A 101817-nucleotide genomic window follows, 5' to 3' on the forward strand; every position below is an offset into this window, starting at 1 on the left:
ACAAACTATAATTGGTAATGGTAACCCAACTGTAACAGGGCTATGTGCGAATATGACCACCTATACCACCAACCTTCACCACTTGTTAGAGTTGACAACTCTTAATATAATTTATTAACTTGACATAACATAATAACAAAATCATATTTAAATTGAGTTTTTTATATGAAATTTAAATCAAATCAATCTAAAATAACTTGAAACTAAATTTTATTGCATTTGGATTAATATAAAACCAATCCAAAGTAACTCGAATGTTTAATGAAATATTACTATAGTAGTATTTGTTCGAAATGGATTGATAAAGTGTTAAAAGAATAATATCAACAACAAAAATTTAAATCCTTATATATTGCATATAGATATATCTCTATATAATTACAATCACTTTAATTATTCTTGATTTTTATTTTTAAAAAAAAAAACTTATATTATTTCTAGGGTAGTGAAAATGACTTTTGTTATTAAAATTATTAATGTGTTTTTAAAGAATATTATTATATAATTTTTTAAGTAATTTATAAATAAGACAAAATATTATATTGTGTGTTTTGTTAATATTAAATTGAAGTAATTCTATGAAGAAATTAAACGTTAAAAATATTGAAAATAATTGACGATTTTAAGTCACTTCGAATTGTTTCAAGTCAACTCAAACAAAGTTTATATTAAGTTAGAGTTGAACAATTTTGACATTATACTAAATTAGATTAGAGTTGAGGGTTTTCAACTCAAAACTCTAACTAATACGATACAAATATGATATAATAATATAAATTATAAAACCTATTATTTATTAATTTCATTCTTTTTAGTTAGCGAGTCTCATCATTATGTGATTGAAATGTAAAGACGATGGATTAATATTGGATGATTTGAAAGATCAAAATGTGATTGATATTGACCATACAATCAAGATTGGCCTTATGGTCAAGATGTAATCAAGATTACCCTAAAAAAAGTTTTGTTGTGTGATTGAAATGCAAGCAAGCCCAAACCATCATGACGAGACTCTTTGATTCAACATCCAATTTTTTTTTTAAATTTACTATAGTTTTTCTATTATGGTTGTGAATTGACATTTGTTCAAGTTAAATTTAATTTAATTCAATTAAAATTTATATATGTATTTATTGTTATATATATAAATAAATAAATAAAAAATGCCATTTTGAGAGAGAGGAGATAGAGAACTAGTTATTATACAAAAAATTGCTGAAATTTAAAATAAAAATAATTCCAATTTCAGGTCCAACTTGTTTGATAATTTGACTCATTTCTCTTCTAAAAATAAGGTCCAACTTGTTCATATCAACTTAACCAAACTTGAATTTGAGGTTAATAATACTATAAATGCAAACTAAGTAGGAATTATTTGAGTGCAATTAGGATGTATGCATGGATTGAGCGGACAACTGATGTCGGAGACACAGTATCTCATGTTACTCAACAAAAACCACACGTGTCAGCAGATCAAGTCGAAAGATAGATGAAAACCTCTGTCGGCCCTAGTGTGACTCGCACTTTCCTTTAGCGCCAACTCGGGGCAGTGACTGGCTCAGACTCAGTGACCCCGATTCTCATCCCTTTCTTCTCCGACTCCTCCCTGGGCCCAGAAAATCACTGTAAGATCGTCTGAAATTTACCTCTCAATTTCAAAATTTAACTCCAATTCTCAGATATAATCTCACTTAGGGTTTCCATTTCGATCCTTCACAAAAAGCTTCTTGTCTTTTAATATGCGTGGAAGACAGTTACCTTCAATTTGTTTACTTGTTTTGGCTGTGAATTGTATGAGCAGACTGATGAATGTGCTTTGCTGAACTGTGTTGTTGTGTTTGGACACGGGTTGGAGATAACTTTTTATTGGATTAGAGGCATGTTTTAAGCTTGTTCAAGTGCTCAAAATTTGCCGAGTTTTTAACTTGCCAATCATTTCTCAAAGAGACCAACAGGGTGAATTCTTCAGCATGATCAACTGTGATAGAGTTTGGAGTTAAGGTATTATTGCCACTTTGTATTGTACTTCTACTATTATAATTATTATTATTATCAAAAGTTGAATTATAATTTTGAGCCAGTGAAATGCTGAAATAATTGGAGTCCATCTTGCTTTTGTATTTGAGTTTTTGAGGGAATATTTGTTTACACCAAAACATATTATAATGTTTTAGTTGCATGTGAGGCCAAATGTGATTGCAAATAAGCCTATAGAAGATGCTAAGGACAATTTAGGGGCGGTTGATAATTGATGCTACGTGCACTTATAATAAGTACTAATTTGGATACTGATAATAATGCGTTATCATATGTTTAATGTTATTTTATCTTTAATTCAAAATCATCCAATCACATAATGACACATTATTATTGGTACCTAAAATGATATTCTTTATAAGTCCATATAGTTTTATTCATTCTTGAGTGCCATGTTTCAGCAGTTTATGATATACACACATTGTCTTTGCTGTATTTTACCTTAGAAGTATTATTGAGCTGGACTTCCTTTGGCGGTTTGTTATGTTTGTTCATTGTTCATGGTGTAAGGAGTTTTTCTGTGTCTTGTCAACCTTGTCCTTAGTTTAGTGGTAATGTTTAGTGCTTAATACAGAAACTGAATGTGTCGAAAAGTTTGCTCCCTTTTAATTTTGTATCCAGATGGAAGAAGTTTGTCTCAACAGTGAGCCAGTCTTTGATGAGGGTGATGACTATGATGCTAATGGAGACTTTGGAGTGGGACATGATGATGAAGTTGGTGAAACTCATGCAAAAAAGGAACCTCCCCAACCTACTGTAGGTTTGGAATTTGATGCTTTTGAAGAAGCTTACAATTTTTATAATCTCTATGCAAAGGAGCAGGGTTTTGGCATCAGAGTCAGCAATTCATGGTTTAGGTCAAAGAGAAAAGAGCGGTATAGAGCAAAACTTAGCTGCAGCAGTGCAGGCTTCAAGAAAAAGAGCGAGGCCAATAATCCACGACCGGAGACAAGAACTGGTTGTCCTGCAATGATTATCATTAGACTCATGGACTCTAAGAGGTGGAGAATTGTTGAAGTTGAGCTTCAACACAACCATCCTGTGAGTCCACAAATAAAACGGTTTTACAAGTCCCACAAAAGAATGATTCTTGCAGCAAGAAGGGCTCAGCCACCACCAGAGCCTGTTACTGAAGTACATACTATTAAGTTGTATCAAACAGCCATTGTGGATGCTGAGTATAATGGGTCTGTAAGAATTGATGAAAGAGAGGGCTTGAAACCCATTGATCACTCTAAACACTTGGAACTTAAAGAAGGAGATGCTCTTGCAGTTTATAATTACTTCTGTCGAATGAAGTTAACAAATCCAAACTTCTTTTATTTGATGGACCTTGATGATGATGGCTGCTTGAGGAATGTGTTCTGGGCTGATGCCAGGTCCAGGGTCTCAAGTGTCCTTTTCTGTGACACGGTTGCAATTGACACAACATGCATCACTAACAAATTCGAGATCCCTTTGATTTCATTTGTTGGTGTGAATCACCATGGACAACATGTATTGTTGGGATGTGGCTTCCTCGGGCATGAGTCGGTAGAATATTTTGTTTGGATCTTCAGGGCTTGGCTTAACTGCATGCAAGATCGGACTCCACAAGTTATTATTACTGACCAAAGTAAACCCCTGAAAAGCGCTGTCTCTGAGGTTTTCCCAAAAGCTTGTCATTGTTATTGTATGTCGTATATCATGCAGAGAGTTCCAGAGAAGTTGGGAGGATTGAAGGGTTATGAAGCAATTAAAAGTCAACTGAGTAAAGCTGTCTATAATTCTTTGAAGATAGCTGAGTTTGAAACTGCCTGGGCTGATCTGATCAAGCACTATGCGCTTGGGGATAATAAATGGCTCCAAACACTTTATGAAGATCGCCAAAGGTGGGTTCCAGTTTACTTGAAAGACATTTTTTTTGCAGGAATGATCCCTGTCAAAGAGAACGAGAGCTTGAATGCATTTTTTGATGGTTATGTACATAAACATACATCTTTTAAGGAATTCGTTGACAAGTATGATCTGGCTCTGCACAGGAAGCACATGAGAGAAGCCATGGCAGATCTGGAGTCAAGAATTACACATTTTGATTTGAAAACGAAATGTAATTTTGAGTTGCAGCTCTCTAAAGTGTATACAAAAGAAATTTTCAACAGGTTTCAGTCTGAAGTCGAAGGAATGTACTCTTGCTTTAACACAAGACAAGTCAATGCTAATGGACCAATAACAACCTACATTGTAAAAGAAAGAGTCGAAAAAGAGGGAAATGAGAAGGAGGTTCGGAATTACGAGGTTTTGTACGAGACAAGTCAGATTGATATCCGATGTATATGCAGTTTGTTCAACTACAAAGGGTATCTGTGTAGGCATGCCTTGAGTGTTCTAAACTACAATGGTGTCGAAGAAATTCCATCTCGCTATATTCTGTCACGGTGGAGCAAGGATTTCAAACGTGGGTGGTGTGTTCTCAAGGATGGCCTCGGTAATGTTGTTGATGTGTGCAAGTATAACCCAGTTTACTGGTACAATCATCTGTATAAATGTGCCATTCCTGTTGTGGAAGCAGGGGCACAATCTCGAGAACATTATAAGGTAGCCTTACGAGAATTGGAGGAGTTGTTAAATAGATTTAATATTGTAGAGGACAATGTGGTGTAAGAGGATTGAAATATATCAAATCCAATGTTTAACAAGAAACAAAATATAAAAGGTCTATGATAATTTTACACCTCTCTTCTCTATATTCTTTATATTGCTCGGTCAAGTGGGGTTCGGTTGTGTTAGATTCAAGCTCCCTCAATTGCATTAAAGCAAAACTCAAGTTTGAGCCTAGGGTCATGAAATTGGGAAACTCTTTGCTTGAGTTCAAACTAGGAGCAATTGACTTAAATTTGATTCAAATAATTATCTTCAATCCTATAATTTTTAAAAATTACATTAAATTTTATATTTTGCATATATTTATCAAATATTTTCTTATATTCAAAATCAAAGAATAAGATTAAAATTTTTAAAAATTTATTGATATCATATTTGAACTAAGTTCTAAACTTACTGTGTTGACTAATAACAAACTTGAGTTTAATTTGATAGTCAAGTTTGGATTCAACTTAACAATAATTAAGTTGAGTTACAAGTAGCTCACAAGCGATTTAATTAATTTACACCCCTGTAATTTTCTCTCTCATAAAGACATTAAGTATAAAAGAAAATAAAAAAATAATACTTTAGATATAAAATAATGAATACAAATATTAATATAATTGTTGATATGTATAATATAACTAGATGTTAATTTATATTTAATTTAAAATTATTTAATTATATAATGAAGCATTCATGTTTATTATATTTGTATCCATCGTTAATAAATAAGATATTATTGCATGAGAGAATTGGATACAAATCATATTTCCGAGTTTTTCATTATTCTGGAAAAATGCATATGTTGTTTACCGAATAATTGGAAGTCATGATTTCAAATTAAATTATGGACAGGTTGCGATGAAAATAAATAATTAAAATTCACAGTAGTAGAAACAAAAGATTAACACCAAAAAAATGAGTGTTTCAATGATTTAACCTTTTACCAAACCATAAAAATATAAACTAAATTAAATTTTTACTCAACAATCACACGAGACGGGTGCACATTGGAGAAGTTGATCAAAATTTTGATATCATGAAAGAAAACCAAAACCATATACAAGTTGTAGCGGAGAAAGCGGGAATAAAAAAGGAATATTAATATTATTCCGTTCGTTGAAACAAAACTCATTGGTAGGGTAGCTAGCTGCAGGAGAACTAAAGAAATATTTACAAATCCTCATTATTATATTTATTTATACACAGGAAGGAAGAGCAGGCCCATGACAAACGAAAGCCAGAACAACATAAATAATCACCAGGATAAGCAGAATAAGTGCAACCCTGCAAGAGAAGAGCCAAAGCAATTTAGTGGGCAAAACTGTTTTTTCTTCTAATTAGGTAAATAGAAAATGTATCTATTGAGGAAAACACTTATTATGCACAACAGTTGTAGATATAATGAACTACTGGTTTAGAGACATACGTGAGCTTAGCATTTCTCCACCATACAGTGCTTCTGTAACGACGAGTTTGCTTTCTGAAGCGGAATGTATTTCCTTGCATATTAGCAGTTTTATCCACCAATAATTCCAAACGATCACCTCTCTCTAATACTTTGTCAATATTCTCTATCATAACATTTCGTACCTATACCATACCACAATATAATACGTTACAAAAAATTTCAAATTAAATTAAGGGTGTCAGCCAAGTTCAGATCATCGCATCCAACCACAGCATAGCCGGTTAGCAGCACCACTGCAGGAAACTAATAAGATAGAAGCTATGGAACCTACCTGACTCATTTCACCTTTTATTCGATTTATCCTATCTGCATTTGGGTCGTTAGAGTAGTACTCCATTTGCTGGCTTAATACCCTTGAAAATTCATCATTCATGGCATAAGCTTGTGCTGAATGAACAGCACGGCCATAACTTCTTACAAATCTCTGATGAATGTCTTCAAGAAATGCAAAAGGGATTCTTCCTGGACAAAACATTACACTCATTACATAATAAACCGCATGAATGCTGTAAATAAGAAGCTTTTAGAGTGATTTCTTCTCAAGCAAGAACTAGAAATATAACACTTATGTGCACAGCTTGATCTTAATGCCTGCCGACCAAATAGAACAAATAATCTCCCAATCTCTTTTATCAATGTGTTGGCCGGCCTCCTATTAAAGAATCTACACATTACAAGTCATATTCTATAAGTGTATCCTTATCGAATAAGAAGTTAGGAAATTTGATAAGGAGTTACCGGAGAAAGTAGAAGAAATTGATTAGGCTTTGAGTTGTGTAGAAATTTTCCAAATATTTGCTCCCTATTTATAGTTTTTGAATAATACAAATTCACCTTCAACATAATGCAACATAACTCTAGAAATCTAATGAAAATTAAAAAAAAAAATTATATAAAAAAGAAATATATCAAGTAGAAGTCATGTCAAGTGCACCAAAAATGTTTAATTTTTCATTTAATCATAATTTATATAGAAAATGAAAAGACATAAAAGAACAATTGTATTGATTAAAATAAGTATTTAAACAGTAATTAATGACAATCTTTGCATGTATTATATATAAAGGTTATGTTAACCTTTTGCTTAGAATGGGCATAACATTTTGCTTGTAAATTGGATACAAATCATGATTAAATGAAAAAATTAGAGAGATAGTTGTTTAATAATTGATTCTGATAGAATATCGTTCAATGTTTTGCTCAAACAAATTAGATATGAAAAGCTCTCCATATGATTGAAGTCGAAAACAAACCTGTTCCAAAAGATCTTAAACCATTCTTTTTAAAGGAATTTTAGAACCTCCGTTATGCATGGAATATCCCTTCCTAGTCCAATTATTAACTGACAATCCTCAATGATTCTTATTTATTTTAATGTCATTTACTTATATCCACTTGTATTAGCATTACACACTACCAACAAATCCAACGTACATGATACCCAGCTCTACAAAATATGTCTTATCTTATCAATGTCAAACAAATATGAAAACTGCAGAATATATGAAAATTCGAAACAATGAAACCTAGCCATTGATACTTAACAAAAATGCAGAATTTAGGAGCAAACAATCTCGAAATTCAATAAAACAAGAAAAATAGGCTTACTTACTTTCGGCGGTATCATCAGCCATACAAAGAACAGTCAGACCGTCGGTGCGTTTGACGTGAAATATGTACCGATCTTGAGAATAGGACACGTGGCTGTCACTGTCTCCAGGAATCTTGTCGAGTATCTGTCTGGAGATGGTGGTGGCGTTGGTGGCGGTGGCGCTGTTCTCCGCCAGCACCACCGATCCATGAGCCACTAAAGCGTAAAGTATGGCCATCTCTCTGACTCTCAGTGGCTACAATGGCGGATGAATCAATTAGAGGTCGGTTGAAATAGACCTGCCGCTAATTCTCTCCGACGAAAATTGGATAAAACTGTAATTTCAATGGGCTTTTTTTGGCGGAAAAGTAAGTTGAAACAGGCTGGAACTGAAAGGAGGAGGCCACGTCTGATTCTTCTAGTATTTTATTATTTGAATATTAACAAACAAACAAACATATGCATATCCATCTGGATTTTTATAATTTATTTTATTAACTTAGACCCTTTTATAAAGCAACTAATCACTTGTGTGGAGAGTATTAAACTATTATTAATCTCATCCACTAATTATGATTAACCTTAAATCACGCCGACTCCACTGCGCATACCATTCTTCTGAGGTCACTTTTGTCCATTTGAATAAGTGCTGGGGTGCATTCGAACGGCAACCAGTCCAAACAAGGGCCAGACTCAGATTATTGTGAGATAATCTTTATATATATATGTAGTGTTTACAATTAACTAGAACTGGAATTAGAGTGGAGTCGTCAAACTAAGCTAGTCATTATATATTGTGGCTCACCTGGATTGTCACTTGTATAAGGCTAAGTGTAGTGTACATAACTTGCCTCCTCAAGCCGCTATTGAATTGGCTTAGATTCATGAGCTCATTCAGCAGGAAATTGGAATGGTTTGGGGGCTGTTGATCAGTCTTAATTTTGAAGTGAATAGAAAGAGTGTTATGACAGATGCACCTGTATACTCAATTATTGGATTGGTAAACATGTTGCATCATTGACCTTTTCTGTAGGAATGGCGGTTTCTGTGATGGTCAGTATTAAATAATTTAATGATATGTACATGATAAATCTGCAAGTCATGAAAAAACAAGCGAGCAAAAATCCATCTAAGTTGCTTTCTCTTCCACCTCAGAATTCCTTGATGCACCAAATCCACACCCAGCTCATAAACCATGGATTCAAAATCATCACCATTTTTGTGGTATCGTCTTTGCCTTTTGCCTTGACATTAGCAAGTGCCTCTGACTCAATATGCTTTCCTCCCCTGCCAATATCGCCGCCTCCAGCCAAGAATGGAACTTGCAATGTAATGAATATGTGTGTGTGTGTGGACCTTCTCGGAATGGGTGGAAACTCTCCTTCTGGTAGCAAATGCTGTGCTTTGATTCAAGGTATGGTGGATATGGAAGCTGCTATGTGTATATGCATGGCCATCAAAGCCAATGTGCTTGGAATGAACGTGGTCATGCCTGTTACACTAGAGTTACTTATGAGTGCATGTCAAAAGACAATTCCTCCCGAATTCCAGTGTCCCAGATAGGAAGTTGTTTATGAAAATCTCTTCTCCATTATGTCCTATGTTTCTAGTTGTTTTGCTTATGATTTTCTTGTGCATAATTTATTTTGCTCTTGTAGGTGTTTTCTGTCAAATAAAATAGGCAACCCATTTTGCCTATGCTTGTTTGCAATTAATGTGTTATGAATGTGAGTCATTAATTAGATATTTATTCTCTAAATTGAAATTATCTGGATTTGTTTTTACTTCTGAATCTTTCTTCTATACATCGATTAGTTGGCAATTAAGTATTGAAAAATGTGGTAAAGCTTATCAATCGAACACTGAAATTTAGATGGCTACACGACAATCTCTATCATATTCTTATTCTTAAACCATTTAGGAAACAATGGCCTTGCATTGCTCAGTCATGATCGACTAGGTTTACCAATATCTCTTTCACATCTTAAGCTTTCAAATAAAATTTCAACACATAACTATCACTAAATTAAAAACAACTTATTAAAGCGTAGAAATCATAAACATAAAGTTAGAGGATCAAGTTTCACTCACACTCTTACAAATAAATTTGAAGGCACATATCCAAAGTTTATTAGATATCATAAAACACAAATAAGATGTTGGATATATATAAATTTATACACTGTCAAGATATAAAAACATATTTTAGATGATAAAATTCACAAGTTAACCGGAAAACACCATTCAAAACATAAAGAACTATTAAATCAAAATATTTTAATTGGTATCGCGCATTCATAAAATATGGGAAACATTTCTCGGGATGATAAAAGAAGATTGATGTTGGTGGTGGGGCTCCACCCAAAAAAGCTGGCTGAGTTCGCCAAGAGGAGTTTCTTGTAAAAAATCTAAACGGACTCTCGAAAATTCACATCCAAATTTCAATGATCGGAAAACATAAATAATTCAACAGAGAATCTGTCATGATATCCTGGACAAGCACAGGCACTATTTGTCACATAGTTGCCACTTGCCACACAAAAAGTCACATGCACGGTCCTGTTAATAGTCATACATAATATTTTTGTATCATAATATGTATGTAATTTTTCAAGCAAAGAATGGTCCACCCTTTCTCTTTTTTGGTGTAATGTTCTCCTAGCTAAGCCCAACTACTCAACCATAGAGAAACACCTTCCAGGTGATTACATTTGGATATATAGACTGGCTTGCAGGATATTGGCTTTGAACTTGGAGTTACTTTACCACACAATGGGTGGGTGATCATAATTGATCAACACATACCCCTTTTGGGTGGAGCTTGATCACAAATCTGTAAACTTTGGAGAGACTAGTTCAAAAACCCACTGTCAGGATTTCCCACTTCAATAAAATCATGTCAAAAGATGCTAGTGTATACACTCAAGTTCATTTAAGAAAGTATGGAGTCAAACTTGGGATCTATAACTCCATATTTAAGATTCCAAATCTTAACTAGATGTTCTTTATGTATTGAGTCGATATAACTTCATCCAATGAAATGGCACACTGTAAGAGTGGTTATTTGATCATTGTTGAAAAGGATAATAACGCCACACATACCCACAAAAAAAAATTGGTCATGGGTTCAAAGTGGCTGAGTATATCGATACAAATCTTGCTGTCACCTTCTTTTTGCACACTGATGACCTAAGGAAGCTGATTAGATACGAAAAGAATTACTAATAAAAGTAGATCAGATCCACTTAGTGCAGTGAATTCATCAGTTTCTTAGCTTTTCAATTCAAACACTCAATCTGCAACCACAGTTTTTTTAATTTACCAAAAAATTCTTTACAGTTTTTCCGCAGGCTTTAGGCTAAAATCATCAAATGACGATGTTGCTGAAGCACTGGCAAAATTGTGGAGCCAGTGGTGGGAGCCAATTGTCTGGGTAATGTTGTGGTTAGGTAGCATTGGTTGATTGGCCATCAATTCACTGGCCAGTCAGAATCTGAACCAATCTCATTTATATACATATACATACATGCCCGTCTCTCTTACATTTTTATCTCTCATAATCAGAAGTTTACAAAAGATTCAGAAGTTGGCATATATATGCTGCAAATTAGGGTTGAGATAATGATGAGTTCCCTAAGGTGATGATCCTTTTTGTGATCTTCCACAGCTTTCTTGAACTGTAGAAATAGAAATTGAGCTGAAACAATTCAAGAAAGCTGTGTAAAATTACCGAGAGGATTTGATGATGACAAAAACATATGTCTCCAGCGGCAGTAAGAGGCTTTTCATATTGTAATTCTCGTTACAGATTTGATTTTATTATATCCTTTTGCATGCTACTGATTTTTAATTTACGCTTAATTTGTTGTTTCTTTTCTTTTTTCTTTGGGTGCTTCAAGATTTTTGTTGTGGATTCCTTTCAATGAGAAGAAGAGTGTTGGTGGTCAGATCAATAACAAAGGCTATAATGATTGAACTTGTATGAAGTCATGGCATAAATAAGCTACAGGTTGAAACATTTCTGCAGAGATCCGTTTCATGTCAGATCTTCCATAATTTAGGTTTCTTTGCAGCATCTCAGAAGATCGGTATGATTCTGATTCATCTGGGCTGGAACAGCAGCATCTTTTGTTTTATCTTACAGAAAAGTGCAAGAGAAACATTCTCATGATGGAATATTGATTAATTTCAAAAGCAAAGTGATTAACATGCATGCGATTCATGGCTGATCGAGCACTGAAATATCCACATGGACACGATGTATTGCAGAAACTAGGTTGAATTAATTGCAGCTGATGGGGCAATGTAAGTGTTTTCACTTTGCATTAACATGTACTATTAGTGGGATTGTCCACAAAGTGCCCGTGCTAGCTGAAAGGTACCAAAGTGGAGATGCTTGCCCTGGCACTTATATATACATAGTCGAACGAAAGTCTCTCAATCGGGTTTTCGGATGGGCAAATTTAGAGAACTACATAGACCGAAAACCTTCTCAAAGTGCTGCAAAAGCTAGCTTAACATCGTCCTTACTATTATCAAATCATAAGAGGAGAGGGCAGTTGATCTTTATAAAATGAAAATAATAAGAATATTGATGCATTTGAATGACAGTATGTATCCTATGATGGATGGTGAAAGTCCTTTTGGCTCAAGTTGGGGAGACATTGTTTTGTCTCGTTTTGTTCAGACTGGGAGATCGATTCTTTCTCCTGCTCTTTGCTCCATAATCCTGCTATCTTATGAACCTATGACTACATCAATATGCAAAAACAATTTAAATAATAAAAAAAATCCTGCAAGGATCGATAAAGGAAGCATATGATGTGGAATCCAACAGGACTAAATTGGAACTGTGGAATCTGACTCTGCCAAATTGATTCTGTAATTCCATTATGGAATGGTACAGTTCATATGGAGCAAGTGTTTGAAGGAACATTTTGTTTTAACTTTACCATATCACACTTTAAGATAGGAATAATTCTGGAAATGAATTATTATGAATTGATAATCTAATTATAAGTAATATGCTGCTATGTTTTTGTAATTCCATAAGTTGATAACCTTTTCTTACACGCGCTTTTACAATGAATTTGAGTTAAATTAAACTAAATTAAATCAAAACAAAGATCAATTCAAGTTCAACTTAAATCTATAATAGTTAGATTAAGTTCAGTTTACTCAAGATAGTGATAACGTTGAAGTGATAACGTTGAAGAAAGAGAAGAGTTTCTAAAGAAGAAATTATTATAGAATAAAAAAAATTATAAAAAAGAAAAAAAATCCTTAATATCCAATTTAAGTTTTAGCTTGTTTAAATTGATATATAATATTGTTGACAAACTGACCAATATTGTTGAAGGATAAACAATGTTGATAAAGAGACAAATAAACTAAAATCAAATTGAGTCATTGAAATAGAACTTCAACATAAATTTAATTTCTTTGAACCAAATATAGATTTAAATATGAATTGGTTTGCCTAGGATCCACCCCTTACAGTGACATCGGTAAGGCCTTGAGCTCGAACTAAGTTTAAGCTTGATATACTTATTCTTTTTCAGCCCAAGGGTTTAATTTAGTCTAAATAAATATCAAATTGAGTACTCACCTCTCGGAGAGTTGATGACAAGTGACACTTGTGCCATAAATAAGTAATTCTCTAAGCCCATGAACACAAGGCCAGGCCCATTAAATATTGAAAAAGTTGGGGCGTTCATAGACAAAACAACAAACCTGTCTACATTGTTCTTTTCTCTCTCATCCTTGCCGTGAAGCTCAATGCAATTGTAGAAGAAGACTGTTAGGTAGGCTTTTTCTTTTTTAATTTTTAATTACATAAGAATAAAAATAAGGGAAAAAAAAAGGGTTGAAATTGATTTTAAGACACTCTCTCTTTGTCTGCAGCGAGAGACTAAAGTCACTAAACCAAAGGGACAAAACTGAAGCAGTTGGTGATGACACGTCTCGCACGTGCTGGTTCCATCTCAACACGTTTCTTCTGAATTCCTTTGTTAAATTTCGCCGTCGTTTACCACTGATTCGGCTTCAATTCTACAGTTTCATGATCTGCTGTCCGATCCGATCACACAAACCCTAATTAAATGCTCGATTTTCATTAACAAGAATAAAATTGGAAGGTTAAAGTGACAGTGACGGTGACGTTGACGATGCAGAGACGGAGTCCACCGAAGCACAGACACGATGGGACTTCGCCGCTGCCTTTGGGGATGGATTGGAGCCCTCCGCCTCGAAAATGGGTGCGTTTTTACCCGATTCTTATTTTTCTTTGACTTTTGACCTTGCTTCCTGTAAATTTACAATGTAAAGTTCGATCTAAATTCTGTTTCAGTATAAATAAATATAATTGATTCAATAATTTAATGCTTTCCAGCGATTCTTTATAATTGTTCAACGACTTGTTGGCTAGTGTTTGATTGGGCAAGACGTGTCTAGCGTTGTATTGACAAAAATTTGTTGTATAAAATTGAGTATTGTTCGATCGAGCAAGGATGTTTGATTAGGAGAGACCTGATTAGCATTATAGTAGCAAGTTGCTTTTTGCAAATTCAAATATATATAAGTTCAGTTTTCACATCCATGTACTGCCTTAATTTTTTTTTTTTCTTATGAAGCTTCTGCTGGATTTGATAGTTTTTATGATTATGCACCTTTTATTTTCCTCTGCTGAATGGTGGGGAAGTGTACAAAATATTAGACATAGAATTTGAAAATGTGGACGATAGAAATGCAACTTAATGTAATTGGAAAGAACTATATATAGCACGTTTTTGCATGAATTTTTATTTATGGGCATTTGGCCAATGTCATTTTGCTTATATATGGTGTTTGGTTTTTCCCTCTTTAGAGATTGTTTGCTGACTAAATGCTTTTTATTTTTTAAAATTTTAATCCCAAATTCTAATTTTTATTTTTACAGCATGGGCGAGACACTGTTTGGCCACATGATCCTCGGACAGGATGGAGTTACTGTGTCACAATACCTTCATGGGTTGTCTTACCAAAATCAAGAGATTCGGATCCTGTAGTGGTATTCAAATTGAATGACCCTCCAGTTTTTTTCTATACTGAGGGTTAGATGTTGTATTTATTCCATCTTCTGGGGTTTAACAGTCTACTAATTTATTTTCAAATGGTTGAATTTTTGCATTTCCTATTGGATATATTTTCTAGTTGAGAAGAACAGAAATTTTCTTTAGGAATAGGCAATCCCTTTTGGTTTTGTTGAAAATTTTCTAACCTTTTTAAAACATATGGTCTATAGTTCAATTATTTGGATGCTCACCATTCTTTTACTACTCTAATTTGGCTTTACATATTTTTTATGTTAACATTCTTAAACGGCAGTTTTACAGGGTTCAGGTTGGTTTACAATCTCCAGAAGGGATTACGACCACACGAGGAGTCTTAAGAAGATTTAATCATTTTCTGAAATTGTTTAATGATGTAAGTGTGTGTGTGTGTGTGTGTGTTGTTGCACATCTGAACTTCTGTCTAAAGAAGTTTCCATGCACTTATGTAACTTCTCTTATCTAGCATCTTTATGGAAACAAAGTCCTCACAGTTCTTATGTTTCTGAACATTTAATGTGCTTCTTTTAATGTTTTATTTTTTATTTTTTTGTTATTTGTTTCCTGGCAGCTTAGAAAAGCATTTCCCAAGAAAAATCTTCCCCCCGCTCCACCTAAGGGACTGCTGCGTATGAAAAGCAGGACACTTTTGGAAGAGGTAGCCAGTGTGTTTTAGTTTCACTTGTCATTTGCATTAGTTATATTGCTATGATTCATGGGAAACTGGTGGAAAAAATAGCTGTATCATTTGTGTCTAACACTCCAATGTACAGTTAGGAAAACTTCCAGTTAATCTGTAAAAAAACACAGAATTATGAGTGTACTCTGATTCATCTGGGAAGTAAATTATCGAAGCTATTTCTTTCTTCTTTTATAATGTGACTAATGTTCTTAAAAGGCTTTGTTTTGTTGCAGAGAAGGTGCTCTCTGGAGGAGTGGGTGACAAAGCTGTTGTCAGACATTGATATCTCACGAAGTGTTTCAGTGGCATCCTTTCTTGAACTAGAAGCTGCTGCGAGGTCTTGTATGTGCCATTTTACTTCATAAGTTTAATTTGAAGCATTTATCTTGTATTTTCTATTTCTCTCTCTCTTTTGGAAGTAAAATATATAACTGATTCACTTTAATGTTTTTTAATATAGCATATTCTTCTTTATCCAAATAATGCAAATTGTTGTTATAATTATCTTGGAATTTCACTCTTTGCATTATTTTTTCAGCATTTCTAGAAGTAAACCACAACTCATTAGAAGCAAATTCTTCTGGTAGTAGCACTGTTCCTTCGTTTCAAATGCCTACCCATTCAAGCTCAGCTCTTACTGCTAGTTCATCAGTCACTTCGGATTATGGTAGTGATACTGCTTATGAGACATCTGAGGTTGGCACTCCAAGGCTAGGAAGGGATGATGGCTCAGAAAATGGTATAGAGGATCTAGCATTGGATGAAGATGTAACGAATCCTATAGAAAAGCTTGTGAAGTATGGTATGTCCAACATTGATGAGGGATTGTTCATGGGACAGACTATTCTAGAGCAGCTTGAAGGTTTTCCTCGGCATAAAACACATGCCCGACAACATTTCAATAATGTTATAGGGAAGGATACATATAATGGGCATGCTTCAAAAGCCTCATTTCTTGCTGGTGATGGAATGGACCTTTTCTCTGAACCAGAGCCTGCTAAGGTAATTGATCACACACGGAAGCTATCATCTGAAAGTGTTAGAAGTGACACAAGTTCTTTAAGAGGTAGTGAAATGTCAAACTCTGGTGTTCTAAATTCATCTGTTGATGGCTCTCTTGACTTTTATGGATGCACTGAGATTTCAAGTACCATGGAACTTGGCAACACAAATCTGCAGTTTTCAGGTGATGGACAAGTAGTTATTCCAATGGATCAGCGCCATAAATTGAATAGGGCTCTTTTGACAATGGAGCGGAGACTAGTAACTGCTAAAACAGACATGGAGGATCTTATTGTCAGATTAAATCAAGAAATAGCTGTAAAAGAATACCTTATGACAAAGGTATTAAAGCTAAATTCCTTTCCAGATCTTAACTATGGTTGTGCTGATTGACCATGATCTGCAAGTAGATGTACACGATATCTGGTTTCTGGCTGGGTAATATACAACTCAAATCACAATGTAGCTAAGCAAATGTGTCAAGATGTTCATATTTCTGTATCTTCTTTTTTGGGCTTTCAAATGTTGAAGTCAATGTTCTCAGCAAAGATAAGAGTTCTCCAATACACAAGCTTTACCACTCAAAGACTTACATAATTGCTGTCATTTTGAGCTATGCGGTTGCACAACTACGTTAATGTCTTAGTTGTATTGACTCTTTTTTATCTCCATTTAGAGAGATGTTAAATGTGAGACCTCATAAATGAATCTTGGAACGATAATTTGTCTGCAATTTTGTTATTTGTTTGTTCATTCTATTATAAAGGTCAAAATGTTGATTTATTTGTAAATAGATTATTTGGCTTAGATGAAGCATTTTAAGTGGTAACTTCATTTTCTTTTATGAGTGTGAAAAGTTACTTCTGTACTAGCATAAGTCCAAAATTTGAGAAACTTTGAGTTTTACAACACCTTACCAACTGGCCAGACTATTTATTTTTTACAATATATAATGGTATCATTATAACCTTTTGCATCTATGCAGGTTAAGGATTTGGAGGTGGAACTTGAAACTTCTAAACAGAAAAGTAAAGAAAATCTGCAGCAAGCTATTTTAAGTGAGAGGGAAAGGTTCACACAAATGCAATGGGACATGGAGGAGCTGAGGCGGAAAGCTTTGGAAATGGAGTGGAAGTTGAAGTCGAGACAGGTTAAGTATTCACCAATTATTTGCATTTCTGCAGAGAATAAAAAAATGCCATTTGCAATTTCTTGTGGAAAATTTAGGTAGACAAGATGTTTAGTAGTGATGCACGAGGAAGAGGAAAGAGGGACATGAGAAAGACAGCCTGAGAATCTGTCTTATACCTCTTAATTCCCATTCAATTCCAGGAAAAAAAAAAGTGATTTATAATACATTGTTTTGTGCTTTCATTTACGGAGAGAGCTCATATGCATTAATGTTTGAAATGTCTTTCTATGGCTGAAAAGGAATGCATAATGATAAAGCATTCTATTGTGGTCATTAAATTGAAAGAAATTAGTCTTTTTCTCAATTAGTAATTAGGATTCCAGAATGATGTGGGAAACCATTACAGGATGCACAATCAGATACAGTGACAACAAAAGAATCCGCTAGCCAGGAGAAAGAAGCAGTGTTGCAGGAGTTGGATGCTACTAAACAGCAACTTGAGGTTTTGTCAAAGCAATATGAAGAGCTGGATGCAAAGTCGAAGGCAGATATTAAAGTTCTTGTTAAAGAGGTTAAATCTCTCAGAAGTTCACATAAAGGACTGAAGCAAGAGCTTAGTCAAGTGCTGAATGAAAAATCTGAGACTGAGGTATTTGTTACTCTTCTAAATCTTTTGTTATAATTCTTACAATTTGGACCTATATCCCTTTAAGATTCTTGATATGTTAAATTAGTCAAAGCCAAAGGCTGTTTATCTAGTATGTTACTGCTTCAATTATAATTGTGGAGATTACAGATTTATTATTTTAGATTGATTCTTGTTTTAGTCCAATTATATGAACCTGCTTGCACTAAACTATATAGGTATTTATTTGATTGAATGCAGGCAGAGAATGAAAATTAAACTCTTTAATTGTGTTTCATAACTATCAAATTTCTATAACATTTTAGTAGTCCTTTAAGTCTGTTTCATGACTTCACTTCTACTTTGAATTGAAATGGTAGAACAAGCCCCTGAAACATTGAAAATTTCTGTAGGAACTCCTTCAACAAGAAAGAGAGACAAGTGACAGAGTGAAAACTGCTAGAAAAAAGCTGCTACATAAATGCGGGATTCTTCATAGCCAGTTTCAGGAATGCAATACTAATCTACTTGCTGAAAATACATACAATTCTATCTTAGAATCTTCTTCTCTGGCAGACGCATTAGAGTTGTTGAATACATCTGATCACCAAATTGCCCTCCTACATGCAGAGGTAACTTTTCTATATTGTACAAACAATTTCTTGCTTATACTTATTCTATGATTATCTGGGTTTATTTCATATATTTATATGTGTGTGTGTGTGTGTGTATGAAGAGGTGGAAATGGCAAATATTAATTTCTAGTTGCTAGGCTCAGGAATTTTATGAATCATAGATTTTATTTCGCCAGATTTTGGTTTGAGATAACTGTCAGAGAGCCAAGTTGCAGTGGGTGAGTTGGGTTGTAGATTTAGAGTTTTGAAGAATTTGTTATCGATATTATACGAAAGGGAAGAATATATTTTTATTAACTGGTTTTGTTTTTCTTCATGACTAAGAACAATTTTCTATTAACTGGTTTTTTTCTTCTTCTTCTTCATGACTAAAAACAGTTTTCTTCAAAAATTGGTCAGGCAGAACGATTAGCAGAGGATGATGAAGCCACTGCACATGACGCCAATGATGACACAGTTGCAGATGTCGAGTTGAGGAAAATGATTACAGATATCTTCATTGAGAATAGTAAGCTGAGAAAACAGGTGAACCGTGTTATTCGTAGTTTCCTCTTGTCAAGAAACAAGGATGAGGATGAGGATGAGGCTGCCTCAGAAAATGTTTCCATGAACAAATCACCAGAAAGATAAGAGGTTGGACATTATTTTATTTTCTTTTCATAGAGTAAAATGAAATCATGATGGGAGACAATCATTTGGTGTTTGAAATGGTTGATGAAGTCATGAAAAGCAGTAGGTTCTGTCCTGGAATTTTGTGATAGAAATATTTGCTCTTGGTGTAATGTTGTGGTGAGAATTGAATAGTTATTATAAAGGTGAAAGGAAAATTATGAATCAAAGTAGTAGAACACACATTAGCTTCAGATTTGCTGTGTTTGAGGTAAAGTTATGATGAAATGATGACTTGATTCAGTTATAAAATGATAGTATAATAAATTAGTATTGTGTGAATGTAGATAGACCTTTAACCTTACACAATTATGCTAAATAAGTGAAATATGGGTTTGTTATTGTTAAAAGTAAAGAGAAGTTTGCTGTGTTATTACTAAAAGTCAGCCCAATCACATTGACTTGGCAAAACCCCAAATCAGGTAATCATTTTTGGTAGTGCATGAGAATTATTGAACATGAAATACGCAGATCATCAGACCTATGCATGCATTCCTTTAATTACTCGACAATTTACAAGAAAATAGAAGAATATGAATCTCATGTTTGCAAAGATATCCAAACAACAAATGAATGCATACATATGAGGCCAAAACCATTATACCTTTAAATCCAAAGAGGAGTTCCATTTACTGTACATAATGCATATCTTATGTTATTATCAACTCTACAAAACACATATACTTATTTAACATGACCATAATAAATTGGCACCAATAGCTAGAGCCTAGAGCAATTGATGGAGATATAATACAAAAGAACACAAGAGCAACCTCGTAGTCTTGGGTCTCCTTTGAGTCCATTCTCAGCTGCAATCATGTTGTTTCTGTCTAGACTGTGTCTGGATATTATTATAATAATATAAACAATACAATACAAATGTTTTAGCTGTTTATGCTGCGAGTGCCAGAAACAGATTTTGACATGCTATGAATTTCAACAAAGTCCTGTCTTGAGCGAGCGAGCGAGAGAGGTGGTCTGGTGGGTGTGTTTAATATCAATATTTTGTCCATTTCTGTTGGCTTCCTCTTGCTATACTTTTCTTCAGACTGATTGTGCAATCGGAGCAAGTGGTGCGGGATGTTTGAATCTCGGTCCCACAAAATGTAGAGTGGACGTATGTGATCACTTTTCATGGACATGCGTGCATTAAGACTTGTTAAGGGGGCGGCCTATTAATGACTTATGGAAGCACAATTCAGAGGAACGTCTTCCCATGCCGAATTAGCATGGCCTATGCCTATGGAAGTGTTTAATTGGATATGAGCAGTTGAATTTCGAATTCAAGTTTAAATCAAATAAACTGGGGTTCATAGTAGTACTAAAACTATGGCCTATGGGGATTAGGAGATTTCTAATTTCCAATCCATTGTAAATCATCCATTTATACTTTATTATTGTGGTAGGATCTTTTTGAGCAGTCAGATGTAACTCAACGCCCCACCTTGTGATCTTGTGGATATGCAATTCTTGAGAAACCAACAGTTATCATGGATGGTTAATGAATAAAGTATTATTGTTTTATTTTTTTTCATCCACCAGAGAAATTGTATATGAATATAATATCTGCAGTTGTCTCAATTAAATTATGCATAAAAAAAAAAAAAAACAACCTATTTTTAAGTGTTGTGATTAAGGTTGGATGCCATTAGAGTCATCCTAGTGTTTGACTCAAATTAGGGTAATCTTAAATCAAGATCAAGGTAAATCCATTTTTTCTAACAATTTTTTTTTTTATCTCCCTCACTCACTTTTCATCTTTTTCCATCTCTTCATCCTCTCCAATACTTGTTCTATATACTCGTTGTCTTGAGTTAGTCTAATTCAATTTTGAATTAACCATTTTAAATTTAAATCCAACTAAAACTAATTTTTGTTTAACACCAGCTCGAAATCTTCTGGACACTGCAACTAATGACGATATTTCTAAATCATATATTTCTCAAGCCAATGAACAGAAGCCCAAGTCTCATTTAATTTGTTCATGGTGGACGGCGTTCCACGTGTCACAAAAGTGCTTCCAGTCACATTCATTTGCTCATACATACTCGCAGACGAAGCAATCTAAATATTCGCCTGCTATTCAGCTGTTCATCCACCCAGTCTTTCCCAAACTCAAACCCAGATGGCGCAACCTAATTGGTTACTGGTTCTATTACAATGATCTTCAATCTTCCAGATTTTATTTTGGACTCCACGTCAGCTATATCCCCAATTACAAAAAAATGGAATCGCCGAGATAATAGAAATACGCGGCTCGCTGGCTCGCATATAGCTTCCCTCCATTCTCAGTTTTCTTGCCGTTTCGGAAGAACCTGTCGTCGCCTAATTGCCGAATCCACGAGTTTTCAAAGGTGATTATTAAGGGAGTTAATCAGGGCTTAATGATTAATGATTAATCTACGCTGCTGGAATGAGATCAAGAAGTGAAGCATGCCGTTTTCAGCCGTTCTTTCTCCCAATCTTCAAGCTACAAGTCTTAATCTTTACTCCTCCAGGGTACGTAATTGCTATTACTTCTCTTTAAATTTCAGATTTTTTAGGGTTTCGGCTTAAAAAATGAATGAATTTGAGATAGGGATGAGGATAAGTCAACAATTTATTGAAATTAAATGTCAATGTCTTAGGTTTTGCAATGAGTAGGGAGAAATTTTACTTAACAGTTGAGATTTGAGAAGATGCATACGAAAGAAAAAGGAAAGAATCTTGACCATATTATGTTCAAGAAAGGTTTGATAATGTTTGGTTTCTTGGTGCAGCTTTGCTTGGTGACAGGGTTTAGGAAACAGAAAATACCTGGATTTTTTGTGACAATTAGGAAAAGAAGAGGGCAATCTCTAGGGATTGTGACTTCTCCGAATTGTGGGCATTCAAGTGTATACGATGATGGAGCAACTGAACCTGCGAGGATTCTTCTTGAAAGATTGTTTGAGCAGACTCAGAAGTTGGAAGAACAGATGAGCAGAGATTCTTGTTTACGTCAGGATGTTTGTCTGGGGTTTAACCTTGATGTTTTGGAATCTGATCTTCGGGCAGCATTGGCTGCTTTGAAAAAGAAGGAAGAAGATCTAGAAGACGCAGAAAGAAGGGTTTTCTTGGAGCACGTTGAATTAAACCGTGCAAAGGAGGAGTTGCAGCTGCGGGAGCGAGAAATCTCTGTTGCTTGCTCTAGGCATGAAGAAATAGAAGAGGAGCTAAGGCAGTCAAATCTCAAGTTGATTTCTCAAGCCCGGAATATAGAAGACTTAAAACTGCGGCTTAAGGAAAGAGATCAAGAGATTGCTTCTGTCCGGTCTGCACTCTGTTTGAAGGAAGATGAACTAGAAAAAATGCAAAATGAATTGGTGAGGAAGAGTGAGGCAGTTTCCACGATAGATTCTGAACTTAAATGTAGGTCTCGGTTGGTGGATGAAGCCAATGAAGTTGTTAAGAAACAAGAAATCGAGATTCAAAATCTCCATAAAGCCATTCAAGATAAAGAAGAAGAGCTAGAAGTTTCTCTGACCAGTAAGGAATTCAAAAAGGAGAAGCTTAAAGCTGCAGAGGTCAACTTGGAAAAGCGGACCAGAGAATGGTTATTGGCTCAAGAAGAACTGAAGAAGCTGGCAGAAGAGGCATCTAGACACATGAAAGAAACTAATGAAACCATGGAAGACTTTGTGAGAGTGAAGAAGCTTCTTACTGATGTGAGGTCTGAGCTGGTCTCTTCTCAGAAGTCTTTGGTATCATCTAGACAGCTAATGGCAGAACAAGAGCAACTGTTAAATAAACAACTAGCCGAACTTGAAGAACAGAAAAAAAGTGTGACTTCTTACATAACTAGCCTGAAGGATGCCCAAATAGAAGTTGAGAGTGACAGAGTGAAGCTTAGAGTTGCAGATGCTCAAAACAAGAAGCTTGAACAGGATTTATCTGCAAAGCAAGAACGGCTAAAAGAGTTACAGGATGAGTTAAAGAAAGAAAAATATTCTTTGCAACAAGCACTCCAGGAGTCGTCCTCACTTCAAGAGGAGCTAAAGCAGAAGAATTTTGAATTTGAAGAAACACAGGAACTTCTTAACGTTAAAGAGTCAGATTTTGTGGAGGCTAAGCTTGAAATCCAACATTTAAAATCCAAGCAGGCTTCACTTCAGCTTATCTTGGAGGAGAAAGATTTGGAGCTTTTGAAATCTAGGCAAAAGCTGGAGGAAGTGAATGCAGAGGTTGCAGAGCTTAAGAAGATCATGAGCAGTAGAGAAGAACAGCTTATTCAAGCAACCACTATGCTTAAGGAAAAAGAGGAACATGTTAAGATATTACAAGACAAGTTGGATGATACAGAGCTGAAAGTCTCTGAAGCCGAAACCGTGATTGAAAGAATTGTTGGTCTCTCAAACGAATTGGTTATCTCCATCAAGGATGAAGAATATAATACTTCAGCTGGACCAACTGACTACATAGAATTCGCGTCAATGCAGCAAGTCTTGGAAAAACCAAATGATAATTACAGGTTGCAGAATAAACAACTACAAAATGAGCTGGAGTTAGCTAGAGAAACCTTAAGAACGAAAGAGATGGAGATTCTAGCTGCAAAGAGAGCCCTGACAATCAAAAACCAAGAGCTCAACAGTGTTCTTGATAGATTAGATGATCGGGAGAAAGAACTAAAGAGGTTGAAGGAAGAAATGTTTGAAGATGCTAGCGATTTGAAGAAACTTTATGCTTTAGCACAGGAGAGAATTGGGGAGAAAAGTATAGGAGACTTGGCCATTGAAAAACTTCAACTGGAGGCAGCTCAACTGGAAGTTGAAGCTGCAACAAGTGCCCTGCAAAAACTTGCTGAAATGAGTCGAGAACTATTGAATAAAACAAGCTTAAGTATTGAAACTGATAGTAACATTGTCTTGCCAGAAAGCGGCATTTACCCTGGGATTGAAAAAAAGGAATGCATCACAGAATTTCAAGCAGAAGTTGCCCGGCTTTCAGCTTTGACTGATCAGCTAGTGAAAGATGCTGGCATTGCAGTCAATCAAACAAGAAGTTGATTTTGTGATATAGCTTACCTGGTACTGACTGATTTGTTTACTATATCTGCCGAATGCTTATGGAGGTATTTTGGACCATTGTTGTGGCACCAACCATATTGTTGTCAAATGTCAAGATGTCCTTTGTTGTATGACTGAGTGATTCAAGAGTGTGTTTTTTGTGAGTGATGGTATCAAGCGATTGTTCTCATTTACACGAAACTGGATGAAGCTTGAAACCACCAAATTATCTTCCCCAGCATTCCTAATCCTTGAACTGTCTTTTCTTTTTTTGGGCTTACACCTGAAGTTAAGATTGACACAATTAGGGGAGACGCAATCTGAGCCCAGTTCAGATAGCTGTTCAGTATGAACAAGCCAGCATCGCTGCACTGAAGCTTGTATGACCTGCAATTCTTCTTCTTTGCCATCACTAAATGACCAATTCAAATGAGTCAAGCTCGATCTCGAGTTGGCTGATCTAAAACCTCGAAATAGCCCTTATTCAAGCTTGTTCAGTTCAAATCCACCCCTAAATGCAATAAGGTCATTTCAGAGTTTATCTAGAGTAATTGAACATGTAGAAATTCTAAGGAATGATTCTATACTTGTGGAGATTCCAGCTCCTCAGCTGTACCCAAAAACAGAGTTTCTACTCTGAATTTTCTTAATTTTTACGGATTGTGAACTGAAAACCGAGATTAGAGATTAAAAAATCATGACAAAGTAATGAAATTTGAGTGAGCAAATATATCCCTTCCATAAAATAATCCTGAACACCCATCCATCTTTTTGCTCCATATAAAAGTAATCATTTTGCTGAAAGTATCAGTTCCTACTGCAACATTTATAGACATAAATAGTAACAAGCCCTATGCTAAGTATTAGTTACCTGAAAGTCTTTCAAGCAACATAAACAAGCTTTTTGGGCAGATAAACTATCCTGAAAATCTCTATCAAGCAGTACTAACCTTTGAAAAGGATATTTGCGAGAGATGGAGGAAGCCATCCAGGGTTTCCAGTTGTCTGGCCATCTATATGTTGGATGTTCATCACATTGTTTGGTTGCTTCTTCACCTTTGATCCTCTCCTCACTTTCCTTCCAATAAAAATTCCCATTTTCATGGCAGTAAAGAGACCTAACACAATGAGAAGTGGTCTTACGACCCAGTGATGATCCTCAAGATGTTGATATTTTTTCACCATCCCTGGACAAGTACTGAAAGTTACCACTTCTACTTCAGCTGGGTCAGCCAAAAAGCTGCTGCTGCAATCCTCTCCAAAAGTCAATCTTCCTGGAAACTTGACAACAAGGCATCCATTTGGCAGGACCCAGAAAATCCTCCCGGTAGCCCATCCCCCTCCTGTTTTGCGAGGCCACTGAAATCGAGGGCTAAGAAGATTACCTTTCAGCCTCACAAACTGACCAATACTGTAAGATTCCGCCATCTGCAGCTCTGAATATTTTCCCTTCCAAATAGTCTCCGACCCTATAAATCCAACAGCCACATTTCCATCACGGTGGACAGAATGAAGAACTCCCACTGGTGAGTGCCTCTTATCTTCCTCCTTCATTCGAACCCAATCTCCAGCTGCCAAGCCATATGTGACCCGCTCCAGAGATGAAATATGAACCCTCAAAGGGTCATGGATCCCATGGATCCTCACCAAAACAAAACAATCCCTTTCTGTGCTGCGTTCTAGACCCACCACAGTTCCTTCAGGAACATCCATGTTTTCAGGTTTGCAGGAGTTAGCTGGCTTTCTCGATCGCACCATATCACCAACTTGCAAATCATTCTTTGAAAGAAAGCAGTCTGTATAACCGCTAATTGTTTTTTCTGCGGGTATTACACTTGCAAGACCTGTCCACCCTCCACTATTAACCGCATTCTGCAAGCTGCAAAATCAAGAAACTGATTACAGAAACATACAAGCAATGAATGACATAAACTTTATATTGCTAAATAATATAATCAGAGAGAAAAAAAAACAGCTATAAGAGCAAAATACTAGGAAACAAAGCATAAAGTGCAAGTATCAAACCCACAAAAAGAAAGAAATCATCAATTCAAACCAACTTTTTAAGATGTACTTCCCTCATAATATACAAATGAATGTCAATTACAGCATCCTGGTCACGAGATTTTGAGTCACTTTTCCTTTTATTCACAATAGCCAATGGCAAGAGTTCTATTAGTGCAACATAAAAATTTTGAGTGAAGAATGCAAAGCAAGGATGGTGAAGGCCACTAATATAAGCAAGGAAAGCAAAAAGGATTAATATGCTATAATAGGAAAATGCTATAAAGATTAGTATGACATAGTAGGAAACTAACATTGTCTACACTAACACATAATATATGGTCATGCTATGTTAAGTTGTCAGCACTTATTTTACCTAATCAAATATTTCCTACTTTCTTAGAATATTTTACAATGAATGGGAAGTATTCCAACCAATTTAAAGAGCAATTCAGATCTGCTTTATGTGTACACCTACATACTCTAGCTATTTTATTAATAATTAGTACCATACTTAGTGCAGTAGTTCAGTATGAACATTCTTGAACAATTAAAATAATCATTCCCTAGGTATCATCTTTGCATTATGATTCAACTATGTCATAGCACTAAAAGCATAAGCTGTCTCCTATTTAATTGAATTCAAATATACAAACTCATAGTATAGTGCCCACCGACCACAATGAATGCAACAGAACCTACCTTTTAAACACCCTTAATATGTCTGTCATTAGGGGGCGACTCCTGAAGTCATACTCAAAGCAACCAAGAAGAACATTCTCAATAGGAGGAGGAAGCCCAATAGGAATACAAGGTTTTTCTTGCTTTTCAACAACTGCATCATAAATTTCATCGACTGACTTTCCACACCAAGGCTGAACACCAGTCAACATCTCCACAATGCTGCAGGCAAACCCCCATGAATCAGTCTCAAAGGATATTGGACCTCTGACTTCTGGTTGCCACTGTTCTGGAGCCATGTAGTTTGGTGTTCCAATCCTGCGAGCCAGATCAGAGCTTGGCAATGGAATTCCAAGCAATATATATGGAATTCCTAAATCTCCTACAACTGCTTCGTTAGATTCATTGAGAAGAAAGTTGAAAGGTTTAAGGTTAAGAATAAGGATCTCTTTTGAGTGCAGTTCCAAAATTCCCTGTGCCAAACTGATTATGTACCTGTATAAATTAGCACACACTGAGAATTGCTGGTTGTCCACAGCTTTATGTATCAAAAATGGGAAAAAAAAACCTTTGTTAAAAAGGATTTCCTGTTTACCTGAAAGCATTAGACAGTGAGAGCTTCCCTCCTTTAAGAAGAGCCATCTTATCACCAACTGATCCTTCATAAAATTTCATAACTAAACATATCTGCAATATATAGCAAAAATTTATCAGCAAACTAAAAGTCAAATTTGCAAAAAAATACCCAGAAATAATAGTACTTCACCCACTTTTCCATTCATAACTGAAATTCCCTGCAGGCAACAAACACCTTCTACCCCTTGACACTTAGAGAATAAATCATCCAATTTACCCAACATAACTCTCATGTGATCCTCTTTAATTGGATGCAACACCTTGACAGCCACTTCGTGATATTCATCATAATCCTCTGTTGATCGATGAAGGGTAGCCAACCATGTTTCACCAAAGGGTCCTCTCCCAATTCTATGTCTAAGTTTCAATGTTGTGGGGTCAATCCACATAGTTGTCTCCTTTGATGCGGCAACCACAGTTCCAAGGTAATCATGACCCTCAAAAAGCTCATACTCAAAAGCAGAAAGTGGAGCGGCAGCAACTTTTCCAGCCATCCCTTTTTCAGAATCAGAATATAGAAACAAGATTAGATTATTAATCCCAAACAAATTCAGACAATTCTCTTTCAATTTCAAAACTTTTAGATATGCCAAAAATTTATATATTCCCGATCAAGATCATGACTTAAGAAGGATAAACACTTACTGGCCATAGAAAAACTTAGTTTACTCTAAGGCCAATTCATTAGTATATATATACAACCGTTAGAACCATTATCATGTTTACGTTGACCTCAAATATATGCCCTCCAAAAACATGGAAAACGTTCAGAATAACTAGGATTCAAAAGAAAAAGGAATTGTTCCACTAATAATAACAACAAAAAAAATTGTAAAAAAAAAAACTTTCATAACATACTGCAAAAATCTACGTTCATATGATTAAAGGCGTTTCTACTCCTAGAATTCCTTAACTCTATTATGTGACAACCACCGTTGCACAAGTATATCTAAAACTCGTGTTTTCGCGTATTCATTTACAGTATGAACACAATTACAAGGCGAAATCATGAAGCTGCAGCAACGCAGATAAACGGAATTAAAAATATAAATTACAGCAACCAAAAAGCATGTAATTAAAATGAAGAAAAAAATTACTGAAAGTGAGAGTAATCGAGCGTAATCGGAGGAGAAAATAAGCAGGGACGGACAGTGAAGGTGAGGAGAATCTGTCAAAGAAGAGGTATAGATGCGATCAGATACGGTTACTTGTACAAAGTACACGAAGAGAAAATGAGAATAAGAAGCGGTGGGTTGGGTTACATGGAGAGATTTTCGTATACTTGTATTGTAGAGAACGTTACAGACACAGCAGTGTTTGTCGTGGTGGTAACTGTGAAATTATCCCTCCCGTTTCGTTCAAGTTGAGGGTTTTATGAAATACACGAAATTACAAGTTGCCACCACAGATTTGAGAAACTTTCTTTTCACCTATTGAATTTTTGAATTATAAACCTTTACATAAAATTCAATTTCGTTAGAATATAATTTCCGAGCTTAGGATTGGTTTGATCTTAGCTTGAACCCATGTTGTCCAGTTTGGGCTAGTTTATAATATTGTCAGAAAATTGTTAACAAAAATAAATAATATTTTTGATAAAGTGAATAATGTCATAAAAAAGATAAATAATATTATCATAAAAATAATGAATTAAACTCAAACCAAGTTATTGAATTAAAACTCAATTTATTTGAGTTAATTAATAGATTCGAGGGTTTTACCAAACCTGGGGAAATAAATAATTTACTCCATGATAATAATCTCTTCTTAATTTAGAAAAAGGTAGAGAGATATAGTACTACTAATACATTATATAACATTTTAACACGATTGAAATAACGTTGTAGTTGGTAATATCATGATAAGGAAAAAAGAAGAGTTTGAAAGATAATGTAACGCATATTTACTAATTATCAACAATATAAAAGTAGTATTTGATGGAATGATTATCAATAATAAATAAAAGTTTTTATATGCTTTGAATTAACATGGTAGAAATTAGAGGTTTAATTTTTTCTGCGTTCGTTTAAGAAATTAACTAAATTTATTAACAGAAGATGAGAAAGTATGGTTTCTAAAGTTTTAGGGTGGAAAAGGTAATTAAGGTAAAAAGCAGGTGGGACCTAAAAACATACATTAATATGGTTTGAGTTAACAATGTAGAAAAAAAAAAAATACACCGTTACAAGCAGCATAACACTGGGCGGTTTCAATACCATTATTAAAGTCCAAGTAGAGGGTGGATTCAAGGTTTGAATTTAGAAAGTTGAAGTAGAGCTAAAACTTGCTAAAGATTTCTTAGTGATTCACCTCTTAGATGTTTTGGATTTAAACCAATCTTTGCTTTGCTTTGCTTTGTTTGGACTCAACTTACTTAGCCAAGAACCACATAAAGACCTGTTTTAGCGCAATGCATAAGAAGGAAATACCAAAGTCTTTTGAGGTCTGAAATTTCTTTAACTTATCTTAGAAGAACATTTTTACTAAGAAAGAAATGGTTGGTCATCAGATCAGAGCAATACCAGCCACTAGAGGGTGATTTCATCTGTTGTGTTGTGCTATGTAGTATTATACTCAACTGTTAATAATTATCATGGTTATAGAGTTTTCTATAATTCCCGTACACATATTTGCTGTTTCTACTTCTATTACACATAACACATGCAATGCAAATTCATTTCAGCTGCATGCCATGGATCCAACATTGCACCCGATCTTCTCTTAACAAACACCAACCAACATTTTAATCTGTCACACAGCTTCTTCTAATTTCTGCCTATGAGCAGCCATTATAAGACCTTGTAAAACATTTTCCAATTTATGTTTGACACACTAGTTATCAGTTGAAAATTTCAGACAAAATTCCCACCACATGAATATAACTAAACAACAACCAACTCTTGTAGGTTCTAATCTTCCAATTCCTCCCAACCAAGTATAATATTGAAAGCACAAATTTTATTTTTGTTAATTTCATGAAAAGAAACCATCAATTAACAACAGCAGCAAACCCACCACATAAATAAGAGTAACAGGTAGGGGTGTCGTGAGGGTTTAAACTGGGCCAAGTTTGAACTCAATTTTCAGTTCAAACCCTGTTCACTCAAGACAAACAACAATCCAAACTCGAGCAGCTTGGATGTTCAAGTATCAGATTTTCATGAAAAGAACCATCAATTAACAACAACAAACCCACAGCACAAATAGAATAGTAGGGATGTATTTATTCAAGCGGAGTTGAAATGGAACAAAAGTTAGTTCAAACACAACTCAAATCTAAAATGGTTAATTTAAAATCGAACTCAGTTTCAGTAGCTATAGAATAAGAAGAATACAAAATATATGAAGAATCGTGGAAGAAGAATTGTTTGAATCCAAAAGAGGATGAGGTGAACACGGCTGCTACACTAGCGTAACAAGAGGACTCAAACCGAGCCGAACAACAATTTGAACTTGAGCAGTTTGATCAAATCCACCCCTAGTAGGCTCTATATACCGCTAGAAACTATATGAAGCATATAATCAGGAAGAATAGCACCCTAAAAATAGATAACTCAGTAACAACAGAAGGAACATTAAGAGTTATAAAGGGAGTATATTATAACACTTGAATATTGTTTAATTACAGAAATCAATCAACATAGCTCAAAAGCATATATGGAAGTAATACAAATTATTTAACAGGAAGGACCTTGTTGACAATTTCTTGACTGAGTGCAGCAATTTGAGAATCAAGAGACTTTATAGTTTCTTCCTTTTGCCTCTCCAAATTAGCCAAAGCCTCCTGCAGCTCAGCCTCTACTTTCTTTCTTCCTTCAGCCAGTTTCTGTTCAACTTCCAGTTGTGTCTCCTTCTTCATCTTACTCAAAGCCGCAGATATTTCAGCTCTCGCAGCTCTCATAATGGCAGCAGCTTGTTCCTCCAACTGCTTCACCTCCTCAGAGACATCCTTGACGCTGTTAAGCTTCTCTTTAATGGCGGCGTCTCTCTCGTCCATGAAGTTTCCCAGAGGAGTGAAGTAAATTTTGTCAAGAGCGAACATGAGGAGCAAGAATTCAACCATGATGATTGGTAGAGTTAAGTTGAAATCAAAAAGAGCAGCCTTTTCCATTTCGGCGGCCAAAGAGGGAGGCGTAAAAGTTAAGGAAGAGATAGCCAGGAGAGAGAGGGGTTTGAGAGTCGAGGAAGAGAGGGAGAGGAGTTTTTTAGGGATTTGTTGAAAGAAAAGTTTGGTGAGAGAGAGTTGGGGTTGTGGGATTTGGATGAATTTGGGTCTGGAGGAAGCTGGTGAAATGAGGGGCTTGACATTGGAGGATGCCATGATCATGTTAGCCATGGCTGAATGAGTCTGGCTTTCTGTGTTTGCCTGTGATTTTTGAATGGAAGGAAGGATATGGGGAGGGATCCTTTGGGTGAATGAAGGGGTCGGGTTGGTTAGCTTATTACTTACCACAGAAAATGATGAGGTGGTTTGTGATGGGCACAGGAACAAGCAGTTGGAAACGCACGCGCGCTTCTTGTGTGTTTCTGATTCCTTTTATTTATTGGGCCAGGCTCAGTTGACAGGCCCAAAAACCTTCACCTCACGCCGGCCCTGCGCAGCAACTCCACATTAATAAACAGATAATAGGAATGAATAATAGCATTCTCTCCTCACACAATATTTTCATTAATCAATTCATGCATAAATCTGTACATACATACAAGAAGTTCTAGGATCCAAGTGGGAAATATAAGACTTGAATCTCTTGTCAAAAAGTATAAATTTCTAATGTAGGTTTATATTTTTTTACTTTTGAGCTCTCAAATTTTAACAATTAGAGTCACTATTTTGTTAGTTTTTGGTGTGTGAAAAAGTTAAGGATTTGGACATTGCAATGGTATGGGTGCAAGGTAAGGGACTTGGATCTCCTACAGATTCATATGGGTTTTTGGTGTGATAAATAAAGTATGAGATTTTAATCTTATATAGACCCACATGAGCTTATCGTGTGATAGTCCTCTGAATACCATTTGAGTTGAAGGCAATAATACCACTTAAATAATTCCATTTGAGCTGGACACGGATAATTTTTCATCTTACCAGGGAAAAAAGTTAAAATTCCCAGGTAGCTGAAGGCAATGAACATGAATCCTAAACTCACATTCAAAAAAAAGTTAACAGAATGAAACTTTTAACTGTTGTACTCGTTACAGGGATGAAGTATTGAATAATTCATCACCATGTAGCCCACTAAAACCCATGATATTAACTATTTCTGATCTGTGATCGATATTTTTTTCAAGAATACATTCTTGTGTAGCATGCAGTATGTATTTTGAGGAAGAATGCTGCTCAGGTGGAATTCTAAAGTTCACACCAAAAAAATACCAACATAGCCAAACAGTACCAATGATGCGTCTAGCCAATCACTAATGCTCTCTACTTTTGACTCTTGGGTAATTGTGGTTACCGCCGTCATGAAGTTGTATAATTTTTCTGAAACTGCAATAAGCATATCTTGACGCAAAACACTTGCCTTTCTGTCCTCCCATGCTCACCAATCTGGAGTATGAGAACCATCCCCTCACAAAATTTGCCAGTCTCGATTCATTCTGCCCAGTAAAAGTCTCATCCTTGTTGTCAAAGTGCTGGTACCTTCCGTTCTCTGTATCATCCCAATCATAGTCAACCTCGTCTTTCGATTCTTGTTCAATCGCTTTATAGCTACTTGATTGTGATGTTAATCTATCATATCCAAAAACAATGACAGATTTATGAATGAATTAGCAAGTTCAGTTACAATTTACAGATCATGGCATATATCCAATTGTTTATGATACCAACTAATTAAGAAATACGGTCTCTCAGATGTTTATCTACATTAATGAGAAAACAGGTAATGCAGTCATGATTGTGCATTACAAATTTGCTTTATCAGTGTGGTAAGATGCAGTAACTTTGCGGATTAAAATGATATTTGTTTATAATATGGAGCTGATGAAAGAGTAAAGGGTCAAGGAGAACCTTACATATTGCGTTGTTTTGATGTAGATGCCTGTTTCTTAGATTTTAGCTTTACCATATTACAGATGGCTGAGAGATGGCGGATAAAGTGAAGCTGCAGATTCCAAAACACAAACAATTAACACGGTGGGAGTTGATGCACAATAACCAAGGGATTGTAATGAGCCCATCAGCTCCATTACAAACATAGTTATCTGCACTGGTTTTCAAAATCTTAGTGGAGTTCAAATGCCATTGTTTCTTTGAAAGGTGGTTCATACACAACAAATTCATTCCAGAAAATGTGAAGATTATTCAACAATTGTTCCTTTTACTTCCCATCAATGTTTCAGGTCTTGTCAGCAGTAGATTAAGGGGAACTTTAGAAATTTTGAAGAGCCACCCAACAACTTTTAGATCAACATAAAGGCAAATAACAAGCTCTGAGACAACTATCTTGGAACAAAAACTCAAAGGAAGCCGGTGACACACCTGATCACCATCTTTAATGCCGTAATATCTTATATAGTCAGTGTCTGTTACTAACTTCTGACCTTCAAAGCATAAGCAGAAATGTCCCCAAACATGCGGCCTACATGATGTTAAACCATTAAAACGTCATAAAAAAAAAACCTCAAAATAAGGAACAATATATCAGAATTTCAATTTGTGTGAATTAATAAACATATATACCATGAAATCTTGACTGGTCCCTTTTTCGGCATGTGACTAAATACAGCCTCCACCGCCTCCTTGAGTTCTGCAATTGTAGCCGTCTTAATAACTTCAATGTCTGTCAAATTCATCATTATAACATCTCAATCAATTAACAAAAGTCGGTTTTACTTGCGGAATCCAAATAGATAATAATAAATAAATAAATAAGCAATACCGAAGCAAGAGCCGTCCAATTTGCGAACAGAAAGCTTGAGAGGCTGGTCAGGAAGTTGAGTGTAAGAAAAACTTTTCCGAGAAATTCCATGGATAAGGAAAGAGGTAATGGACAATGAAGCAGATTTACGCGGCGAGTCAACAGAGAACCTCGGAGAAAGCTCATCCATTGCAATCCTCAACATGTTGCAATCTAAGTCATGAACGTTCCTGATGCTGGCTACAAAGAAATAAGAGAGAAAATTATTCTTAGTACAAAGGAACACGCATCATCTTGAAGAAAGCAAGAATGAAGCTTCTGCCGGTGGAGATTCGGTGAATAAAGGGAGATTTGAATTTTCTGGCTAGAATGCTTTGTTTGTTCTGTGAGGAGGACAACAGACGACGGTTAAGAGCTACAGATATTTCACGCGCTTCCAACTGTATCGCCCGTAATTAAACTACTTGACAGTCTAATATACAAGGGATGATTACTATTTTAAACGTCCCTAAAATTCTGTTAAGTTTTCATATTCATTGTTATAGCATCATTTCTTTTAAAAAAATGCCTGCGTATCGATCGATACATATTGAATCATATATACCTTCTACGCTTCTACTATACCACGCTTCTACTGCACCGTATCAATTCTAATACAACCTAAAATGCATACTATTTTTCACTCATACCATTAATATTTCCCCATTGATTTTGAATAATACATTCTTGTAGAATGAATCTCAAAAACTATATTTAGATCATCATACAAAAACTGTTTGCGCTTTGATTGTACTCTTCAACATTCTTACTTCATCAAAGCCATGAATCGATGACATAAAAGATAAAGGCCTGCTCGTCCCAAACAAACTTACCTGAATCCAAGTTTTGGCAATAAATAATTTCGCATGTCTGACAAAAGCCCTCTGGAATTTGAAACTAATGCAAAAGTTTTAACACTAACAAAAAAATCACTGTAATCAAACAACAAAACCGGGCCAAACAACTGAAATATTTGAGGATTTGTACAATAACCCTTTTCAAGATTATGTGCATTTCCCTTGTTAATCTTTAAGTAGGCAAAAGAAAAACTGGGAAAATAGAGCATCATCGTTTACAATGGCATTGACTTCAAAAACATATCACCAAGGGCTACCAGAGTTTATTTCCCTCAAAAAATTTGTAATGCACTTCTCATCAGGAAAGAATCTCCTATACAGAAATTGCATTTCTTCTAGCAACCACAAATCTGCCAATCACATTTGGTGGCGAGGCTACTATACGCAGTTAATGTTGATTGTCAATATGGTTATTTTTTTTCACATGACATGGACAATTACTTACTTCCCTACAAGTTTATAGTAGGCATACAAACCAGAGCCAAGAAAACCAAGAAATTGCCCAATAACGTTCAACTGCAGCAAAACAAACCATGCTTATCAGGAACTCAGGCATTTTGAAGGATGCGGCCAGAAATGATTAGCAAATGATTAAGCCACTTACAATATCAAATGGGAGCCCACCAAAAAGTATCCAGCCGAGTCCAACTGTAAAAAGGTCCTGCAATTCATTAGGGGTTTATAAGTTGTAAAATAAATCGTGACAAACAAACAGTAAACAAGCAAGTATTTGGCATAAACCAGATGTTGTGAACCAAGCAATTAAGGAAAAGATTTTAAATTTTTACCAGCCGGGGAATGGTTTATTTAAGAGGCCATGTTGTATCCTTATTCAAGGTTTAGCTCTAAGAAACGGCCAAATATTCATCTCTGTTTCAAGGCAATTCAAAAATTTGAGTAAATTGGACCCAACAAGTCCAAATGCTCCAACACAACACTGCCCACTCCCTTTTACTCAATCATTTATGTTAAGAGACCAATAATATGACCCCTTTTATCATTGCCATTAGGTCCTTCCTTACCTTATATCACATGCGTAATCCACAGCACAAAATGACCACCTTTACTCAGTCATTCATGTTAAGAGACCAATAATATGAGCCCTCTTATCATTTCCATTTGATCCTTCCTTACCTTATGTCACATGCGTAATCCACAGCACAAAATGTTTCTAAAACCTAATAATTTAAGTTGAGCACTCAAACTTATAGAGTCAGGACAAAATAGAAAAAAATGTTAACATCAGATTAGTTCTCATCTTTTAAACATTCCAGGCTTTATTGTTAGTCTGCCATATTCTAGATTCATTCAGGAAGTTTCCAAGTTTCAAAGATTTCAAGATTAATCTATGTGCCAACTAAAAGCAGACACTGAGGAGCATCCTCATGCTTTGACTGTCATAATGCACAGGCTACATTTGCAAAAAGTGGTCAACAAACCTTCAGATTACCACAAATTGTCTGTGTGAGTGCTGAATTTAGAGTTGTGTTCAGGAATATACTGTAATTCAGGAAGAAGGCCAGTGTACAGGAGAGAAGTAGCACAATCTGCCCAGAGAGGATAAAACAAAGCATTCTTATCAGTAATATCTCCATGTGAACCTGAGTTATGGCATTATTGAGCAGAAGCAACCTGGCTTATAAAACATAGTTTTATAAGCATGAAGTTAATTTCCATATAGAAGAAACTAATTTCTATGGACAAGCAGACAGTACCAAGAAACCAGGTGAAAACAGATAAGGAAAATGTATTGTCATCTTCAAGTCACCACGAATAAGTGTCCAAAAAAACAAAAATGGTCCGCATATGACTCCTAACATGGAAAAACAATTTGATTTCGTATCAGAACTGGAACTCAGCCTACATAATTAAGAGAGAATTAAAAATTGGAAGGCATGCAAGTTATGATCCAAAAGATTACCATTGCACCACATAAGACCAAAGCTATTAAGGCCACTGGACTTCCCTGAGAAAAAAAAAATGAGAACTTTAGAAAATTATTTCCAAAAAAAGTCAGGCTAGTGAAGAGGAAATGAAAAAGAAAAATACAAAATAACAAATAAGTGTAAGTACTACCAATACGGGCTATGGTGGCAAGATATATTGCTGTGGCAATGTTTGCTAAGAAAACAACTGCATAGCCATAGAAGTCAAATGACAAATCCCGAGCTCCAGCGATGAATGCACCAAGAACTATCAACCCAACACTGATAACATCCTTAAATTTTTTTAGTTGAGTGAGGGAACTAGAAACAATGATTTCAAACTTTTTTTTTCCTTAAAAACAAATATCTCATAACTTTTTTCCTGCAAATTAAATTGCATACTGAACATGTTCTTAATAACCAGTAGTCAAACTCCCCGATTGATATACTTACATAACGACAATAATAAAATAAGACTATTAATACTAGAAAATTCTTCTATTTTCCTCCAACTACTTAACAAGAAAATATCCATCAAAGCATCTTATTATCTTATGTATGAGACAATATTACATGCTCGGTAAACCACTTAACTATCCAAAATCGTACAAGCATTTCATATGATTTTAAAGAAAATCTACATATAGTTTACACTAATACATTATGCAGTAAGTTATTCCAAGAGAACAAATCAAGGGAGTTTATTAAGTTCAATGTTTCATAAATATCCATAACTTTTATTAGAGAAATGAACTCAAAAGCAATGCACATTCTTCACTACCAGTAACCACATACTAAAAAAAGAAATGTGTAAAAAGGGCTATTTACCTCCCAACAATAGGAGGTGTGTATCTCTGCCGAGCCAGAATATATTCCACAATCATAGTAAATGCCACTGTAGTACGGCGAAGAGTGGTGTACATCGGAACATTTACCCCACGAACAGACTCAACAGTAACTACCTTCCAAGAGAAATAGGAGAATGGGCACACATCAGTTACAATGAAAAGTTTGATGTATATAAGTAACAACTAAAACTGTTCAATTTATATAACAAATATCATAAAACACATACCATGTAAAACAAATAGGTTGCTGCTAGAGGAAGGGTGCGCATCAACGTCTTAAAGGCTATAAAGTTTGAGTTACTATCAGAAGTTGGCAAAGATTCACCCATATAGAAACTAATAATCTTCCAGCGTTTCAACAGATAGAGAAACAAACAAGAACACACCATCTGCAGGAAATATATTATTTTAGTATTATACAAATTGGAAATGATCATTAATGCATATCGATACACTTCTCCCACAAATGTTTTAAGTGGGCATTAAACATGAATGTGCCATACAGTAAAGAGTGTGGCTAACTAGTGCACGCAGTATCAGTGAAAAAGCATATAATATTAATTAGTCCATGACTCTAAACCATACAACATAAATGATCTTTTGCCCAATGTGAGGTAGAGATAAAGGGGAAGGATTCAAAAATCAGACATCAGGAAAACATTAGGGGACATTCTGAAAATTTTTAAATTGTGAGCTAGGGATACTTTCAGTTTTCTAAACTCAAGATTTGCTCTGCTATAGGCTGTTCAACTCAGACATCATTGGCAAAACAATACATGTGAAACTTACCACTTCTGCAACATATCAATGATGGAGAAAACTACCGAAACTGAGCAGTTGAAAAACAATGACAAGAAGAACATAAGAACACTGCAGATGGGATCTACCTGAAGAAGGGTTATGACATTTGCAGATGGGAATCTATAAGAAGAAAGAGCTGCCTTGTTGAATAATATCAGGAGCACTGCAGGAAAATAAAAAAAGAAAAACAGAAGGCATGTAGTGTGAGAAACATAGGAACACCTAAGAAAAGGAAATGGCGTGCAAATATAACACTTGCACATATCTTCCAAACGCTTAATCTGACAAAACCTCTCCTTTACTTTCCAGGAAAAGTAATTTGCATTATATTAGCACACCAACCTTCATGAAGAATGCCACAACTTGTGAGGACCACTTGTGGAAGGGCATGATGAATGCCATGTGGACCAATTGCGTGTGAAGAGGGGTAAAGTTTGTTATGAAAAGGACATTTTAAACAATTGAGAGGGGGGGGGGGGGGGGGGGGGGGGGGGGGGTGGGAGGAATGGGGAAAGGATATTGCTTTTAGCTTTTTGGCAGCCTCTGGCTGAAAGGGAGGTCTTTGGCTCCTCAAGTTGTTGGAATTAAGCATTGTTACTTTCATTTGCTATTGTTCATAACTCTGAGTGAAAGAGTGTAATTACCAGTTCAATCTGTGAATATAAGCCAGTGGTTTTCTCTTTCTATTTCTGGAGTGTTGTTCTGTTGGGTTGTGTGTTGGATATTTGTGTGTGCTGCTGTTAGATCAATTGGGCAGAACCAGATCACTATCACATTATCAGAATTTATAAAGCAACAATACTTGCACATTGCATTTCAAACATGGAAAGAAAACAGGCCAAACACTGCAAGGTTAAGACTCAATAATCCGTATAGGCAATTCTAGCGCCAAATATATTCATAGAAAAAGATAGCAAAATTTTTATTTCATTGCCATCTCTTCAAAATGGCAGTTTCGCAACTTTGTGAGACAGATCTTATAACTTCTAAAACTAAAATTTATTATCAAAGCTCACAAGACAAACATCTAAAACATATTGCAACATGTGGTCACATAAGATAAGTATATTGCATGAAAAATAAACAGTACATCTACTTTCTCACAGAATTAAGCTTAGAAATATGAAAATTCCGGATAACTTTGTTACATATCTGAGTTGAAGTCAAAATTTAAAGGATTCTGGTCAAACTATACAGGGTCTAATTATGGTAACTTGTAGAAATGAAACAGTACAGTTTATCAATTCAGTTAAAATTTAAAAATTTCAATCTAATTTCATGCAAATTATAGAATACGCTTAATTACGAAACCTAAACAGAAGCAATAATAATAATAATTGAAAAGAATGAGGAGAATCGGTCATAAAGAAAGAACCTGCACAAGACATGTAAGATAGCGCAGCATTGGCGCCTCTTTTGGTCATGGCAGATCCATGAAAGAGTTTTTCATCGGCTTTAAGAAGTCTCTCTTTCTCTTCGTCCCTCGGAAGATCCGATACTGGCAGTACCGGATTTTTTGACGAGTTAAAGGCCATCAGAGACTCTATTTGTCTCTGGCTGAAGAATTTTAGCGTTTGTGAAATATGAATTACCAAGTCTGGTTTGGATTTTTTATTCGCATCGTCTCATCTGGGATATGAACTTCACAGGCTGTTGGCTGAGTTGCTGAGTAAGTCAACCGTCTAGCGTTTTACGCCAAAAACAAGAGGAGTTAGCGCGCCCTCAAAATGAACTCGAGGAAGGTAAACGACGTCGTTTGAAAGTTCAGTAACTTAAAAGTTGGCGTGTCAGAGCTCCTGTGCACAATACATAGTTATTCCATTTTCCTTTACTTGGAGTTGGTATTTTAGGACAGGGAATAAGACTATGTCCCACCCAACTTTTAGGTCATTTTCAAATCTATACCCATCAGGAATGAAAAATTCTTATTCTCACCTATGACCAAACTACTGTCCAAATTTTTAGTTAGGAATAGGGGTAAAATCGTCATTTTAACTATAAACTTTAAAACTTTAAAATTTCATCATTTCCCCCCTCCAAGTTTTAAAAACTAACACCTTAACCTATCCTCAAAATTTGAAAAGTTTAGATTTCACCCCTAAGGTTTGCTTCCTTCTCTGGCCACCACCGACGGTCGACGCATTCTACCGATCTCTCATCTCCGACTATAAAAGATAACAAAGGACAATCATTCGTCGTCAAGATCTGGACAATAAAGTGTCGTCCAGATCTAGAAAAACAAACGAAAGATGACGCTTCGTCGTCGCGTCTAGATGACCCGACGAGAGATGAAGCGTCATCCTTCATCATCTGGGTGGAGCGACGAAGAGAGGCCTCTTCGTCGCACGGTGGTGCAATGAAAAGATTTTTGTCTCTTCATCACATCATGCGACGAAGAGATAAAGATTTCTTCATTACACCACCATAGTCGCTCCAGGAGAAGGAGGAGGTCAGAGACGACGTCGCAAGATGAAGTTAAAGAATGTGGGTGAAACTGCTATTTTTGAAAGATATAAGGGGCAGTTGAGTTTTAAAAAATGTGAAAACCCTAGGTTTGGGGGTGAAAATATTACTTTTCAAAGTTTAAAAACTTTAAGTAAAGATAAAATGTTAGTTTCTAAAACTTGGGGGGTGGGGAGTAATAAACTTTACAACTTTTTAATATAAACAATAAAATAACTATTTTACCCCTCCCTTTAACAAAAAAAAATTAATAGAAGTTTGTCTATGAATGCAAATAAGAGTTTTTCATTTTCCGTAAGTGTAAGTTTGAGAATGATCTAAAAGTTAGGTGAAAAATAATCTTTTTCCTTTTAGGATATGATCCACGTCATAACACGTAAAAAAAAAAAATTGGAGTTGAGTTTTTTTTTTTTTACACAGATTAGTATTTGAGTCAACTCAAGGTAATATACGGATTGGGATCGTTTATTCTATAATGAATTAGTATTAGTATGTCATATCTTTAGTGTGCACAAGTCAATACATTTACTTTTAATGTGGAAAACAAATTAGAACAGTTATTCCGCCCCACTTTAATTAGAGTATTTTTAGAGTTATACTATTAAAAAAAGACAAAATATCGTGAATTAACTTTATAATTTTTTGTTAAATTTGTTAAAACTAGTTTAAAAATGTCAATGAGTCAAATTTTGAAATAGGTCTTATTCAAATCTGATCTAAATTAAATCAATCCGGTTAAGTTTATTAATGTTATTTGGCAAATAAGTTACTGATAGAAAGGAAATGATGAGTAAATATGAAATGAATTGTATGTAGAATAATTATGTGACAACAAAGGATTAGACAAGTCGGTCCCATATGACATGTGATGATGTTGTTAACTTAATAATATGCCAAAAACGTTTTACACACATAATTAACCATCTTGGCAAAAACATCTCACACGCACAAATAAAATGATTTTGCTTGTGCTTGTGCTTGTGCTTGCGCTTGTGCCTGTGCTTGCGCTTGTGCCTGTGCTTGGCAACCTCAACCTCAATGAAGGCACGCTTTTGCGGCTTGTTGCAAAAGATTAAACAAACTTATGGTAAAAGACGAAAGTAATTTGTAAATTAGATTGATCTTGAACACACAATGTCAACTTTTGAATAAAAAAAAAAAAAACAAACCTGACCCACTATTGATCCATGAAATTGAATGGTGGGTTGGGAATATTTTGCATGTGAATTACATTTTCCCACCCAAAGATAGGCGTATCATTTATACTTTTTCACCAATTGAAAATTGAAAATGAATGTATAATTTATACTTTTGTTAAGGAAAAACTTCTAACATATTCTTAGAAAGTTTAATTAAAATTGGTTAAACTTGGTTAACCAATTTTCAATTGGTTAAGTTCCAACCCTAGTTAGGCCAAACCTTAAGCGGAGGAAAAAATGTAATTCACTCTTATTTTGCAACTGGATTCCAAAGAAGCAAGCAAGCAAGCAGGCCATGAAAGAGGAGTAAAGGTGACAGCAAAGCGTGGTTTCTTCCTGATATATATGCCCAGCCCACGTGTGGGTTGTATTTGAACCCAGTAAGCAATTTCGCCGACATTTACCATCAATGTCGCAAACAATAAGATCAGATTTTGCTTTCGAAAGTGAGTGTTGAGGGAAATGGCTACTTTGAATATTTAAGTATGGGTCTCTGTCTTTCTTTCAAGAGTTTGCTTATCCTGAAAGCCAAGTAAAAGCACTTCTTTATTGCTTTGGATGCTTTCTTCTATCCCTTTCCATACGCCAGAGATAACAACACCAATGAATGCTATAGCTTCTTGATTATGCTCCGTTTAAGCTTGTTTAAACTAATGTACAATATCACTGAAAGATTGTTATATACGGCTGAACAGATTCATTAGAAAGACATCTACAAGCCGAACTTGGTAGCCTCCCACTTGCCTTGAAAACGTGTGGGACATAATCTGTTTCCATTTCTTCATCAGAATGGTTAATCATTATTACTTGTTTGCCCAAATTACGTCAAGTCTATTCTAACACGTTAAAACTTTTTTTGTTTTCAACAAAGAAAAGATAGTGGAGATTATTAAGTTGGCTTCTCTCAGCAGGTTTCATTGACTGCTTTTTTCTTGTTGAAGTTTGGTAATTACTACAACTTAATTCAATCTACCTAAGATCATTAAGTGCAATGACTATCTGTCCTGATATTCATATGGCTGACCAAGACAATAAAGCCTTCGCCATAATTCCCCTACATCCACTTGTTGAAACTTTTCACTGGCTCAAACATTGGGGTGGATTTGCTCCAAACTCATTTGAATTAGTACATAATAACATTATCACTGATGAAACAAATAATATTATCAAATAAATAAATAAATCAATCTCAAATCAAATTATCAAATTAATACTTTAATTTGCAATACACTCGTTGAAATTGCGTGGTGGATTTAATCTGAAACATTAATTCTGAAAATCCCCTTCAGATTATCAAGTCATACAACTTGTACCGAAAAAAGTCTGAGTCGAATTGATGAGTGTCAGCCAGCTAAAGGGGCAGTAAATTATGGGTGTGGTGGTATTTGTTGGGTTCCACCACACAATGGCACGAGATCTGAGGGCAGATTGATTGGACTCATCAAAGACAGTTCCGATAACTGGTTTGAAATTGTGTTCAAATCACGCCATAGCCGTGCGGGTTATGGTCTCTGTGTGCCCACATTGCCCATCACGTGGACTTCACAACACTAACTCTTCCATGTTCCAAACATGTAATGTAATGTACCAAGCAAGCCTTCCATGGAAAGGAATATAGAAAGTAGAAACCCTACTTGCATGCATTCATCTTCATTATTCTCCCTCTCTCTCTCCTATAATTGCCTTGCCCTTCAATCTCGAATCAAGCTCCGACCAAAAGAATCTGTTATATTTTAATCTTCAAGATTATTAAGACGAGTCTTTTAGTATGAGCATCATTAGAACCAAGAAGATCATATCAGGAGAATGTTTGAGTACCAACTGTTATGGAGATCACTGGAGAGTTTGCTCATTGCTTGCTTCAGTTCATGTATCATGATGTGTTTTGATGGGAGTCTGCCGACACATATTTGTTTACAAATAATAATCTGATCATGTGGCCAACACTGCATATGTATAAATAAATAATACTTACACGATGCCATACATAGTGATATGAAAAACTGGATTACAGATAATGTAAATGTTTCAACGGGGGACGATTAAAAGTACGCGTTTTGATCATCAGTGATGATGCTTTGTTTTGAGTTGTCTTACAAGAAACTATATTATGGAAAGATGCTTTGATCAAGACAGTTTAGGGTTTAAGAGAAATATGGAATGAAAGGAATCAAGCCAAAAGAAGTCGGAAATCAAAATCAATTTTACGTGATTTACTAATAATGTCTACATTTATTAACCTATTAGGTTTTCTTTACAAACAAACGCTTATTAAATTTAGGTATGGTAGCTTTGTGATGACTATGGACAATGGTGTGAAAGATATCTATTAAACATAATCAGACTTTATCTTTTAACAAAAGAGTGAGTGTTAGGGATGAAATTTATTCAAATTAGTTTAAATTAAATCTATAATTTGATTTGAATAAGTTGATTTTGAGTTACATATTTTGTTTAGTAGTTTAACTCAAAATCAACTCATTTATTCATCTATTGATGCTATTTATTTGATTGACATAATTGTTTATATTGTCAAAGACCCTTTTATGATACTATATGTGTACTAACTTAATAAAACTCAAACTTGAGTTGGGTATTATTATTATTATCCCTTTGATCCAAACTTAAGTCAACCCTACGCATATCGAATCTATAACTTGCTTTGAACAATTTGATTTTGAATTAAAACTTCAACTTGATAGTTTGACTTGAAATTAATTTATTTATCTATTTAATAATATTATTTATCTCATTAATAATATTGTTTATACTTTCAATAATCCTTTTACAATACCCTACGTACACTATCTTCAATTAACTCGATTTGAGATTAGTATTAGACTTTATTCCCAAATATCAGTTTAACTTTGTCTCAGATCGAATTCACAAACTCAGATCAAATCTACCAATAGAGAGTGGGAGTGTGAGAGGTAGATTAATGTAGGTGAGAGTGGGGACAGAGAGGGTTAAGAGTTTGGAGGTAGAGCGGGCTAAGCGGTCCTAACACGTTGGTGGTGCACCCTTTTCTCACATGTCTCTGTCACTGCTACCCTTTTTCCCGACGGACTCGACCCCAACTTCCATGCTGTCTCTAACTTCTTCTCTTGTGTCAGACAATCTTCATTTTTCTCTCTTTCTGACTTCTCATATATATACTTTACGACTCCTACCAACAACTTCATCCACTTTACGCCAATTCACTTCGTAGCTAATAACATTATTTTGATCCTTCTTTGATATGCCAATGGAACTTCAACTAGGACTTGCCCTCCCAACCTACAATCCAACCAAATCCAAGGACATCGACCACAACAAATTGGACTTCCACCAGCCTAAACATGTTGGCAAAAGCAATAAACGTAGCTTTGAAGAGGCCTTTGGTGATATCAGAGATGGTGATCTGCAGTCAGGAATGATGTCTTTACTTGTATGGAGTGGTCAGCCTAACGAGGAAGATGATCAGAAGGGACAGAAGAACATAACTTCTTCTCCCATCAACCAGTGAGTTTGAAATTTGAATCCATCAATTAATATATGTATAGTAAAGTTTGTAAAGATTTTGAATCCATGCAAATCCCACTGCTGTGAGCTCCTAATTAAGCTGTTACAATTTAACTTCATGCAAGCAGGAATGAACAAATGGAAAAAGTGGTTGTTGGGTGGCCACCCATCCAGTCGTGGAGGAGGAAATTGCTTCACCGGCAGCAGCAACAGGCCCGTCAAGTTATTAGAGTCATGAATCACAATCGGATGGCTGATATTAATAATGAGAAAGAAAATGGTGCATCATCAAATTCAATGTTTGTGAAGGTAGAGATGGAAGGTGCAGCGATAGCAAGGAAAATTGATCTTAAACGTTATCACTCTTTTTATACTCTGAAACACTCCTTGATTGCCATGTTTTCTAAATGTAAGTTCTTGCTGCAACATAAATTAATTTACTAATGATCTTTCGATTTCCAACTAATTGTGTAAATCTATACAGACGAAAAATGTAACAAACCTGGTGTAAGATATAGACTGACCTACCAAGACAAAGAAGGAGATTGGCTGCTTGCAGGAGGTGTTCCCTGGCAGTAAGAGTGTATACATATATATATATTCATTCACAATCTTGTATTCATATATGCCCTGGAATATATAAGTGAACTTCAGGAGTATAATTTGCAGGACCTTCATTAAGTCAGTACAGCGGCTGAAGATAGTAAAGAGAGGAGATTGAAAGCAGTCGAAGTGTGGAGTAGAGCATAGCCATAGCCTAGAGCTACACAGAACACTACTGGAGCATATAGATTGTCGAGTCAAAATCATCGTTTGTTTGTATTGAATTTCAGTGATTATGTCTAGTTATTTTGTAAGTTAATCTTCCTCATTAAGTGCCAGTTTTTATGTAATGTAAGAAATAAGACTGTTGAAATGAGCTATAAGTTTCGCAAACATCTCTGTTAATAATATCTTTATAGTTAAGAAGAGTGATACTTAATGTTATAATAATGGGGGATTAATTTAATAATACTAACGGTTCAGATCTGATGCCGGGGTGAATTTTATTTTATATCCATGTGATGAAAGTGGAACCAATTTAGGCCATTTTTCATCTTTTCCCGGCGACTTTTCATTAACAATGACAATTCATTCACTTTTTGCAATAATTATTTTTATTTATTTTTTATACCAGGCGATTGTTTTTATATTTTTTCTTAAAAGACTTGTTTGGTAACTCATCAAACAAACAAGTTTAAGTTGAATAATTTGGATTCGAATAAGTCTTTGTTAGGACGTAACTCAATTTGATGATAAACGTGTGTGACTCGATTGCTTTGTACGTATAGTCTTATTCATTAACTAATTGGAGCTCTTTAGAGCAAGCAGTCCGGTCAGCTGGAAAATTGAGCAGGTCTGATGTTTACCCATTCTTTACTTAAATCACAAACAAAATGTAATTACATTGTTGGATGATTTCGTTCGAGGGTAACTATCAGGATTGTTTTTTCTAATAATTACAAATCTATCATATGCCTGATAATATGTAATTTTATAATAAAAATGACGAAATGGACGGCTAATTATTCAGTTGTATATATGATCCTTTTGTAATCATCCTATTAGCTTTTACCGCTTTGGTCAACTGAGATGCCATGCGCAGATCAACCTCCTTCAGTACAAGATGAAAGAGCCCGCACAAAAGGTCCTTGTTATTACAAACGTCATGGATACTGAAAAACAGTTACTTTACCTTGGAATGGCTTTTCGCGCCCAGAGAAATAAAACTAATGGTTAAAGGCATAAAATCTTAGAGTTAACGAATTCAGGTTCATATTCTCGCAAGTAACGTTCTCGTATTGAAGTGAAAGACCTTGACAATGGGTGATTGACAACGGATGACTGGGCTAGTCTCCCAGGTTAACTACCTTGATACTGTTGACTCCTTATCAAACAGAAGATATACTTCACACTCCACATTCCAAACAGATCAGACTGACTCACCTTATTTCCTATAAAGTCAAGAAAACACTCCTTGGATAATCTTATTTTACAAATAAAGTTTTATCTTTTCGCTTTGTTTTGTTGCTGCTCTTACATAAGCAGCGAATCTACATAAACTGACAACCTCAAAAACTCTTTTCGTTTTTTTGTTTTTGGGTTCGTTTTAATTTGACCTGCATATATTTCTACCCGGCCAAGCTCGACCCTCACTCTCTGTGTCTGTGTTTTTGTTTTGCTGCATGTGCAAAATGGGATTCTTGAGCTTTTCTTTGCTTGTTGTATGGATGTTTCAGCTTGTTTCTGCACAAACAATCACTGATCCTGCTGAAGGTCTTTGCCTCTCTAATTCTTTTGTAGAGTTGTTAAATTTCAATGGTAGTGTAGAATTCTACCAGTCTTTGTTTCTCATTAACTTTTGTTCTCCAGTGGCTGCCCTCAACAGGATGATAGATTACTGGAACTTAAGAACCAAACTGAATCTGACAGTTGACCCATGTACAGAAAATGCTCCATGGGCATCAGAGGATGCTAATCCACGTGTTAGATGTGACTGCACAGCCAATCCCTGTCATGTCACCCACCTGTTAGTTCAATTTATCATCTTCATTACCAAATTTTAGCACTGGTATGACAGTCTAAGCTTAATTTATGTATTCCATGTTTCAGAAAGATTTATGCTTTGGACATTTTTGGAGAGATACCAAGTGACCTGTTCCTACTAAGGAAGTTAATGGACCTGTAAGATTCTGAATTCTTCAAACAGAAATTGAATTTAAGTCCAGTTTTGAGGATGACGATTTTGTGATGCAGGAATCTTGGTCAAAATGTGTTGAATGGACCCATCCCTGCTGAAATTGGAGAGTTATCAGAAATGCAGTACCTGTAACTCTCAGCGAGTTTTCTAATATCCCATAATTCAACAGCTTTTGAAAACATTTCAATTTTTTTTTTATCTTTATTAAGATCTGTTAACAATTGTTTTCTTTATCTTTGAATAACTCAACAGTAGCTTGGGCATAAACAACCTCACAGGTCAAGTGCCCCCAGAAATTGGCAATCTCACCAAACTGATTAGCCTGTTAAGTTCTTATCTTCAAGATTTTGAATATTCTGCTTTTTCATTTGTAAATTTAACATAATCATCTAATACTAGTCATTTCTCTGGTTTCTCTATATTGCAGAAGTTTTAGTTCAAATAATTTCTTTGGTCCATTGCCCAAGGAGCTCGGAAATTTGACGTCCTTACAGCAATTGTAAGTTAATCTAAAATTCATAATTTTTTGGTTGATATTAGAATTTTAAACCAGCATGTCTCCGGTTTAAAAATTCCTGATTGCTAGGGGGTTTTGTTGGACTACTACTTCGTATATAAGGTTTTATATTGATCTCTATGGGATCCTACTGCCTGGTCAGTGGGCAAAGACCAGATGAGCGGGCGAGGGTGCAATAGGCAGCACCCAAAGCGTAGGAGCGGTTTGAGTTCTTAGAGATCATAATTATAATATGTTAACGTATTATTCTCTTGTAGGATTGGTATAACTATTCATCAATAATAATATTAACTTCATCAGATATAACCTATTTTTGGGTGAATTAGGATAATCCCCTATGTTCTTTTTAAGTTTCAAGTCTCTGGCTTGCTCGCTTTAATTTTCCATTTGGAGAAATAAATAAATAAAACTAATTTTTTTTCCTAATTTGATTATCTTTCAGGTACATTGACAGCAGTGGAGTGAGTGGACCAATCCCAGAAGAATTTGCTAATTTGAAGTCCCTACAAATCCTGTACAAAACTGAACAATCTTTTTGAAACCGTTTGGTTATTGAAGTCAGTTGCCTTATTTTTGGATTCTATTTTTCCTTTTTTCAGATGGGCATCAGATAATCTGTTCACTGGAAAGCTTCCAGAATTTTTTGGGACTTTTACAGAACTCATAGACCTGTAAGCACGATTTTGCTGAATTAAAATCCTATGCTTCAAAGTTCGCAGGTATTTGATTGATGCTCTTGGCAATTCACAGGCGACTTCTAGGAACATTACTTGAAGGTCCAATTCCAAGCAGCTTTTCTGCTCTCACAAAACTGACTGACCTGTAAGGTCCTTAATTTTTAGAGGACATATTCAAATGAATTATCTGTGTCATTTGAGGCACCCTTTTTTCCCAGGAGAATTGGTGATCTCAATGGTGAAGATTCTACTCTTGACTTTCTAGAAAATCAAAACAGTTTGTCTATCCTGTAAGATTTTTCTTGGTTTCATAATTTCATTTCAGACTTTTCAGTTTCTATTTGGTTATGAATCCTCAAGTCAGTCTCATAGATTTTTCTGCACAGCTCTTTGAGAAATTGTCGAGTTTCAGGTCAAATTCCTGAACGACTTGCCAAATTTGCTAACTTGATGCTACTGTAAGTCATCTTGACGACAAAGTCAGCAGACACATTCATAATTTTGTTAACTTTTTTCTTTGGGATATATGACTATGGCAGGGACCTGAGCTTCAATAAGTTACAGGGTCAAATACCCAACTCATTTCAAGATTTTGCTTCTTTAGAGTACATGTAAGCACTTCTGTTTTAGTAGTCATTTGCATTTCCATTTTGCCTTAATTGAAACAAATTGTTGGTTATGATGTATCAGGTATCTTGGAAACAACTACTTGAGTGGAGAGCTACCGGAGAAAATCATAAGTTCAAAGCTCATTGCATTGTAAGTGCTACCTAACTCGGATTCAGTCCCTTTTGCTCCTTATAGTTCATGTTTTATTAGGTTTATCTTTGTCTCTGGGACTTCAAATCCAAAAAATTCTTTAATATTTCTTTTTCAGAGATGTCTCATACAATCCCCTTTCCGGAAATTTGCAACGTTATTCTGGCAAAGTAGGATTATCAGTGTAAGTTATACTTACATTGATTGCTACTAACTTTCCTAGCTAGATATGACATCTCTGTTTCTTTTTCAGGAATGTTGTGGGAACTTCTGTCAATGCAAAAAGTTTGCAAGATGGGTAAGGTTCTACTTGACTCAGCTTCAGTCCTTTTTGTAGCTTTTCAGTTGTATATGTCAATGAAATCAAGAAAAAAAAGGTTTTTTAACTAAAGCACTAGTCTCTCTTCTATGATTCTTGAGTGTTGGACATACTTTAATTTTCTGCAACCACTTCACATTGAGGATTACAGGAAAGCTTTTCGGTTGTTGCAGTGCCTCAATGGCGATACCAAGTGCAGCAACAAAGTTTCTTCATGTAAGTACAGCCGTCTAACCTTTTCTGCATTAAAAAGTTCTTTGAATTTCCTTTCATTCTTATATTGAACTGAAAACAAAGTAGTTTATCAAACACCCTAGCAAATTTTACATCAACAAAATACAGGAGAAATGTTAAGTATATTTGCTTAGGAATGATATGGGAATACTGGATAAATAGCTTGTGAGCCATCATATTGGACCAAGATATTACAATTAAGTCATAGTTTGATGGACTTCCACATGGGTCACTTGAGATTGTTTACTTTTAATGATATCTTTTATGACTGAACTAGATAGCATCTAAACTATGACTCCACAACATATTTGGTGTCTTGGGTTATTTTATGACTCCACGACATTTGTATATTCATTTCAGCTTCATTTTCAGTCAAGTCTGGAGGCAGAGAACTAACATCAACATCTGGCATTGAATTTGATAATGATTCTGAGAAGCTGGAAGCTGCATCATTTTACACAAGCTCTGATTACAACTGGGCAGTAAGCAACACTGGGAACTTCATCTCAAACCCAAATGGACCCCAATATATAGCAACAACAGAGTCTCAAATCACAGCAACTTTAGATTCTGAGCTGTATAAGACAGCAAGGATATCGCCAAGCTCACTGAGATACTATGGCCTTGGTTTGAAGAATGGGAAATACAGTGTTGACCTTCATTTTGCAGAAATAGTGATGGAAGATTTGAAGTCTTGGAAAGGTCTAGGACGACGCTTATTTGATGTTTACATTCAGGTATGCTAGAAAAATCCTGCTGGAAAATTCAGAACTCTGCGAATTTTAATGTTGAGTAGTGTCTACTTACTAATTCACATGAAATGATTAATCCAGGGAGAGAGAGTTCTCCAAGACTTCAACATTCAAAAGGAAGCAGGGGGATCCAAGAGAGCCTTGATAAAAACATTCGAGACAAATGTGACTAACACAATCATGGAAATCCATTTCTTCTGGGCAGGGAAAGGGACTTGTTGCATTCCATTTCAAGGCACATATGGACCTTTGGTATCAGGAATCCATGTTTCACAAGGTTGATAAAAAATTTTCTCCAATTTTTTTTGCCTGTCAACTTTAACTGTATCTGATCATTGTTAATTCCACCATCACACTTTTCTTTTAGTCTCTACTGGTGTTGGAGATTCGGAAAGTGGCAAACAACAGACAGGAAGACTAGCTGGAATAGTAGTCGGATGCGTAGGCGGGGTCATGATAATCTCTTCCATTTTCTACCTGTGGTGGACAAAGGAGTCTTCAGGACACAAGAAAGTTTTCAGAGACTCACCAAAGCATAATTTGGTGAGTTGAAGAAGCCAAAATTTGATGCTGTAACAAATAATCCCATTCACCCAATAATATGAAATGCTTGGAATCCCTCATCCTTGATCCATGTAAGTTGTATAATAATCTATCAAGTTGGACAGTGGTCCTGGTGAGATTGTTGTCTGTTTTCTTGTATTTTCTATTGTGTGTTGTGCCAGTAAACATGGAATCATCTATGCTTTTTTTTTTTACCATATTGAATCATGAACAAAGTTTTTTTAGTGAAAAGCTCACAAAAGTCGGTTTAAAAGTTATCAATGAACAGAGAGAGAGTCGTTAATTCTAAGTATGAGCAGAATATTCAAGTATGAACAGAATACTAATTTGAATATTAGTTTTAGGGAATTGACAATATAAAAAATAGATATATCTTCCTATGTTATTTTTTCTTAGACACTGAATTTAATGTTGTATTGTGTTGTGGGATAATTTAGAACATATAAATTGAAACAAAGAATAATTAAGCAAGAATGTCTTTGTAACTTCTCTTTTACACCTTGCATGCTTTGTGTTTGCTAGTTCCATAGCATAGGCAAAGAATAGATTCATAAACATAAACCTTAGAGTAGAGAATTCATAATAAATAGTTAAAGAGATAATATCAATACCCTTTTAAGGCTCAGTTAGAGCATTCCGATCACGGTGCGACTCGAACCTACAATCTCCCGCCTTATCCATTGGGCCACGCCATCCTAGCAACTTAGCGGGCTATATGATACCCTATCACAAGTATTTATTCAATTAAAAATAAAAAATTATGATGTTACCGACAAAATTTTAAAAAGAGTTATCAAATAAATAAACATATCAAACTTTAAATTAAAGTCCCTGAATTAAAACTTTACCTTATTTGAATCAAACATTAATCCTTCATGATAATCTCACATCAATTTCGCTGAGAATGATGAATTGACAATAATAAACCCAAAAAACTAATCCATTCCCAGTGAAAAGTAAATAAATGGTAAGTGTAAATGTACGTATAATAATCAAGTATGATTACTAAATCGACAAGTCTTACATGTAATTCTACATCTACTTCTACGCAAGTCTATCTACAAAATTAACTCACACACTTGACTTTTTCAATCTCACTCACTTTACCGTACAATCCATTTAAGTATGGGACCCATCCCTCAAACTACTGGATCAATCTCCACGTGTCAACTCATTTCATCCAATCTCGCAGTAACTCCTTCCTTCAGAAAGTCTCTATCACCCTAAACCGTACGCGTGGTAGTACTGAAAAGTATACAACCCAATATCCACGCGCACCGTATTAAAACTCGCTTCTCTCTTGCCTTTTGCATTGGTTGATAGATATTTCATGTACACAAATAACATACAATATACAGCGCCCGACACTTCCGGTAAAATAGCTGCCCCTGCCCCTGCCCCTGCCCCTCACTAAATCATCACTAGATCAGATCGACGGTCCACGTCGGCGGACCTAACTCACTATTCAAATTCACTTTTATTTTTTAATCTCGTTTACCTTCTCTCCACTCTTGCCTAATTCAGCGCCCAACTCCGCTATAGAGAGAGTCTGACGCAGCCAAACGACGCCGGTTTGTCGTCTCTCCGCTACTCCTTCAAGGTTCTTCAAAATCTGTGCCGTTTTCGTTTTGTCCGAGAGAAGTTGACGGATCCGACGACCTTTTTTAGCTCACTGCAGCATCTTCTCCCAGATCTGACGGTAAATTCAAATTCCTACTATTTATAGATATCAGCTAGTAATGTTGATTAATTAATTAATTGTAACCGTTAAAACGAATTCAGTTGTCTTGATAACTAGATCATTTTCTATCGATTTCAAGCAACTCAGTGAAAAAGAAAAAGGTGTGAGACTTCAATCAACGGTAGAGATGGCGCCGAGCACGATTCGGAAAGCGATCGGGGCCGTTAAAGATCAAACTAGCATTGGAATAGCTAAGGTAGCGAGCAACATGGCTCCAGACCTCGAAGTTGCTATAGTGAAAGCCACGAGCCACGACGACGATCCGGCCGACGAGAAATACATTCGCGAGATCCTCAACTTAACCTCATACTCGCGTGGCTATGTTCACGCTTGTGTATCGGCCGTCTCAAAGCGTCTGGGCAAGACACGTGACTGGATTGTGGCACTAAAGGCTCTCACGCTTGTACACCGGCTATTAAACGACGGGGATCCGATATTTCAAGAGGAAATCTTGTACGCAACTAGAAGAGGAGCAAGGCTCTTGAACATGTCGGATTTTAGAGATGAAGCTCATTCGAGCTCGTGGGACCACTCAGCTTTTGTCAGAACTTATGCCATGTATTTGGATCAAAGACTTGAACTTGTTCTGTTTGATAGAAAGGGCGGTTCCAATTCTGTTTCGGGTTCAGGTAGTCATCATTATGGATTTGGATCTAGATATGGGGATGATTTTCGGTCTCCCCCTCCGAGACCTAACGAGTATGATTATGGAGACTTTAGAGGTGATAGTGGTTATGGCAATTATGGAATGACGAGGAGATCAAGATCATATGGAGATATGAGTGAGGCCACTGGACGGGAAGAGAAATCAGCAGTGGTGACTCCATTGAGAGAAATGAAGCCAGAGAGGATATTTGGAAAAATGGGGCATTTGCAGAGACTGTTGGATCGGTTCCTGTCATGCAGGCCCACAGGTCTAGCTAAGAATAATAGGATGGTTTTGATTGCTTTGTATCCGATGGTGAAAGAGAGTTTTCAGATTTATGCAGACATATGTGAAGTTTTGGCTGTGTTGCTTGATAAGTTTTTTGATATGGAGTATACAGACTGTGTTAAGGCCTTTGATGCATATGCACGTGCAGCAAAGCAGATTGATGAGCTGGTTGCTTTTTATAATTGGTGCAAGGATACTGGTGTGGCGAGATCCTCTGAGTATCCTGATGTTCAGAGGATTACCAGCAAGTTATTAGAGACTTTGGAAGAGTTTGTGAGGGATAGAGCCAAGAGGCCCAAGAGTCCAGAGAGGAAAGAATTGGAGGCTCCTCCACAGGAGGAACCAGTACCAGACATGAATGAGATAAAGGCATTGCCTCCTCCAGAGAATTACACTCCTCCACCACCACCTGAACCCGAGCCTAAACCTGAACCTGAACCTCAGAAACCACAAGTGACGGAAGATTTGGTGAATTTGAGGGATGATACAGTTACAGCAGATGATCAGGGGAATAAGTTGGCCTTGGCTTTTTTTAATGGGCCTGCGGCTAATGGTAATGGATCATGGGAAGCATTTCCATCAAATGGGGAGCAGGTTACCTCAGCTTGGCAAACCCCAGCCGCTGAACCTGGTAAGGCAGATTGGGAATTGGCATTGGTTGAGTCTGCCAGCAATTTGTCAAGACAGAAAGCAGCATTGGGTGGTGGGTTTGACCCATTGTTGTTGAATGGCATGTATGATCAGGGAATGGTGAGGCAACACGTGAGCACAACTCAATTGAGTGGTGGAAGTGCAAGTAGTGTTGCATTGCCAGGGCCAGGGAAAACTGCAACACCAGTATTGGCTCTCCCGGCTCCTGATGGAACAGTTCAGACAGTTAATGAGGACCCATTTGCCGCATCATTGAGCATTCCACCTCCTTCTTATGTGCAAATGTCTGATATGGAGAAGAAACAGCAGTTGGTAGTTCAAGAGCAGTTGGTATGGCAGCAGTATGCAAGGGATGGAATGCGAGGTGAAGCTAGTTTAGCCAAGCTCACTGGTACTGGATCCTACAATGCAGGTCCTATGCCTGTGATCCCTTATGGAATGCCACCAGTAAACGGGATGGGACCACCAGCAGGGTATTACTATACTCCTTACTGATTTTTACCACATATATTAGAGACTATATTCCCCTTGTCTGTCATTATGTTTTTACTTCTGTGATTTCTTTTCTTATGTGATATGATATGACTCTTTCATTTTGTGCACAAAACTGGGGTAAGGGGGAGAGATGGGATCAGTTTGTAATCCATTGTGATATCTTTCTGTGCTTTTGTAATATTAGAATTTGTTGGCAACTTGTTAATTATCTTGTGTTGGGAGGAAACTAATTCATTCATAGCATAAAATTAGGTCCACTGTGGAAGGTTATGCCTTCTGAAAAATTAGGTCCTGAGTAGCTGTTAGATGGTGTAATTCATGCCCCTTTGCTGGCCCCTCCATTATTCAGTGAGGAGGTGGTTTTTTTTTTTTTTTCAAATTGGTTTTTATTAAAATATTATGCATCTCAATAATCTACTCATGTTAGTGATGGGCATGACCGGGCACATCGATTTTAAAATTTAAAGGAATTTTTTGTTTGATTTGGTGTCTTTGTCCATTTTAGTCTAAATTGGACTGATATTAGCGAGACTGTCTTCATTTCAATTGAATAATTTGTTCTTCTAGACAGAAATATATCCAGGTCAATTCAGAATTTAGAAAATATTAGGAGGGGAAAAGACTAGAGGCTAACAACAAAGGAGAATTGGGACTGCTCGAGCTGGTGAGATTGATGGGCTGATGATAAATATAATATAAACTAAAGCTGAACGGCGAAAACAATGAAGCATATTCCAATTTCTACATGACTCCAAAGCAGTTGAATCCATTTGAGTGGTTTTTTTCTTATTTCAGTAATGATTATCACTGTCAATCTATTCCAAAGTATAGTTGTGGATCCCAGTTGAATATATTGTGGTAAGATTCCCCACTCAGGAGCCGTAGGAATAAGCTTGAAGTGACCACATATTGTTTTTGTGAAGTAGCCACCAGGTTCATATTCTGGCCAAATGACTATTTTTCCCCCAAGTTTTAATATAAAGATAAATACATATTTGTGAGATTTCAAAATTTCAAACACCATCCATGATCTAATTATCATTAAATTTTTTTGTTAAAGATAAGGGTAAAAGATTAATACATATTCATGAGATTTTGATGTAAAGATAAATACATATTTATAAGGTTTTAATATAAAAGTAAATATAAATTCCTGAGCTAAAAGACTATTCTTCCTCCACCGTTGACAATAGATGATAGTGCCGCATCTCCTTTCACAAGGAAGGCTTTGTTTGGAGGACAAATTGTTTGATTTGTCTTAATGATGATAAAAATAAGGTCTTTGTCATAGTTTAGATCTAGACGACAACAAAGATGAGGCCTTTATCATCTCGACTGGCTTTGTCGCCAGTGGAGGTAGAGTGTTGAATAGTCATCGATAATAGTCATCGATCAAAAAGGAAAAGAAAAAAAAAACCTTATGTTTTGGGAGAGAAGAGGGGGAGAAATGTTATTTTTGAAAGTTAGAAAATTTTAGTTAAGGTTAAAATTGTTAGTTTTTAAAACTTGGGATTGAAAAAAGTTTTTTTAATATTTTGATAAAATGACGATGTTATTCTTGTTTCTGATAGAAAATTTTAATGGTAGTTAGTTTATGAGTGAGTGTTTGAGTTTTTCAAACCTTGTAAATATGTATTTGTATTCGTATTAAAACTTAAATGAGAAATAGTCATTTGGCCTTCCTACTCGATATAATTTGTTGCCTTGAAAATGGCCCAATTTGGTCCACCTATGGGTGGAATTGAGTTGAGGTGGCATGAGTTCGATTGTAAGTTTAGTGCAAATGAGTTTGAAGATTTTTAGCTTGTCAAATTCACGAATTTAAAAAAGTTTAATTGAAATTATTTAAAATAATATCATTTTAATTAATACATATCAAAATAATATTAATTAAAATTTAGTTATCAAATTTTAATTTGATAATGTATTTAAACTCAAACTCAATTGAGTTTATGTGAGTTTGATTAGGTTGAATTCCACCCTTGACCAAAAATTAAAGAAAAATGAAAAGATAAGGAAACAGTGGAATTAACGTATAATAACTATTGAGGAGGAGACCATCCATCGGATTAGAGGAGGCTCTGGTGGGAGTTGGTGGTGTCTCTAGATCAAGGAGGGTGGCATAAAAAGGAGGGAGGAAGGCATTTGTTGTCTTGATTCGGTTCGGGGAGAGTTGAAAGAAAATAACCGTCCGTCCATGCAACTCAAGCCACATACATAATCATAATTCCAGAAAAATGACCCACCACCACATTTTATTTTATTTTATTTTATCTTTCCTACCTTTATTAGCTCAGGTACCTACAGGTAGCCATCTTCTCTTCCCCATTATTTTATTTTATTTTATTTTATTTTATTCAGTGGGTCCCTCAGCAATATTTCAGCTTAGCTTTTCAATTTCAATGGTAGATGTTTAATTTTTGGGCGAGCCCAACCAACAAAAAGACATTATTATTATTATTATTATTATTATTTCTTATTAATAAAATAAAATGCACGTTGACGTTGGCTCTTAATTTCATCATCATCATCATCATCATCATCATCATCATCCTGCTTGACTTTAATTTGTTTGTTTATTTATTTATTCTGTCTGTAAAATTGGTTTGGATTAAAAGTATAGTATGAGATGAGAGAGTGTATAAATTTGTTGAAGAAAACAGATGCCTGTCTGTCTGTCAAAATGATTTAAAAGTCAACTTTAGCTCTGCCGTGGGAATCAGAGTAGAGTAGTTCATGCGTCCCACCACCTTTAGCTCACAACTCATTTTCAATCACCTTTCTTTCAACTATTATTTACTCCAAAACCAAACTCAATTTTTATTTCTGGGTATTAAAATAAAATCGAGTAACTGAACTAACCTTCAACTCAAACTAAATAATGAATTTGATTCAATCCATCCAGATAAGATCCAACCCTACCTACCCACCCTAACAAGAGGATAGGTTTATTTAGCAGCTTGTTGGCTGTTGCCAATGCCAATGCCATCCCTTCTTCAAGTACTGGAGTGGAATGGAAGCCATTGATCCAATTTACTGGGCTCATTTTAGCAGGCCTAGCCATACTATCGGACCCAACCAATACTCATGCATTCCAATATACTTGAGCCCATTCCTGGGGCCTATTTCTGGATCCAATGGAATGGATATGGATATGGATGGCCGAATATCAATCATGTCATTCAAGTAGGCTTTTTTCCCAGCTCTTTCGTTAAGTTTAGTTTTACGGTTCCATCATTCATCCTACACTACACCAACTCCTTCAAAATCCACATCATTTGCTATACCCACACCACACTCAACAACCCACCCTTCACCTTTAATCATCACATCACACACAATTCTCACCCCTTCTTTCCCTCATCACCCTACCTCCCTATGTCATTTCTCAACTTCAATATCAGCTCCGCTCCCACTTCTGACTCCTGCTACTCCCGCCGCTGACCGCCACAACTGACACTCCAGTCCACCTGGATCCAGCATAACTAAAAGGGTGGAAAAGGTATTCTCCTTGGGATAACAGGTGAAATTAAACGAGTGAATGGGTATATGTATACAAGACGGAGACAACATGGCAAACATGTAATTTCCGGAATCATGCAGCAGCGCCGGAGCAATTAAACGACGTGCGGCAGAAGCGAGAGTGGGAGTAAAGTGGAGACACGGTATAACTCAGCGGGTAAATATTGTATAGATTCTTGTTTGTGTTGCTCAAGTAAAGTTCCCAAAGTGGGGCTAAGTGCAGAGGTGTAGTGGTGAGGAACATAAAAGCGAGCTTTCTAATGGAAGAAGTCTTTCTTTTTCGGCTGACATGCACAGCGACTCGGAAGAGTGAGTGATCATCTTTTGGTGTAGAGGGCGGCAGCTGTGCCTGTGGCTGTAGTAGAAGAGTTCGATGGGTGTGGTTAGAAGAGTTAACAGTGAAGACAATGGCTAAGGGTACGCAGAAAAGAAGAGCACATAACAGAGACGGTGGAGATGGAGACAGGATGTCTGTGATTTTGAAGAGGAACTGGTTAATTAAGGATTTAGAGAGAGAAAGTAGGATTTGGTGGGGTAAGATGCAGATGCTTTCAGGTTTGTCTTGTGTTAAAGGTAACAAACAAGATTTGACAGCTTAATCAATACAAATTAATTAGTAAAGTAAAAATTATACTAGGCAGTAATCTTCTGAATTTGTAAATCACAGCCGTTGAACTGAATAATCATAGACAAGAAACTATGTTGACTGATGAATTTCCCAGGAAAATAAGATATGTTTTGAATCATGAACAAGTTACAAGTGGAGTGCATGCAAGCAAGACAGCAAGAGCCAAGCTGTGAGCCTTGTGTTATAGCGTTTATTATGTGAAGCATCTCACATCAATAATATACCTTAAGGTTGAATATTAATAGACATGGTTAGGCTTGGCCGGACCTTGTCCAGCCGTATTCTATGCAGCTTGTTTCACCAACATGCTGTATCGTGTCAAAACCTGTCAAAAGGTGGACTTTGTGGGCTGTGCCAACCTGCAGCATGGTAAGACTCAGATGCATGGCTTGAATCTAAGCTCACCGGATCCCAAACAGAATCCGCCCTTAGCATCATTTTTACAACTTATAAAAAATAATATGAGCTGTAAGAATTGAAGTTGAAGCACAAGGATAATGCTTCCCTTTTGGAAACAAAACTGAGAGATGATTAAGACTGAACTCAACTGGGCTTGCCTAAAAACTTGCAAGCCCAGACAAATGTTCTCCTACACTAGTAATTAATTCAACATTCAACTGAACCCAACTACCACAACGCACAAAGAAATCATCAACTTACTTGTACATGATGTGATACTGCACGCACTATTATCACCAGTCACATGAAGCCAACTTTTGTACATCACACAATTTCAAGCTGAAAGTGATGTAATGTTGAAGCAAAGAAAATGAGAATTAAAGATGGTCTTTTGCTTTGAAGGTTGAAATTATCAACTTCTGTGACTGTCTGTGGTTGAGTGAATGAATTGAGTGGGGGTTGAGGCTGGAGAAAGAAAGAGAGAAGAGAGCAAGAAAAAGCCAAAAACAATGTAGAAAGGGGAGAGAGAGACTCTTAAGGCTAGGGGAAGAGGGCATGTGGATGAGTGGGGGACACACCAAAGTCATCAATTAAGCCCTTTGAAATTATTGAGCTTGTGACAGGAGAGGAAGAAAAAGAAAGCCAAACAAAGTAATTCTCTCTCTTACTTCACTGCTTATACTTTGGACCTTATGTCCTTAGCTATTACTATGCCCCTCTGCTCAACAGTGTAGTATAAGTCACAAGGAAAAAGGAAAACCAAAAGAAGAAGTCATTTACTTCTCATACTGCTTCTGTATTGGGCTTCTTTTTCAAGAAACACACTTCTCTGCTTTCTCTCTTCTCTCTCAATCCAATTTTTTTTTTTTGAAGATGCCAAGACCAGGTCCAAGACCTTATGAATGTGTTAGAAAAGCATGGCATAGTGAAAGACACCAACCCATGAGAGGTTCTCTCATCCAAGAAATTTTCAGGTCTGAGTTTTTTTTATTTTTCTCTTTATAAAAATGTTTGTATGTATGTTTATGTGTACTTACAAATTTTTGGCTTCTATTTTGTTTAGAGTTGTAAATGAGATTCATAGCTCAGCAACTAAGAAGAACAAGGAATGGCAAGAAAAGCTCCCTCTTGTTGTCTTGAAATCAGAAGAAATTATGTACTCCAAAGCCAATTCTGAGGTTGGTTCATTTTTCTCTTCAGCTACTCTGAATCTCAGTTGGGTTTGCTCATCCTGTTTTTAACTGCTGAGATTCTGATGGATGATACAAGAAAGGAATTTTTTTGACGCATTTTAGGTTCCAAATTTTGAAAAAAATTTCCCTTTCTTATTTTCTCTGTAAACAACCTAAAAGTCCGATATGTTCTTGGATTTAGTATTGTTGATTTTCAAGCTTAAATTTTGGAACAACACAATCAAATATTTCATTTTGAATGTGTGGTAGGCTGAATATGTGGACCTTAAAACACTCTGGGACAGAACTAATGATGCCATTAACACGATTATTCGACGTGATGAGAATTCTGAAACTGGAGAGCTACTTCCTCCTTGTATTGAAGGTATACTATTTTTCCATTTTCCCCCCCTTACCTTCTAATTTCAAAGTTGTTTTCTTTTTTAATTTTACCGTACATGTATCCCATTTCTGTTGATTTTTTTTAGTCACTGGTGTATTTTTTCCCTGCTTAATATCAGTTAGAGAGACTACTACCTTGACTTGTAGATCTTATCTGTGTTATTTTGAGCTTTGTTACTTGTGTGTGATTGTTCCTGTTTTTTATGATATTGTTGTGTGTTAGCTGCTCTCAATTTGGGCTGCATGCCAAGGAGAACATCGAGGAGCCAACGGAATAGTCACCCGAGGTGCTACCTCAATTCTGGCACACAAGAGCACACCAGTTTAGAGAACATGACTCAAGGAAATCAGAAAGTTAATCAACTCTACATCCCACATTATTCTACTTGGATGAAACCCACAAGCACAAATTCAGCTCAAAATTTTGCTGTACGAAGCGATGTCATCTCCAGTAAAAAACTTGCCATTGCATCTAATAATGTTCCTCCATCAATCAATAAGCAAAATTTTCCCGGTTTGAATTCGCATGCAGTTTACCCCTTGATAAACATTGAAGAACTACCACATGGTTTTCAAAGTTTTCATAACTCAACTTCTAACAGTATGGAACCTGCCAAGGCCATTTGCGTTCAGAACTCTTCAGTTAAGAGTGCTCAACCATGTATTAATATCAGCGATGCTCCTGAAAACCCACATGACATTGGGTGTGATCTATCGCTTAGGTTGGGACCACTGTCTGTTCCTTCGCCTACTGTTGAGAAATTTCAGCTACAACAGGTTAAAGATGTTGTTTCTGGTTCTATAGAGGGAAAAGAAATTAGTGATTGGACACCACTTCTGTGTAAACAGTTAATTTTCTGTTCTAAAGGTAATGTTGATGGCCCATTAGACATGTGCTCAAGTCAGTGGAGTGATGAGGGTAATGTTGATACAAGAGTAAGAAAGCGAAAGGCAGTTTCTATTCACCCATTAGAGGATCAACATTTTTGGCATTCAAAGCTTCCATATAACCAGATAACTGGAGGAATGAAAGGTGCAGGTTTGTAGATTGACTCTACTTACTTCAGGATCTTGATTCAAGTTCTTGAAATGGTTTGGTGAATGCGCATTACTGAAGCTTTTTGTAGTCTTGCTGTACTCGATAGTTTATGTACAATTAGTTGCTTGTTTCCGTTTGCACGAAACAAGATGTATATATTAACTAAGTTTCAACTAGATGAAATCATGGTAATAGGACTGGAGAAACCTTTTATCTGAATGGATAGAAATGTGTCGTTTCTTGTATATTGCTGTTAGTAAAACTTTCCAGGTTCGTAGTTCAACATACGGATATTCCTAGTGGCTGACTTTAATATCTTGAATCATGGTAATTTACAATTATCCTGTTTCTTCGTCTACTTGATCTTTCCTTTTTGGTGCCAAGTTGAAAATTTGATTCAGGTACAATGTAGTACAGGGAAAAGCAAACATAAGGTTTAGTGATACATGCAAAAGAGTTGCTAGGTTGTCCCTTCCCTAAAAGCATGTCTATAAGGTGAAAAGAAATAATTAGGAATCATTAAACTCAGGGTCCGCGGATCGTGGTCTTGTTTCATTAACAAGTGGAGGAAAATGATCTATCAAAACTGGATAAAGGGATTCTTTGTGCAAGTGGGGGACAGGTATTTGTATGCTAAACCAAATCTTACTGTTATTTCTGGGGTCAAATGTGGTTGGGGGCCATGGTGTGGACCTATTCACTTAGGTAAGGAAGAAGATATGATTATTGAATGACTGGATATAATCACTTTTTAGTTGTTTTCAGTGGTGGTTAGTGTCTTTATAGATTGTTTAATTATCAACAATGTGTGGGGTCAGAATCTAATCTTTCTTGGTTTAAACTTAAGTCTTCAAGGAGAATATGAGCTGTTTTTGGCCTATATGTAGATTTTGGTATAAAGTGATTGTAGAGAGAGAGAGAAATGGATGGGGGAGGTTGAAGGCTTCCTGGAATATGAACTGTTGTGGTGTTTCAGAACTAAATGTTTTTCACAAGATGATGATGGAAATAGTACTATGTTAAAATCTGTAATGTAAAGAACACCACACACCATTCAATGAGAATACACTAAAGGTTGCCAATAAGGAACCACCAGGTATAAAGCTGTAACTTTCTTAAAGCAACATAAAGTTTCTGGGAATATTTTCTTATGTAGTTTATTGATTAGATCTTTGGACTATAAAAAACGTGTCTGAATATTCTGCAATAAGATCGAATACACACAGTTCCCATGTGCTTTACAGAAAAAATGTAATCTTTAATTTGATTCTACACCAGAGAAAGGGGAAAAAGTGGAACAAGTTGATGGGGAAGAAGATGATGATGATGATGATGATGATGTATTACAAGAAGAGGTATGGTGAAAATCGATTTGTAATCTCTTGTGAAGAAAGAAAGTTGAAACTGTTCCTTTCTTCTCTTCTTCTTCAAGTTCTCTTAGTGGTATTGCAGCAAGAAATCTTTTTATGTACTCTTTACAACAGTTTTTCCCTTTACATATTATCTCTTCACTTTCATCTGAGTTTCCATACATCAGAGTTGAATCATCAAACTTCAGAATGTATGCCTGATTGCACCCTTCGAAAAGCCGCTCACCTAATGAATCTATGAAATAGTATGTATCTGTTTTGACCTTCAACACGAAGAAATGATCATTCCAACTCACAATGTAGATTCCTGGCTGGTGATCTTCAGCGTTGTCATTTATTTCATCCCATATTTCATCGAATGACATGGCTCCTTGTAAACATTTGAATTTATCAGGGCTGAAAAATCCGGTGAAAGATTTATCAGGCAAGACATTTATAGGCTGAAGGCCAGCTTCTAAAATCGTCTCAAGATCAAAATGCTTGTCCGGGAAGAAATTCGTGTAGCTTTGGCTGTTGCAAAGCTTTCGCCAGTCGGCGGAACCTTGTGTTATAAGTCTATCAAATTCTGATCTTGTGGGCATCAAGTCTTGATTCAAGTGAAGCCAGTGGGCAATGGCTGCAACTAACGCTGTGCAGGCACCCTCTCCACATGCTTTCTCGCTCCTTTGATCATACGAAGCAAAAAACAAGTGGGCTTTCAGTTTTGATTGCCCATCTCTACTTGCTAATTCTTTCTCTTCCCAATTACAAAACTCTGACGAAAACGCACTGGTGTCTGTATTCTGCAAAAATTAATACCCAGTCTCAGCATTTAATCCCTGAACTTTGTGGTCCAGAATACTTAATTGAATTTTCTTATTAATAAGTTAAAAGAACAGGGAATATGGGCCCTGTGTATTTGAGTCAACATGATTCGTCTCATCATTACTGACCTTGTTGACATTTGTCTTCTTGCTCAGGAGCCCTCTCTCCCACGAAAAGAACCCGTCCTTCCGGTTAGGTTGACTTCCCAAATGAGTTTTTGAACTTGGACAAGACTCCGACTCAGTTGTTGAATTTTCTTTTGTATTACTTGTCTCATTGATAACAGTGGACTTGCTTCCCGCCAAACCATCCGACGCGCAAGAGCTGGCTTGGTCTCTTTGACTCTTCTTCCCTTTCTTCTCTTTCTTCCTGTAGCCTGTTAAGCTCATCATCATTTTAAAGAATGCGTCTCCTTCATCTGACTCGGTTGAGTTTTGAACAAGTCCTGGTGCCGAGTCTTGAGAATTCCTGACCTCAGCTAAGCTCACGCATACCTGTAGAAAAAAAAAATGGAGTTTTCAAATGAAGTCACTATAGGGCTTCTTTGAAATAAGAGAAAATTAAGGAGTATGTATGTATGATATTGACTGATGAAAATTGAACTTACGAAAAGTGTAGCCTGGCTGCCCAGACCACCAACCTTCCAAGTTATCGGAACCTTTCTCTCAACCTGGGACTCCATTGTTGCTGCCACTTCTGCTAAATTTAAAGAAGCTTTTCCGATAACTCTCGGAGATTCTTCCCCATCTCCCTGAATTCAAGAAAAACAACAGAAAACGCTGATAATTCCGTCAGACTTAATTATCACTTAAACAATGTGAATTGAGAAAATTATCTTACCGATAAAATATTGAATGATACATTCCAGGGACCATACGAGGCTGAGCCATGTTTTGATGCAATGGACAGGTTGCAGATATTCTCAAATTCATCGTCCCATTCAACAACTGATTCACCTTTACTCAAATATCTTCCACTGGTTCGGCCTCTTCGAAGTTTGGATGATGAAGGTAGACTAAACGGAGAGAATACAGACTTAGGTCCTTTCCATTTCGTTTCAACGATCATTGTCTTTACTGCTTCGTCTGCACAAATTCCATCGAGCTTCCATGGCTTCACCTTAACATTGAACCTCTTCGCTGCTCTGGACATTGGCCTTGCTGACCACTTCATCGTCTTGTCGTTTATAAAAACGAGGGAGGGAGAAGACTAGTTCTTAGAGTCAGGGGCCAAGGCCAAGTAAGAAAGGTGTGGCAAGCAGCCGTGTTTCCGTGTAAACCAATCACGTGATTTCGACGTGATCATCTCTGCTTATGTGTCAAAGTATTGTACGTTCGATTCATCAATGATTACGAAATGTTGTTGGTGAACCTCACGGTGCCTGTGGGAATGTGACACGTCAACACGGACACAAAAGAAAACACACGTGGATAAGTGCAAGATGAAGGTTAAGACAACTTGGACAATAAGGGTAACGGATAGAACGGCAAAAACCACGCATGTGGTCAATATTTGTTGGTTTAAGTATAAAGTGTAGAAATGGGCTTGAGAAGTAAACGAGTTGTATATGTGGGCTTATACATTGATGGGCCTAGATTGGCATCCTTCATATAACCTAAGGCCAGATTAAATGATAATATTTTAACTAAGGGTACAGTCACTTGGATATGAATTTGATCCACGTCAAGTTTAATGTCTGATCGAGCTTGAATCAAAGTCATAAGGCCTATCCTTGAGCTACTATACAATATCGTTAAATGAGAAATGATAAATAAATAATATTATTAATGAGATAAATAATATTATTAAATAAACAAATGAATTAATTTTAAATTAAATTAAAGTTTTAACTCAAAATTAAATTATTTAAATTAAGTCGTGAATTTGATCCAAACTGGCTCTAGTAATTTCAAGTCAAATCAACTTAGGCTCTAACAAGCTAATTGAAATTGGAACAATTTTAACTTATTAATCTTAAGATTAATGTTGAAGCTTGCATTGAAGATAATTTTTTTTCTTATTTTCTAACAATTTTTTCTCTTCTCTGAAAATTTTTTTATTTTTCTCTAGTAACTTCTTATTCTTTAATGTTATTGTTCACTTTTTTCTTTTTCTACTCCCTCTACACCTGATTTTGACACTATCAACAACTAATATCATCTTAATAAAATATTTAATATCTTAATCTTCAAAGTTTGACACTTGTAATGTTATAAATGTCACCTAATAGTTTAATATTAAAGTTGGAGAAACTTTTTAAAAAATGGAAACCACCAATTCTGAAACTTGAATGCCTATCACCTCACTGCATCAGAAAATTGGTGTGGGACAGCTTTCAAATTCAATATCCTCAAATAAAAAAGGCCGAAAGCCTTGTTCCCACCCAAGTTTGATTTAACCATACTCTCACCCTCTAATTTTCAAAAACTTAAACTCTCACCCATATGTAAGTTCCATTAATGGTTTTTATTAATCGTAATTGAGAAAATTCAATATGTTAAGTTTAAAACAATTTTCGTTTTATTAAACAAATAAAAAAAGTTAAATGCTGACAGACTTTTGACTTTTCACATAAATACATAAACAATTTATGTGTGACAATCCTTTAAATACAATTTGTGTTTTTGATGTATTTAGGTGATATCTGCAATGAGTTAATCAGTGAAAAATGATGTATTCTTACTATCTAATTTTCAAAAACTTAAGCTCTCACCCGTGTGTAAATTTGTTAATGGTTTCTATTAATCAAAAGGGTAATTGAGAAAATTTAATGTGTTAAGTTTAAAACAATTTTTGTTTTATTAAACAAATAAAAAAAGTTAAATGTTGACAGGCTTTTAACTTTTCACACAAATGCATAAATAATTGACGTGTGGCAACCCTTTAAATGGAATATGTGTTTTTGATACATTTAGGTGATATCTGCAACGAGTTAATCAATGAAGAATGGCATGGTGTCATGAAAATGGGACATGTGAGCAAAAAATTAAAAGGTGGACAATGTTTAAAAAAAGTGACGACGTAATTCGACGCAATCAAACACAGTGCATCCAATACATATTTAATGTGCCATGATGATTTGAAATCAATGAGGGAAATGTTTTGGGCAAAAATCAACAACATGGATAAACTTAGGAAAAACTAGTCAATACATTTGTGACAATGAAGGATTGTTTTGTCATTACACATGTATTTGAAAAAAAAATCTATGAATAAAATATATATTTATATTGAGGGAGAATGAATGAAAGGGTTACAATGTCCTATTTTGTTTAAACGTAATATGAAGAAAATCAAATGAAAGACCGTTCATTTTCTTTCCTTTCTCTCCTTTCGCTTTCCAAGTAAGAATATTTTGCAAGTTTAAGTGTATTGTGAGGTTGAAAATTTTCGGTTAACAATGACAACAAAGGGATGATGACAACACTTTTGACAACATTATCATGGGTGAATGAGATAGCCTTTGCACGAACGACAACGAACAACAATTTAATCGTTTTTCTGTTACTAGTTTTATCAACATCAACATCAACAACAACCATACCTATTTTTAGATGTATGTGTGTGCATCCCAAAATTGCAGGTTCCATATTAATTATGCATGAATTCAAAGAGGACACATTAATATGCACTGAAAATGCAAAATTATCAGATTCATCAAAATTAACATTTGCAATATATTGGAAATCCATACAAGTTCCCCAATAAAACAACATAAAATCCTATTAAAGTTATGCTAAACAAATTAACAACCGTTATTTGATAATTCCATAAGAAGGGGTATATTGGTAATTTAATGTTTAAGGTATATTTTATAAATAATTCATAATTTACCTTGAAGGGTATATTTGTCTTTTCAATAGAGAGGGGTAAAAATAATATTTTAATCTTTCACTTATAGAAACTGTTAACGAAATATGTCTATAGGTGAGAGTTTGAGTTTTTGAAAGTTAGAGATGAAAGTTTAAAATTATATCAAACCTTGGGTGGGAGCAAATCTTTTGGCCAATAAAAAATTAAAAAAAAAAACTCGTGGTGCAGATGCTATCATAATTGATCCATTGGCATAATATTATAGAATAAAAAGATGGTGAGGTGAGGTGAGGTTGGTGACTGAGTCTGAGCAATACCGAAATTCTTAAAGAATTTAATCATTTACAAAGGCGCACACACACATGTTCCCTTCTCCAATCTCGAAAACTTTGAGCTTGTAGTATTAATTTGTTGCCTGCATGCAGATTTGCATATTGATTATTGTGTTGTATGGTGTATGTTTAGTATATTGTATTTACGGAGGAAATTTTTGTTTGATTAAGGATTAATGATAAATCTTGCAACCAAATTAATCAAAGAATTTCAGAACAAATTTTGTACTTTAAAATTCTAGACTTGACCCAGTTGATTAACATGCATGTATCTTAAGATTCTGTGAATAATCCCATGTGAACAACCCCTGAAAAGATGAGATTAGAACACGTGGCAACAATTAGGCCATAAATTAAAAACGTCAATCTTTGATTAGTGAGGTAAAATGCGATTGGTACGCATGGGATATGATGGATAAGTGGTTGTTCGTGCGTGCTATACGATGAGAAAGAAGAGAGGGATCCGAGAATAAGCTTCAGCTTTTTATGCTTCGATTCGAGGCCTGCAAATCACATCACACATTCTGACTGAGATTTTTTTTTTTAATTTTTGTTTATGTACAGTATAGGGGATGGCTCTGGTAAGTAAGGTGTCGTGGTGGCCACGTGAAATAATTTTTCTTCTTTTGTTGTCTCGATGTGAGCGAAAATGTCCAACCTAGTCCACCTGTTTCTGTCTCACATTTCTAAGCCTTTCTTGTTTACTGGAATTAGAGAAGAGAAGAGAAGAGAAGAGAGATGGATGGCGTAAAAAAAATCCACCAACAAACAAGGGTGAGAGATTGTATTAATTTCTCAATGTTACACTTGCAGATATATCATTTGTGAAGCCACGCCAGGTCAAGATGATGATGATGATGCGCGCAGACGGTCCAGTCTTTTAAGTTTCAACTTCAGATCAGGTCTATAGTTAAAATTTGTAACTCAAAATTGTTATTTAAATTCATAATTTATTAACAAAATATCATAGTTTTAAATAATAAAGATCAAAACAATATCAATTTGATTTAAATATATTCAAACTAAACTAATTTTTTTGAGATTGAATCAGTCCTAGATACTGTAATAGTAAATAAAAGTTTACTATAGATATTGTTGTAATTATAACAACATATTTAGATAATATTATAGTCTTTTGATATATCCTGTTGTTGAATCACAGTAAAAATCAATTATCTTTTCATCCTTTCATATTTCTTCATATTTTTGTGTTGGTTTCACCAATAATTCAATATATATATATATATATATATATACACACACACACACACACACACATGCATATCTAGTTGGTACAAATCTAAACACCAACAAGAGGTAAGAAAAGGGGAACCCCTATGCAAGTTGTTAAAAAGACACCGTGACAAGAGGGGTTTTTCTTATGAATGAAACTGTTTGACTTCTTCCCTGAATTTGGTGGGATTTTTAAGAATAAATATTTGCAAGTGGCATTTAATTTGGTTACATATTTCCACATGGCTTTATCAATTCCAGCTGCCTCCGTCAAATTCATTTTTTCAATTTATTTTAATTATTATTATAAACTTGCTGCTAATGCCAACCGGATGGATCTCTGGTATGTTCAAATTCAAGGATAACTATATATTTTTATGATAAATCATGTACGATTTTCGGAAATTATGAACAAAGGAGCATTGCATGATGTTCGATAGATGACAAGGTCTTTGACCTGGTACATTTGAAACCTTTTTAATCTAATAATTACTGTATCTGTCACTTCCTTCTGGGAAAAGGAAGATGAAACACAATCAACTGTCTACAAATTTTTTTATTTCAGAAAACAACCTTTCTTCAAAAGACAAAAACCAAACACAGATTTCCCCAAACGAGGGTCAAACACTTGTGTCTTCAGTTTCCAAGTACAAGCTCAAACTCACCGTCAGTATGAGGCAGTCTTTCTTCAACTGGGTTGTGGTGCTTTTGGGTTAATGAAGCTTTTAGGTTCTTATTTTGAATCAAATATTTGCTTCAAGTGGGTGGATGACTTTAATGAAAAGTAGTTGTCAGTTATTGACTTGCCATAATGGTTTGAGCTTATCAGAATCTCAAGGGATTTGATAGTGAGTTTTCTGCAATTTCAACGCCTGCCTGTGTTTACATAGATTGCATTCTATGAATTCAGAGTTTAAATTGATGTTTTTGGTCTTTGTTTTCATCTGTTCTTCAGATCATGTAGCTCTATAGCTAATTCTCTTATTGTCACTTGTTGGACCGCCTGGCTCTTCTTTTTCCTCTTAATTTTCACAGAATTTAGGATTTTGGTGAGTCTAGTCATGGAAAGTTGGAAAGTTAGTTGTTTACTGAGCTTCATTTCAATATCTATTATCCTTATCTCAGACACCTGTGTGGCAAGTGTTCGAAAAAACGGCAAAATCACTCCAGTGTTTCAAGGGTCTCAGATGAATTGGATCGATAATGATGGGTTGTTTCTTTTGTCAAATAGTTCTGATTTTGCTTTTGGCTTCCAAACTACCAAGGATGTTACATCGTTTCTGCTAGTTATTGTGCACATGGCTAGTAGAAGATCAATCTGGTCTGCTAATGGAGGGTCACCTGTTGCAAACTCTGACAATTTTGTGTTCAATCAAGATGGTAAAGTGTTTTTACAAAAAGGGGATGCTGTTGTTTGGACTGCAAATACCAGCGGTAAATCTGTTTCTGCAATTGAATTGCAGGACTCAGGAAATCTGGTTATGCTTGGGGAAGACAACAGAGTACTTTGGGAGAGTTTTAGTCATCCGACTGACACACTTATATCGAACCAGGACTTTAAGGAAGGTATGAAGCTTGTAAGTAATCCTAGTAGCAATAACCTGAGCTACTTTCTTGAAATCAAGGCCGGAGATATGGTTCTCTATGCCGGTTACCCAACCCCTCAGCCTTACTGGTCTATGTCCAAGGATGAACGAAGAACCATTAACATAAGTGGTGGGAAGGTCACCTTGTCAACTCTTGTAGCAAATTCATGGAGGTTCTATGATCAAAAAAAGGCCTTATTGTGGCAATTTGTATTCTCGGCTAGTACTGATGCAAATGCTACTTGGATTGCAGTTCTAGGAAATGATGGCTTTATTTCCTTCTACAATCTCCAGCATGGAGGCTCAAATACTCCTTCAGATACAAAAATACCAAATAATCCGTGCAGCACACCAGAATCTTGTGATGCATATTATGTTTGTTCAGGAAATAACCGGTGCCAGTGCTCTGAAGCTCTTGATGCTAGAAATTGCCAAACTGGCATTGTCTCTCCCTGTGATCATTCCAAGGGCTCTACTGAGCTTGTGGATGCTGGAGCTGACCTGAATTATTTTGCACTTCCATATGTTCCATCTTCATCAAAATCTGATTTGAGTGGTTGCACAGCCTCCTGCCTTGGTAATTGCTCTTGCCTTGCTTTGTTCTTCCAAAACAGTACTGGGGATTGTTTTTTATTCGACAGCGTAGGTACCTTCCAAAGCTCTGACCAGGGCTCAGGTTATGTTGCATACATTAAGGTTTTTGGCGACACTAATGGTGGAGGGGATTCAAGTAACCAGAAACGCTTTCCATATGTTGTGATCATTGTCATTTCAACAGTAATTGTCATCTCTGGTCTACTCTATATGGCGTTTCGGTATTACAGGAATAAGAAGAAAAGAGTGCCAGAATCTCCTCAAGAGACATCAGAAGAAGATAATTTTTTGGAGAGTTTATCTGGAATGCCAGTTCGTTTCAGTTACAGTGATCTTCAAAATGCAACGAACAACTTCTCTGTGAAACTTGGACAAGGAGGGTTTGGCTCAGTTTACCAAGGGGTTCTCCCAGATGGAACACGATTGGCTGTGAAGAAGTTGGAAAGCATTGGTCAGGGCAAGAAAGAATTTAGAGCGGAAGTCAGCATTATTGGAAGTATCCACCATCTGCATTTGGTCAGGCTCAAAGGCTTTTGTGCAGAAGGAGCCCATCGGCTTCTTGCTTATGAGTACATGGCAAATGGCTCTTTGGATAAGTGGATCTTCAGAAGGAACAATGAAGAAAATCTGCTAGACTGGGAAACTAGATTCAACATAGCTTTAGGGACGGCAAAAGGTCTTGCCTATCTCCATGAAGATTGCGATGCAAAAATTGTTCATTGTGACATTAAGCCTGAAAATGTGCTTCTTGATGACAATTACTTGGCCAAAGTCTCTGATTTTGGCTTGGCTAAACTAATGACTCGTGAGCAAAGCCATGTATTCACAACCTTAAGGGGCACAAGAGGATATCTCGCACCAGAATGGATCACAAACTATGCAATTTCAGAAAAGAGTGATGTTTATAGCTATGGAATGGTGTTATTAGAGATCGTTGGAGGCAGAAAAAACTATGATTCATCAGAAACTTCAGAGAAATCACATTTCCCATCTTATGCATTCAAGATGATGGAAGAAGGGAAATTGAGAGATATACTTGATTCGAGATTAAGGATAGATGGTGATGATGAGAGGGTTTATACAGCCATTAAAGTAGCACTATGGTGCATACAGGAAGATATGCATCTAAGGCCATCAATGACAAAAGTTGTGCAGATGCTTGAAGGTCTCTGCCAAGTTCCTCTGCCTCCAACTTCTGCTCCATTGGGTACACGTCTTTACCCAACTTTCTTTAAGTCAATAAGCGAGGAGGGCACATCCTCAGGACCATCTGACTGCAATAGTGAAGCTTATCTTTCAGCCGTGCGCCTTTCTGGCCCAAGATAACACCTACTGAAGGTGGTTTTAAGCCTCCAATTCCATGTAAAAGATCGATCATTTTCATGCATTAAGTCTTATATCTTATGTTCATGTATATTTTTTAGATTATTCAAATTTGGTAATATTAGCCATTAGCAGGTATTAGAAGGTTTATTTCCAATTACAATATTCGCAAGACAAATAATGTGTTTGATTCATGGCTAGTAGATGGGGAATGACGCTGGGTTTTGAATATAATCTAGGTGAAGTATGAATAAATTCCAATTAAAGTTGGATATGAGTTGATGCTCAAATTCAGTTAAAAATTATTTAATTTTAGATTCTATTTGAATTTGTGTAAACTCAAATCCTTTGATCTCATATCAAATTTTACCTTATTAGAGTTTTTGATTTGCAAGTAACTTTTATTCCAAATAAGACTATAATGAAATTAAAATGAGATTTGTTTGACTCAAACTTAATTTGACTATATTTAAGTAAAATTCAAGCATGTGCTCATTCCGCTTAGGATGCTTATGGCCTAAGCTTGAACGTGAGATAAATAAGATTAACTCAAGTTTGACAAAAAAATCTTTTTGTTAAATCTTATAATTTATATGTTTATTAGTTAATTTCATATTAAAAGTTAGAGAATATAGTTATAAGATATAAGTGTAACATTTTTAAACTCCCAAAGATTTATTAATACATTATTTAAATGGAATTGTGAATTCATAAACTCACCAAGCCATTCAACAATTTCAAACTTGATCAAAAACTAAACTCAATCTGATAAGCAATTTAACTCATTTGCAGCTCAATATTCTAATTATATTTTAAATTTATACAAGTATTTAAAGGTAAAGATTCCATGTGGCATCATCTACGCGGTCTATAATCGATTAAAATTTGTGATTACTGACTGATTGCCCAAGTGTTAGCTCATCCGCTTTAGTATTGGCCAGATTTTCTGTACTCAGCCGCAGCAAATCACTTCCTTGTCTATAATATATTTCTGAGCACACTCAGTCTCCACCGTCCATTGAGGATGAGTTCATCAGCTACCTTGAGCCTCTGTTCCAACTCCTACTTTCCCCCTCCAACTCTCAAATTTGTATTCAAATTTCCCTCCAAAAGACTACGTTCCCCTCTCTCAACGCTCTCATTTGGCGCCGAATGCTTCAAAATTTCCTCCTCCTTCATCAGCGACCAAAGTTCAGGTGAAATCTTTGACTAATTCTTGACTGTGTTTAAGAGTTTTTGACACGTACAAATTTCTTCATGTATTTATAGCTCATATTTGTTTCAATTCTACAGAGAAAAATGGCCGTTGCAATTTGAATAAGAGGAGAGGACTGCTATTTGCAGCCACGCTTCCGTTTATTCTTCCTTTGCATGATTTTGTTGTGGAATCTGATGCTAAAGCGATAGAGTAAGTTCAAGATCGGCTCCATTTCGGTAGTTTCTGTAGTTTGTTTTGCGTATAGATTATATCATTATTATAGACTTACGTTGAAGAAACTAGGCTGCACTTGTTTTTTTTTCTTATTCTTATTACTTTGTCTGCACCGAAGGTCAGGTGCAAGTGAGTATCTTCTTATGAAACAAGTGGTTTCGAAGGTAGTCTCAAAGGGAAAGGCGGCTGGTGTACTTCGTCTTGCATTTCATGATGCAGGAACTTTTGAAATGGATGAGAATTCAGGTATCTATATTGGAGGATATGATGTTCTTGGTAAAAAGATTTTTGAAACGGTGATATATTGCATCATGATTATTGGCAGTTTACAAAGGCTGCTCCGTGTTTGGGACCTTTAAATTATTAATTTCTATTGCTGTGTTACAGTTGGCCTTCCATAGTCCATGTTTTTCTCTTAATTTAATCTGTGCTGCCTTGTTATTATTAGTGCAGGTGGTATGAATGGTTCTATAATTTACGAACTTGAAAGACCTGAAAATGCAGGCCTTAAAAAGTCGTTGAAGGCATGCTCTCTTATATTTTTCATTATGCTTTATATAACTCTGTGGACATATGGAAATATTCCTAAATATGGCATTACCAGCTAACCCTTAGTGGATTAATTGTTTTTAGGTTCTAGAGAAAGCAAAGAGTGAAGTGGACGCTATACAGCCAGGTTTTTCGATCTGAATTGATGTGAATAACTTTCAATGGTTAAGTACTCTTTGGTTCCATGCTAAGATGTCTGGATTTTTCCATTGTTAGTATCATGGACAGATATGATTGCTGTGGGTGGGGCTGTTGCAGTTTCAGTTTGTGGAGGTCCAACAATTCCAGTTTCCATTGGCAGACTAGATTCAGTGTAAGGGGATAGCTCTCGACCTTATTGAATGACATGATATAAAACACTAGACCAGGATCAATTTAGTAAGTGAATATGTGTCACTAATATAATCCTCTAACATGCAATTTTATATAGATATTGTCTTAAGTAATTCATGCTATGATATCACTAGCCTAAGAATTTAATTGTTGGTTTATTGCATGGTTCATTTGGAGCATTGATCAATACCATAAGATATTTTACAGTGCTTATTTGGTTCATCAATGCTTATAGAACTGCTTTTTCCTTTTAGGGTGGGAGATCCTGAAGGAAAACTTCCTCAAGAATCTCTGGATGCTTCTGGCTTGAAGCAATGCTTTCAAAGAAAAGGCTTCTCGTAAGTTTATTATAGCTGATATCTTTCTTTTTTCATTTTTCCTACATTAGTTAAATTCAGGAATGTGTTATGCAAATTTGACACATGACTGGAGCCTAGCTAGTCTCTTTTGTCTTATTTTGATGATATTCAAGACTAGCACAACATGTTTGATTACTTTTACATGAAACTGACTCCTAGCTAGTTCTTTTCTTTGCAATTAGACCACTGGTTGCCTAATATTGAATAATATTCTCTAAAAAGAAAACATAATCCTGTTGGTTTACCTTTGCAGAGCACAAGAACTTGTTGCTTTATCTGGAGCCCATACTCTTGGAAGTAAAGGTTTTGGAAATCCAGTTGTTTTTGACAATTCATACTATAAAATTCTTCTGGAGAAACCGTGGCAATCTACTTGTTAGTATTCTGACACAGCACTTATTTTATCTTAGAATTGTCTTCATTCATATCATTACCTCCTCTGTGAGTATTTTAGCTCTTGTGTCAGTTATGGTAATTGGCAATTGATACTGTACTTTACAAAAAAATAAAAAAAAGAAGGAAAACATTGCTAACTTTCTCCAAAATATGATTTTAGTACAAACATATTTCTGTGATATAAGAAACATCATTTCACTTCTCTTGCATAGGGTTATGACTGTTTCTAGTAGATTTCAACAAATAATTTTTCAATTCAGGGAGGATTCTTATAATTTTAATTTGTTTTAATAGAGGTTTTTTATTGAAGATGATAAGGGTCCGCTTGTATCAAAGACATTCTATAGAAAAGATCAATGATATTATCCTTAAAAATGAAAGCAATGCTAGCTGCTGGATGGTGGCTCAAATTCACCTTATATACCTGAAAAATGGTATAATTAAGGAGGAGCTAAGTGGCTTTGGAATCTGACACTGTTGATTGTCTAAATTCTTAACGTTCAAGTTTAGTGGTTTCAAAGTAATCTGTTCTTGCTGAATACTAATTTTCATCCATTTTTTTCTCACATGTTATTGGGTTTCCATTCTGGCCCAAAGTTTTATTAAAATCACACCTGTTGCTTCTTGAAAACCATTTACAGGATTTGCATTGATTAGAATTTTCTCAGTATCCATTTATCCATTTTATTCTTTTCCTGGTAGCTGGTATGTCAAGCATGATTGGACTCCCTTCAGATCGTGCACTTGTTGAGGATGATGAGTGCTTGAGGTTAGTTATCTTCGAAAAGCATCTTAAGTTGCCATCAGTTGTCTACCCCTGTTTCAAGCCTGAATATTTTAGGGAATTGAAAGCAATAAAAATTTGTGAGTTATGTACACACTGATGGTTAGGTTATATTCCAGTTATAAACAATAAAATGGAAAAGAAGAAGAAGATAAATAACGCATCCTGTTAGTCCGTTTATGTTTATCAATACATTTGTTGATTCCTAGGATTTTGTATATTTCTTAACTTAAAAAGTTGATTTATTGCGCAGATGGATCACAAAGTATGCTGACGATCAGAATGTTTTCTTCGAAGATTTCAAGAACGCATATATAAAACTAGTGAACTCCGGTGCAAGGTGGAAAAGCTTGTGATATTTTCCTTTCACTGAATGAATTTAGTTACGGGAAAGGTAAGTTTCCGTATTTCATCATGAGTACTAATTATGATTTGTTGTTTTCTATTAGATTTTATATTGTCTGAAGTGCCTCCCTATATGAAGATTCACATAAAGAGCAGTTTTGTAAGTGGGTGGTTTTTTTACTGTTAAGCCCAAAGTGCGTAGCTTTTCTGCCAATTGACGAACAAAATAGAAATTTTGGTTTAGAGGATAAGTATGTGTAGAATACATAAAAACTGGAGTTGTCTTGCACATAAATGTTTTGTCGTGAAGACGAAATGACAAATTTGATAGATAAAAATTTTGGAGCATAATTATTGGGCAGATGATGGTTACACACTCCAAGTGGTGGGGAATATCAGCTGTCATTGACGTAAGAAGTTTGCTTTGAATAGAATGATTTGTTTGTGTGGATAAAAAATCTGTGGATGTGTGAGATTTAGCTCATTCTTGCTTGCCCTTCAAAATCTAATTATTGAGTGTGCTTATGAAAAGAAAGAAAACTACACTTTTCTTAGGAAAAGAAAAGAAAATTCCCTTCATTGGAAATTATCATCAGACTGTTTCAACATATGAGATTTTGTTTTAGACTCTCTTAACAAATTTTTGAAGTGTAGTTTTCGTGAGGTTTGTGCATTTGGGAATAACGGAGAATCAAAGAGCCAAGGATATAACGTTGAACATTTTATAAAAACAATATCTAAGACAAAAGATTATTATTTTATATCTTACTAAGACAGAGATGGAGAATTATTCTCCATGTATTAATTTGTCAAGAGCCATCCGTCCAATACCACGTATTATAGATTTTTTAAACTGGGTCGTTATTCCTAACCCAAATTTCTATAATTCAAATTATGAACCCTAAAACTTTTCCCATACATATGTAATTGTTGTGGGTCCTTGAGTAGGCCCTTGTTTGTTCAAAAGAAGAATAAACCTAGGGGATGGGAAGAAATTAATATGGAAAAGAGAATGTTGGGCCACACCATTATCACCTGAAAATAGCTCTTCAGTATCTGGGCTTATGCCTTCTATGGTGGGCAAAAGATTTTCCTTCTTTCACTGACATGACAATTTTAAATCATTTATTTCTCGTCAAAAGGCCAATTTATTATCTGATTGTTACAATAATCACCCTCTACTTTACCTTTCAATTTGAACTTCTAATTGAATTCTTGAAGCGCCTCCATTCATTGCAAATCCAAACTTCAAGTTAGCTTTAAAGCATTCATTTTCTATTTTTCATTTGTATTTCTCTCATATTTCTCTATAATGCTTAGTATTATTTCCAAATTTAGCTTTCTTTATTCATTTAAATTGTGGCTCTCACCAAAACGCTACTTGAAGAATGAAAGGTAAGGTTGGATTCGTGTTCGAGTGTAGTTTAGATCAAGTCTATTCTGGTTGGATCAAATTTAATCCAACCCTAATAAAAGGTGTTATCTCATTTCAATCTATGTAATAGGTTTTTATTTGGTTAAATTGTTGGTCATATTAGAACGTATTGATAAATAAGTAGTTCAAAAGTTAATCATATTTACAACTAATAAAAGCCCAATAAAGATAAGTTTGATGTAAGGGGTAACATTTTGAATTACTTGATGGTGCCAAAAAAATGGGCGTGGCTTAAAAAAAAAAAAATTAAGTGTGTATGGTAACGCACCCCGACAACTTGGCCAGAGCTGGTCGCTTTGTCTTCACTTGGCTCGCACCACTTGCACTTGTTCCCCTGCTATACTCATGAATGAAATTTGTATGCCCAAAAACGAATAATTACTAAATCTATTGCTAATCTAATTAAGGTTGAGTAATATAAGGGCCATGCTGTATTTTATTTCGATCGATCATAGAAATTGGCAACAAATCTAATTTGGGTTATAATTAAAAGTTGCTTTAATCATTAGATTGGATTGATCTAAGTTTAAATTAAGTGAATGCTGTTATATTCTAATTCAACGATGGAATCAAATTTGTTTAACAATTATATTAATGTCATTTGATGTTAAAGTATGTGAAGCATGGTTTAAATTTTTAATTTTGATCCGAATGCATGGTTGATTAGACCGATGATGTGTTGACTTGATTGAAGTGTAAAAACATTGATGAGAATCTTTAGTTTAACTCAAGAGAATAAAATACAAACAATATTGGTAGACGCGTTTAATTTGGATAATATTTTATTATCAAAATAGAGAGATTATTTTAAAGATAGAGTATTTAAAAGATTATTGAGTATAAATGATTACTATATTTGATAAAATTTAATAGATATAAATAATTATTATGTTTGATTAAAGATAATAAAAGAATATTCGTAAATTATATTATTTAAATACTTTTAAATATAATTATTTTTAAATATTTTTAAATTAATTAAAAATAAATTTATTTTTGTCTCAAAAAATTAATAAATAATAATATAATTTTAATAAAATCAAGATTGTTTTGGTAATATTTTAATATCTAAACTGAAGGTGATAATCAGATTATCACATATATTATTTGTCACTTTAGCATTAATAATAGAAGATTATCGTAATTTTTTATTACTAATAAACCAAACGAGGTAATGTAAATAATAAAAGATATATTAGTAAAGTAATTTTTAAATTTTTGGAACCAAACAGTCTCTTATATTTGAAGTTATATTGATCCTTGTAATATGTATTTAATGGTAAGTAGTGATTAATTTATATAATCAGTGAGAAATATAAAAATTTTAAGGGATTTATGATTTGTATTAATCTAGTCCATTGATCCAAATCTAACCAATTTTACAATATTTTTAGCCAAAATTTTCAAGTAATCTTTATTTGCCAGAATGTGCCGCCCATTTGCAATTTAAAGGAAAATATTCAATCTCTCTAGAATTTTTTGTTAAATAAATATATATATATTGTATACCAAATGAAATATATATATATGGTATACTTAAAAATTAAACACAGTTGATAAAATATTATTAATTATTTAATCATCATTACATCAATTTTTATGAATTATATTAATAAAAAAATGTTTATACATTTACTACTATTATTCTAATTTTACACCCACCCAGCCCAGGTCAGATGATGAAATAACTTAAACCGTTGGTAATTCGCTGATATATCCACCAAAATCGTATAACTGTATATAGGTATGTATGTACCGTATTCCTCTCTCTCTGCTAGAATAGATTGTGACATCATGAAATGGATTTGAGACTGCTGCTTATTTATTTTATAGTTACCTCAATTCAATAAAATTTTTAAAAAATAATTTAAAATTCGACTTTTGAATCCGAAAGATCCTACCGGTAAGGATTCGGCTCCTCTGATTTTCCAGACCTTTTTCGTTTTCATCCTCTTTAGATCCCTTCACTTCTTTCACAATTTCACCTTATCTTTCAACTTCAGTTGCTGCAGACTTAATGGAGTTTTGATTGTTGCGCGGTTTTTCCAGGTAAGTAGAAGCTTTGTTTGGTTGCTGATAAATCTGATGAAAAATGAAGTAAGTTTTTGAATCCTCTGTGCTCAGCTTAGAAACGCTGCGTTTTTTTTAATATATTGTTTGTTTGTTGCTTTTTTTTTGCTTTGAGTAGATCAATGTTAAACTACTGATTCTGTATTTGTATTTATTGACGTGGCGATCTTTTAATTCTCTAAACTTGTTTTGTATCGTGAATCTGTTTTCATTTGCCTAGGTTTTACTGGATTTGCTTTTATATGTAAAATTTTACTTGATTTGTTTGTGAAATACTTAAATTTATAGATTTACGGTCATTAGTGCTCGATATAATGCTCCGATGTTTGAATGGTTACTTGTCTATAGTCTTACATTTTTCTTGAATTCAAGGGATACGATATGGTTTACTGAGCAGTTTTATTCTCGTGTGAATTTATGCTAAATAATGTATGGAGACAGAGACCGTTAGATGAAAATATGAATGGATATTGTTCTTGCTTGCAGTATGGATTTTGATAAACTTAAAGTGACTGATGGGCTTGAGGTGGCCCAGCAAAATGGTGATCATATGCAACCTATTGTACCTGGAGAACATAGGGATGTTTCAGATGATGCTTATGGGACAGCTGAAGAGGTTACAGAGGCTGTTAGGTCAAATGGAGACTCAGGAGGTGTTCCTGAGTTGGTTAAAAGGAGAACTAGTGGGGAGGTTAGAGATGGATCAAATGATAATGTGGAAAGCAATGTCTCCAATATTTCTGAGGTATGAGTTCTTGAACTGTTAGATTGCTCTTATTTAACATCTGTCAATCTAAAACCTGCTAGTGCATGTCAGGTTGGGAAAGTGAAAGTTGCTGATACCTCACGGGAGTCCAAACCACCAAGTGGTAATGGCACAAGCAAGAATGAGAAGCTCTCAAAGTCAAAAAGCTTTTCATCAGCCTTGCTGAAGAAAAGCAATGATGGGAAAAATACTGAGGCAGCTGCTTCAAATGGTTCTGTTGGCATGAATCCACAATCCAAACAATCTTTTACAAGCAGGTCTTTCAGTGACAAACAGCCCCATTTATCTAAGTTGAAGGTTGATATTACCCTTCTTTTTAAGCTTTTATAGCATGGCATATATTGACTTTTTTAATTACAAAAGGTTATTATTGGCTTTTGAATTCTGTATATTTTTGCTGATCATTGTTTTTGTCCTCTTTCAGCAATCTGGAAATTCTGATGCAGTGTCATCTGAAGGCCTTGTGTATGAACTTTGAGTATATTAATCTCATCAATATTATTCTTCCTTTTACCATGTAGCCATTCTATAAGCCTTAGTAATCTTATTTTATTAAATTGCAAAAGTGATAATTTACAAAATTTTTATCGTCCAGTTGAATCAAAAAATTTCTGATTAGTTGATCAGTGCTTCTCTCCTGAATGTAAACTTTCTAAGACACATTCATTGAGTACAGCATATTTTCCAGCTGTTTTATGAACTATTTTCTCATGGATGCAGGGAGAAGACAAAACGGAAGCCTGTGAAGAACGAACCTGTTGACAAAGCTGAAGATGTAGAATCTTCTCTGTATCCCTTTTTATTATTGTCTTTCTCTTCCTTTTGGGGTTGAGACAGGGTGCCATCTAGGTTTCTTTCAAATATTTTTTGTCCCAGAATCCCATTTGTAGTAAATTCACATTATAAGTTTATCCTTAAGTACTTTATAGTTCTACAGCAGGAGATTCCAAGCCTCGGAAAGTGGGTGCACTTCCAAATTATGGTTTCAGTTTTAAGTGCGATGAGCGAGCTGAGAAAAGGAGAGAGGTTAGTTTTTTACTTGCACTTTGGAAAGATATATGTTGCCTACTCCTGCAGCATCCGAAATATCAACATACTTGTCTATTATCATGATGTGCAGTTCTACTCTAAACTTGAGGAAAAGATTCATGCCAAGGAATTAGAAAGAAGTAACTTGCAAGCCAAATCTAAGGTGGTATTTTCTGTTGGTAGTAGACTGTAATTACCCTAACAGTATTTCCTCCCCCCATCAGGGTTTGGTGGAGGGAAGTCATGGATTTATTTCAACCAGGGTATATAAATCTTACATACCAAGCTTCAATAATAATGACAGTATTTCCATTGTCATGCAGGAAACTCAAGATGCAGAGATTAAGAAGCTCAGGAAGAGTTTGAATTTTAAAGCAACCCCCATGCCAAGCTTCTACCAAGAGCCTCTTCCTCCTAAGGTGGAGTTAAAGAAGGTAAGTTTGTACTTTTGTTCAACGTGTCTTCTTCTCTGAATTTTGGTATCATGGCACTCATATGGAGAATGCTTAGCAAACCATGTAGCTTATAACAATTCATTGCATGAGGTTGAGATATCATTAAGTGTGAATCTGATTTTATTGTCATTGTCATTGTCATTGCCTCCTGCATGGATTGATTAAAATTTATTAATAACATTAACAAAAAGGATGCTTGTAGTTTGAGTGTGACAATTATTGATAATGTTGTGCTCGCACCAATTTGAAAGTGTCTGTGTTTGCATATTGGTAGGGTTATGTCAGAATTGATGTTGAAAATTTATTTGCTGCATAAACTGTGATTCAATCAAGGTTTTCTTCAGGTGTTTTATGGTGGTTGTAGGTTTGAGTGCCACAAATGTGCTTTTTAGTCTGGTGGTTAGTTTCCATTTTGCTATGTTAAAGCCTTTGAAGTTCTCTGTGATTAACCCTACTTATTAGTTTGCCACTGAGCATTCTATTTCTTGAACCAAGCAAATTCTGTGAGTTGGGGAGGAAATTGAAGTACTGTCTTGAAATATTTCATTGTAAATTTTATTTTATTAAGCATTGGCTGATGATTTAGCATAGATCAGATAATGGATGAAAGATGTGGATTTGTGATGGAACTAGAGAAACAAGGACTAAGGAGATGGGTGGTTACTTTTGGGGGCTAAGTTTCACTGGGTGTATTTACATTTCACCATTGACTAAGGTTTATTTGATTGGGAATTAGGATCTAGCACCCCTGTATAGAGGTATATAGCACATCTCACTGTTGATGAGAAATATTTGATCATTTAATCATTTATTTTTCTTTGCCTGTGCTTTGCGCTGCACCTATCTCAAATTAATTTTTTTTGTTTTCCTGATAAACGAATTTACTTTTAGGTTCCTGATTGCAGCCTGACCTTCATCACCAAAATATGTTTCCTCAATTTTTCTATATATACAGGAAATATATCTTGATTACATGTTTGGTTCCATAAGCTAATATTGTCACAGTTCACGCTCAATTTATCGCTTGATCTGATGACCTGATCTTCCTTCCCGTTTACTGGATATGGGTAGTCAGAGAGATTGTAGGACAATTTATTATTTTTTCCCTAATCTTAATATAATTTGATATAGATACCCACAACAAGAGCCAAATCTCCCAAACTTGGTAGAAAGAAGACCTTGACTTCTGCAGAAACCGATGGAAATGGCACCCCTAGTACTCAACCAGGCCGACTAAGTCTGGATGAGAAAGTATCTCAGAGAAACTCTACCAAAGGAAATTCTGCTGTACAATTGAAAAGGCTGCAGCGGAAGTCCCTTCCCAATCTGCCTTCTGAAAGGAGCATTTTATCCAATTCCAGCAAGGAAGAAAAGATGACCTCATCAAAAGCAGCAAATGAGGAAAATACCATTTCACCGAAAGCAACAAAGGAAGCTGATTCTCTCATTCGGGAGTCAGTTCCTGGAACAGATTCAAAAGAAACTCTGCTCGGTACAGACGAGGAACCAGCAGTTGGGGAGAGAGATCAACCCATCTTTGTACAGGAACCCGTAGCATTGGAGGATCAAGTTCATTAGCAGTTGGAAATGGATGCTTATACAAAGTCGTTGACTTGATATTGCGTAAATAAGTAAGGTTTTAGACTCCCACATATTTGGTGATGAAAGTGAAGGATTCTGCATTTGGGTTGTGATGACATATTGTCCATTGTGACTGTGTGCTTGCTGGTCTTGCCACTAGGATTCTGCATTCCCAATTGGAGCAGTGTATGTTATAATGTCTCAAGTTTCTATCTTAATTTTTGTTGTTGTTTAGTTGCCGGCTTTGATAGGTTATTTTTGAAAATTTTGGGTAATTCTGTCATCATCGGAACTGCCTGTATGGCACCCCGATTGTCACGGCTCAATGCGAAATCAACGGGACAATTATCACAGGTGGTGTTTGTTTAAAGGGGGTTGCTCTTGAACAATTGGAAATTGGAATTGTCAGTTACGGCTTTTGTTTTGTGTGTTGTGGACAATTCATTTTTTATGGCCTTTTTTGGTGTTATAATGAGGTGTGTTTTCAAGGATTCCATGGAAGCCACTTCTTTAGCCTTGGGGCTCTTGGCTGACCTTAATGATTTTTCGTTACATGTGTTTCTTCCGTTTGTAGATAAATTGAACAATAACAGAAGCATTTGAGTTTGGTTTTGTCATGATCCAAAACAAGACAACATATTATTCACATTTTTCTAATGTATTTTCCTATCCTAGTCACTGTAAAAGCATCATAAATATCCAGAAGACAATGACATGTGAAGAAGAATAAGAAGATAAAGAGGAAGTTTTCATGGAATAATTCTATACGTATTATAAAGTAAAAAGTGGAAACGAAGTCAAGAATATGGGAAATGGGGTAACGACGAAGAAGAGCTAATCAGAGGGCAAGGCTGGATTCCATGGAGGCTAAATTTGAATCATTTTGAATTAGACTATTTACGAAAATGAGACAATCCTTGGCTCAAAGATTTCGTAGGAGTTCAATCTAAGCTGCTACCTGAGCCAGAGCAGGGCGTTTAATGATAAGCATAGAATAACACATCAGTCAAGAATTATTATTATTATTATTGTTATTGTTACATCAAAGGTTATTCATCATCATCTATTCACAAAGGAATTAAAGAAATATTATCAAGTTACAATCACAAAAACTCTTCACCAATATTTGATTCATCTGTTATGGAAGGCAAAATGTTGGGGGTTCTGTAGTGCATTTTTCAATGTCGTTGTCTTCATCATCATCATCATCATCTGCAGCATCCCACAGAAATTGAGCATAAGAAGCAAGAACATGGCTGCAAGTTCAAACAAAACCCGCCATCCATTAAAATTCAAAGTTAATTTAGAGCCAGCCTGGTTTCACATGGACTATTGAATTACCAGTCGCCTGGAGCCGATTTTACAGCTTGATCGTAATAACTCTGAGCACGAAGAGCATCCTTATGATTCTTCCATATCAAACCTCCATATAAAGACAACACATTTCCATCCTGTTCATCTTGCTTCGCCAGAATGGCTCTCTGACAGTACTCTTCAGCTTTCACAAAATCACCTTGCACCTGTATTCAATAGTTTTAGACAAAATACATATAATCAATCTAAATCACAAAAATAGACAGACTAGCACCTCCTTGAGGAACTTGGCATAATTGGCAAGAACAAGAGCGTTTCCAGGATACTTTTTTATCATTCTTTGATAATAACCTTCAATACTTTCACTCCCATTATTACCAGACTCTCCGTCGCTGCCTCCACTACCACCAGAACCGTCGTTACCGCCATAAATTCCTCCATTGCCACAGCCACCTCCGCCACAGCCCTCGTTTAACGCCACCCCATCATGTAAACAAGATGATGTATCCTTTTGCGTGCAAGTTGTTCCTCTTTCCCCTTCTCCCTCTAGCTCGTCTTCCCTTTCCACCAAACCTTGTGATGTCAACGGTCTGTTAATCAAAATTTTCTTCTTAGAGAAATGAAGACACTTGAGATCGTCCTCTGATAAGGTCCTGGGAATTTTCTTGATGGGAGATGACAAGGACATGCATATGGATCTGGCGGTCCAGATCCGAACACCCAGATCAGGTTCTGGGGAGGAACGGAAGGTTAATGGTTTCAAGATAGGTGTAGAAGCGCTTCTTAGAAGCATTATTATTGTTATGTTAAGAAGAACGTAAAAAGGTTTTAGCTTTTATTATTGAGTTGCTTGCTTGCGTTGAAGAAGGGGTTTTCAGAAAAGAAGGTTTCAGCCGTTAGATTGAAATCCTGTGATGGTGGTTAAAAAGTACAGTTACTTGCAGGTGCTTCATTTATGGGATTTCATGGTGGACTTTTGACTTTGAGATAAAATCGGGGAGATTGAGAAGTGGTTATTTATTCATATCTTAAGCTGAAGTTGTGGATTCTTGGAACACAAGGAAATATGCTCTCTCTTCGTTATCTTGGAAATAACAGGATTGATATGAATCCATAAATGGCTAAATTACTAAGATCATGGCTGAAAGAGCTAATCCCGAACATTTATTTACATTCCAGGAGAGAAGATAGCCGGTGTCATCATCAGCTTCTTGATGTTGAAGATGATGTGGCTTAATTAGTGTTTAGGCAGAACTTCTCTCTCTTCCTTCATATTCCCTGCTTCTCCAAGCAGAAACTAACCCGACTGCGTGCTCGCATGTAGAGATTTTTAGTACTGAAGTGGACGTTACCAGTTATGGTGAGGAGATAGATGAAGAAAAATATTAGAATCAAAGAAACTTTGAGCTCACTTTGGTACTTTGTTGATGAAGCCGCCCGCATCTATATTTCAAGCAATGTATATATGCTAGAATAACGAAATTTGAGGGATAGAAAAAGATATAATATGGCTTGTCTCCTTAACCAATTTTTAGATATTGCTTTTAGTTACAGGTTTGTTAAATATTAATCTTCTTGCTACCCATGCCTATGCATCAAATTTCCTCAAAAATAGGAGTAAAAAGCAGTCAAGAAAGGCTGAGCTCAACAATCTGAACGCACAGGCAACAATTACTCTTTTAAGTGTACAAATTAAGAGTGATTTGGAGAAGAATGGAGGAAGCTTATAGTATGATGCATAAGCTGTAAAAGTGAGTCATTGGGCATGGTGATGCCATCAATCTGAGTAAGTCAATTTGCAGGTTGGAAACTCAGTCTGACTGTCTTTGCCTGCACTTTTGCAATCGTCATACTTTCCTCATCATCAACAATTCCGAAAACATCCCATTACCTCTACTCATTCTGGGCCTATGCTGCCACCCACTACTTTCACATCCGCTTCAATATCAGCAGGGGTGGATCGTTGGCTTGGACCAAGTAGAATTCCAGTTAAATTTGTAACTCAGTAGATTTGTCTATCAATGTTCAATGAACTTGAACCGGTTTTTACAATAATATAAATATCAAAATCTTCCGTGTATCAGTTTTACTTGAGACCCCTAATCATGGGACTAAAGAAGCAAATGAATGAGTTACCAATTTTTTAACTATGTTCCAAGAAAATTTAAGCTTTCTCAAGTCCAAGTATGAGAGCAATCCCATGTGATCAGATCAGGCAGCAAACATAAGAGATTTTATGCCCGAATGAATATGATTTATGGGAATGGCAAAATCAATAGGATAACGTAATCAAATATACCTTTTTCCTAAAAGTAATACAGGTCACATGGACTGATGGACTCTCATCAATGACCATGTGCATTGGAGAGAGAGAGAGATTGTCGAGGACAGCATCGGCCTCCGAGACAATGCATAGACATATAAAATTATCCCATGCTAATGCATATATTATTAATATTATTGAAAGTGGATTCTTCGCATTTGAGATTACTTTTTCATTAGTGAGTAGGAATTTGGTATCCCAAGTCAGAAGTGGGAAAGCAACAAGTTGCCAGAGTCAAAAAGATATGTTTCAACTTTTGGGATGCTGTTTCAAGCACCAAAGATCTTCCTTCTTTCGTTAATAAATTCTGCTTTTCAATCTTCCTATTTCAATTGTTTCTTGCAACAATAACTAGATATATGTGTCATAATATAATAGATAATTTACATTCGTAATGATAAAATGAAAGTTAGAGTTTCGTGAAACTAAAGATAGAAGAAAGGAAGAAAAAGAGAAACGAAGATAATTGAAACGGAACATAAAGTGGGAGAATATTTACTTGTTATTTTCTTGTTTCTTATATGATGGGTTTATATAGGCAAATCTCATCACCTTTCAACCAATAAAATCATTCCATCTTCAAGGTTCATTGTCTAAGATGCTATACATATAGCCACCCATTCATTGAATGCATTCCCACGCAATTTTCCAATTTGTTTTCCATGTGATGGAAAAATCCACTTTATATAACACTCTCTCTTGAATTTTCATTATTTACAAATAATTACATTAATTTTGTAAAGAAAAAAGCCCAATAAAATAAAAATCAAAGTAAAAAAACATAATTATTTAATGTTCTGTAAAATAGTGTTGGATATACTTAAACTATCTCATTAAAAACTTTACTAGGAAAACTTAGTAGGACAAAATCTAGTGAAAAAAAAAAGAATACAGTGCACATTTTTTCTAAATGTGACAAACTTCAAAAATTTGCTCTCTCTGATAATACTCCATTTGATGAATATTCTCCCTCTTTATAATGCGATTAATTTGGTTACTTGTTAAGCCTCTGCATATCGATATTATATATTAACTTTTCAAATGTTAATGTCGACAATGTCTTGGTGAATAAATCTGTAAGATTTTTATTGGATCGTATTTGTTTGACATCAATTTTTTTACTCTGTTAGAGCTCATTAGTGTAAAAGAACTTCAGTGAGATACGTTTGATTTTGTCTCTCTTGATGTATCTACTTCTAATTTGGGCAATACATGTTACATTGTCTTCATATAATATAAGAGTGTTTGTTATAAAATGAGAACTGCATGTATTCTGGATATGATGAATGACTGACCGTTATTAAATGCATTCTCGATTGGCTTCATAGAGAGTAAAGATCTCTGAATGGTTTGAAGACGTTGCAACCAAGTCTGTTTGGTGAAATATTATGATATTGTTGTGTCATTATATGTGAAAACATATTTTGTCTGTGATCAGGTCTTATGAAGGTTAGAAAGATAACCAACATCTGTATATCCAACTAAATTAGGGGTTTTATGGGATTTGACATAATAAAATAATCTCAAATCTCTAGTTTCACATAGGTAACAAAATATGTGTTTGATTTCGTTTCAATGACGATGACTTGGTGTAGATTTAAATTAAGTCAATAAATTGATTACGAAGGATATATCCAGTCCAGTGTATTGGACCAAATATAATAAAACTCTAATGACATTAAGATACAGTACTTTATAATGGAATATCTTTTTATTTTTTCAGATCGAGAGGCTAAACAACTATTAGGTTGCTCAAACAATGAGTCTTATTCATATTAAAACATTTTAATAATTTTTCAATATATGTTGATTGACGGATAAGTATTCTATTTGAATTGTGCTCGATCTACAGACCGAAACAATATTTTATTTTCCTCAAATCCTTCATTTTAAATTCTTTTTTTAAATATTCAATATTTTTTTAGAGCTCTTCAGGAGTCGCAATTAAATTTATGTCATCAACATAAACTATTATAATAACAATTCTCGATTTTGATCTTTTGATAAAGACATATGAACATATAGGGTCATTCACATAACTCTCAATTTTTAAATATTCACCAAGACAATTGTATCACATTCGTCCAGATAGTTTTAATTTGTACAATGATCTTTGTAATTTAATTGAGTACATGCTTATTGAATTGACCGTTTTTGTTTTACGCAATTTATGCGCTTCAAGGAGTTTCATATAAATTTCAGTAACCAAGTTTCTATACAAATAAATAGTAACTGCATCCGTTAGACGTATATTCAATTATTTAGAGACTGTTAATATGATTAAATATCTGAATGTAATTATATCCATCATAGGTGTATATGTCTTATCAAAGTCTATATTTGACCTTTGAGAAAAACCTTAGGCTATAAGTTTGATTCTATATCTAACCGTTTTATTTTTCTTATTTTTTTTTTTACAAATACTTATTTATATTTAATAGATTGAACGTCCTAAGGTGTTAGAACTATATGCCCCAACACTTACGTTTTGCTAGATAAGTTAATTTTGCTCAAATTATTTATTCCCCTTTAGCCTAATTTTGTTTTTGTCTGCATTCATTCAAGTACGTGATTCAAAATCATCACTATTCATAATGTCAGTAGTTACTGTAAATGAGAGTAAATAATTAATATTGATTGTTTCACAATTTCATATTTCTCGTGTATAAACATAATGTAAAAATTATCAGCATTATCATTTTCTCATTCTTCAGGATTTTGTATCACTTCAGAAGTTTGTATTATTTCAGAGGTTTGAGTCTTTTCAGAGATCATTACCTCTTCTAGAAAAAATATTAGAAAGTGTGGATTTTTCATTCATTTTAGGATCATCATGATTGATATCTATTTGATTATTTGTCTTTCTTTTTTAAGAAACAATGTCTTTCAATCCAACAGGTCTACCATGCTTTTGACGTGTAGTAGATTGATCAGTCATAGTTTAAAGAAATTATTCAATAGTCACATTAATTTTTGTTGGTGCGTTAGCAGCTATAACATGTGATCTTGTCACTTTTGTCATATTTATAAATACATCAAACATTTTATTCACAATAATTTATAAACGCACTACCTTCTACACTTCAGTTTTACCTTAGGATATATGAGGATCTAGATGAGACAAGATAGGTATATACCATGTGAGTTCATATCTAACTTTATGAGGCGTTTTCTTTTTTCCTAAAGTGAAAATGTTGTTTCATCAAAGTAACAATCTGTAAATCATGCAATAAAAAAATCATCTGTTAATGGTTTCAAATACCTGATAATGGATGATAAATTATATCCAACATATATTTTCAAATGACGTTGAGATCCCAGTTTTACGCGTTGAGGAGACACAATAAGGACATATATAACATAACCAAATATCCTCAAATGAGATATATCAGGTTGGTGATCAAAAACCAATTATAATAGAGAATACTGATGATGAGAGAAAGGTCACAAGCGAATTAACACTTCATAATGTAATATGACATGTCCCTACATATAAATTGATAATTGAGTTCTTAATAATAAAGTACATGCAATTACCTGAACTCATTTGATAAGAGACTCAACTAATCTATTATGAGTGTGAATATATGAGACTGAATGTTCAACATCAATCCCCATAGACATATAATAATCATCAAATATCTTGAATATAAATTCACTAACATTATTTAGTTGTATTGATTTGCTCGAATAATATAAGAAATGTGTTTTTAATTTAATAATTTGTGTTAATAATTTAGTAAATAAAACATTTCGAATTGATAATAAACAAACATTGGACCATCGTGCAGATGCATCAATGAAGCCATAAAATAATAAAATGGGTCACTTGATGGATGAATGAGTCCATATATATCTCATTGAATCTTTTATAGGAATGATGAATATTCAACTTTAATTTTGGAGAGAAATAGTCTTATTATTAATTTACCTTGAAAATAGGTGATTCAGAATTTTTCATTGAACAATAAAATCTTGTCTTTATTTAATGCATGTGCATGCAAATTTTTAAGAATCCTACGCATCATTGTAAATTTTGAGTAGCTTAAACAGTCATGCCAAAGTGTAAAGACTTTTGGATCAGAAAACTTCTGGTTCGATATTGTATAGGTTTCAATTGTTTTTATAATTGTATAATACAATCCAGATGATAAAACAGACAATTTTTCTAGTATAAGTTTTCTTCCAAAGATAATACCAATGATACAAATAAATTATATATCATTTTCGCTTATGGTTTTAATGTAATAACCATTATTTCTTATATTTTTAAAACTAAGTAGATTTCTTCTGAATCTATTTGAATATAATGTATCATTGATACTTAACTTTGTCCTATTTTTCAACAAAATTATTGCTTTTTCGGAGCCTTCAATCAAATTTATTAATTACTATATAGTATTTATTTTAGCTTCAATTGGTGATAAAGTTAAGAATAATTTCTTATCTTTCAATATTGTGTATGTTATTACACTATCTATCAGACACATGTTTCTATCACCAACCTTTGAAGTTAACGCTTCAATTTTGAAGTTCATTTCCTTTAATTTTAAAATTTATATTAATTATTACAAAATTTGAAAAGAAGAAATATATAGTACTAATTACACAATATAATAAACATAATTTCTTAATCTTGCAGAAATTCAAAAATATTAAAGTTTGCCAAATCAACAAGATCTAGATTATCAACACAATTTGATTCGATCTTTTTGTTTGTATTTTTTATAAATATTTGGTATAAATCCATCAAATGTCTAAATGTACGACATGTATTTAACTAATGGCCTTTGAAACCATATATATAATATTTACTTTTATGATTTTATGGTTTACCCTATATCATTTTTCCTTTATCCTGTTTTGTTTTATCTCTGGTCCATTTATAGTGGAAAAATTTTCTATTATGATTATCTCTGGATCGAAACTTATTTTATCCAAGACCGCATTTGTGCCCATGATGACTACTACTAGTATTGCATTCACTTCAGAGAACGACACAGTGTCAGTGAGGCGTGTCTGATAGTTCCTCAATAACAATTCATTGTTTTATTCAACTACTAATATACAGAATATCAATTCAGAATATTTTTTTAAGAGTTATTTCCTTATATTACTATTATTAGAACATATTTGAGGGATAAAATGTGGAGAAAGGTTTTTCTAACATATTTTCTTCAGTTATTTTTTCTCCATATAATTTCATTCTGGAGACTATTTTGAACATGATAGGATTATATTTATTTATAGATTTAAAATCTTGTAAGCGTAAATGAGTCCATTCATATTGGGCCATTGGCAATATTATTGATCTATGATGATCGAATTTTTCTTTTAGGTTTCTTCATAATTCTAATGAGTTCATAATATCTACATATTTTGCTCATAACCCTTCGTGGATGTGGGGACGAAGAAAGATAGTAGTCTTAGATTTATCCTATTGGGATGCTTTATTTTTTTCTTTTGTTGTTTCTCTAAGGCTCATCAATTCTTGATGGAGAACTATGTCCAGGATCCATTCAATGTAGTTTTCTCCATCCAATCAAAGAGTAACATATTAAAGTTTTACAAGGTTTGTCATTTTCACTAACTACATGTTGATGAAAGTAATAAAAATTAGTAATATAATCAAGACAAATTATGTTAGAACCTTAGGTTCATATTTATCTCATATTCATTAAATTTTTGGGTTTACGATTAATATTCATAATATTATATTATGTGAAACTTAAAAAATATTTCAGACTTCTATTTTATTCTTTTCAAAACTTATGCAATTTTTAAATTGCAAATGAAATATAATTATAATAAATACTTTAATGAAACTTGAGACTTCAGGACCATATATATATCTTCTCATGATTTCATAAACTTCATGTTACAAATTATATATCATAAATATTCTAATGTTATTTCGGACTTCAAGTCTATATTCACAAATTTGTAATTTTAAGTTATAAATGATATTCAAAACTTTAGATCCAAATTTATGATTTTGTAATCGTCGAATTACAAATATGATATAATTATAAATAAAAAAATTTAATAGAAGAATAACAAAATTAAAATCTCTATAATAATTAGGGTAACGATATAATTAAAAGATTATGATAATATATCTGAGTAAGATATACTGATAATAAATTATAATATAATAATAATTTATATTCGTAATGATAAAATGAAAGTTAGAGTTTCGCGAAACTGAAGACAGAAGAAAGGAAGAAAAGAAGAGATGAAGATAATTGAAACGGAACACAAAGTGGAAGAATATTTGTTATTTTCTTGCTTCGTATATAGTGGGTTTATATAGGCAAATCTCATCACCCTTGAACCAATAAAATCATTCCACCTTTAAGGTCCATTGTCCAAGATGTCATATATATAACCACCAATTCCTGAATGCATTCCCACGCAATTTTCCAATTTATCTTCCATGTGGTGGAAAAATCCACCTTATATAATAATATGACCATATTCACATTTCCTTGCAGTTGCACAGATATTGAACAAATAATTCTCTCATTCACAATAACATCTACATAAATACAGACTTTATTTATTTGATAAAATAGTCTTACAAGTTTACATCACAAAGGGCGATTATTGATTCCATTACATGATGTACAGTTGATAAACAAATGAGCCTGTAAAAACCATAGGACTGGTAGAAAAAAACAACCCACAAAGGTTGTCATGGCAGACCATATAACTCGCTGCCAAGGCCAAGCCCCACGACAACAAGCCACCAATATTCCAACTGCTAAAACCAATGGCACAACGACTCTAAAACTTTTAATCTGCCCCTTGGGGAAAACAAAAGACCAATTCTGAAACAGATAAAGACTCGGTAGTAAAAGGACTTGAAATGAAAGCTTGGTCCAAGCATATACATAAGAAACAGGACTAAGCTAAAACACACATTGGAGAAAGTAACCCAGAAACAGAACCCGGTTAACTGTATTCTCAGGAAATATGGCCACGAGTAAAGTGAAACCCACTATTGGGGTCAAAAAACTTAAAACAGATTTCCACTCACTGGAAACCTGCAAAAAAGAGGAATAAATATGGCCGTGTGCTCCCTGGAAAAAGATCCCTGAGTACTGGAATATCAAAGACCCATAGCTGATGGACCCAAAAATTACATTAACAGCTGATACTCACAAAGGCTGACTACAATTCTGAAGCTTCATGGTTTATTGCAACCCCACGCTTGGCATCTGTCAAACTAATTCAAGGATGGGGTTTCACCAAATCTTTCACTTGTTTATGAAAGGATATCACACCTCCACAACTGCTCCAAAAGAAAATCAATGGTGCTGCTGCTGATTGCGTTGCAGTTCCGGAGATTTAATCCCAAAAGGGTTTGACCCATCTTCCTGAGAGCATTCAAGCTCCTGTCTGAAATCAAGGGGCATCCTGACATGGAAAGGATCTGCAGGTTGAGGTGGCTTGCTTGAGCTAGAGATGAAATTCCCAAATCAGTGATCGCACACTTTGAGACATCAAGATCACTGAGAAGCAGGCAGTTATTTGCAATTGACACCAAGCTTGCATCACTGATTTGTTTACAACCATCAAGGTTGAGCATTTCAAGAGTCCAACCATGTAGATCAGTCATGGATGAAACAACTTTGTCTGTCACATTCACACAACCACTAAGATTAACCTTCACCAGGCCAGCTTCAGAGCTTTCAACTAGAGGTAAAACTCCAGCATCTGTTATTCCCTGAAGTCCACTTAAGTCCACATGCTGCAACTGAGGGCACAACTTCGCCAACATGGCGAGGCTTGCATCACCAAATCCAGGGCAGTTACGAATGGACAATGATAACAAGGATTTGCAAGGAGATGACAAAGGTACTGACAGATTTAAGATCTTCATCCCCAAGCAGCTCGCTAGGGAAATGGTCTTCAGCTTTGCACCACAGTTCAAAAGAGAACCAAAAAGCCCAAATTGGGAAATCCTGTGGCACTCCTCCAATTGAAGACTTTCAAGTGATACTGCAGCTTTGGCAAAAGAGATCAGCCCATTGTCAGACAAGAACGAACATTTTCGGAGGCAGAATTGTTTTAAGTTTGGGCAACCCTTTCCCACAGCTTCAAGGCCCAGATCTGTTACTCCTCCGCAGGATGTAATTGTCAAAGACTTCAACTTCTGCAACCCATGACCAGAGCCCATAACCCAGAAGCCTCTCTCACCCACATGTGAAAGGCCAGTGAGGGTAAGATCAGTGACTGCCTTGCCATAGTGTCCAACAACAGCAAGTGAAACATCAGTGATGTTCAACCTTTGAAGCTTCACTTTCAACAGGGAATTAGCGGCTGAAGACAACAAGCTTGCGATTCCCTGATCCCCAACGAGAGGGCAGTCTTTGATTGAAATGGACTTCAGATTGGGGCAGCATTGCCCAATAGCTTGCAAACCTTCATTGCCAATTCTGGAGCAAGACTCTATGGTCAGATCAGTCAAACTCAGGCAGTTCTTTGCAACTGCAATCAAAGCCTTGTCAGTAATATTAGGACACTGGCAAAGGTCAAGCTTCTGTAAGTGGTGACATCCACTAGCAATCTCAAAAAGACCTTCATCCCCTGCAGAAGACACATTCCACAAGGAGAGAACCTTTAGAGATGGGCAGCCACAGGCAATCGCCCTAAGGCCAGCGTTCGTCGTGCCACGACTAGAATTGCTTCCACGGATAAAAAGTTTTCCCAATCCTCCACGATTAGAAGTTCCAACAGCCAAAGCAGCAAGTCTAATATCTGTAGCTTTCTTTCCTTCCAAGCTCCTGGAGAGGTATCCATCATCCTCAACACCCACATCTTCAGCATCTGCTTTCTTTTCAATAATCTCAGCTTCAGGCTTTGAAGATCTGTTGCTAAACTCGTCTCTACGGATATTGCTTACAAGAGAAAGCCAGCGCTTGGAAACACATGCACAGGCACTCTTCTCCTTGCCTCCAGGCAAACGTCTGAAGATCTCAAAGAGACATTCATCAGGCAGGACTTCAATAGAGACATGTTTCTTCTCAGATCTCTCTTCGCTGAAAACAAATGGAGCACAAATGTGAGACCTCTTGCGAGGAGGAAAATACACATCCAAATGATACCCAAGGGACAGAAAGACGCTCGAATCCTTGGGGTTTGGGTATACTGGCCCCCCAGGGCAAAAATCATCATTACCTGATATTGAAAATCAAAATCTCAGATAAGTGAAATAATACAGGCAAAAAATTTCAACAAATATTGATACATACACTGAAAGTCACTATCTATGATACAAAGTTTCAACAACATACTACCATCTTTTCAGAACCATCAGCAATCTTACATTAGTTTTCAATTATAAACCATATTATTCCTGTTTGCTCATGATTACAACCAGTTATCCAGGACTTCCCATCATATACATAATAGCATGTTAGTAGTTATTTATGAGGAACTTTTCCACCCTAAATTTCTAAACCACCACCTTTCAAAGGAAAAAAAAAAAAAAAATTAAAAAAGCCAAAACGTTATATATGTTACTAGCAGCTGCTCAATCATCAACTTCTTCATATTCCACAAAGTTAAATTTAAAACATCGACTTCTTCATATTCCACAAAGTTAAATTTAAAAAGATAAATCTAGAAACCCCCTCTAAGAGATCCACAACAAACAAGGCTAATCACATCTGTAACAAATTATGAAATCTCATCTAATCTATTCTACTCCAATAAATACGTCACAGAAACACTACCATCACTTTGGAGATCACAAATAACCTATACGATCTACGTTTACGTATCGTGTCAACAAGAAAAAGTCTCAACAAATCAAGGATCATAGATCTGATCTACAACGAAACCAATTAAACAACCACCTACAAAATCACAAAAACTAACATACGCATGGACAAATTCAACTACCAAATTAGAAAACAAGGAAAGATGAAAACTTACCAGAGAAAGCAAGGAGCTTAGACATGGGTACAGCTCAAAAAACCCCGGGAGGTAAAATCTGAACTGATCCTGACCCAAAAACCCTCCAAAGAGAGCAAAAAACAGAGACCCCACAAATATGGAAATCGCTACAACACCGTATAGTTCTTGTTCTTGAAGACAGGAATGCATGAGAAAGATTAGAGCTTGAAGGAGATGGAAACCCTATCAGATAGGGAAAAAAAAAAAGAGGAGAAATTAGAGATGAGAAACGAATGATAAATGTTTATGGTAAAGAATAGAATTTTAATATGAGTGGAGTGTGGTTTCGGTACGTGACAATACACGCAAGAAAAGCTCAAATGCAATGTATTTGTTCACAGAAGTGGGGCTTCCTTGTTATATTCTCCCACCAAATGAATACCAGAAACCAGGTCGTGGTTTTCTATTGCAGTTTCCATTTTTGTTAAATTGGCTTGTTTGGATACAGGGTTATTTCCAGCCCTGTACTTGTCTTTATTTGGATTTGGCCGTGTTTGGATAACCCGTCACGATTAATTGACATTAAATTTTATCGGTAATAACTGCCTATTTGACATTAAATTTTACGGAGAATTACAATATCCCACCTTTTTTTGCCTGAATGTCTTTAGCACCCTCTAATTTTACAAACAGCACTTTTTTACCGTCACAATTCAAACATAACTTTTAACACTCAAATAGTATTTTCATCCGTTTATAAAATATATAAATATAATAAAATAAATATCATTTATATCTTTAAGAATATATTTAATAAAATAAAATACCATCAATGACAATTAGAATTGCATCATAAATATGTGATTCTAATTGATTTTGCATCATTTCGATATAATTTTAGTTAAAATAACATTTTTCTGATGTAATTTTATTTTAATTACATTATTTTCATATAATTTCTATTAGAATAACACTATTTGGATGTGACTTACCCTTAATCAAACTAAGATAGAATAATTATGATATGAAATCTCCCATAATTGTCTAACCATCTAGAACCATCATGAATAATATGATGATTAAAATCAATATTTATTTTATTTTTTGGCTAAACATGCTAATATAACATGTGATAAACGAAATTTCCAAGTTAGATTATGTCATGTATTTATTTATATAATTTTATAATTATAAGATTAAATAAAGAGAAATCGTACCACCCAAAGAAATGTTGTAAGTGGTATCAAACATTTGGCTGATATATTGGCATGAAGAGATTTTTTTTTGGGTAAACAGAGAACTTTTGTTTAAGTTGGATCATTTTTCTTATGTCAAATTAAAAGTTATTTTTAAAATTTAATTAGGTATGAAATAACTATATTAAATAAATAAAATCTCAAATTTAATGATAGGTTTAATAACATAAAATTTTACCTCTATGGAACATGTTTATGTGGTGGGGTGTGGGCATTTGCTTCTTCCATTATTCCCATGTGAATTTAGTAGGCATTGCCTTGTTTTTTTATTGGAATATGTTGCACATTAGGAAAATTCCAAGCCCATTTAAGAGTCATTGAAATAGTAAGGTAAATTAATTCTTTGGCCATTCCAAGTAATGTAATTTCCAGGTTGCATGTTATGCATTTTGAGATTGGCTTAAATTTAGAAGAGTTTGTTGAGATCAATGAATTGAGACTTGTACTCCTAAAAAAATAATTTTTCTTTATATTCAATTAAATTCAGTTCAA

General features: G+C 35.2%; 17 protein-coding genes and 1 long non-coding RNA gene across 34 annotated transcripts; 10 read left to right on the forward strand and 8 right to left on the reverse strand.

The window, feature by feature from the left end:
- The first annotated feature begins 1348 nt into the window (after positions 1-1348).
- LOC123195134 (protein FAR1-RELATED SEQUENCE 6-like) lies at positions 1349-4750 on the forward strand. Of its 2 annotated transcripts, none has more exons than XM_044608751.1 (3): positions 1349-2001; positions 2659-3908; positions 4059-4750. In XM_044608751.1, exons 2-3 carry the CDS (start codon positions 2659-2661, stop codon positions 4678-4680), a joined length of 1872 nt encoding a protein of 623 aa, XP_044464686.1. In that variant the 5' UTR covers positions 1349-2001; the 3' UTR covers positions 4681-4750. The 2 variants fall into 2 exon arrangements, with proteins under 2 accessions (XP_044464686.1, XP_044464685.1); XM_044608750.1 differs by having other exon boundaries at positions 1352-1625; positions 1802-2001; positions 2659-4750.
- Positions 4751-5745: 995 nt separating this feature from the next.
- LOC123195217 (vesicle-associated membrane protein 711-like) lies at positions 5746-8183 on the reverse strand. The gene is made up of 4 exons (XM_044608872.1): positions 7749-8183; positions 6408-6598; positions 6095-6258; positions 5746-5952 (listed from the first exon to the last, which is right to left on the reverse strand). The coding sequence occupies exons 1-4, from the start codon at positions 7963-7965 to the stop codon at positions 5865-5867; spliced, it is 660 nt and encodes a 219-aa protein (XP_044464807.1). The 5' UTR covers positions 7966-8183; the 3' UTR covers positions 5746-5864.
- A 2951-nt stretch (positions 8184-11134) lies between these two features.
- Positions 11135-12337, forward strand: LOC123195335. The gene is made up of 2 exons (XR_006497426.1): positions 11135-11519; positions 11627-12337. It is a non-coding gene; the product is annotated as an uncharacterized LOC123195335 (long non-coding RNA).
- A 1178-nt stretch (positions 12338-13515) lies between these two features.
- Positions 13516-19754, forward strand: LOC123194681 (PX domain-containing protein EREL2-like). Of its 3 annotated transcripts, XM_044608016.1 has the most exons (11): positions 13516-13531; positions 13632-13984; positions 14665-14775; positions 15093-15191; positions 15387-15473; positions 15731-15839; positions 16036-16841; positions 17485-17649; positions 18038-18280; positions 18670-18888; positions 19270-19754. In XM_044608016.1, exons 2-11 carry the CDS (start codon positions 13895-13897, stop codon positions 19519-19521), a joined length of 2181 nt encoding a protein of 726 aa, XP_044463951.1. In that variant the 5' UTR covers positions 13516-13531; positions 13632-13894; the 3' UTR covers positions 19522-19754. The 3 variants fall into 3 exon arrangements, with proteins under 3 accessions (XP_044463951.1, XP_044463952.1, XP_044463953.1); XM_044608017.1 differs by lacking the exon at positions 13516-13531 and having other exon boundaries at positions 13595-13984; positions 19291-19754; XM_044608018.1 differs by lacking the exons at positions 13516-13531; positions 13632-13984 and having other exon boundaries at positions 15101-15191.
- Positions 19755-21496: 1742 nt separating this feature from the next.
- Positions 21497-24748, forward strand: LOC123194680 (ERC protein 2). Its single transcript, XM_044608015.1, has 2 exons — positions 21497-22059; positions 22320-24748. The coding sequence occupies exons 1-2, from the start codon at positions 21994-21996 to the stop codon at positions 24582-24584; spliced, it is 2331 nt and encodes a 776-aa protein (XP_044463950.1). The 5' UTR covers positions 21497-21993; the 3' UTR covers positions 24585-24748.
- Positions 24706-29237, reverse strand: LOC123194682 (E3 ubiquitin-protein ligase KEG). 4 transcript variants are annotated; one of them, XM_044608022.1, is made up of 7 exons: positions 29168-29186; positions 29003-29073; positions 28040-28401; positions 27865-27956; positions 27291-27764; positions 25535-26463; positions 24706-25095 (listed from the first exon to the last, which is right to left on the reverse strand). In XM_044608022.1, the coding sequence occupies exons 3-7, from the start codon at positions 28397-28399 to the stop codon at positions 25079-25081; spliced, it is 1872 nt and encodes a 623-aa protein (XP_044463957.1). In that variant the 5' UTR covers positions 28400-28401; positions 29003-29073; positions 29168-29186; the 3' UTR covers positions 24706-25078. The 4 variants fall into 4 exon arrangements, with proteins under 4 accessions (XP_044463957.1, XP_044463958.1, XP_044463956.1 ...); XM_044608023.1 differs by having other exon boundaries at positions 29056-29237; XM_044608021.1 differs by having other exon boundaries at positions 28999-29237.
- Positions 29238-31487: 2250 nt separating this feature from the next.
- Positions 31488-32349, reverse strand: LOC123194345 (ATP synthase subunit b', chloroplastic). The gene has a single exon (XM_044607525.1). The coding sequence runs from the start codon at positions 32239-32241 to the stop codon at positions 31579-31581; it is 663 nt and encodes a 220-aa protein (XP_044463460.1). The 5' UTR covers positions 32242-32349; the 3' UTR covers positions 31488-31578.
- A 669-nt stretch (positions 32350-33018) lies between these two features.
- Positions 33019-35529, reverse strand: LOC123194344. The gene is made up of 5 exons (XM_044607523.1): positions 34784-35529; positions 34585-34684; positions 34384-34483; positions 33918-34006; positions 33019-33633 (listed from the first exon to the last, which is right to left on the reverse strand). Exons 1-5 carry the CDS (start codon positions 34965-34967, stop codon positions 33318-33320), a joined length of 789 nt encoding a protein of 262 aa, XP_044463458.1. The 5' UTR covers positions 34968-35529; the 3' UTR covers positions 33019-33317.
- A 141-nt stretch (positions 35530-35670) lies between these two features.
- Positions 35671-40960, reverse strand: LOC123194343 (UDP-N-acetylglucosamine transporter UGNT1). Of its 2 annotated transcripts, none has more exons than XM_044607521.1 (10): positions 40608-40956; positions 39319-39395; positions 38659-38820; positions 38412-38545; positions 37735-37865; positions 37580-37624; positions 37374-37471; positions 37098-37205; positions 36263-36319; positions 35671-36174 (listed from the first exon to the last, which is right to left on the reverse strand). In XM_044607521.1, the coding sequence occupies exons 1-10, from the start codon at positions 40765-40767 to the stop codon at positions 36100-36102; spliced, it is 1047 nt and encodes a 348-aa protein (XP_044463456.1). In that variant the 5' UTR covers positions 40768-40956; the 3' UTR covers positions 35671-36099. The 2 variants fall into 2 exon arrangements, with proteins under 2 accessions (XP_044463456.1, XP_044463457.1); XM_044607522.1 differs by having other exon boundaries at positions 36051-36174; positions 36263-36306; positions 40608-40960.
- Positions 40961-46050: 5090 nt separating this feature from the next.
- LOC123194238 (probable LRR receptor-like serine/threonine-protein kinase At1g56140) lies at positions 46051-53181 on the forward strand. The gene is made up of 23 exons (XM_044607391.1): positions 46051-46395; positions 46524-46804; positions 46880-46970; positions 47065-47115; positions 48554-48711; positions 48808-48964; positions 49048-49119; positions 49192-49263; positions 49388-49459; positions 49563-49634; positions 50095-50166; positions 50252-50323; positions 50403-50474; positions 50548-50619; positions 50716-50787; positions 50869-50940; positions 51020-51088; positions 51207-51272; positions 51342-51386; positions 51559-51623; positions 52002-52378; positions 52475-52670; positions 52761-53181. The coding sequence occupies exons 1-23, from the start codon at positions 46133-46135 to the stop codon at positions 52943-52945; spliced, it is 2724 nt and encodes a 907-aa protein (XP_044463326.1). The 5' UTR covers positions 46051-46132; the 3' UTR covers positions 52946-53181.
- A 1140-nt stretch (positions 53182-54321) lies between these two features.
- LOC123194757 (putative clathrin assembly protein At2g25430) lies at positions 54322-56983 on the forward strand. Of its 4 annotated transcripts, none has more exons than XM_044608145.1 (2): positions 54322-54656; positions 54740-56983. In XM_044608145.1, the coding sequence occupies exon 2, from the start codon at positions 54826-54828 to the stop codon at positions 56776-56778; it is 1953 nt and encodes a 650-aa protein (XP_044464080.1). In that variant the 5' UTR covers positions 54322-54656; positions 54740-54825; the 3' UTR covers positions 56779-56983. The 4 variants fall into 4 exon arrangements, with proteins under 4 accessions (XP_044464080.1, XP_044464079.1, XP_044464081.1 ...); XM_044608144.1 differs by having other exon boundaries at positions 54756-56983; XM_044608146.1 differs by having other exon boundaries at positions 54778-56983.
- A 4153-nt stretch (positions 56984-61136) lies between these two features.
- Positions 61137-64244, forward strand: LOC123195183. The gene is made up of 4 exons (XM_044608830.1): positions 61137-62301; positions 62391-62505; positions 62770-62884; positions 63125-64244. Exons 1-4 carry the CDS (start codon positions 62201-62203, stop codon positions 63946-63948), a joined length of 1155 nt encoding a protein of 384 aa, XP_044464765.1. The 5' UTR covers positions 61137-62200; the 3' UTR covers positions 63949-64244.
- An 876-nt stretch (positions 64245-65120) lies between these two features.
- LOC123195182 lies at positions 65121-67302 on the reverse strand. Its single transcript, XM_044608829.1, has 4 exons — positions 66955-67302; positions 66722-66865; positions 66243-66608; positions 65121-66092 (listed from the first exon to the last, which is right to left on the reverse strand). The coding sequence occupies exons 1-4, from the start codon at positions 67285-67287 to the stop codon at positions 65199-65201; spliced, it is 1737 nt and encodes a 578-aa protein (XP_044464764.1). The 5' UTR covers positions 67288-67302; the 3' UTR covers positions 65121-65198.
- Positions 67303-70670: 3368 nt separating this feature from the next.
- LOC123194254 (G-type lectin S-receptor-like serine/threonine-protein kinase SD2-5) lies at positions 70671-75275 on the forward strand. 3 transcript variants are annotated; one of them, XM_044607409.1, is made up of 2 exons: positions 70671-71161; positions 72528-75275. In XM_044607409.1, the coding sequence occupies exon 2, from the start codon at positions 72554-72556 to the stop codon at positions 74996-74998; it is 2445 nt and encodes an 814-aa protein (XP_044463344.1). In that variant the 5' UTR covers positions 70671-71161; positions 72528-72553; the 3' UTR covers positions 74999-75275. The 3 variants fall into 3 exon arrangements, with proteins under 3 accessions (XP_044463344.1, XP_044463345.1, XP_044463346.1); XM_044607410.1 differs by having other exon boundaries at positions 72618-75275; XM_044607411.1 differs by lacking the exon at positions 70671-71161 and having other exon boundaries at positions 72692-72872; positions 72956-75275.
- Positions 75276-75981: 706 nt separating this feature from the next.
- LOC123194353 (putative L-ascorbate peroxidase 6) lies at positions 75982-79644 on the forward strand. The gene is made up of 11 exons (XM_044607534.1): positions 75982-76191; positions 76289-76403; positions 76546-76673; positions 76881-76951; positions 77061-77103; positions 77193-77289; positions 77564-77647; positions 77922-78043; positions 78767-78833; positions 79102-79188; positions 79298-79644. Exons 1-11 carry the CDS (start codon positions 76020-76022, stop codon positions 79311-79313), a joined length of 1002 nt encoding a protein of 333 aa, XP_044463469.1. The 5' UTR covers positions 75982-76019; the 3' UTR covers positions 79314-79644.
- A 2758-nt stretch (positions 79645-82402) lies between these two features.
- On the forward strand, positions 82403-87025 carry LOC123194763 (protein WVD2-like 6). Of its 4 annotated transcripts, none has more exons than XM_044608153.1 (10): positions 82403-82531; positions 82632-82725; positions 83185-83443; positions 83516-83761; positions 83889-83929; positions 84185-84253; positions 84394-84490; positions 84585-84656; positions 84817-84927; positions 86080-87025. In XM_044608153.1, exons 2-10 carry the CDS (start codon positions 82721-82723, stop codon positions 86524-86526), a joined length of 1347 nt encoding a protein of 448 aa, XP_044464088.1. In that variant the 5' UTR covers positions 82403-82531; positions 82632-82720; the 3' UTR covers positions 86527-87025. The 4 variants fall into 4 exon arrangements, with proteins under 4 accessions (XP_044464088.1, XP_044464092.1, XP_044464091.1 ...); XM_044608157.1 differs by having other exon boundaries at positions 82404-82531; positions 82632-82677; XM_044608155.1 differs by having other exon boundaries at positions 82430-82531; positions 82678-82725.
- Positions 87026-87524: 499 nt separating this feature from the next.
- Positions 87525-89431, reverse strand: LOC123194764. 2 transcript variants are annotated; one of them, XM_044608158.1, is made up of 3 exons: positions 88118-89431; positions 87871-88049; positions 87525-87785 (listed from the first exon to the last, which is right to left on the reverse strand). In XM_044608158.1, exons 1-3 carry the CDS (start codon positions 88634-88636, stop codon positions 87668-87670), a joined length of 816 nt encoding a protein of 271 aa, XP_044464093.1. In that variant the 5' UTR covers positions 88637-89431; the 3' UTR covers positions 87525-87667. The 2 variants fall into 2 exon arrangements, with proteins under 2 accessions (XP_044464093.1, XP_044464094.1); XM_044608159.1 differs by having other exon boundaries at positions 87525-87741; positions 88118-89429.
- Positions 89432-96705: 7274 nt separating this feature from the next.
- On the reverse strand, positions 96706-100440 carry LOC123194716 (EIN3-binding F-box protein 1-like). Its single transcript, XM_044608087.1, has 2 exons — positions 100109-100440; positions 96706-99349 (listed from the first exon to the last, which is right to left on the reverse strand). Exons 1-2 carry the CDS (start codon positions 100131-100133, stop codon positions 97434-97436), a joined length of 1941 nt encoding a protein of 646 aa, XP_044464022.1. The 5' UTR covers positions 100134-100440; the 3' UTR covers positions 96706-97433.
- Between the last annotated feature and the right edge of the window lie 1377 nt (positions 100441-101817).

The sequence above is a fragment of the Mangifera indica genome, chromosome 13 (assembly GCF_011075055.1).
Source record: "Mangifera indica cultivar Alphonso chromosome 13, CATAS_Mindica_2.1, whole genome shotgun sequence".
Lineage (NCBI taxonomy): Eukaryota > Viridiplantae > Streptophyta > Magnoliopsida > Sapindales > Anacardiaceae > Mangifera > Mangifera indica.

Coding starts and splice junctions, on each gene's coding strand:
- LOC123195134 (XM_044608750.1), top strand. CDS start 2,659: ATGGAAGAAGTTTGTCTCAACAGTGAGCCAGTCTTTGATGAGGGTGAT.
- LOC123195217 (XM_044608872.1), bottom strand. CDS start 7,965: ATGGCCATACTTTACGCTTTAGTGGCTCATGGATCGGTGGTGCTGGCG. Junction 6,259..6,407: donor TAAAAGGTGAAATGAGTCAG/GTAGGTTCCATA, acceptor GGTATGGTATAG/GTACGAAATGTTATGATAGA. Junction 5,953..6,094: donor TGGAGAAATGCTAAGCTCAC/GTATGTCTCTAA, acceptor CTTCTCTTGCAG/GGTTGCACTTATTCTGCTTA.
- LOC123194681 (XM_044608016.1), top strand. CDS start 13,895: ATGCAGAGACGGAGTCCACCGAAGCACAGACACGATGGGACTTCGCCG. Junction 15,192..15,386: donor TTCTGAAATTGTTTAATGAT/GTAAGTGTGTGT, acceptor GTTTCCTGGCAG/CTTAGAAAAGCATTTCCCAA. Junction 15,474..15,730: donor GCAGGACACTTTTGGAAGAG/GTAGCCAGTGTG, acceptor GTTTTGTTGCAG/AGAAGGTGCTCTCTGGAGGA.
- LOC123194680 (XM_044608015.1), top strand. CDS start 21,994: ATGCCGTTTTCAGCCGTTCTTTCTCCCAATCTTCAAGCTACAAGTCTT. Junction 22,060..22,319: donor TTAATCTTTACTCCTCCAGG/GTACGTAATTGC, acceptor TTCTTGGTGCAG/CTTTGCTTGGTGACAGGGTT.
- LOC123194682 (XM_044608020.1), bottom strand. Junction 27,957..28,039: donor TTTCAGTTATGAATGGAAAA/GTGGGTGAAGTA, acceptor TATATATTGCAG/ATATGTTTAGTTATGAAATT. Junction 27,765..27,864: donor TCACTGTCTAATGCTTTCAG/GTAAACAGGAAA, acceptor TAATTTATACAG/GTACATAATCAGTTTGGCAC.
- LOC123194345 (XM_044607525.1), bottom strand. CDS start 32,241: ATGGCTAACATGATCATGGCATCCTCCAATGTCAAGCCCCTCATTTCA.
- LOC123194344 (XM_044607523.1), bottom strand. CDS start 34,967: ATGTTGAGGATTGCAATGGATGAGCTTTCTCCGAGGTTCTCTGTTGAC. Junction 34,685..34,783: donor ATTGGACGGCTCTTGCTTCG/GTATTGCTTATT, acceptor TGAATTTGACAG/ACATTGAAGTTATTAAGACG. Junction 34,007..34,383: donor GCATTAAAGATGGTGATCAG/GTGTGTCACCGG, acceptor TGGAATCTGCAG/CTTCACTTTATCCGCCATCT.
- LOC123194343 (XM_044607521.1), bottom strand. CDS start 40,767: ATGGCCTTTAACTCGTCAAAAAATCCGGTACTGCCAGTATCGGATCTT. Junction 38,821..39,318: donor ATGTCATAACCCTTCTTCAG/GTAGATCCCATC, acceptor TATTTCCTGCAG/ATGGTGTGTTCTTGTTTGTT. Junction 38,546..38,658: donor CAACCTATTTGTTTTACATG/GTATGTGTTTTA, acceptor TTCTCTTGGAAG/GTAGTTACTGTTGAGTCTGT.
- LOC123194238 (XM_044607391.1), top strand. CDS start 46,133: ATGCCAATGGAACTTCAACTAGGACTTGCCCTCCCAACCTACAATCCA. Junction 49,635..50,094: donor TTGACGTCCTTACAGCAATT/GTAAGTTAATCT, acceptor ATTATCTTTCAG/GTACATTGACAGCAGTGGAG. Junction 51,273..51,341: donor GGCAAAGTAGGATTATCAGT/GTAAGTTATACT, acceptor TTTCTTTTTCAG/GAATGTTGTGGGAACTTCTG.
- LOC123194757 (XM_044608145.1), top strand. CDS start 54,826: ATGGCGCCGAGCACGATTCGGAAAGCGATCGGGGCCGTTAAAGATCAA.
- LOC123195183 (XM_044608830.1), top strand. CDS start 62,201: ATGCCAAGACCAGGTCCAAGACCTTATGAATGTGTTAGAAAAGCATGG. Junction 62,302..62,390: donor CTCATCCAAGAAATTTTCAG/GTCTGAGTTTTT, acceptor TATTTTGTTTAG/AGTTGTAAATGAGATTCATA. Junction 62,885..63,124: donor ACTTCCTCCTTGTATTGAAG/GTATACTATTTT, acceptor GTTGTGTGTTAG/CTGCTCTCAATTTGGGCTGC.
- LOC123195182 (XM_044608829.1), bottom strand. CDS start 67,287: ATGAAGTGGTCAGCAAGGCCAATGTCCAGAGCAGCGAAGAGGTTCAAT. Junction 66,609..66,721: donor GCAGCCAGGCTACACTTTTC/GTAAGTTCAATT, acceptor TTTTTTCTACAG/GTATGCGTGAGCTTAGCTGA. Junction 66,093..66,242: donor AGAAGACAAATGTCAACAAG/GTCAGTAATGAT, acceptor TAATTTTTGCAG/AATACAGACACCAGTGCGTT.
- LOC123194254 (XM_044607409.1), top strand. CDS start 72,554: ATGGAAAGTTGGAAAGTTAGTTGTTTACTGAGCTTCATTTCAATATCT.
- LOC123194353 (XM_044607534.1), top strand. CDS start 76,020: ATGAGTTCATCAGCTACCTTGAGCCTCTGTTCCAACTCCTACTTTCCC. Junction 76,404..76,545: donor TCTGATGCTAAAGCGATAGA/GTAAGTTCAAGA, acceptor TCTGCACCGAAG/GTCAGGTGCAAGTGAGTATC. Junction 76,952..77,060: donor GCCTTAAAAAGTCGTTGAAG/GCATGCTCTCTT, acceptor AATTGTTTTTAG/GTTCTAGAGAAAGCAAAGAG.
- LOC123194763 (XM_044608153.1), top strand. Junction 83,930..84,184: donor GTGTCATCTGAAGGCCTTGT/GTATGAACTTTG, acceptor TCATGGATGCAG/GGAGAAGACAAAACGGAAGC. Junction 84,928..86,079: donor CTAAGGTGGAGTTAAAGAAG/GTAAGTTTGTAC, acceptor AATTTGATATAG/ATACCCACAACAAGAGCCAA.
- LOC123194764 (XM_044608158.1), bottom strand. CDS start 88,636: ATGCTTCTAAGAAGCGCTTCTACACCTATCTTGAAACCATTAACCTTC. Junction 88,050..88,117: donor ATGCCAAGTTCCTCAAGGAG/GTGCTAGTCTGT, acceptor TATTGAATACAG/GTGCAAGGTGATTTTGTGAA. Junction 87,786..87,870: donor AAATCGGCTCCAGGCGACTG/GTAATTCAATAG, acceptor TTGAACTTGCAG/CCATGTTCTTGCTTCTTATG.
- LOC123194716 (XM_044608087.1), bottom strand. CDS start 100,133: ATGTCTAAGCTCCTTGCTTTCTCTG. Junction 99,350..100,108: donor TAAGCTCCTTGCTTTCTCTG/GTAAGTTTTCAT, acceptor TTTCAATATCAG/GTAATGATGATTTTTGCCCT.